The sequence below is a fragment of the Myotis yumanensis genome, unplaced genomic scaffold (assembly GCF_028538775.1).
Source record: "Myotis yumanensis isolate MYYU_CA2020_CCGP unplaced genomic scaffold, mMyoYum1.0.hap1 SCAF_19, whole genome shotgun sequence".
Taxonomy (NCBI): domain Eukaryota; kingdom Metazoa; phylum Chordata; class Mammalia; order Chiroptera; family Vespertilionidae; genus Myotis; species Myotis yumanensis.
The window spans coordinates 13981772-14125950 of NW_027223770.1; the positions used below are offsets into that span (position 1 = coordinate 13981772).

The 144179-nt window shown below is 44.2% G+C and overlaps 7 protein-coding genes and 1 pseudogene across 7 annotated transcripts in view; 5 read left to right on the forward strand and 3 right to left on the reverse strand.

Annotated features, from left to right (window-relative positions):
* LOC138998095 (olfactory receptor 8B12-like) overlaps positions 1-2708 on the reverse strand; it is a 3508-nt gene extending 800 nt beyond the window's left edge. The window contains exons 1-2 of the mRNA XM_070400155.1: positions 2693-2708; positions 1-138 (exon numbers count right to left, since the gene is read on the reverse strand). The exon at positions 1-138 is cut by the window's left edge and continues 800 nt beyond it. Coding sequence (XP_070256256.1) covers positions 1-138; positions 2693-2708 — 154 coding nt within the window. The remainder of the gene's footprint in view (positions 139-2692) is intronic.
* Positions 2709-14336: 11628 nt separating this feature from the next.
* On the reverse strand, positions 14337-15281 carry LOC138997654 (olfactory receptor 8B12-like). Its single transcript, XM_070399381.1, has one exon. The coding sequence runs from the start codon at positions 15270-15272 to the stop codon at positions 14337-14339; it is 936 nt and encodes a 311-aa protein (XP_070255482.1). The 5' UTR covers positions 15273-15281.
* An 11568-nt stretch (positions 15282-26849) lies between these two features.
* OR8A1 (olfactory receptor family 8 subfamily A member 1) lies at positions 26850-27782 on the forward strand. The gene has a single exon (XM_070399435.1). It carries the CDS (start codon positions 26850-26852, stop codon positions 27780-27782), a length of 933 nt encoding a protein of 310 aa, XP_070255536.1.
* Positions 27783-30496: 2714 nt separating this feature from the next.
* On the forward strand, positions 30497-31007 carry LOC138998096 (ferritin light chain pseudogene; annotated as a pseudogene).
* Positions 31008-42057: 11050 nt separating this feature from the next.
* PANX3 (pannexin 3) lies at positions 42058-48986 on the forward strand. The gene is made up of 4 exons (XM_070399986.1): positions 42058-42238; positions 44111-44253; positions 46106-46320; positions 48347-48986. The coding sequence occupies exons 1-4, from the start codon at positions 42058-42060 to the stop codon at positions 48984-48986; spliced, it is 1179 nt and encodes a 392-aa protein (XP_070256087.1).
* Positions 48987-51335: 2349 nt separating this feature from the next.
* On the forward strand, positions 51336-58774 carry TBRG1 (transforming growth factor beta regulator 1). The gene is made up of 9 exons (XM_070399996.1): positions 51336-51683; positions 53635-53705; positions 54287-54519; positions 55330-55466; positions 55750-55896; positions 56463-56560; positions 57132-57242; positions 57650-57795; positions 58432-58774. The coding sequence occupies exons 1-9, from the start codon at positions 51537-51539 to the stop codon at positions 58572-58574; spliced, it is 1233 nt and encodes a 410-aa protein (XP_070256097.1). The 5' UTR covers positions 51336-51536; the 3' UTR covers positions 58575-58774.
* A 1973-nt stretch (positions 58775-60747) lies between these two features.
* SIAE (sialic acid acetylesterase) lies at positions 60748-102962 on the reverse strand. The gene is given in 11 exon segments (XM_070399995.1): positions 60748-63106; positions 63108-63314; positions 64829-65024; positions 66523-66680; positions 73741-73874; positions 74424-74533; positions 76169-76346; positions 80691-80829; positions 91042-91217; positions 98266-98427; positions 102859-102962. Coding segments are annotated over 11 exon segments (1596 nt in total). The 5' UTR covers positions 102926-102962; the 3' UTR covers positions 60748-63037.
* A 95-nt stretch (positions 102963-103057) lies between these two features.
* SPA17 (sperm autoantigenic protein 17) lies at positions 103058-120119 on the forward strand. The gene is made up of 5 exons (XM_070399158.1): positions 103058-103201; positions 104247-104427; positions 114846-114916; positions 116685-116753; positions 119810-120119. The coding sequence occupies exons 2-5, from the start codon at positions 104274-104276 to the stop codon at positions 119948-119950; spliced, it is 435 nt and encodes a 144-aa protein (XP_070255259.1). The 5' UTR covers positions 103058-103201; positions 104247-104273; the 3' UTR covers positions 119951-120119.
* The last annotated feature ends 24060 nt before the right edge of the window (positions 120120-144179 follow it).

Genomic DNA, 144179 nt, shown 5'->3' on the forward strand with positions numbered 1-144179 from the left:
AGTTCAGCCCAATCAACGTGATCATGCCCAGGTTCCCCACCACAGTGACCATGTAAAAACCGAGAAACAGGAAGAAGAGGGGGAGCCTGAGTCCTGGCTGGTCTGTCAAGCCTGAGAGGATAAACTCTGTCACCAAGTGTCAGGGCCAGCCTGACAGGGTTGAGCCGGGCTGAGGCAGGGAGGTGGGAATTGAGAAAAAAAAGAAAGACAGGAAAGCGGGATCGGGAGGACCCCAGTTCTCTTGATGAACTGAAGCAACTTTATTAGCCACACAATACTATTTATACATAACACACTGAATAGGAGGTCTATCAAGAGGAATGTATTCTTTGTTCCTCTTAATCTCTAAGGGAAGGACACAGCAGAAGGACAAGTTCTCAGTACAGCATATCTCAGTAAACAGTTACAGACTTCTTAGTAAGCTATGAAAGGCTGTTCTCATTCTACAAATGTTGCTCTTATTCTACTGATAAACGCCATCCAAACAAGTCTGGGAAAACTGTGTGGGTGAGAGTCCCAGCCTTGCTAGCCCCTACAGGTGCAAGGACCTTGCCAGCTTACATCTGGCCCCCAACAACCAAGGAGGCGTTATATGTAGCCATTCTCCTCCGGGAGGGCCTGGGAGGGAAAAGGAAAAGAATTGCTTAGAGAAAGAAAGGGGAGGAAACCCAATCTTGAGAACAGCATTCGAACACAGGTTTTGAACTTGAAAGAAGATGGTATTTTCTTGTACCTGCATCTCTGTCTTTAGGGTCCCAAAGTGGCTTGAACCATTCCAGTAACTGAGGGTGAGATTTGCCTCCCAGGTAAGGGTGAATCCAACTGAGGAGAAGTCCACAAAGCCCTGCTGGGGTGACCCTGCAGCCTGCCCTCTTCTGGCACTTCCTTCCCTCTAAAGCCCGCACTCAGGTTCTGTAAAGACCTTCTCTCGGGTGCTCTTGAGAGGCTGAGCCCAGTTGGCCCTGCCTAGACCGTCCACCTTCTGTCAGTGCTCATCAGAACAGGAAGATGAGGTCTTGTTGCCTGGTCTTTAGCTGGGATGGCTGTGGAGGCTGTGGAATACTGTGTGAAAATAATCCTGGAGTAGAACGGTAAAGTGACTAGTTCAACCTAAGGAACGTTGACCCCAGCGCTAACTATGCCAGTGGCACTGTTTCAATGCTCTCGGGCGCTCTGATTAAACCCCTTTAACCGATGAGGACACTGGGCATACCAGTAAGTTCCTTGCACAAGTTCCAGTCCCTCTAAGTGGCAGCTGAGGGGAACCCAGGCAAGTCTGGCTCCCGGGGTTGGAGGTTAACCTCTCTGCTCCAGGACCGATCAGGCCAGGCAGGCACTCCCCTCCTTCTGCCTGGAGTCACTGTGCTGCACTGCGCCGGCTCCCACCCATCTCTCTCCTGGAGACTCAGATGGCCACCCCCCGGTGGAAAGGAGGTGACAACTCAGATCCCAGGCCCCTCTGCTTCTGCTTCTCTCCTTTAGAAATGAAAACCTCCAGGTGGCTTTGGTTCTCCTGTGATCCCGGCCTGGTTTTGACCTTAGCCTCCTGTCCAGCTTCTGGCGGTGAGACAGCACCTTGGATAACGCCGATGGGTAAGTGGGGACTGAGGAGTTTTATTCTGGAGCAGAGTCCGCAGTGACCTAGTTACAGAGGCTCCCTCAGGATCACTGCTCCCTAAGGAAGAAGAAGTGTTTTTTAGGCCCTTGGTAATGCTTGATGGGGCTTTTAATGGCCTAACCTGTCATTCAGGTTACATCTTTCCAAGTACAATTAAGAGCAAAGCTCTGTGGTAAAAATAAGGCTTGTGCTTGTATTGAGCACTTATCTGGTACTGTATACTGTGTATTTGATCTGGCACCCTCATCCAAACAACCCAAAGCAACACATAAATAATTTTACTGTGTTTATTCCTCACAACAACCATGTAGGTTAGACCTATCAATCTCCAGTTTAAAAGTGAGGAGCACACAATAGCTTGTAGGTTCCAGAACCTTGAGTCAAATTCTGGTCTGTCCAACTCTAAACTGTATGGGGGCCAAGGATCTTGCAGGGTTTCTTAAGCAAACACAGGCATTTGATGTATGTTACTGACAGCACCCAATTTTGTCTCCAGGCAACAGTTCTGGCTACTGTGACCCACACACATTGTCAAATTGTCTAAGAAGGAATTTCACTTATATAGGGACTAACACAGTTTAGTGGGGCAACTTGCAGTCTACACCCCTTACCAGGGTTGTTTTTTTTTTACATATTCAGGATGAAAGATTTAAAAAAATATATACGTATTTATTGAATGTAGAGAGAGAGGAAGGGAGAGGGAGAGAGAGAGAGAAACACTGATGAGAGAAACATCAATCAACTGCCTCTTGCACACCCCCTGCTGGGGATCGAGCCTGTAACGGGGCATGTGCCCCGATGGGAATGGAACTGGTGACCTCTTGGTGCATGGGTCAACGCTCAACCACAGAGCCACACTGGCCGGGCAAGGATGCAAGATTTTATAGCCAGTGGATTATATAGGTTTCATCCTATGTTCATGGCAGCAGTTCTTTTGGGGAAGATAGGAAATCAAACCACAAAGGCAGAATCCATCTTCCTCCAGGCAAGTCCAACCAAAACCACTGCACACAGGCCTGTGTGTGTTTCTAAGGATGTGCAGGTGTAGCAGCGAGGACTTGCTCACCCCCAGATAAGACTCAGCAATCATGGTGCCTCATCTGCCTATTTACTCTGCTTTCACTGAGAACTGTCCACTACCCACAGTAACTCTGATGGATCCCAAACCCTGTTGTCGATCCCACTGAACAAAAAGGAGGAAAATAATTCATCAAAATGATATTAAAATAAGCTCTTCTTGAGATCCAAGTGCAAAGACAAAATTGGGGGTTCTCTGAAAGCTCTAGGGGGATTTTGCAACATCAGAGACAGTTTCCATGGCAACCTCATTTCCAGATGCATCTTTAGCAGGGCTTCTCTAAAGCCATGTTACCTGATGACTTGTTTTAACACAGAATAGAAACAGCTATTTTGTCTCTCTGTTTGTGCAGTACTGTCGCCTTTCCAAAACCTGAATCCGTGGAAAATGGCTTCCTTCTTTATTTCTAACGTGAACTATATACTATACAGGGAACATCATGGGGCATGTGGAGATTTACATATAATGAAAGTCTGTATATATGTCTCATATCTGTGCATGAGGTCTTAGCCTTCTGGTAGGTAATCAAAGTTGCATGAATATGGTACTAAACCCATCCCTACATACAGGATTCCCAGCTTCAAGAAGAAACAGAGACCTGGCCAGAGAGAAGAGACAACAGCTGAGACACTTTAATGTCAAACAGCTTCGATGAGCTCCTGATTTTGTTCACTTCCATGTCTTGTTATCTCCTGTTGATGACTTCTAAATTTGTATTTAGATCCACATCTGAACCCCCAACAGTCAACTAAAATTCTACACATTAAAAAATTATATCACTACCTTTCTTTAAAAACATTCCCTTCCTATATTCTCTACCTTAATAAACGATACAATTTCCCACTGCTCAGTCACAGTAATAAAGTCAAACTGATTCTAACTAAAGGAGTTAGGCCATTTCCCTGAAAAAAATCAGTTCCAGAAAGCGAATTCACCAACAGGCGATTTTAAACTGGTCAATTTACAAGTTGTTTATAGATATGTATTTATTGCCATTTTATTATTCATATATTTCATCTTTTTTCCCTTCTCCTTTTTAAAGAAGAGCCGTTAACATTTCTTGTAATACTAGTTTGGTGGTGATAAACTCCTTTAGCATTTTCTTGTCTGGGAAGCTCTTTATCTATCTTTTGAATCTAAATGGTAGTTTTGCTGGGTAGAATAATCTTGGTTGTATTACTGGAGTAAATGGGGTCACAGGAAATGAATTTCAGGGACACACATATAAGAGGATTTTAAGGGCAAGTGGTAAGATTTATTAGAGTGAAACAAAGGAAAGGCTTAGGATAGAAGAGGCAAGAAGATCACAGTAGTGGGAGAGTGCCCAGACTGGCTGCCTAGACTCAGGGAAGGAAATTATAGAGGCAAAAAGGAGAGTCCTTAAAGCCCACTGCTTCCCTAGTTGTAAGTTTCATGGGGACCCTTTGAGTTTAGGAGAAAAGAAAACACAACTATGGTCCAAGAGAAGGAAGGGTGCCCAGAGCACAGATGTCCCCGCCAAGGCTGCCACGCTTGACAAGGCACTTCCTGGCACTCAGCTGGTAGGCTGTGTTGACTACCACCAGGCACACCATGCCCAGTGCCTCATCCACGAGCAACTCGTTCAACTCAGTCTTGTTGTGTAAGAAGTCCAGCTTCTAGGGATGCAATTCTGCACCTGTTGCCCACCAGGACCAGAAGGGCCAGTGCCCAGAGTTGCTATGCCATTACCCTGGCATCCAAGGCTTCAGCAGCCCAGCTCAGTTTCTGCTTCCAGCTGTTCTCTGGCCTGTGTGGCTGCCAAAAAGAGACTGGGGCCTTTGTTAAGCTTCCTTCTATTTCCCTGGGCCTGGGAGAGGAGGGTAGGCTTTCTTTCAAGCCATCCAATCTCTTTCCCAGATTTTCCCAGGTTTCTCTCATCCCCTTTATGGTGGCCATTTTGGCTTCTACTGCACATGCACCAGTGAAAAGACTTCCCCTGCACTACCTCCCCCCCCCCCCCCCCGCCCCCGCCACCTGCCACTTAGTGGGTACACTCGCCGGGGAGATTGTAAAGCTTAATCAGGCTTTTGATTGGTTCGCTCCTCCCTTTCGGTGAATAGCCAACTAACTGCCTACTATAACATTCATAAGTCCTTGCTTTTATCACTTTGAATATTTTGTGCCAATCCCTTCTGGCCTGAAATGTTTCTGCTGAGAAATCAGCTGACAGTCTTATGGGAGCTCTTTTCTATGTAACTAACTGCTTTTCTCTTGTTGCTTTTAAGATTCTCTCTTTGTCTTTGAATAACAGAGTGACATTAATTGATTCGCCCAACAAATACTAATTGAGAAACTCTGTTTGGCACTGCTTTAGGGACTGCACTACACAACAAAGTTCCCTGCCTTTGTTGAGCTTTTACTCTAGTAGGGGGAAGACAAACAATTAATAACATAAGTAACTTATGTAATATTTTAGAAAGTAATAGGAGCTATAAAAAACCAAGAAAGAAGTGTGGGTTGTGAGTTGTATGTTTAAATAGGATGGTAAATTAGGCAATTTAAGGAAAGTCTTGAGAGACTATGGTCAGAGCTGTGCTGTTAACATCAACTACTCTAACGGACTCACAAGTGAACATATCACTCCTCCCAGGCCATGCATTACTGTCCTGGGCCTCAGTGAGTGGCTTCACCATAAGTACTGGCTCTACTGGAAGGAATTTGGTAGTAGTGACAAGTTAGGGGAAGCAAAGGACCTGTCTGAGCTTTCTGAGAAACTCAGAAGTCACACAATGAAGGTCACCACCCACACACATTTCTGGTCTTCAAATAGCCAGCACCAGCTGTTCTAAATTCCCTTAATTTCCAAATGAGCTCTCAGGACGGGATCTGATAAACGCCTTTGTACAGGGACTGAGCTGCTGTGTAGCTACCTTTAATCCCAATATATTTATGCAGAATTTATGATGTTTTTGGCCAAAGGCCGGAGGGATCTCTACTTGGAGAAACTCAAGCTTCAGTGAACAAGTGATTAAGCTATGTTTTTGATCAGGGCATCTCATGAGAAGTTTATGGAATCATACCCAAATGCAGGAACCCAGCTTCTTGTCAAGTCCAACTACCATCACTATACCTATCACTGTGCATATGTGTGTGCCCACATCAATCAATGTCTGCTTGCTTATCCACCTCTGTGAGACATGCTTAGCTAATACTCCATAATAATGGTCCTTTATTTGTAAGATTTACACTTAGAACTTTGCTGTGTCCTCCAGTGACTCTAATGACTCCCCAAGCCTAATCTTAATCCCACTACACGTAAGTTAGAAATGGAGAAAAACAATGAACTCTCATCAACTCTCTCAGGAATGCAACTGCAAAGAAGACCTCAGGGGTTCATTAAAAGTTCACTTTTCTCTAGGAGCCTTGGAGGATTCTTGTCTGTATGATGCAATACCAGGTAAACTCCCACTGAGTTGATATCACTTCAGAGACCATTGCCATGAAAACTGTATTTCAAATGCATTTCACCTATGGCTTCTCCAAGATCAAGTTCGCTGATGGCTTGCTTTAACACAAGCAGGAAGCAGTATAGAAAGAAATATTTTTGACCATATTCATTTTGGTTCAAAATCATTTTGGTTCTTTGCTTTAGTTATTTCTAACTCAGATCTATTTTATCATATATAATGTAAATCTGATACTTAAACATGTATACAATGTCTTACATATATATCTCAGAGTCCATCAAAAGCACTAGGATAGACTTCAGTAAGTTGTTCATCACTCTCCATCAGAGAAACACAAGAACACACATTACTCCCAAAATGAGGCTCTATGGTACCTAACTTTTGGCCTTGAGACACCATTTTACTTCTAAAAGAAACCAAGTTTCTGGAGGAAATGGGTTATTTCCTGGTCTGAAGAATGAAACATATGAGATGAGCTTGGAACATCTTGTCACATCAGATAACAAGGAAGCGATTAGAGACTAATAGCATTGTCAAAAGACAGGAGGAAAACTGAAGAGAATTCTGCAGGCTAAAGAAAAAGTTTGGCAACAAAACAAGAATAATTGCAGTAGAGTGAAACCATAAAATATGTTTAAATTAGTGAGAGTATAAATAAACTAAAGAAAAATAACTGTTCACTGGTCACCTTTGGAGGATAATAAAAAACTAAAACATTATTTGAAATATTAGAAAATGAAAGCAATGTGTTTTTATTTGAGCTGTAGTGGATACATGAACCTATGCATGCAATCAAATTGCATCAACTACACACATATACAGATGAGTACTGGCAAAACTGGGGAAACCTGAGTAAGATCAGTGGATTGTGTGTGGCAATTTGCACAATCCTGAGTGTGAGGTTGTAGTGAATTTTGCAAAATGTTACCACTGGGGAAACTGTACAAAGGGGGCAGAGGATCTCTCTATGTTATATCTGACAACTGCATGTGAATCTATAATTATTTCAAAATCTATAATAATAAAAGCATAATATGCTAATTAGACTGGGCGTCCTTCTGGACTGCAAGGGAAGCCCGGGTCCTGGGTACCAGAGGGAAGCCGGTGCCAGCAGCCGGGGGAAAGAAGGCCTATTCTTGCATGAATTTCATGCATCAGGCCTCTAGTAGTTTAATAAAAATCTTCATTAGCAATATTTTCATGGATAATATGTTACTGAATGTATTTTTGAAAAGTACATTTTCTTATGAACATATTTCACTTAAGAATGAGGATATATGTATGACGAGTTCTTATAAGTCTGTTTTCTTGTGTCTCTCAACCTCCTGCCATTCTATACTGTCAGTGTGTAGGTATTGGGCCAGGGTGACAGTTTAATGTTCCTTATACATTCACATTGCTTGGCTAAAATTGTATGGCAGGTTTTAGTAAAATATTTGATTTTGCTTAAAACCCCTTTAAGCCTAGTTAATTATGTGTAATGATAAGTAATCATAATGATAGTAAGTGGTGATGATGTTGATGGTAATGACTGAGGTGGTTTTGGTGGTGGTGGTGGTGGTGGTGGTGGTAGTGGTGATGGTGGTGGTGATGGTGATGGTGATGGTAATGGTGATGATGATGATGGTGATGATGATGATGATGATGATGACAGTGGTGGTAATGATGGTGATCATGGTGATCATGGTGATCACAGTTGATGACTGGGTTGTTCATAAAATGTTTGAATGTTAGCTTTAGATTCTAAGTTTCCCAAGCTGAAAGATAACTCTATCAAAGGAAAATTACCACACCTGGGAGACAAAACATGATTCACAGCAGAGATATAAACCAAGACTTAATTGTTCCTTCAGCAAGGACTCCAGTCTCTGAAGTGACTGCATCCCATGAGAGGCTCTGCCCATAGACATATAAACATACGCCCGGGTCTCCCAATCTCAGGGACCCATTTTTTTTTTACTCCTGCAATAGCCCCTTTGATTAAATTTAAGACTAGAAATAAATCTGTATGGTTCTCTCATTTTTTCTGACATTTATTTCCTGATTGTTGAAACCAAGGCATCTTCTAAAATTTCCAGGAGACTTCCATTTTTCCTCAGCACAGGTATTTACAGACTTAAAGCAATTTTATGAAAAAAAAAAAAAAAAAGGCTTTCATGAACTCCTGTTTTTAATGTGTGATATTTCCAACCATTTGTTTTCCTTCATCTCTAAGTGTTTTCTCATCAACAGCAATCCTGAGCCTCTGATGGTAGTAAAACTAGAGGTAATAATTGCAATAGCTCATATCAAATATGTGGGTCATATTTTTTCTATTTATACCATTAGATGACCATGGGAGTAAAAATGAAAACAATTCTGTCTAGGATTTTCCCATCTGCCCTGCTTTGTAAAGCACTTTGAATTCTGGTAATGGCATATTTAAGGTGGATTTTCTATCTTTTGGATTGTTTTAAGAGGTAGAAGGGGATACATAAGAATTTTTAATCTACTGTTATCTAGAGGAAATGTATTTTTGTCTTTGTAATAAATAGAAATAATATTCAAATAATCTTAGCTACCTCTGGTAGTAGTTATCATGAAGTTAAATGCTTCTTAAATACCTCACCACCAATAATGTAACAAATAAAGTTCAAAATGCAATGCAGATTTTATTCTCTTTAACCACATCCTAAGGATTTAAAGACTCCTACACTTAGGAAAAAGAAATACAGTTAGTGCTGGCATTATTATTATAGGACTCGAATGAGACAGTGTATTTTAAAGTGCTACATTAAAAACCAGGCTAAAATGTTTTTTAAAATACATATATACCTATAACATGTAAATGAATATATGCACTGAAAAAAATCGAGAAGGGTAGTCATTACCAGTGTTAGTCTCCAAGGAGCAGGAAAGTGGTATTTTATTTTTGCTTATTTGAACTTCTACTTTTCTACAATGAACATATACTACCTGGGGAATTTTGCTGAGGGCCTCCTGATGCGGAACTGAGGCCTCCTGTCAACTCCAGCCAACACCCAACAAGGCACTGAGACCGCCAGCCAACAATCACGGGATGAGGTTGGAAGCTGACCCTCCCGTCCAGGTCAAGCCCTGGGATGTCTGCTGCTCCAGTCAACATCTTGATTGGACCTCACGAGAGACCCTGAGCCTAACAACCCAACTAAGATGCTTCTAAATTTCTGATCTACAGAATTTTTGAGATGTTTGTTGTTTTAAGCCCTCGGTTTCAGTGCAATTTTTATGCAGCATTAGAAACGATTGCATTTCAGCTAATAGAAGAGAAGCTAGAAAGCCTGAATAGTCAAATATTTATTCAAGAACTTGAATCCACTAAACTAGATGCCTTCACCTGCAAATCCTTCCAAAAATTGAATAACTGACACGAATCTTGCACAAACTTTTCCAAGAATAGATAAAAAGGAAATACTTCCTCACTCTCTTAGTGAGGCCAGGATAACCTGCCAAAGTCCTTACAAGAAAGGAAAATAATATCCAGCTTGCTCTTTTTCATAAGTATAAATGCAAAATCCTTTAAAAAAATTTAAGCAAACTGAAACCACCAAAAATGAAGAGGATATATCAGAATCAAATAAAATATATTCCAGGAAAGCAAGACTAGTATAACATTCAAAAACAAATCAGTACATCTCATCACAATAACAACTATAAGGAGAAAAAAATAATATGAACATCTCAAATTATAAAGAAAAGTATTTTGAAAAATTGAACATCAAATTAATCACACTTAGTAAAGTAGGAATATAGGAGAACTTAATATAAAAAAGAATATCCAAAGACAGAGAGAGAGAGAAGAAATAAGATAAGGATACCTACTATCACTACTTATATTCAGTATTGTACTGAAGGTCCTAACCAGTGCAATAAGGCAAGGAAAATACATTTTCAAAAAGAAATTAAAGGCATAAAGGTTAGAAAATAAATGATCATTTTTCACAGATGACATGGTTGGGTAGACAGAAAATCCAAAAGAATCTACAAACTATTAGAATCAATAAATGAATTTAAAAGGTTTGCTGGATAAAGATCAATATGCAAAAATCAGTTGTAGTTCCTTATATTAGCAATAAGTAGAAAATAATTTTTTAAATATTTTATTGATTTTTTACAGAGAGGAAGGGAGAGAGATAGAAAGTTAGAAACATCGATGAGAGAGAAACATCAATCAGCTGCCTCCTGCACACTCCCTACTGGGGATGTGCCCACAACCAAGGTACATGCCCTTGACCGGAATCAAACCTGGGACCTTTCAGTCCGCAGGCTGACGCCCACTGAGCCAAACCGGTTTCGGCGAAAATAAATTTTTTTAAAAAGTACTCTTAATAATATTAACAAGAAAGATCAAATACCTAAGAATAAATCATAACAAAAGATGTGTAAGACATTCACACTGAAAACTAAAAATCACTAGGAATAGAAATTAAAGAAGACCTAAATAGAGGGATATATTTTGTTCATAAATTTGAAACCTCAATACTGGAAGGATATCGATTTTCCTCAAATTAAGCTAGAGATTTAGCAGTCTCAATAAAAAATTCTGAAACTGATAAGCTGATTATCAAATTCATATAGAAATGCAAAATGTCAAGAGTAGCAGAACAATCTTGAGGAGCAATAAATCTGGGACATTTACACTATAGGGCAGCGGTTCATCAAAGGGTCTCGGCATTAGGAAGGTTGAGAACCACTGCTATAGGGGAAAAGACCTTAATAGCAGTTAAGATAGTCTTACTGTTGTTACATAGACAAATTGTCATTTGATTTATGAAAACGTCAAACTGTATTACAATGAGAAATGGATGCTCTTTTTAATAAACTGTACTGACTGAATAGCCACATGAAAGATCATGTATCTTGAGCCCTTATGACATGTGTGTGTTACATGCCATGGAGTCAGTTCCAATTTCTGGCAAGCGTATGAATGAGTGATGTCCACCATGCCGTCCTCACCAGGCCTGCTCAGCTCCTGTGGACTCGAGCCTATGGCTTCCTTTATGGAGTCAGTCCCTCTCACATTTGGTCTTCCTCTGTCCCTAGTGCCTTCTATTTTTCCCCAGCATTATTGTCTTTCCCAAAGAACCCTGCTTTCTTATGATGTGCTTGAAGTAGGACAGTTTTAGTCTTATCATTTTTGCCTCCAATGATGTTTCAGGCTTAATTTCTCTAGGATCCACTTGTTCATCTTTCTGGCAGTCCAGGGTATCCATACAGTTCTCCTCCTGGAGGGATCTCTCTTTTCCACGTCCAGTGCGGAAAGAGAGTGGTAGGTTCTTTGAGTAGGGGCGGCTGGGGATTTGAGACTACGAAAGAAAGAGACAAGACACAAAGATGGAAGGGAAAGCTGGGACCGGGTGGGACCACTGTCCTCTTCTGACTGAAAGACAGAGAGACAGGGACCCAGCACCGAAACCATGTGTTTATTTTATACCCCCAATACCAGGAAGTTTCACCAAAGGTCAAGACAAAGTCGCTGATTTGCATTCTTGTAAGGTCACTTCTGGGCGGCCTGAGTCCTATTCATTCCTGGTGCTTGGCTGGATTTACATAATAAAACCCACTCCCAGGCACCTGGGCAAAGATGAAGGTCAACCTGAGAACACTTCTGCCTTTTGGGTAAGATGTGTATCCAGGACGTGGCTCTGCCTGTGGCCCCAGATTCAGCTAACAATTCTTAGAGAAATGTCCATGTGCCTTCCCAGGGGCCCTCTACATCCTCCAACATCATATTTCAAATGAATCAATATTTTTCCTAATAGCCTTCTTCACTGTCCTATGCTCACATCCATACATAATATTTGGGAATATGAGGGTGTGGATGATCTTAGCTTTGGTCTCTAATCTCTCTAATCCCCTCTAGCTGCTATTTCTAGTCTCTAATCCACATCTCAGACCATATGTTAAAAAGCTAATTCCAAATGACTGAAGCACATGATAAAGATAAAAGAAAGATAATTTAGAGAACAGCTAAAATCATTTAGAGAACAGAAAAAATGTTAGGACATTGGGATAAGCAAAAGTTTCTTAAATAGGGTACATAAAGCACTCTCCTTAAGAGAAAACACTAGCTACATTGACTACCTGAAAAGGATGAATTTCTGGCTATTAAGAGAATGAAAAGTCAAACAATGGAGTGAGAAAAACATAAACAAAACATATCTGATAGTGGTCTCATACGCAAAATATAAAAAGAATTCCTGCAAATCAATAATAAATAGATAGACAACCTAGCAGAAAAGCAGGAAAAAGTTGAACATACACTTCACAACAGAAGACATTGGAACGGTCAAGGTGGCCAACTGCATTCATCATTAGAGAAATGCAAGTTAAAACCTCAACCCAATGCTACTACACACCTTGCAAAATGGCTAAATTGATTTTTAATTACAAAAACATAATAGTAAAGATGTGGAGCAATTAAGACTCTCACAAACTGCTGATGAAATGTAAATTATACAACCTCTTTGAAAACTAATAAAGATGAACATATGCAAAGTAATCCCAATTTACCAATTCTCACCGGTATATAACCAAAAGAAATGCAAATATACTGTATATTTCCCCATAAGATACAAATTAGAATGTTCACAGTAGCCAGAAACCCAATTATCCATCAATTGATGAAGATAAGCAAATTGTTGTACTTCTAAACAATACAAGGAATAAAAATTTGATATGCACAATAACATGGATGAATCTCAAAAATATGTTGAGCAGCCTAGCTGACATGGCTCAGTGGTTGAGCGTCAACCTATGAACCAGAAGGTCACCATTTGAATCCCGGTCAGAGCACATGCCCAGGTTATGGGCTGGATCCCCAGGGTGGGGCATGCAGCAGGCAACTGATCAATGATTCTCTCTCATCATTGCTGTTTCTATCTCTTTCTCCCTCTCCCTTCCTCTCTGAAATAAATAAAAATATATATATTTTAAAAATGTTCAGCAGAGAATCCAGACACAAAAAATGCATACATGTAATTCCATTTATATTAAGTACAAAACAGGCACAAATGGATGGTTCTCACAAATATGATGCAGAGCAAAAGAAGCCCAACACAAAAGAGCACACACACAATTCCATTTTTGTAGAGTATAAGGCAAAACTAAACGATGCTGTTAGAAGTTATGATGATTACCCTTTGGGAAATGGCAGTTATTACAAAAGAGCACACAGGTGGCTTCTGGGTGCTAGTAGCATTCAGTTCCCTGATCAGATGAGAGCTGACTGAACTGTACACTTAGGATAGGTGTTTATGAACGTATGTTTTTTTATACTTCAGTAAAGATGTAAACTATTTTTTTTGCCTGGCTGGTGTGGCTCAGTTGGTTGGGCATAGTTCTGTGCTCCTGATGGTTGCCAGTTCGACTCCTGGTCAGGGAACATACCTGGGTTGTGGGCTCCATCCCCGGTGGGGAGTGTGCAGGAGCTAGTAATCTGTGTTCTGCTCTCACATTGATGTTTCTCTCTCTCTCCTCCCCCCACCTCTCCCTCTAAAAATCAATAAAAATATTTTTTTGAAGTCAACTATTTTTAAAACTCAAAAGCAAATACATGGATACAAACCAACAACACACATTTGGCAAAAACACTACAAAATTTATCAGACACTGATTTTGTCATTTTGCCAAGACTAACTCAACAAAAGTTTTCACTTCCCACTCTCTTGCGAAAGGTGCTATATTAAAATTATTTTGTGAAAGTAGCATGAGATTACTGTTAATACATTTGAAATTTGCACGTGCAGGGTCAAATAACATGTGAAACGAAATCTTCCAAGAAAGAGGTGGGGCAAGAAAACATGACATAAGGGAAAACAAATTGGATTGGGATTCAAGCTGAGATTTCAGTTCCAGCTCTGCCACCAGAAAGCTCTATTTTCCCGGACAACCTTCAAATACTTCTGCCTCTCTAAAGTGTGATGTATTATATAAAATTCTAGACTAAGTGATTCTGAAGCCCCATTCAATACTGGGTACTCTGTAATCGCAGAAACTATTTCATAAAATAAAGAAGGAAGATTTAGGGGATGAGAATGAGAGAGAATAAACCCATTTGGGACAGTTAAAATTTCCTTTATATATAGAATAGAAAAGCATGAAGCTTGAATTCCTTATCAAAAATAAAAATAGTAATACTAACGCTCTAATTAAAAATTCCTTATCCGTTTTCTCAATTCCTAGTTTTTCTTTTCTAAAGGAAAGTTATTCTGTCCAAGGATTTCTTCAGGGCTAATTTGACATCCTTATTCCTCAGGCTGTAGATTAAGGGGTTCAACATGGGCACCACAATGGTGTAGAACAGAGAAGACACTTTCCCCTGGTCCAGGGGTAAAACAGAAGGCGGTTTGAGATACATGAAAGCTCCTGAACCAAAGAAAAGAGAAACTGCAATTATGTGGGAGCTGCAGGTACTGAAGGCCTTGGACCTGCCTTCAATGGAGCTAATGTGGAAAATGCTGGAAAGAATGAAGCCATAAGAGATAAAAATGGTAGTAATAGGGAGCCCAATGCCAACGGCCACAACAAAAAAGACCACCAGCAAATTTATGTAAGAGCTGTTGCAGGCCAGCTCGAGGAAAGGAATGATGTCACACATATAATGATTGACAAGGTTGTCAGCACAAAAGGTCAGAAACATTATATTTCCTATATGAGTGACAGCCCCCCAAATCCCCATCCCATAGACACCCAGCAAAAGAGATAAACACACCTGCGGAGACATGGTGACCGTGTACAACAGTGGCTTGCAGATGGCAACATAGCGGTCATATGCCATGGCTGAGAGGATGAAGGATTCGGAAAACACAAAGAAACAGAAGAAAAAGAACTGAGTCACACATCCTGCATAGGAGATGACGTTCTTCTTGGAGACAAAACTCGTCAGCATTTTGGGGGTGATGGTAGTTGAGAAACTCAAATCTATGAAGGACAAGTTGAAGAGGAAAAAATACATGGGAATGTGAAGGTGAGAGTTCAGACCAATCAACGTGATCATGCCCAGGTTCCCCACCACAGTGACCATGTAAAAACCTAGAAACAGGAAGAAGAGGGGCAGCTGGAGTTCTGGCTGGTCTGTCAAGCCCGAGAGGATAAACTCTGTCACCAAGGAGGCGTTATCTGCAGCCATTCTCCTCCGGGAGGGCCTGGGAGGGAAAAGGACAAGAATTGCTTAGAGAAAGAGAGGGGAGGAAACCCAATCTTGAGAACAGCATTCGAACACAGGTTTTGAACTTGAAAGAAGATGGTATTTTCTTGTACCTGCATCTCTGTCTTTAGGGTCCCAAAGTGGCTTGAACCATTCCAGTAACTGAGGGTGAGATTTGCCTCCCAGGTAAGGGCGAATCCAACTGAGGAGAAGTCCACAAAACCCAGCTGGGGTGACCCTGCAGCCTGCCCTCTTCTGGCGTTTCCTTCCCTCTAAAGCCCTCACTCAGGTTCTGTAAAGACCTTCTCTCGGGTGCTCTTGAGAGGCTGAGCCCAGTGGGCCCTGCCTAGACCGTCCACCTTCTGTCAGTGCTCATCAGAACAGGAAGATGAGGTCTTGTTGCCTCGTCTTTAGCTGGGCTGGCTGTGGAATAATGTGTGAAAATAATCCTGGAGTAGAACGGTAAAGTGACTAATTCAACCTAAGGAACGTTGACCCCAGCGCTAACTATGCCAGTGGCACTGTTTCAATGCTCTCGGGCGCTCTGAATAAACCCTTTAACAGATGAGGACACTGGGAATACCAGTAAGTTCCTTGCACAAGTCCCAGTCCTTCTAAGTGGCAGCAGAGGGGACCCAGGCAAGTCTGGCTCCCGGGGTTGGAGGTTAACCTCTCTGCTCCAGGACTGACCAGGCCAGGCAGGCACTCCCCTCCTTCTGCCTGGAGTCACTGTGCTGCACTGCGCCGGCTCCCACCCATCTCTCTCCTGGAGGCTCAGATGGCCACCCCCTGGTGGGAAGGAGGTGACAGCTCAGAGCTCAGGCCCCTCTGCTTCTGCTTCTCTCCTTTAGAAATGAAAACCTCCAGGTGGCTTTGGTTCTCCTGTGATCCCGGCCTGGTTTTGACCTTAGCCTCCTGTCCAGCTTCTGGCGGTGAGACAGCACCTTGGATAACACCGATGGGTAAGTGGGGACTGAGGAGTTTTATTCTGGAGCAGAGCCCGCAGTGACCTAGTTACAGAGGCTCCCTCAGGATCACTGCTCCCTCAGGAAGAAGAAGTGTTTTTTAGGCTCTTGGTAATGCTTGATGGGGCTTTTAATGGCCTAACCTGTCATTCAGGTTACATCTTTCCAAGTACAATTAAGAGCAAAGCTCTGTGGTAAAAATAAGGCTTGTGCTTGTATTGAGCACTTATCTGGTACTGTATACTGTGTATTTGATCTGGCACCCTCATCCAAACAACCCAAAGCAACACATAAATAATTTTACTGTGTTTATTCCTCACAACAACCATGTAGGTTAGACCTATCAATCTCCAGTTTAAAAGTGAGGAGCACACAATAGCTTGTAGGTTCCAGAACCTTGAGTCAAATTCTGGTCTGTCCAACTCTAAACTGTATGGGGGCCAAGGATCTTGCAGGGTTTCTTAAGCAAACACAGGCATTTGATGTATGTTACTGACAGCACCCAATTTTGTCTCCAGGCAACAGTTCTGGCTACTGTGACCCACACACATTGTCAAATTGTCTAAGAAGGAATTTCACTTATATAGGGACTAACACAGTTTAGTGGGGCAACTTGCAGTCTACACCCCTTACCAGGGTTGTTTTTTTTTTACATATTCAGGATGAAAGATTAAAAAAAATATATACGTATTTATTGAATGTAGAGAGAGAGGAAGGGAGAGGGAGAGAGAGAGAGAAACACTGATGAGAGAAACATCAATCAACTGCCTCTTGCACACCCCCTGCTGGGGATCGAGCCTGTAACGGGGCATGTGCCCCGATGGGAATGGAACTGGTGACCTCTTGGTGCATGGGTCAACGCTCAACCACAGAGCCACACTGGCCGGGCAAGGATGCAAGATTTTATAGCCAGTGGATTATATAGGTTTCATCCTATGTTCATGGCAGCAGTTCTTTTGGGGAAGATAGGAAATCAAACCACAAAGGCAGAATCCATCTTCCTCCAGGCAAGTCCAACTAAAACCACTGCACACAGGCCTGTGTGTGTTTCTGAGGATGTGCAGGTGTAGCAGCGAGGACTTGCTCACCCCCAGATAAGACTCAACAATCATGGTGCCTCATCTGCCTATTTACTCTGCTTTCACTGAGAACTGTCCACTACCCACAGTAACTCTGATGGATCCCAATCCCTGTTGTCGATCCCACTGAACAAAAAGGAGGAAAATAATTCATCAAAATGATATTAAAATAAGCTCTTCTTGAGATCCAAGTGCAAAGACAAAATTGGGGGTTCTCTGAAAGCTCTAGGGGGATTTTGCAACATCAGAGACAGTTTCCATGGCAACCTCATTTCCAGATGCATCTTCAGCAGGGCTTCTCTAAAGCCATGTTACCTGATGACTTGTTTTAACACAGAATAGAAACAGCTATTTTGTCTCTCTGTTTGTGCAGTACTGTCGCCTTTCCAAAACCTGAATCCGTGGAAAATGGCTTCCTTCTTTATTTCTAACGTGAACTATATACTATACAGGGAACATCATGGGGCATGTGGAGATTTACATATAATGAAAGTCTGTATATATGTCTCATATCTGTGCATGAGGTCTTAGCCTTCTGGTAGGTAATCAAAGTTGCATGAATATGGTACTAAACCCATCCCTACATACAGGATTCCCAGCTTCAAGAAGAAACAGAGACCTGGCCAGAGAGAAGAGACAACAGCTGAGACACTTTAATGTCAAACAGCTTCGATGAGCTCCTGATTTTGTTCACTTCCATGTCTTGTTATCTCCTGTTGATGACTTCTAAATTTGTATTTAGATCCACATCTGAACCCCCAACAGTCAACTAAAATTCTACACATTAAAAAATTATATCACTACCTTTCTTTAAAAACATTCCCTTCCTATATTCTCTACCTTAATAAACGATACAATTTCCCACTGTTCAGTCACAGTAATAAAGTCAAACTGATTCTAACTAAAGGAGTTAGGCCATTTCCCTGAAAAAATCAGTTCCAGAAAGCGAATTCACCAACAGGCGATTTTAAACTGGTCAATTTATAAGTTGTTTATAGATATGTATTTATTGCCATTTTATTATTCATATATTTCATCTTTTTTCCCTTCTCCTTTTTAAAGAAGAGCCGTTAACATTTCTTGTAATACTAGTTTGGTGGTGATAAACTCCTTTAGCATTTTCTTGTCTGGGAAGCTCTTTATCTATCTTTTGAATCTAAATGGTAGTTTTGCTGGGTAGAATAATCTTGGTTGTATTACTGGAGGAAATGGGGTCACAGGAAATGAATTTCAGGGACACACATATAAGAGGATTTTAAGGGCAAGTGGTAAGATTTATTAGAGTGAAACAAAGGAAAGGCTTAGGATAGAAGAGGCAAGAAGATCACAGTAGTGGGAGAGTGCCCAGACTGGCTGCCTAGACTCAGGGAAGGAAATTATAGAGGCAAAAAGGAGAGTCCTTAATGCCCACTGCTTCCCTAGTTGTAAGTTTCATGGGGACCCTTAGAGTTTAGGAGAAAAGAAAACACAACTATGGTCCAAGAGAAGGAAGGGTGCCCAGAGCACAGATGTCCCCGCAAAGGCTGCCACGCTTGACAAGGCACTTCCTGGCACTCAGCTGGTAGGCTGTGTTGACTACCACCAGGCACACCATGCCCAGTGCCTCATCCACGAGCAACTCGTTCAACTCAGTCTTGTTGTGTAAGAAGTCCAGCTTCTAGGGATGCAATTCTGCACCTGTTGCCCACCAGGACCAGAAGGGCCAGTGCCCAGAGTTGCTATGCCATTACCCTGGCATCCAAGGCTTCAGCAGCCCAGCTCAGTTTCTGCTTCCAGCTGTTCTCTGGCCTGTGTGGCTGCCAAAAAGAGACTGGGGCCTTTGTTAAGCTTCCTTCTATTTCCCTGGGCCTGGGAGAGGAGGGTAGGCTTTCTTTCAAGCCATCCAATCTCTTTCCCAGATTTTCCCAGGTTTCTCTCATCCCCTTTATGGTGGCCATTTTGGCTTCTACTGCACATGCACCAGTGAAAAGACTTCCCCTGCACTACCTCCCCCCCCCGCCCCCCCCGCCCCCGCCACCTGCCACTTAGTGGGTACACTCGCCAGGGAGATTGTAAAGCTTAATCAGGCTTTTGATTGGTTCGCCCCTCCCTTTCAGTGAATAGCCAACTAACTGCCTACTATAACATTCATAAGCCCTTGCTTTTATCACTTTGAATATTTTGTGCCAATCCCTTCTGGCCTGAAATGTTTCTGCTGAGAAATCAGCTGACAGTCTTATGGGAGCTCTTTTGTATGTAACTAACTGCTTTTCTCTTATTGCTTTTAAGATTCTCTCTTTGTCTTTGAATAACAGAGTGACATTAATTGATTCGCCCAACAAATACTAATTGAGAAACTCTGTTTGGCACTGCTTTAGGGACTGCACTACACAACAAAGTTCCCTGCCTTTGTTGAGCTTTTACTCTAGTAGGGGGAAGACAAACAATTAATAACATAAGTAACTTATGTAATATTTTAGAAAGTAATAGGAGCTATAAAAAACCAAGAAAGAGGTGTGGGTTGTGAGTTGTATGTTTAAATAGGATGGTAAATTAGGCAATTTAAGGAAAGTCTTGAGAGACTATGGTCAGAGCTGTGCTGTTAACATCAACTACTCTAACGGACTCACAAGTGAACATATCACTCCTCCCAGGCCATGCATTACTGTCCTGGGCCTCAGTGAGTGGCTTCACCATAAGTACTGGCTCTACTGGAAGGAATTTGGTAGTAGTGACAAGTTAGGGGAAGCAAAGGACCTGTCTGAGCTTTCTGAGAAACTCAGAAGTCACACAATGAAGGTCACCACCCACACACATTTCTGGTCTTCAAATAGCCAGCACCAGCTGTTCTAAATTCCCTTAATTTCCAAATGAGCTCTCAGGACGGGATCTGATAAACCCCTTTGTACAGGGACTGAGCTGCTGTGTAGCTACCTTTAATCCCAATATATTTATGCAGAATTTATGATGTTTTTGGCCAAAGGCCGGAGGGATCTCTACTTGGAGAAACTCAAGCTTCAGTGAACAAGTGATTAAGCTATGTTTTTGATCAGGGCATCTCATGAGAAGTTTATGAAATCATACCCAAATGCAGGAACCCAGCTTCTTGTCAAGTCCAACTACCATCACTATACCTATCACTGTGCATATGTGTGTGCCCACATCAATCAATGTCTGCTTGCTTATCCACCTCTGTGAGACATGCTTAGCTAATACTCCATAATAATGGTCCTTTATTTGTAAGATTTACACTTAGAACTTTGCTCTGTCCTCCAGTGACTCTAATGACTCCCCAAGCCTAATCTTAATCCCACTACACGTAAGTTAGAAATGGAGAAAAACAATGAACTATCATCAACTCTCTCAGGAATGCAAATGCAAAGAAGACCTCAGGGGTTCATTAAAAGTTCACTTTTCTCTAGGAGCCTTGGAGGATTCTTGTCTGTATGATGCAATACCAGGTAAACTTCCACTGAGTTGATATCACTTCAGAGACCATTGCCATGAAAACTGTATTTCAAATGCATTTCACCTATGGCTTCTCCAAGATCTAGTTCCCTGATGGCTTGGTTTAATACAAGCAGGAAGCAGTATAGAAAGAAATATTTTTGACCATATTCATTTTGGTTCAAAGTCTGCATCTCTGCCTCATAGTTTCTTTGCTTTAGTTATTTCTAGCTCAGATCTAATGTATATTTTTATTTTATCATATATAATGTAAATCTGATACTTAAACATGTATACAATGTCTTACATATATGTCTCAGAGTCCATCAAAAGCACTAGGATAGACTTCAGTAAGTTGTTCATCACTCTCCACCAGAGAAACACAAAAACACACATTACTACAAAAATGAGGCTCTCTGGTACCTAACTTTTGGCCTTGAGACACCATTTTACCTCTAAAAGAAACCAAGTTTCTGGAGGAAATGGTTATTTCCTGGTCTGAAGAATGAAACATATGAGATGAGCTTGGAACATCTTGTCATATCAGATAGCAAGGAAGCGGTTAGAGACTAATAGCATTGTCAAAAGACAGGAGGAAAACTGAAGAGAATTCTGCAGGCCAAAGAAAAAGTTTGGCAACAAAACAAGAATAATTGCAGTAGAGTGAAACCATAAAATATGTTTAAATTAGTGAGAGTATAAATAAACTAAAGAAAAATAACTGTTCACTGGTCACCTTTGGAGGATAATAAAAAACTAAAACATTATTTGAAATATTAGAAAATGAAAGCAATGTGTTTTTATTTGAGCTGTAGTGGATACATGAACCTATGCATGCAATCAAATTGCATCAACTACACACATATACAGATGAGTACTGGCAAAACTGGGGAAACCTGAGTAAGATCAGTGGATTGTGTGTGGCAATTTGCACAATCCTGAGTGTGAGGTTGTAGTGAATTTTGCAAAATGTTACCACTGGGGAAACTGTACAAAGGGGGCAGAGGATCTCTCTATGTTATATCTGACAACTGCATGTGAATCTATAATTATTTCAAAATCTATAATAATAAAAGCATAATATGCTAATTAGACTGGGCGTCCTTCTGGACTGCAAGGGAAGCCCGGGTCCTGGGTACCAGAGGGAAGCCGGTGCCAGCAGCCGGGGGAAGGAAGGCCTACTCTTGCATGAATTTCATGCATCTGGCCCTTAGTAGTTTAATAAAAATCTTCATTAGCAATATTTTCATGGATAATATATTACTGAATGTATTCTTTTTTCTCCGAATGTATTTTTGAAAAGTACATTTTCTTATGAACATATTTCACTTATGAATGAGGATATATGTATGAAGAGTTCTTATAAGTCTGTTTTCTTGTGTCTCTCAACCTCTTGCCATTCTATACTGTCAGTGTGTAGGTATCATGCCAGGGTGACAGTTTAATGTTCCTTATACATTCACACTGCTTGGCTAAAATTGTATGGTTGGTTCTAGTAAAATATTTGAATTTGCTTAAAACCCCTTTAAGCCTAGTTAATTATGTGTAATGATAAGTAATCATAATGATAGTAAGTGGTGATGATGTTGATGGTAATGACTGAGGTGGTTTTGGTGGTGGTGGTGGTGGTGGTGGTGGTGGTCGTGGTGATGCTGGTGGTGATGGTGATAGTGGTGATGGTAATGGTGATGGTGATGATGATGATGGTGATGATGATGATGATGATGATGATGATGATAGTGGTGGTAATGATGGTGATCATGGTGATCATGGTTGATGACTGGGTTGTTCATAAAATGTTTGAATGTTAGCTTTAGATTCTAAGTTTCCCAAGCTGCAAGATAATTCTATCAAAGGAAAATTACCACACCTGGGAGACAAAACATGATTCACAGCAGAGATATAAACCAAGACTTAATTGTTCCTTCAGCAAGGACTCTAGTCTCTGAAGTGACTGCATCCCATGAGAGGCTCTGCCCATAGACATATAAACATACGCCCGGGTCTCCCAATCTCAGGGACCCATTTTTTTTTTTACTCCTGCAATAGCCTCTTTGAGTAAATTTAAGACTAGAAATAAATCTGTATGGTTCTCTCATTTTTTCTGACATTTATTTCCTGATTGTTGAAACCAAGGCATCTTCTAAAATTTCCAGGAGACTTCCATTTTTCCTCAGCACAGGTATTTACAGACTTAAAGCAATTTTATGAAAAAAAAAAAAAAAAAAGGCTTTCATGAACTCCTGTTTTTAATGTGTGATATTTCCAACCATTTGTTTTCCTTCATCTCTAAGTGTTTTCTCATCAACAGCAATCCTGAGCCTCTGATGGTAGTAAAACTAGAGGTAATAATTGCAATAGCTCATATCAAATATGTGGGTCATATTTTTTCTATTTATACCATTAGATGACCATGGGAGTAAAAATGAAAACAATTCTGTCTAGGATTTTCCCATCTGCCCTGCTTTGTAAAGCACTTTGAATTCTGGTAATGGCATATTTAAGGTGGATTTTCTATCTTTTGGATTGTTTTAAGAGGTAGAAGGGGATATATAAGAATTTTTAGTCTATTGTTATCTAGAGGAAATGTATTTTTGTCTTTGTAATAAACAGGAATAATATTACAATAATCTTAGCTACCTCTGGTAGTAGTTATCATAAAGTTAAATGCTTCTTAAATACCTCACCACCAATAATGTAACAAAGTTCAAAATGCAATGCAGATTTTATTCTCTTTAACCACATCCTAAGGATTTAAAGACTCCTATACCTAGGAAAAAGAAATACAGTTAGTGCTGACATTATTATTATAGGACTCAAATGAGACAATGTATTTTAAAGTGCTACATTAAAAACCAGGCTAAAATGTTTTTAAAAATACATATATCCCTATACACATGTAAATGCATATATGCACTGAAAAAATCGAGAAGGGTTGTCATTACCAGTGTTAGTCTCCAAGGAGCAGGAAAGTGGTATTTTATTTTTGCTTATTTGAACTTCTACTTTTCTACAATGAACATATACTACCTGTGTAATTTTCTTACCTGAAATTGGCAATAAAATCTTTCCTCTACCTCCAAAAACTCAATAAATTGCGAAATGATAATAAATTTCTAAACAAAGGTAAGCTACAGCAGCCCTAACTGGTTTGGCTCAGTGGATAGAGCGTCGGCTTGCAGACTCGAGGGTCCCAGGTTCGATTCCGGTCAAGGGCATGTACCTTGGTTGTGGGTACATTCTCAGTAGGGAGTGTGCAGGAGGCAGCTAATCGATGTTTCTCTCTCATCGATGTTTCTAACTCTCTATCCCTCTCTCTCCCTCTCTGTAAAATATCAATAAAATATATATTTAAAAAAACAACCAACATAGCTTAGTAGGACGAAACAGACTGGTGGTGAGAAGTTCTGGGTGTTAGGCCTAGTTCTGCCCTTTTAGAGCTTCATTCTCCTGGCAAATGGACAAAATAACATAGCATTCCTCTTTTTTCTATGCTATGCACAACCCAAGGCATCAAGTGTAAAGCACGTTCAACTACAATATTTCTTAGAGCTGCAGGTGTGCAGATATAGAAGGCTACACACTTGGGCCAAGAAAAGAAGCTAATGACCAAGAGAGAGCAGTCTGAGCCCCAAGTCCCAGTAATGGAGGCTGGCACTCAGTCTTCTCAATATGAAAATCCTACTCTAAACACATTTCTCCTCATACCCCAAAATTTTAGGGGCAGTTAATAAGATGGACCTTTGAAGAGCATTATAGAAAAGTTAATAATTATATAAGGAAGCATTAAAATACTGAGAGTTTGTGGTTTTCTTTCTTTTTAAAAAAATATATTTTTATTTATTTCAAAGAAGGGAGATGGAGAGAGAGAAATAGAAACACCAATGATGAGTGAGAATCATTGATTGGCTGCCTCCTGCACACCCCACACTGGGGATCAAGCCTGCAACCCTGGCATGTGCCCTGACTGGGAATTGAACCTCATGATTCACAGGTTGATGCTCAACCACTGAGTCACGCTGGCCAGGCAGTTTATGGTTTTTAGCTTAAGAAATACTTCTCAGAGACAGTATGTCTGCCTATAGGTATCATATCCAGCAATGATGATCCATGCTTCTTAGGTTCATGTCTATAATTTCAGTCCTTTGCCAGTAGGTAGGTAATGGGCCATGGTTTAATATTATGATCTGGAAATAATAATGGTAATGATGATGGTAATAATAATAATGATGGCTGTTGCGCACTTACTCTGGACTATTCTGTGTGCCAAGGCCCAGGCTGCATCACAGATTAAATCGAGCCTCTGTTGGTGGAACCCAGACATCATTCCTTCCTTGTTAAATGCTTCAGGTAGTTATAATATACAGTCAGTGTTGACAACCACAGTCTTATGGGCTAAAGTTTAGTAAAGAACAAATTCTAGACACCTAATGACAACTCACGTTTCTATAGCAATTGAATAATTGCAAAAAAAAAATTCTAGCTCTAGCTGGTTTGGCTCAGTGGATAGAGCGTCAACCTGTGGACCGAGGGTCCTGGGTCCGATTCCAGTCAAGGGCACAGACCTTGGTTGCAGGCTCCTCCCTGGCCAGGCCCTGGTTGGGGCTCGTGCAGGAGGCAACCAACTGATGTGTTTCTCTCACGTCCATATTTCTGTCTTTCCTTCTCTTTTTCACTCTCTCTAAAAATCAATGGAAAAATATCCTTGGGTGAAGATTAAAAATATAATTTCTAAATGTGCATTATCCAATATTAGTTTTACACCCACTTTTAGAAATGCTATTACTAACTTCTTTATCTTCCAGATACTAATGGATTTGTACTCAATGATACAGTTGCCCTGTCAGTGCCTCAATTTGAGATAGGCATCCATACATTCATACTCAGTAAATATTTAGGAATTGCATAGATGACAGTGAAATTTCATTTTTTAAGCAAAATACATCACCAACTATAAAATATGAAATACACTGCCTGTTACCTACAGGGCAGAGGTTCTCAAACTTTATCATACACTGGCATCACCTAGAGAGAACGTCAAACCCAGCTTGCTGGGCCCCATCCCCAAAGTTCCTGACTTGGCAGGTATGCGGTGAGGCCTGAGAGTTTGCCTCTCTAATGTACAGGTGATGCTGAGGAGGCTGGTCTGAGAACCACACTGTAAGAAGCAATGCTCTAGGGCAGTGGTCGGCAAACTGCGGCTCTCGAGCCACATGCGGCTCTTTGGCCCCTTAAGTGTGGCCACGAAGTTTCAATCGCACTGTACGTGTGCGCCCACACGTGGTATTTTGTGGAAGAGCCACACTCAAGGGGCCGCAGTTTGCCCACCACTGCTCTAGGGCAGTGGTTCTCAACCTTGGCTGCACATTAGAATCACCTGGGAATCTTTTTAAAATCCTGATTTCTGCGCCTCATCCTCTGGAAATTCTGTTTCTTTGTTATGGGGTGGGGCCACAACATTAGTAACAAAGAAACAGAATTTCCAGAGGATGAGGCGCAGAAATCAGGATTTTAAAAAGATTCCCAGGTGATTCTAATGTGCAGCCAAGGTTGAGAACCACTGCTCTAGGGTATTTGAGAAACATAAAAGTGTTAAATGACCCCTTTTTGGCCCCTTTCTCCTCTCATTTCCTTGATCTTTGAAACACCCAGGATCTGGTCTTCCTCCCAGCAAACAGCAGGATGAGGGAAGGGTGACCAAGAAAGAGCCCACGCCCAGCTGGTGTGGTTCAGTGGTTGAGCATTGACCTGTGAACCAGGAGGTCAGGATTCGATTCCTGGTCAGGACACATGACTGGGTTGTGGGCTCGATCCCCAGGGTGGGGCATGCAGGAGGTGGCCAATCAGAAACATCATCATTGATGTTTCCCTCTCTCCCTCTCCCCTCCTTTATGAAATCAATAAAAATTTATTTTAAAAGAAAGAAAGAGAGAGAGAAAGTTAGAGAGAGAGGAAGGAAAGAAGGAAGGAAGAAAGGGCCCAGGATCATCAGCTGCTCCAAATGCTCAACACTAGCTTCACCAGGCAGTCCCAGACGCAGCCTCTCACGGGTTCTCTCTTCTCCCCACAGGGCACCCAAACAAGGGAAAATGGCCACAGAAAATCACTCCACGGTGGTGACAGAGTTCATTCTCCGGGGATTGACAAATCGACCCGAGCTCCAGCTCCCCCTCTTCCTCCTCTTCCTGGGGATCTACTCGGTCACCACGGTGGGGAACCTGGGCATGATAGCGCTGATTCGCCTGAATGCTCAGCTTCACACCCCCATGTACTACTTCCTCAGCAACCTGTCACTCGTGGACCTCTGCTACTCCTCCGTCATCACCCCCAAAATGCTGGTGCACTTCGTGTCAGAGAGGAACGTCATCTCCTACGCGGGGTGCATGTCGCAGCTCTACTTCTTCCTGGTGTTCGTCATCGCTGAGTGCTACATGCTGACGGTGATGGCCTACGACCGCTATGTCGCCATCTGCAGGCCTCTGCTTTACAACATCATCATGTCTCATCACGTCTGCTCCCTGCTGGTGGCGGTGGTCTACGTCATGGGGTTCATTGGCTCAACAATAGAGACCGGCCTCATGTTAAAGCTGCCCTACTGTGAGGTCCTCGTCAGTCATTACTTCTGTGACATCCTCCCCCTCATGAAGCTCTCCTGCTCGAGCACCTACGTGGTTGAGGCGGCCGTCTTCTTCTTAGCAGGATTCAACATCATAGTCACCAGCTTAACGGTCCTTTGTTCCTACGCCTTCATCTTCTCCAGCATCCTCCGCATCAGCACCACGGAGGGAAGGTCCAGGGCCTTCAGCACCTGCAGCTCCCACCTTGCGGCTGTGGGGATGTTCTATGGGTCCACCGCCTTCATGTACTTAAAACCCTCCACCGCCAGTTCCCTGGCCCAGGAGAACGTGGCCTCTGTGTTCTACACCACAGTGATCCCCATGCTGAACCCCCTCATCTACAGTTTGAGGAATAAGGAGGTAAAGGCTGCCATACAGAGAACACTGCACAGAAAAATGTTTTGATGCGAAAGTTATTCTTCCTCAACTTGAAAAGTAAGTCGTGACAAACACCAGCAAGAAGCCCTCGGCATGAATGCCCAACCACAATGGGGAACAATCACTTTTCTCTACTTTTTTATTTTTTGATTTTTTTAATCCTCACCCGAGGATATGTTTATTGATTTTAGAGAGAGGGGAAGGGAGAAAGAGAGAAACATCGATGCGAGAAAGAACATCAGTTGGTGGCCTTCAGAACACGCTCCGACCAGGGACCGAACCCACAACCTGGCTATGTGCCTTGACTGGGAATTGAACCCAGAACCTTTTGGGGTAAGGAATGAGGCTCCTACCAACTGAGCCACATGGGCCAGGTTTTGAGAGCTTACTCTGAGTCATGCGACTCTTCTAAATGCTTTACATGTATTATTTTAATGAACCCTTACAATAGGTAGGCACTATTGTTATCCCCATTTTACAGATTTGGAAACTTGGTTTAGTCACTTGTCCAAGGTCACATAGCTGGTAAACAAAGACACAGGGATTTAAACTCAAGCCGAAGTGACTCCAGAGCCCACACTCCTGGCTCTCAATCGTTATCCCCTTTGCTTTAGGCCAGTGGTTCTCAACCTTCTGGCCCTTTAAATACAGTTCCTCATGTTGTGACCCAACCATAAAATTATTTTCGTTGCTACTTCATAACTGTAATGCTGCTACTGTTATGAATCGTCATGTAAATATCTGATATGCAGGATGGTCTTAGGCGACCCCTGTGAAAGGGTCGCGACCCACAGGTTGAGAACCGCTGCTTTAGGCTAACACTCCCTTTGAACAGCCTATGACGCTTGCCTAATTATGCTCCTCCAAATTTCAAGGGCCTCCTGAAAATAATTTCCCAGCCTCCCACTTTTATCATCCGCCCTAGCCTCTTCCCATTTATAAAAACTTCGTCAGGATGACTGAGGAAAGACTCCACGAGAGTCACCAACTCAACCTGGTTTTACAACTGCAAGTCCAACGCCCTGGGAGACCACGCGATCCCACACAAACCAGAACGCTTGTCCGTCCACGGTCACATGCTGCAGAAGCTCTTCCTGATTAAACAACCGACAGACCTACTGCCAACCTCTCTCAGGGAACCCAGTGGCCACGGGGCAAAGTTCCTCCCCGCCACCCTTGTTTATAGCGACATCAAGGATATGGGATTTGTGGACACCCTCTTGTTATTTCTAGCTATTTTGGGTATAATAGCCTACCAATCAGTGGTTTACTATGGGAAACAAAAATAACTCTAGTTTTCTCAAGCAGAGAGAGATTTCATACAGGGAATGACTTGCTTACGGTGTTTTTGAACGACTGAAGAAGGGATGAGGGAGCCCCCAAACGGACTCTGAAATAGATGTGACCCAGAGGTCAGGAAGCTCACGTCTGTCACCAGGAGCGGTGCCTCTCACACTCACAAAATTGGTAACTACACAATTGGACCCTCGTTTGAGACGCAGATTTGGGGGCCTGCTCCACACCCACAGAATTCCTGGGTGGGGCCCAGCAGTCTGTGTTTTCATAAGCCTTTGGATAATTCGGATACGCACGGAAGTGTGAGAGCCACCTCACTCCCGCCTTCCAGATCTCACACCGATTCGCAACCAGGGCTCCAGCTACACGCGAAACTGGGATACGTAATTTTTATTTATTATATTATTTTATTTAAAAAATATTTTTATTGATTTCAGAGAGGAGGGGGGGGAGGAGAGAAAGAGATAGAAACATCATGATGAGAGAGAATCATTGACTGGCTGCCTCCTGCACACCCCTGACTGGGGATTAAGTCTGCAACCCAGGCATGTGCCCTGACCGGGAATCAAACCGTGACCTCCTGGTTCATAGGTCGATACTCAACCACTGAGCCACCCTGGCCGGGCGGATATGTAATTTTTAGCTCTCAGACCTGACTACCAGGAGGGTGGGAGGATTGTTGAAGAGCTGTTATTGCCAAGTGGCCACTCCACCCTTTTCTTCCTGACTTTCCTCCAGCAGGAACTGAGACCTCTACCACCACAGATCCCCTCTAATTAGAAGAAAATGTAGGGAAATATCTTTGGTATCTAAAGTGAGAAACCACAAAGCCAAGTAAATGGGTGAATTTGATAATATTAACTGGTTGATTTTTGTTTAGTAAAGCACACTGGGGATAGATTTAATAGAAAGATAACAACAAGGAAGAAGATATCAAACTGGCATCATTCAACATCAACAAAAACAAAATGGGCACAGTATATAGAACAAACAGCTTACAGAACAGAAAACCCGAAGTGCCCCTCAGCATACGAGGAGATGCTGGAGCCTATTGCTAATCAGAGGAAGTGCAAAATGAAACAAGATATGTCTTCACACCCACCACTGGGCAAATCAACAGGTAAACTGTAGTGGAGACTTTGCAGCATTTAGAAGCAAAGGATTAGCTCCAGGCAACATAGCTCAGAGCCATAGTGCTCTGTGAGAAAAGCGAGGAAGATAATGAGGTATAAAACACACTGTTACTGGCAGTGCCCTCAGCGGTCCCCAGATCTATCTCTTGCTTCAACGGTGTTTCGACGGAACAGACCCAGGGATGCCCCTTCTTCCAGCCTCTGACCACCCTCCAACCTCTTTTCCAGTCACCACCTTCGGAACCACCTCAGCCGTCCTCACCTCTGAGACCAGACAGCACTTTTTACCTTAACTCCTATTGCCGAACCACCATGAGCTCCCAAATTCGTCAGAATTATTCCACCGAGGCTGAGGCTGCCGTCAACCGCTGGCCAACCTGCCTCTGCGGGCCGCCCACACCTACCTCTCTCTGGGCTTCTATTTCCACCACCAGGCTGTGGCTCTGGAGGGTGAGTTGGTGAAGACGCTGGAGGGCTCAGGAGCATCTCTTAAACATGCAAAACCAGCGTGGCGGCCGAGTTCTTTTCCAGGACGTGCTGAAGCCGCCCCAAGGTGAGTGGGGTGACACGCAGGACGCCATGGCCTTGGAGAGGAACCTGAACCAGGCCCTAGTGGAGCTGCAGGCCCTGGTTCTGCCCGCACAACCCTCAGCTCTGTGACTTCCGGGAGAACCACTTCCTGGGTGAGCAGGTGAAGCTCAAGAAGATGGGCTACACCTGTCTCAGCTCTGCAGGCGGCCCCCAGGCCGGGCTGGGCGAGTGTCTCTTCGAAAGGCTCACCCCCAAGCACAGCCAGGAGCCTGTGGAGCCCAGAGGCCTTTGAGGGGCCCCTCTGCACCCCCCTGGTGTCTGGCTTTTGCCTGAGCCTCACCCTGAAAACCCCTGGCCGTTCTTTTAACCGCCCTGAAGCCCACTCCCCATGCATTGGACCAAATGGAAACAATAAAGCTTTTTGCAGCAAAAACAAAACCAAAGCAAACCAACCATGATGTTATTTATGATATTAAAGTTACATGCACACAAACCAGAAAAAAAAAATATTTAGAAAGAAAAAAATAACTAAGACCCATTAGGCAGGTTAGAATGGTTACCTAGAGAGCTAAGATGCATGGAAGTAGGGAGTGAGAAAAAGAAACAGAAACAAAACTTCTTTTCCTAGACCCACCGCCAGGTGCATACCAGTCTGCTGAGTAGAGAGACAGGCAGGCCCCTACCCTTAATGCTGTGGGCCTCGGGGAAAGACTCTCTAAATGTTTATTTATTTTTACTTAAAAATGTTTATTTATTAAATTGATTAGGGTGACACTGGTCAACACGAACATAAAGGTTTCAGGTGTGGGTTTCTATGCTACAAGGTCTGGATATTGCACTGTATCCACCGCCCAAAGTCAAATCTTCTGTCACCTTATATTATAACCCCTTTGTCCCCCTCCCCCTTCCCTCTGGCAACCACCACGCTGCTGATTGTGTTTACGAGTTCCAGTTTCATATCACACATAGTCTAAATACTTAGAAGTTAAAAATCAAGCTAACAAATAGAGACCATTATAAACTTTTGAACAATAATAGATACAGAGGCAGAGCTGCCTCACACAGATTGTCAAACTGCAGCGGGAAGGCCGGGGAGGGTTGGGGGGCAGGAGGGAGGGGGTTAAGAGATCAACTGAAGGGCTTGTATGCATGCATATGAGCATAACCAATGGACATAAGACACTGCGGGGTAGGGGAAGCCAGGGTATTGTCAAGGGCGGGGGGGGGGGGGGGGGGGGAAAGGACACATATGTAATACCCTTTGTAATGCTTTAAGCAATAAAAAAAAAAAAAAATAAGTTATAAAAAAAAAAATAAAATAAAATATCCATACTGCCAAAAAAAAAAAAATCAAGCTAACAAAAGGCTAAATAGCTATTTTCTCCTTCTTACCTTGACAAATATGCCTTCATAACTGGAGAAGACCCTGTTTAAATTTAGAAATATGAGAATTCTGAGTTCCGTGCCCAGAATGGAATACCAGAGTGTTGACATAAGAATGTCCAAACCAGCAGAGGATTTCTATGAGTTTCTTTGCACCCAAACTGACCCAAGGTGGCAGACTGGGTGGGAGCTGCACTCGCCTCCTCCAATGACCACATCAAAATGATAACTAAACGACAGAACGATTAACCTGGAGAATCATCGGAAGACTAGCTGAACAGAAGTCTTTTTTTAACTAAGGATATACAGAAGAAGCCACATCAGGAGTGGTAGGAGGGGCCCAGCCAGTGTGGCTCAGTGGTTGAGCATCAACCCATGAACCCAGAGGTTGCTGGTTTGATTCCCTATTAGGACACATGCCCAGGTTGCAGGCTTGATCCCCAGTGTGAGGCGTGCAGGAGGCAGCCAATTGATGATGTTTCTCTCTCATCAATGTTTCTCTCTCTCCCTCTCCCTTCCTCTCTGAAATCAATCAACATTTATTTAAAATAAATAAATAAAATTTCCAAAGCAATTTATGTGCCTGAAGACAATATAAGTAGTTAAGAAAAAATGAGATACTAAAAACACCGTATTTCCTCCAGCTAGTGATTACCATTCTTAATTACTTAGTATCTCTCCTTCCATATATTTTAGTATGGATACATATGCCTTTTTCTCTGAACTGAGACATATAAACATACATATGTGTACAACTTGCTTTGGTGTGTTGCATTTTTAAATACATGGTTTCATATGGTCCCCTCCCTTCCAAAAATACCTGCCCTAACCACTTTCCTCTGGACTTCACACTGGCTTCAGATTGCAGCAGGAAAGAGAGAAATCCACGTTGCATAATCATCTTTATACCTTAAATTACGGTGCCAGACACGGCACCATTTATTCATGACGACAACTCTTTGAGTTGTGTTTATTACCCCCATTTTACGATAAAGGCTTTGAGAGGTTAAAAAAATGTACCACTGTCATCCAGCTAGGAAGTGGCAGAGCCAGGATTTGTACTGAGATCAGACCCGATTCCAAAGTTTATTCTCTGAATACTTAGTGGAACCGTATAATTTACCACCAACTGGGATATTTCTGAGAATTACAGGGATGTCAGCAAAAATGGCAGAATAGGAAATTCCCCAGTCCTTCTATCCAGAGAAGCAATGAATAAACTGGCAAAAACATTCAAAATGAACTTTCTTGGAACTCTGGATACTAATTAAAAGCTTGCAACAACCGGGGGAACACAAGGGAGAAAGTTAAAGCTCAGTAAGAGAGCTCTGGGGCATGTTAACTTGTTCTGAATGTGCCTCCTGCTCCCAGCTGAGTGCTGGCCTTGGAAACAACAGCCTGCATTCCTGGTAACAGAGCTTACTCTCCAGGAATTGTGGTTGTATGTTCCGTCCTGTCTGGTGGCTCTCTGGGAGGCTCGCTCAAAGGGATTGCCTCGGTTTTGCCTAACCTGGAACTCTCCCAGGGCAGAGGCGGCTACGGGGAGCTGGGGGAGGGGGGGGGGGGGGCGAGGAGGCCGTTTGTGGAAAATGTTTAGCAGTGGTTCTCCACCTGTGGGTCGAGACCCCTTTGGGGATTGAACGACCCTTTCACAGGGGTCGCCTAAATACATCCTGCATATCAGATATTTACATGACGATTCGTAACAGTAGCAACATTACAGTTATGAAGCAGCAACGAAAATAATTTTATGGTTGGGGGTCACCACAACATGAGGAACTGTATGAAAGGGTCGCAGCATTAGGAAGGTTGAAAACCACTGGTTTAGGGCTAATGCATTAGTCACTGCCTCCTGGGGCAAGGGGGTAACAGCTGGGGCAGTAATATCAACCAAAAAGTTTGGGAGGAGAGACTAGGGAATGAGATGCTGAGAGAAATAAGCTCACACATATTCCTGAGAGCCTAGAGCCATTGTCGGCAAACCGCGGCTCGCGAGCCACATGTGGCTCTTTGGCCCCTCGAGTGTGGCTCTTCCTAAACCTTCAGAGTACCCTAATTAAGTCAATAACAATGTACCTACCTATATAGTTTAAGTTTAAAAAATTTGGCTCTCAAAAGAAATTTCAATCGTTGTACTGTTGATATTTGGCTCTGTTGACCGATGAGTTTGCCGACCACTGGCCTAGAGGACCACACACAGACTGTGTGCACATGCTCAGAAAAGACCTGAGAGGACCATAGGTTATCACCTCTGGTTGACCTTCAGGCAACATTGTTTATAATAGCTCCTAAGTGGGAGCACCCCAAATGCCCATCGACTGATGCATGGATGAATAAAACGTAATGCAGCCCGAGAAAGCATTGAAGTAACTGCCACAACCTGCCATACAACACGCCACAACACGGACAAACCTGGAAAATATTATGCTGCGTGAAAGAAGCCAAACACAAAAGGCCACATATTATACGATTCTGTTGGTAGGAAATGACAGAATAGGTAAGACAATAGAGACAGACAACAGATTAGTGGGTGCCCAGGGCTGGGGGCAGGAGGGAAGAGGGGGTGACTGCTTCTGGCATGGGCCTCCTTTTGAGAGGGTGGAATGTTCTGGGTTTAGATAGTGCTGCGGGTTGCACAGCACTGCGAATGTATTAAAAGCCATAGCATCTACGCTTCAACATGCCTTAAATGGTGAATTTTTAAAAATGTCACGTGACTTTTACCTCAATAAAAAGTAAAAATAAAACTGGAAAAAAAAAAGAGGGGGAAGTGCTCTAATAGCTTTGAAATGCGGCCTCCCTGGCAATTGACATCAACGCAGAGCAACTTTCCTTGGTGTTACATCATCCAGACAAGAGCCCTCAGAGGTTCTTAGAGAAAAGCCCACTTTTAATGAACCCCTGAGGTCTTATTTGCTCTGCAGTCCCAAGGAGAGTCTGTCTTATGGGGCTTATTTGAAGTTTGTGATAATGAATTGTTTTACTCTATTTGTAAAATTTCGTCAGTGGAATTGAGGACAGGGATTGGGGTTTAGTAATGAGACTGAGGAAGTAGCAAAATTCTAAGTGAAAATCTCTCAATAAGACACCCTCACTGCCAAGTCTTGGTTGAATGTGGGCTATAGAGAAAGACCAGCAATCACTGATAAGTGTATACATGCATACACTCATAAACAGGCCTTTAAAAATGGATTTCAGTCTCTGTTATGATTTCATAACTTCTCCACAGGGACTCCAGCTTATAACTCTGACCCAAAATATATCTAACCTACCCACTCACTGAGTCTTGAATTTCTCCTAATTGAGATTTTTTTTTTTTTTTTTTTGCTTTGGCTGAAAAGTCTGTCCTCATTAAAATAAGTGTCCCTAATAAGAAATGTGGAGTACAGGTGATCACATACCAGCTCTAGTCATCTTTGAAGGACTGAGTTTATCGAATCCCTTCCTGAAGCCAATTACAAAATGAATGGAATTTAGAGCAGACAGAGCTGGGTGCCTGAAGAACAGAATTGGGAATATATAGGTACCTTCATGATATGGCCTTTGGTTTTTAAAAAATGCTCACAAAAGCCTCTTGCTCTTCTAAACTCAATGCATCTAAAATTTCCTTCCTTACAGCAGTGCCTTGGGTGAAGGTATGGTTACTAAAGCGAATGATAAAAGGTATTGCCTGAAAGCAATGTTTCATTGAGCCATGTTTACCCAATAGGACATGAGAGTAACTGATATTACTGAACAAAACTCTGGCCATGTCTTTTTCAAGTAGTATTTGCAACTCCAAACCACAGGTCATAAAACACTCTGTGGCTTCCTGTTTGCCCTCTGCCTTGGATCACCTGCTGGGAAAACCACCCACCACGTTGCCCAGGAAGAGGCCCTCCTGATGCGGAACTGAGGCCTCCTGTCAGCTCCTGTCAACACCCAACAAGGCACTGAGACCGCCAGCCAACAATCACGGGATGAGCTTGGAAGCTGACCCTCCAGTCCCAGTCAAGCCCTGGGATGTCTGCTGCTCTAGTCAACACCCTGATTGAACTTCACAAGAGACCCTGAGCCTAACAACCCAACTAAGATGCTTCTAAATTTCTGATCTACAGAATTTCTGAGATGTTTGTTGTTTTAAGCCCTCACTTTCAGTGCAATTTTTATGCAGCATTAGAAACTACTGTATTTCAGCTAATACAGCGGCTCTCAACCTGTGGGTCGAGACCCCTTTGGGGTCGAACGACCCTTTCACAGGGGTTGCCTAAGACCATCGGAAAACACATATATAATTACATATTGTTTTTGTGATTCATCACTATGCTTTAATTATGTTCAATTTGTAACAATGAAAATACATCCTGCATATCAGATATTTATATCACCATTCATAACAGTAGCAAAATTACAGTTATGAAGTAGCAACAAAATAATTTTATGGTTGGGGGTCACCACAACATGAGGAACTGTATTAAAGGGTCGAGGCATTAGAAAGGTTGAGAACCACTGAGCTAATAGAAGAGAAGCTAGAAAGCCTGAATAGTCAAATATTTATTAAATAACTTGAATCCACTAAACTAAATGCCTTCACCTGCAAATTCTTCCAAAAATTTAATAACTGACACGAATCTTGCACAAACTTTTCTGAGAATAGATAAAAAGGAAATACTTCCTCACTCTCTTAGTGAGGCCAGCATAACCTGCCAAAGTCCTTACAAGAAAGGAAAATAATATCCAGCTTGTTCTTTTTCATAAATATAAATGCAAAATCCTTAAAACATTTTAGCAAACGGAAACAACCAAAAATGAAGAGAATCTATCAGAATCAAATGAAGTTCATTCCAGGAAAGCAACGTTAGTATAACATTCAAAAACCAATCAGTATATTTCATCACAGTAACAACAATAAGGAGAAAAAAAATAATATGAACATCTCAACTTATACAGAAAAGTACTTTGAAAAATTGAACATCCATTCAAAATAATCACACTTAGTAAAGTAGGAATATAGGAGAACTTAATGTAAAAAAGAATATCCAAAGACAGAGAAAGAGAGAGGAGAAACAAGATAAGGATACCTACTATCACTACTTATATTCAGTATTGTACTGAAGGTCCTAACCAGTGCAATAAGGCAAGAAAAATAAGTTTTCAAAAAGAAATTAAAGGCATAAAGGTTAGAAAATAAATGATCATTTTTCACAGATGACATGGTTGGGTAGACAGAAAATCCGAAAGAATCTACAAACTATTAGATTCAATAAGTGAATTTAAAAGGTTTGCTGGATAGAAGATCAATATGCAAAAATCAGTTGTAGTTCCTTATATTAGCAACAAGTAGAAAATAAAAACTTTTAAAAAAAGTATTCTTAACAATATTAACAGGAAAGATTAAATACCTGGGGATAAATCATAACAAAAGATGTGTAAGATATCCACACTGAAAACTAAAAATCACTAGGAATAGAAACTAAAGAATACCTAAATAGAGGGATATATTTTGTTCATAAATTTGAAACCTCAATACTGGAAGGAAATTTGATTTTCCTCAAATTAAGCTAGGGATTTAGCAGTCTCAATAAAAAATTCTGAAACTGATAAGCTGATTATCAAATTCATATAGAAATGCAAAATGTCAAGAATAGTAGAAAAATCTTGAGAAGCAATAAAACTGGGACATTTATACTATAGGGGAAAAGACCTTAATAGCAGTTAAGATAATCTTACTGTTGTTACAAAAATAGACAAATTGTCACTTGATTTATGAAAACATCAAACTGTATTACAATGAGAAATGGATGCTCTTTTTAATAAATTGTACTGAGTTGACTGAATAGCCACATGAAAGATCATGTATCTTGAGCCCTTATGACATGTGTGTGTTACATGCCATGGAGTCAGTTCCAATTTCTGGCAAGCGTGTGAATGAGTGATGTCCACCATGCCCTGTCCTCACCAGGCCTGCTCAGCTCCTGTGGACCCGAGCTTATGGCTTCCTTTATGGAGTCAGTCCCTCTCACATTTGGTCTTCCTCTGTCCCTAGTGCCTTCTATTTTTTCCCAGCATTATTGTCTTTCCCAAAGAACCCTGCTTTCTTATGATGTGCTTGAAGTAGGACAGTTTTGGTTTTATCATTTTTGCCTCCAATGATGTTTCAGGCTTAATTTGCTCTAGGATCCACTTGTTCATCTTTCCGGCAATCCAGGGTATCCATACAGTTCTCCTCCAACATCATATTTCACATGAATCAATAATTTCCCTAGCAGCCTTCTTCACTGTCCTATGTTCACATCCATACATAGTAATTGGGAATATGAGGGTGTGGATGATCTTAGCTTTGGTCTCTAATCTCTCTAATCCCATTTAACCGCCATATCTAGTCTCTAATTCCCATCTCATACCATATGTTAAAAAACTAATTCCAAACGACTGAAGAACATGATAAAGATAAAACAAAAATAATTTAGAGAACAGAAAAAATTTTAGGACATTGGAATAAGCAAAAGTTTCTTAAACAGGGTACATAAAGCACTATCCTTAAGAGAAAACACTAGCTACATTGACTACCTGAAAAGGATGAATTTCTGGCTATTAAGAGAATGAAAAGTGAAAAAATGGAGTGAGAAAAATATAAATAAAACATATCTGATAGTGGTCTCATATGCAAAATATAAAAAGAATGCTTGCAAATCAATAATAAAAAGATAGACAACCTAGCAGAAAAGCAGGAAAAAGACTTGAGCATATACTTCATAACAGAAGACACTGAAATGGTCAAGGTGGCCAACTGCATTCATCATTAGAGAAATGCAGGTTAAAACTTCAACCCAATGCTACTACACACCTTGTAAAATGGCTAAATTGTTTGTTAATTACAAAAACATAATAGTAAAGATGTGGAGCAATTAAGACTCTCACAAACTGCTGATGAAATGTAAATTAATACAACCTCTTTGAAAATTAATAAAGATGAACATATGCAAAGTAATCCCAATATACCAATTCTCGCTGGTATATAACCAAAAGAAATGCATGTATATCTTCCCCATAAGATACAAATTAGAATGTTCACAGTAGCCAGAAACTAGAAACCCAATTGGCCATCAGTTGATGAAGATAAGCAGATTGTACTTCTACACAATACAAGGAATCAAAATTTGATATGCACAACAACATGGATGAATCTCAAAAATATGTTGAGCAGCCTAGCTGACATGGCTCAGTGGTTGAGCGTCAACCTATGAACCAGGAGGTCACCATTTGAATCCCGGTCAGAGCACATGCCCAGGTTATGGGCTGGATCCCCAGGGTGGGGCATGCAGGAGGCAACTGATCAATGATTCTCTCTCATCATTGCTGTTTCTATCTCTCTCTCCCTCTCCCTTCCTCTCTGAAATAAATAAAAATATATTTTTAAAAAACGTTGAGCAGAGAATCCAGACACAAAAAAATGCATACATGTAATTCCATTTATATTAAGTACAAAACAGGCGCAAATGGATGGTTCTTATAAATATGATACAGAGCAAAAGAAGCCCAAAGCAAAAGAGAGCACACACGATTCCATTTTTGTAAAGTATAAGGCAAAACTAAACGATGCTGTTAGAAGTCATGATAATGATTACCCTTTGGGAAATGGCAGTTATTACAAAAGAGCACACAGGTGGCTTCTGGGTGCTAGTAGCATTCAGTTCCCTGATCAGATGAGAGCTGACTGAACTGTACACTTAGGATATGTGCTTATGAATGTAAGTTTATATACTTCAGTAAAGATGTAAACTATTTTTTTTGCCCTGGCTGGTGTGGCTCAGTTGGTTGGGCATAGTTCTGTGCACCTGATGGTTGCCAGTTCGACTCTTGGTCAGGGAACATACCTGGGTTGTGGGGTCCATCCCCAGTGGGGAGTGTGCAGGAGGTATTAATCTGTGTTCCGATCTCACATTGATGTTTCTCTCTCTCTCCCTCCCCCCACCTCTCCCTCTAAAAATCAATAAAAATATTTTTTTAAAAGTAAACTATTTTTAAAAATCAAAAGAAAATACATGGATACAAACCAACAACACACATTTGGCAAAAACACACAGAATGAAAAGATTCAGAAATGAGAGTGTGGAGAGGCTAAAAGGAAATGAAATAAAGGATCCCTTTTCTTGCTCCCGTGCCCGGGCCACTCCAGTTAGCACACACTGAGCACCTCTGAATCAGAGCTGGCCTCTAGCCTGGGGATGGGGAGAGAGACAGGCCCAACCCAAACATTTGTGGGCCCAGGAAAAACAGTTCAAATAGAGGCCCACATATCATATATCTAAAAAATTAAATATTATAAATAAAGCTAGCAAACTGTTAAATAAAATACATTCTATCTGCCTACCTTGACATATTTAGACACAGACACACACACACCAATTCATAATGATCTGAATGTTGGATTTAAATTTAGAATCCTCCCAAGGCCCTTCTTCCCAACACGGCTAAGTCCCCGCATTGTAAGAAGCCTCGTAATTGCATGTGTGGGCATCCCGGGCTTCTAAATTCCATCCAACTCCCTCAAGGCACCTTTCCTTGGTCCTAGGGGTGCACACCAGCAGCATGATCTGTCCATGAGAGGATACACCCAAGGAAAAGAACTGCATGGGCCCTGGGAACAGGCTGGGGCCACCTGGGCACGGAATTACAGCGTCCCAGGTGCCAGAAGAGTGGTCTAGAGGAGACTCTGAGTGGGTGCATCCCCTTGGCCCCACGGACTCTTTGCCTTGTGAGAAGGCCACAGCGGAAGGGGACCAGTGTGAAGGCCAAAGTCGGGGCCTCTCAAGGCAGATGCCTCACTCACCCAACCCCACCAAATGGAAATAAGAGTTGCTATTTATCCTACACTTTACAAAATGCCTTCACATATAATACTCTCAGTCAAGCCTCTCTGTCTTGTAAGATGACAACATCATGCCCTTTGATAGCTGAGACTCCTGGCCAAAGTCACACAATAAAAATGAGTACTAAGCCGGACCGATTTTGGCTCAGTGGATAGAGCGTCAGCCTGCAGATTCAAGGGTCCCAGGTTCGATTCCGGTCAAGGGCATGTACCTTGGTTGCAGGCACATCCCCAGTGGGGGAGCGTGCAGAAGGCAACTGATCGATCTCTCTTATCGATGTTTCTAACTCTCTATCCCTCTCCCTTCTTTTCTGTAAAAAATCAATAAAATATATTTTAAAAATGAGTACTGCTAGGTCTCCTGTGGAAGCCTTTCTCCCCAAATTTCAAAGGTCACTTCTTTCCACTATTCAACACTGCCACCCGTCCCTCGGTTTTCTAAAGAACTGATGAAGGCTAAAAAAAAAAAAAAAAAAAAAAAAAAAAAAAAAAAAAAAAAAAAAAAAAAATTGTAAATATATGGAAGGAAATTTAACACCAAATGCAGAGTCCTTTCTGAGAAAGAGCCTGAGATCAAAGCACATCTCATCACTGGGACACAGAATACTATGTAGTAGTAGCCGTAATCCCGGCCGAGTCTTGGGGTCCCTATCTCCACCCCAAACCACAAAATGAGCACCTTCAACACAATTAAGCCCTCTCCACCCAAATTCCACACCAATTACATGGGAAGCCTGGCCTCACAGCCCGCCTTCTCTCCACCACCCCACTAAAAATACTTTATTAATAAGAGGGCAGCATAAAGCCACAGACCTCCATCGGCTCCAGGGCAAGCCAGAGAGCAGCCTGACACCAGCAGCCCCCGCTGACACCCGACCCTCCTCTAGCAAGGACCCACGATGCTAGGCCTCCCTCTAATTACCAGGTGTCTGGCTCAGGGGCCGGCCAGTTATTTAGAGAACCAGCGCCTGCTCCTGGCACAGATGTCCGAGAGGCTGGGGTTGCAGGCTCTGTCTGCTCCAAGCCAGCTGCCCGAAGCTGCCATCTCCTCACTCTACGATCCTGGGACCCCTCCTGCTGCCTCTGCACCCCAAAGCTCAGCGGCATCATGTCGCTTGCACACGCAGCTGCAGAGTACATGCTATCAGATGCCCTGCTGCCCGACCGCAGGGGCCCCCGCCTCAAAGGACTGCGCCTGGAACTCCCCCTGGATCGCATAGTCAAATTCGTAGCCGTGGGCTTCCCCTTGTTGCTGATGTCCCTGGCCTTTGCCCAGGAGTTCTCCTCCGGTAAGTGGCTTCCCAGACCCAGTATATAGGAGGTGTCTCTCTCTCTCTCTCTCTCTTTCTCTTATTATATGGACATACTATTGATTTCAGAGAGGGAGAGGGAGAGATACAAACATCAACGAGAGAATCATTGATTGGCTGCCTCCTGCACGCCCCCTACTGGGGATTGAGGCAGAAACCTGGGCTTGTGCCCTGACCAGGAATCAAACTATGACCTCCTGGTTCATAGGTCGATGCTCAACCACTGAGCAACACCGGCTGGGTAGTTCACTCTTTACATGGGTTCTGATGCAAGGCAGCTCCCACATTATCTGGGTGGTATGACTGGCATGGGCATTACCCAGCCGGCTGGGTAGCATGCATTTAGGGCACCAGCAAAGCAGGGGCACCAACATTTTCTGAAAGTCATTTCCAAAATTTTACAATAAAAAAATTTTGTTTAGCCCTAGCTGGTTTTGCTCAGTGGATAGAGTGACTGAAGGGTCACGGTTCGATTCCTGGTCAGGGCACATGCCCAGTTTGTGGGCTCTATCCCCAGTAGGGGATCTCTGAAATCAATTAAAAAAATATTTAAAAAATTTTTGTTTAAATTTCAGTATTCATGTATTTTATGTCATTGCAATAATTAAACCTTCATTTTATATGGATGAGGGAGATTGTGGGCCTTATAATCTCTTCAGGGCGTAGGATTTCATATATATTTCTGAGAGGAAGGGAGAGGGAGAGAGATAGAAACATCAATGATGAGAGAGAATCATTGATCGGCTGCCTCCAGCATGACCCCCTATTGGAGATCGAGCCCACTTACTGGGCATGTGCCCTGATCAGGAATCAAACCGTGACCTGGCTCATAGGTCAGTCCTCAATCACTGAGCCACACCAGCTGGGCAGGACCTAGGACTTCTAAAGGCCTTTGCCATCCATGCTTTTGACAAGTCTCTTACCTCCTTGGAGCCTTCTTCTTACTCCCTACCTCCAGGGTCACTGACTGAAGAACTTACGTTAGGTGCCTGACAGAGCTTGGAACATCACAGGTGAATAAACCCACTCATTCCTCTCCACACCCACATGAACAAACACATGTATGTAGTGTCCTAGGTGATGGATGACCTCAGCAAGTCTGCCACCTCTACTGAAGAGAAGGTGGATTTCCCATGAACTGGGATTTCTGGGTTTCTTTTCCGGCTGTGTGATGACCTGACTACATTTCCCAAGCAAGTGTGCCGACTCATTTACCCGCAGATGGGAAGAAGTACTGGGTCCCATTTCTGCCTCTGTCTAGAGAATGATGGGAAAACCCAACACGAGACATTCTCCCTCCAAGCCCACTTTCCTTCCACCACCTCTCCTCCACCTTTTCTCTCGATTTGGGCTCAGAAGTCCAGGCAACTCAGCCTGTAAACGTTAGGACCCAGGTGTCAGCTCTCTGAGAAAGGAGATGTCATCATGAAACTGCAACCTTCTGGGGCCAAGCTGTGGGAGTGCAGGGAGCCGCCCCCCACCCCCCTACCCCCGCTCCCTCCCCACACACACTCACTGCACCTCCCACCCCGACCCCCTGCTGCCTGCCTGTCTGGGGGTCCAGGGAGAGCTCAGAGAGCAAAAAACTGGCAGACGCCAAAGGCAAGTCAGTCATGGGCAGGCCTGAGTCAAACACCAGAGTGCCGTCCAGCCTGGCCCGTCCGACAGTGACACGGTGACACGGGCTTGCCAAACCCAGAAACTGGGGCGCGGGAAGAAGGAAGTGCCTGCCAGGCACACAAACTGGCAGAGCCGTGGAGGTGACTCCTAGAAGGTTTTAGCTGCGTGCCCCCTGGATTCCCGTCCCTCACTCCAACTCAGGGCCTCCTCAAAGCCGTGTTCCTGTTCCAGGGTCTCCCATCAGCTGCTTCTCGCCCAGTAACTTCAGCGCTCGGCAGGCCGCCTATGTGGACAGTTCCTGTTGGGACTCGCTGGTTCACCACCAACAGGAGGAGCCTGGTCGGTACCAGCTGAAATCCCTCTGGCCTCACAAGGTAACGTGGGCCCGGCTCCATCAGGCCGGCCTCACGGCTGAGTGGGGTGGGGCTGGGCTGCATCACTATGTTTTCTCATCTCTTCGCCACCCTCCACTTTCGTATGTTGGTCATGGGCTCACGTTTCAGGCATTCGTCAGACGTCTGGTGATCTTGGGTTTCCCACTGCTATCTGACTAGAGTTTTGTGCTGATGGATGAGGCTTGCTGGCCAGCAGCCCTGAGTTGAAGATCCCTTGGGCCATTTCATTGAGAAAACCTCGAATGTCAGCGTCTGTAATCCTTTCTCTTGGGCCAGTCCGTTTTCCGAAGAAGAATGATTTGATCCTAATTTTTGTGGAGGGGGCAGGGTGGAGCGGATATCCAGCTCAGCTGCCAACCCTCTGGGAACCAGATGTGGGTCCCAGCTTTCAGTATTCATGTAGCTTCCCCCCGTTCTCGGGGTGGTCCCCTGCAGAACGGACCACAAGTGCAGAATCTCTCTGGCTCAGTTTCTGGGACGTAACCACAGCCTCCCGCAGGGGAGGGACAGGGCCCTCACTGAGGGCATCATGTTGCAGAAAGAATCTGCAGGGCTGGCTTTTCAATATCCCTGTGCTCAGCCCCATCGGCAGCCCCTTTCAGATGTACCCGGTATCCCTAACTCCGGGGCCTTTCTGGTTCTGTGGTGAAGACAGCTTGCTTGCTCGCTCCTGCCTCAGCTCCCATCCACCCACAGGCTGGTCTCTTTCGTCACGCAACTGCTTTTCAGTTCAACATTTTGTTGCTCTTGTCTCCTCTCCTGTTTTCTTCTCCTCCTTCTCCTTCTTCTTAAATATTTTTAATGATTTCAGAGAGGAAAGAAGAGGGAGAGTGAGATAGAAACATCAATGATGGGAGAGAATCATTGATCAGCTGTCTCCTGCACGCCCCCTACTGGGGATCGAGCCTGCAACCCGGACGCATGCTCTTGACCAGAATGGAACCTGGGACCCTTTCGTCTGCAGGCTGATGCTCTATCCACTGAGCCAAGCCAGCTAGAGCTCCTCTCCTGTTTTCTTTGTTCTTACAGGATTATGTCTTTTTCATCCCTTCACTGTTCCCGAGTGGTTTTGTGAGGGAGCAGACGTCACATAAATGTCCAATTCACAACGTTTAATCAGAAGTCACCTGTGATGCTTTGTAGTTATGACAGTTTACAAGGCCTTAAAATACTCTAGTTCCAGGACGCAGACAAACCAGACTTAATGCAGAGACTCACGAGGTCTCCGTCCCGGGAAATGTCAAAGCCAGAGGTGGAAGGCAACAAGTTCAAGACAGTGCAGAGGGAATTCTACGTCAGGAAAGCGTGAAATCTCTAGGAGTGAAGACTGTTTACAAGGAATGTTATTTTTTAAAACAGGTGTGAAAAGGTTCTAGTTTTCTCTCGTCGTCCAATACACCTTTCAGAAACTCACACCTTCTCTTTCTCTTTCACACACACACACCCCTGGGATGCCAGGACCACGGTTGGCCACGATTTCTGGTTAGCTCATAATATTATGTAGTTAAGACAATTTACAAGGCTAACATGCATGGGGAATGGGGGCCCTCTCTACCCACCCCATCCCTGATTCCTCTCTTACCTCCTTCCTTCCTCTCTCCCTCTCTTTCTGCCTCTTGCCTCTCTCCTTCCCGGGACCCTACACAGACCCCAGATCAGCAAAGTGGAGCTGGGGAGCCTGGATGCTCGCTATCCCTTCTTTCCTGGGCCTCACTGTATTCGGCCTTAGGTCCTGGGCCTGTGGTAGCTCCTTCCCCTTTGAGGCAGGGGCCCTTCCCTCAGAACTCTCCGCACCCTGGGCCTCCCTGCTCAGCTCGCTCTCGCCCTGCAGGCCCTCCCCTACTCCCTGCTGGCCCTGGCCGTGGCCATGTACCTGCCAGTTCTGCTGTGGCAGTACGCAGCCGCGCCGGCCCTCAGCTCGGACCTGCTGTTCATCATCAGCGAACTGGACAAATCCTATAACCGCTCCATCCGCCTGGTGCAGCACATGGTGAAGATCCGGCACAAGAGCTCGGACCCCCATGTTTTCTGGGACGAGCTGGACAAGTGAGTCGTCTCTTCCACTCCTTTCTGAAGGGCTCCTCCTGGCATTAAAGTGATATCTGTGAGGTCATGTTTAAACTCGTCTCTATACCAGGGGTGGGGAACCTTTTTCCTGCCAAGAGGCCATTTGAATATTTATAACATCATTTCACGGGCCATTCAAAATTATCAACTTAAAAATTCCCCTGCTCTATTTGGTCAAACATTTAATTAACTCACCCCTGATGCCTTGGCAGGGCCAGACCAAACGATTTCCTGGGCCTTATATGGCCCGAGGGCCTGACGTTCCCCACCCCTGCTCTGTACCACCCTTCTCAAGAGTGCACAGTGGTGAACACCTCCTCTCATTAACTCCCTACCACCTGTGTACCGGGAGAGGAGAACAGACTCTGCCTCCAGTTTGCAGATGAACACGGTCAGAAAGGGATTGGTCACTCGAAATATGACTTCCTATACCGCTCCCCTGCTCGGAAACCTCCAACAGCTCCCCTCATGCATATAGAAAAATGTCCACATTCCCCCATTCTTCCAAGGCCCTCTACATTCACTGCCACCAACTACTTTTTCTTTCTTTTTTAAAATACATTTTTATTGATTTCAGAGAGGAAGGGGGAGGGAGAGAGGGATAGAAACATCCATGATGAGAGAGAATCATTGATTGGCTGCCTCCTGCACGCCCCTACTGGGGATCGAGCCCGCAACCCAGGCATGTGCCCTGACCAGGAATCAAACCGTGACCTCCTGGTTCATAGGTCAATGCTCAACCATTGAGCCACGCTGGCCAGGCTGTTCTGGGCGCTTTAGATGTGTGTCCGTGTGTGTGTGCTGGGGGGCAAAGGTGGGGGGGAGACAAAGCTACACCTCCCCATGTGGGCTTATATTCTATCAAGGGAAGACAAGACAGCGAATAATCATAACACATAATTATATGGTAGAAAATAAGTGGTGTGAAGAAAACAGTGAGCAGGGTAAGGGTGGGGGTGGTTAGAAAGGCTGGGAGGCTGTGGAGTGGCACAGTTTTAAATAGAATGGCCAGGGTGGGCCCCACCAAGAGGGTGGTTGAGCTAAGATTTGAAACCACATTCTGTCTCGGGATTGTGCACACACTCTTTTCTGAAACCTATCTACCTCTTGAAGGCCAAGTCTAAGACAATATTCTCCATAAAGTTTTCTGGACACTCCAGCCCCTACGGTTATCCTCTGTCCTAATTGACAACTAGCATGGTTTGCAGCCATCATCTTAACAACAAATCAAGTGCTATTTTCATTTCATGTATGCGTAGCTTATCTGCCTCTTCCCCACAAGCCAGACTATAAGCTCCTTCAGAACAGAGACTGGCTTACATGTGCCTGAGTATCACAGCTCTCAACAAGTACTTGCTAGCACATTTATTTTTACAGAATTTAAAAATATATATTCTATTGATTTCAGAGAGGATGGGAAAGGGAGAGCTAGAGACATCAATGATGAGAGAGGATCATTGATTGGCTGCCTCCTGCACGCCCCCTACTAGGGATCGAGCCCGAAACCTCGGCATGTGCCCTTGATGGGAATCAAACGCGGGACCCCTCAGTCCGCAGGCTGACGCTCTATCCACTGAGCCAAACCAGCGAGGGCACACATTTATTTTTATAAACTAAATGAATTGGTATAAAAAAATCACAGAGTACTCAGACCATGAACCAGAACAGGCTTATTTAGACTCCCAGTCCAGTGCTAATTTAATAAGCCTTACTGCTTCCTAAGAATCCCACTTCTGCTTAGAGGTTTATTCTGCCTTGCTGGGCAGAAATCCCTTGTGGCGATTTATTCCTCATGGATCATTCACCGGGTTTACTGCAATGCACTCAATGCTTGGGGAGTGAAGATGTACTTACTTATTCCTTCCTTTTGGGAGGAGGGTGGTTATGCTCAGAGAAGGCAGGTTTTCATGGTTGAGAATGCCATGTTGGATACACAGAGTCTGTTACTTTGGATACAGTTCTCAACAAGCCCTCCTCACCTTGCCTCCTCTTTTCCCCTGCCCAGGGCCCGCACAGAACGATACTTCGAGTTCCCCTTGCTGGAGCGGTACCTGGCGTGTAAGCAGCGCTCACACTCACTAGTGGCTACCTACCTCCTGAGGAACTCCCTCTGGCTCCTCTTCACCTCAGCCACCTACCTGTACCTGGGCCACTTCCACCTGGATGTCTTCTTCCAAAAGGAGTTCAGTTGTTCTGTCAAGACAGAGCTGCTAAGCAATGAGACCGACATCCCCGACCTCATCACCTGCCGACTGACCTCCCTGTCTGTTTTCCAAATTGTTAGTCTCTCCATTATAGCAACATACACCCTCCTGGTGCCTGTGATCATCTACAACCTCACTCGGCTATGTCGGTGGGACAAACGACTCCTGTCCATCTACGAGATGCTCCCAGCATTTGACCTCCTCAGCAGGAAGATGCTGGGGTGCCCCATCAATGACCTCAACGTGATCCTTCTTTTCCTCCGGGCCAACGTCTCTGAGCTCATCTCTTTTAGCTGGTTGAGTGTCTTGTGTGTGTTGAAGGACACGACCACCCAGAAGCACAACATTGACACGGTGGTCGATTTCATGACTTTATTAGCTGGCTTAGAACCCTCAAAACCGAAACACCTCACTCGCCAGGTGAGCGATGAAAACCCATAGTGAAGAAACCACAGAGCAAGAAATTTTACGGGTAAAAGCCTTTCTCCTTCCTCACAAGCCTCACACACTATCATAAAAAAATATATCTTCTCTAGAATTGCTAGGCTCGGATTCCGCTGAATTATATATCCTGTAGCGTGTTACCCTAAAGGTGAGAAGATATAATCAACACATGGAAACAAATCTGAAAATTAGAGCTGAAGAGTCAGAGAACTAAAAAATTAGATCTAGAGCATAATATAAGGGGGGGAAAGCTACAACTAAAATTAAAGTGTAGACATTCTAAAAGGAAAAGAAGGTTCTAGAGCAGTGGTTCTCAACCTTCTGGCCGTTTAAATACAGTTCCTCATGTTGTGACCCAACCATAAAATTATTTTCGTGGCTACTTCATAACTGTAATGTTGCTACTGTTATGAATCGTCATGTAAATATCTGATATGCAGGATGGTCTTAGGCGACCCCTGAGAAAGGGTCGTTCGACCGCCAAAGGGGTCGCGACCCACAGGTTGAGAACCGTTGTTCTGGAGGCTATTAATGGAGGCAGGTTCTTCTCTCTATATGTACTCCATAGCCCTTCAGGGATATGTACTCAGCAGTGGGGTAAGCTGGTAGGAGAATAAAGATATGAAATCCAAAGAAGAAAACAAAACAAAAAGATATGAACTCCCTGGGAACACTTTGGTGTGGCCTGAGACCCTAGGAGTATGCCCAGCTTGCTTTGTGAGTCATCAAACTTGGCCAGGCCCCCTGTGGCCTGCAAAGTGGGCAGGAGAACATGATGGCAGGAACTTGCAACATGGTCTTGGGGCTTCAGGACCGTGTAGAACAAGGTCTGGGCCATGCACCAGCCATGGCTGGTGCCATGAGGTGTGCAGATACACCTTTTCATCATTTAAATCAGGGACTCACTTAACCAAGGGCTGGAACTTTAGGCTGTGGACTCCGTCACAACTCTTAATGGGTACAGGTGTGCTTTTCATAGCCCAGGGAGACTATACATCCACTTGGAGCCAACCGCTGACGAGCAACCACTTAAGTAAAATGCTGGTGAGCCCCTTCTCTCTCTCCTCTGGCTCATCACCCCATCTTATCTGATCACTCCCATCCCTGTGCCTGTATTTAATGGAACCTTACCTGACTCCCAAAGCCATACTCAGCCCACAATACCAACTATCTCTCATTTGATATTTATTTTTAAAGGTGCACATTATTATACCCTTTTTCATATGGGTGTGTAAAAAAATATGTTGTTCCTGACAAAGCTGGATAAGTTTACCTAAAACAAGCAAAGGGGCTGACACATACGCGTTCATTATTGGCTTCCTATTGTCATTGGTAAAAGTCTAACTCTTCAGATTGGTACACAAGACCCTTTGCGGTCCAAACACTGCCTACCCCTTCAGTCCTCTCGCCTCTCTCCATGTACTGGTACATCTTTCACTCTAATCAACTACTTGCATTTTCTATGCTTCTCACAATGCTAAGCCTTAGAATATGCTGTCCCCAGTGCCCAAGATGCCCTCCTGTTCCTCTCTCTTCAGAGTCAGCTTGGGCACATCCAAGAAGCTTTCCTGCCCAACTGGGTGGCTCAGTGGTTGGGCACCGACCTATGAACCAGGAGTTCTCGGTTCAATTCCCAGGCAGGGCATAAGCCCAGATTGTGGGCTCCATTCCCAGTGTGGGGTGTGCAGGAGGCAGCCGCTCGGTGATTCTCTCTCATCATTGATGTTTCTCTCTCTCTCTCCCTCTCCCTTCCTCTCTGAAATCAATAAAAATACTTTTTTTTTTTTTAAAGAAGCCTTCGCTACCACCTCCGCCTTCCCCAACTGGGTGCTGCCATATCATCCACTACCTGCCTGAGATAAAACTGACTCCACTGTATGAATATTACCACTTTACCGCCTGGCTCTCCCCTTAAATAAGTTTCCTAAACATTCTGCCCTGATAAGAACTACATATTCTTCTGAATAAATAAGTGACCGATGAGTTACTTGATAACATTACAATGTTGGAAGCACACAGACCCAGCCTCTAAACAACCCTGTATGGAAAAAGTTTGTGCACCAAGATGCTCTCTGATGACCCAAAAGTCAAACAACGCGGAAATAAATATGTAACATTCCTCTGCCATCTCTGAAATATTGCGGGTACCAAGTGTAAAAGCTGGTGTTGACAGCCGTGGGCGGTGGGAGCTCGAGGTTCGCGCTGGGAGGGTTTCCGCCGGTTTCTGCCTCAGCCCAACCTTCACGGTCCTCTGCTACGCACGCTGTCGCGAGTGACTGAGGTTTACGTCAGCCGGCGCCGTGCTTTACGTTAGTCGGCGCCGTGACGTAACTTCCGGGCAGGGTTACTTCCGAGGCAGCCGCGGAGACAGGAGGCGCCGCCTGCCTTTGCGGGTTCTGGCCTAGCGCGCGGAGGAGCGTTCTGGAGAAATCGGTTCCTCGGGGCCCGCTTCCGCCAGCGCAGACCCGCCGAGGCGGGCGCCCCGCCGCCCCTCGGCCGGACGCCGATGCCCGCCGAGCCCGGGAGGCCCCGCGGCGGGGCCTGGCCATGAGCCTGCTGGGCGGCCTCGCCCCCTCGCCGCGGGCCGCGCCGCCGTTCAAGGCCAGGATGAAAAAGCTCCCGAAGCGGAGCCAGAACGAGAAGTACCGGCTCAAGTACCTGCGGCTGCGCAAAGCCGCCAAAGCCACGGTGTTTGTGAGTCTCACGCCGCTCGGCCCGTCGCCCCGACGCCCGCACCCGGGAAAGCTTCCCCCCAACCGTCCCCTTCCTGGGGGGCGGCGGTCATCTATGTGTTAGCCTTGGCAGTGCACGTCGCTTCTCGGTAGCCCCGTGTCCTGGGACAGGCCACGTCCTTCTGTAATCCTGGTTCTTGTCTGTGAGATTGAATAACTACCCTGCGAGTTGCGAAGATTAAATAAGGGAAGGAAAAGGCTTTGGTGTCTCGCTGTGCCCGTAAATTCTAAAATTCTAGCCAGTATCGTTATATCCGCAACACTCTTGGGAATGCGTCTGGTTTGCAAGAGAACCCTGAGGACGAGGCACCGTCTTTAACATAACATCCACGCCCAGCGAGACGATGGGCGGAAGGGCGCTGTGTCGGAGCCCTGCCCGACTGGACACCGCGATTCTCGTTTCTTCATTACTTACCGTCCCCCCACCCCCCACCCCGCCCCAGCCTATTTCCTCTGCACCGGGCACCCCTTCCCGAAACAGATACATGCACGAAGCTTTCAGCAACGTAACCCCTTCCGACCTCCTTTGAGCCTCCCGTGTTCCTGCCCCGCTTTTGCTGTAGAGGCGCTGGGGCCCCGGGCGCAGGAAGGGGCTGTTTGCCAATGTCTGGCTCCGCCCAGGCTTGCTCGGTGTTTGGCAATAGGAGTGGAGTCCTCAAAGGTCCTCCCCCCTGGTCGGGATCACCCACCACCTGACCTCTTCTTCCTACCCAAAACTTGGAAAATCCTTCAAGCTGTTTTTGGAAGCATAAGGACAGGTTTGGAAGGGAGCACATTCATTCCCCAAACATTTACTTAGCACTTGCTGTGTGCACTGGAGAGAAGTAAGCAAAGTCCGATTAAGAGGATCGGATACCTTATTCCCCCCCCCCACCCACCCACTACTTGTCAAAGGCACATAAAGCTTGGAGCCTCTGTTATTAGAAGGACTTTGGTTCCATTAAGTGTTACGTAAAGGTTTTGTGGAGAAAAGCGCTGTTGTTTTGCACATTCAGGGTTTGAGGTCCCACCTTGTGGAATGTCCAGCTTGGAGCATCCCCTTCAGGATTGAACGAATGAGTGAATGAATGAATGATGCTTGGGAAATAGATTGAGTCGTCAGTACAGGCAGACAGTACTTGGATAAGGAAGTTTAAGCATTTTACATACTGGAGTTGATTTTGTTCATCCCATTTTTCTCTTTAGGATTCATATTGCACGGGATGCTTTGGGTTAGGTTGGTTTTCTAAGCCCCTCGAAGTGAAAGTACTTGGGAATGGGTATTCATATTTTTATGGGTTGAATTTAGGCATCTGTGGATTTAAGCCATATTCCCTTTTCTCTGCCAAAGGCTACCCTACTTAGGATGACTGTACATCTTGGTTTGCCTAGAATAGCCATAGTTTACCATATTGTTCTAGCGTTATCATTAATAGTGCCCCCTTTTTACTCAGATACCCCAGTTTTGATAAATTCTATAATTACCCTGACTCTACCCTTACCTACAGGTTCTTTTATAGTTTGCACAGTAGACTAGTTCTTCCTTCTTATCTAGCAACAAAGACTTCTTTGGTTTGAAATAGAACTCTTCTTCCCAGCATAATACTTTGATCTTTTATTCATTTTATGTGATTACTAGAGGCCCAGTGCATGAAATTCTTGCACTTGGGGGGTGGCCCTCAGCCCAGCCTGAGCCCTCTCGCTATCCGGGCTCCCACCACCATCACTGCGCTCACCAGCTATGAGCCCAGCTCAGGGCTTCTGGCTGAGCAGTGCTCCCCCTGTGGGAGCGTACTGACCACCAGGTGGCAGCTCCCGCGTTGAGCAACTGTCCCCTGGTGGTCTGTGTGTCACAGTGACCCGTCATTCTGCTGTTCAGTCCATTTGCATATTAGCCTTTTATTATATAGGATATTTCTCTTTTTTTTTTAAAGGAAAATGCTGCTATTTGTGATGAAATTGCTCGTCTTGAGGAAAAATTTCTTAAAGCAAAAGAAGAAAGACGGTGAGCAGACTTCATTTTGTGTTCAGAACCTCAGTTTTGGTGATTGATATGGTGTTATCGCTCTGGGGATTTCTCTCCAGTGGGAGTTTTGTTCATTGCACAGCCCGCTGGCCACTGATTAAGTAGAGAAACCTACACCCTGTGGTATTGGCTCCTGTTTACTCAGGTCGTGTTAGACCAATAGTGATGAGACAGCTCCTCTACTCATCTCTCTGATAAAGCCCTCTTGCTCCAACTAATAATCTAATTATAACATCACAATTATAAAAGAAACTCTCTTATTCTGCAAATATTTACTCTGTGCAAAGCACAATGAGTATATATACATCTGCAATTCATGATATATGCCCTTCAGAAGCCTAATACCTTCCAGATGCAAAGAGATACACTGCAATTCTTTATCCTTGGCTCCTTGAGTATTCCCCTCTGGAACTTTATTATTCTCAGCGTCCAATAAGAATGTTATCTTTATGAGTACATTAATCTTTATATATAGTTCTGGCTTTCCCAGAACATAAGTAAAATACTGACCTGAGATGAAAGGGAAGTTCATACATCTGCTTCCTCTCCTTCCCACCTAGGTACCTGCTGAAGAAGCTCCTGCAGCTGCAGGCTCTGACTGAAGGGGAAGTGCCGCCTGCCGCTCCTGCTCACAGCTCCGGTTTGCCCCTGGCTTATGGTGTGGCCAGCTCTGTGGGAACTCTGCAGGGAGCTGGGGCCAGTTCCGGGCCCAGCACTGGGGCTGAGGAACCATTTGGGAAGAAATCCAAGAAGGAGAAAAAAGAAAAAGGCAAAGAGAATAACAAATTGGAAGGTACCTCAGAGGACATCTCAGTTGCGCCAGTGGCTCAGCAGTTACTGACAACGACCTGATACTAACTGGTAGACACACACAGCCACAGATATCCTTAAACTCTCATCTGGTCCTTAAGCAGCCCTCATAGCCTGTGAAAAACAAGTGGATCAGAGCCACTTTGAGTGGAAGAGTTCCAGTTAGACCTGGTCATATGCGAAGGGAGCAGCTAAGGCTTCCACCTTCTTCCTATCCCCAACTCTCTGGGTTGCCTTCAGTTCTGTCTTTCCTAGACGCAGGGAAACGACCGATGTGGCCTTTAGAGCACACTGCTGGCTTGGGACGTTTCTGATCTTTAAAAGTGAAGTAAGAGGCCTTAAAATGTTCAAGGCTTGCCTGGCTGGTGTGGCTCAGAGGTTGAGCATTGACCTATGAACCAGGAGGTCACATTTAGATTCCCAGTCAGGGCACATGCTGGGATTGCAGGCTTGATCCCCAGTAGGGAACATGCAGGAGGCAGCTGATCAACGATTCTTTCTCCTCATTGATGTTTCTATCTCTCTCTCCCTTCCTCTCTGAAATCAATAACAATATATGTATTTTTAAAAGTACAAGGCTATTAGATCCTAAGCAGTAATACTAAAAGTGGTTACTGCTAGGTGGGTGGGTTAGAAAGATACTCAGGGCTTTCGAGAAAAGTCCCATGTGCCCATTCAGTGAGTGTGTAGAACCAGGATTGGCGTATTACTCTTAGCACTTACATGTAAAGTTTTCCTTTCCCCTTAGCATTGGGAGGGGCCTAAAGTGGGTGACCCCAGATTTGCGTTTCAGTTCTGAAGAAAACATCCAAGAGAAAGAAAATGGAGGGAGGTGCTCGCAAGCTGGCTCAGCCCATTGCCCTGGACCCCTCAGGACGGCCTGTGTTCCCCATCGGACTGGGGGGGCTAACAGTATATAGCCTGGGGGAGGTGAGTGAGACCAGCGATGTATAGAGAGGAGAATCAGAAATATGGGAATGGGGTTGAGCCTTCCCTCCCTCTTCCCACTAGTAGCAGCCCCTTGCTCTTCCAGACCAACCCCAGAAAGTCTCCAGTCCCTACGACCAGGTTGGTTTTGTCTGCAACATAGCCTACACTCTTTCTGTGTGATTTGAGTCACTCTTTGCAGCCCCAAAGTGGTTCCAAAGGCTACCTATGGACCTCTGGATTCTCCAGTGACCTCAACTGCAGGTTGGGGGAATCTTTTTTACAGATCATCACCGACCGACCTGGCTTCCATGATGAGAGTGCCATCTACCCTGTGGGCTACTGCAGTACTCGAATATATGCCAGCATGAAGTGCCCAGACGAAAAGTGTCTGTATACCTGTCAGATCAAGGATGGCGGTGCACAGCCACAGGTATTTCTCTTTGTAAAAATTTATCGAACTTTGTAGAAAACTGGTCAAGGAATTAAGTTGAATAGCTCTGTTACAAAAATACTTCCTTGGCAAAAATTCATATTAGTATAATTTTGATCTAACAGTTTTTTAATAAATAGTCAAGGTATTTTGCAATTCAAAAAATACAGAAATTGAAATGGGGATTTGCAGTCAAATGGCCTATACTCCTCTTAGATGTAAAATGATATGGAGAATGATTTCACTTGTTTTTAAGATACCAGTTGCATTTGTACTTATAGGTGTAAGTAGATAGGAAGGGGTCTGGACAGGCATGTAACCAATTAAGTGTTGACCTCTGGAGAGCAGTCAGGCCAGGAGTGTAGAATTGAGACCGTTGAAGGACTTTCTGTTTTCTTTGATTTGTGTGAATTTTAAATGGCACTGTAAGAAATTGTCCCCACCTCCTAGTATGGTATACATCAGCTTCAAGTTCCAGAGTAAAGAACAGTTACAGGAGTAGCATGACTTTCTCTCTACTACTTTTTCCTTGAAAAGTGCTCTCATGGCTTCTTTATGTTTCTCAGTTTGAAATCGTTCCTGAAGATGACCCTCAGAATGCCATTGTCAGCTCTTCTGCAAACGCCTGTCATGCAGAACTGCTCAAGGCCATAAGGGATACTATGTAAGTTGACCAGCAGCTTGAAGACAAAAAAAGATCACTTTGGTAGGGAGAGACTTTTTCTCTTGCTTTTAATGAGCAGAGATCCCCATTTTATCCAATGTTTCCTTTCATCCTTCGGATGTCTTAGCAGCTCGTCTCCAGAGTGTCCACGTCAAGAAAGCTTACTCTGGGTGTTCATGCCCACATTCCATCCCTAAACCCATTCTCATCTCCCTCCAAGCCAGTGGTTCTCAACCTTCCTAATGCCGCGACCCTGTAATACAGTTCCTTACGTTGTGGTGACCCCCAACTATAAAATTATTTTCATTGCTACTTCATAACTGTAATTTTGCTACTGTTATGAATCTAATGTAAATATCTGATATGCAGTATGTATTTTCATTGTTACAAATTGAACATAATTAAAGCATAGTGATTCATCACAAAAACAATATGTAATTATATATGTGTTTCCCGGTGGTCTTAGGCGACCCCTGTGAAAGGGTCGTTCGACCCCCAAAGTGGTCGCGACCCACAGGTTGAGAACCGCTGCTCTAAGCGCTCGGATTAAAGTTCTCCCTCTCCTATTTAGGGGGAAATTAATGCCTGACCTGCTTCCATCTGGAGCTGACTTTTTTGGGTTTTCTCATCCAACCATCCACAACCTGATCCAGAGTTGTCCAGGAGCTCGAAAATGTGTCAAGTAAGTGTGGTCAAATCCATTCCCTTGAGAGACGTTCCATCATCAGTGGCCAGGGACCTAAACTGTGGTTCATTTGTACATTTACTGAGCCGCTGCTGTGCACAGCATGCTTGTTCCTTGACTACTGTGCCTTAGTATTGTCTTAGCCTCTGGACAGGGAAGCAGAAGCCAGTACCTCATGTATGTAATTGTCATTTTTTGTGTGTACCATGACAGCAAAGGAAATCTGCAGAATAATGGGTCACTAAAGAAGCCTTTCTATCTTTTGAAAGTTTCTTTTTTTAGTTCATATGTTATTAGAAACATAGTGGAGAGAGCTACAGAAAAAAGTACCTGGTCCCATTGGAGGACAGCATGGGCTGTGGCTAACAGACAGCTCTTGCTAGTGATCCCCTTTGATCCTGCAGTTACCAGTGGGTGAAATACGATGTGTGCAAACCTGGAGATGGGCAGCTGCCCCAAGGACCGCTGGAGAATGATGCAGCTGTAAGCTTTGAAGCCTTTCAGAGACAGATCTTTGATGAAGATCATAGTGATGATCCCATTCTGCAAGGTATCTTTTAATATTATCTTTCTGGTTTGAAGGTTTTCCGTATTTAGGCCCTCTTCATCCATAGCTGAGTTCCCCAAATGTCAGGGCAGTAAGTGATTCAGGCTTTCACTGCTCCAATCTTTGAGAGTCCTGAGCCAGGAGGACCCACTGAAGCTCTCCAGCAGTCCCCACTGAAGTCACAGGGCACGGCTGTGATCATAGTAAGGCAGGGCCCACTGAGAAACTAGGGTTTCTCATTTTCTACTGAGGTTACGGTTTACGATGCAGGACTAAGATGCCAAGTGGGATAAAGGGGATCAGGTCAAGCAAGGCCTTGGTCCTGCCTCTGTACCATGGATTCCCTACCATAAATGGAAGGAGCAATTGGGATTGGCACTGGGATCATAGGGAGAGCTTGAACTGGAAATAAGAAAACAATTAAAATTCTCACTCTTTGCCCAATATACTATATAACCTTAGGCAAGTCACTTAAATCTATTGCAGCCACAGTAAAAGTAAATGTCCTATCTTACCCAACAAGGATGAAATTGGGCTGACAGATGTAAGGATGTTAAGGATTTAAAGGAATATATATGTATCTGATCAGCCTCCTGAGATTTCTAGGCAACACTGAAACTTAAGGAATTTTCCCCCCAGGATCCTTGGACCTTCCGGAGCTTCAGCCTACAGCCTTTGTGTCTTACCAACCCATGTTCCTGACAGATGAACCCTTGGTAGATGATCACCTACAGCACTTGAAGTCTCCATCGCAGTGCAGCCCAACGCAGTCTTCAGATTGAATGAGAAGGGATCAGATAACCACATCATTTTCATCATGATGGTTTTAACTTCAACTAAAACTTAAAATATATGGAAAGAAGCAGCAATTTAAAAGTGAAGATTAAATTAGCACATTTTGTCGTGGAGGTTCCCATGGTGACAGTTTTCCCTGAGAAAAACTTCACCTGCTTTATTTTTAGTAATAAATTTCTCTTGACAATTCTGCTTATTTTCATCTTGTCATCAGGATATGATCTGTTTTGCTTAGCTCTGCCTCAGGTAGAGTAAACTTAAGTCCTTTATTAACCAGAGTGAGAGATGGCTGCTGACGCATAAAGGAGTAAGACCCCGACAACCTTCTACCCTTGATTCTGATCCCAGTTCAAGGCATGTTAATTCCCAGCCCTGCACTGGAAATGGCTGTTTTATTTTTGTGTCGGTGTCATCAAAATCAAGTCCTGCTCATCCCCAAGCTGGAGAGTCCAGCCCAAGGCACACTCCATCCCTTTCTTCACATGTACATACCCTTGGAGGGGACCAAAAGGTTATCTTTAACACTGTCTACATTCTCTTTGTGATTTCTTATTGGAGAATGTGCTTTTAACTAAGTACATTGAAACTGCATGATAACACAGATATAGAAAGGATTGGGGATTGGCTCCCAGCCTCCGTAACAGACTCACCCTGTCATTTCATTAACCCTGTAATAACTCTGCACTCGGTGCGAATGAATTGTCTGGACCCTGCTTATGGCATTAAGGTGGAGGCTCACCACCTCACCTCATCCTGACCACAACAGTTGGCTGGATGGGCAGCGAGGGCGTCCCAGTGAGGATCCATCTTAGTACCAGGGCTGGCTGGAATGGAGGAACAAAAGGACCCCAGGAGTAGAAGATTGGGGAAGGAGTGGTGAGAACTGGATTGTCACTGCACTACAGTTCATAACTGCTAACTGGGGACAACGCAAATGGGATTCAAATTTTATAGGAATGAATCTGGGCAGCAGAGGGAGGGGCCCAGCAGTGTTGAGAGCACAACACACGTCACTATAAAGTATTAGAAGCAAGTAACATTAATTTTACAACTCTTAGTTATAGTCTTTATATTTTGTATAGCTTTTACAGTCCAAGAATTAAGTATTATAATTGGGATTATGGAAAATCGAGGGTAGAGTTTTACTCAAAGCTGTTAATGTTTTAATACTTTTGTTTTGTAAGTTGCCTGAACATATCTGTACTTACACAGAAATGACATAGGCTGCTTTTATCATACAGAAATTATCTTTCCATTCCATTATAGCTTGAGTAAAACATATTAAAAGAAAGGCTCATTTTAAGAAAGACATTTTTTTAATAAGTGTGCAGTTTATGCTTATTAAAGAGTGTTCACTTTGTAGCTTTCCAAGAACAGAAAGAACCCATTTGCTGTTCTTAGGGAGTCAAGATGTGCATCGATTGAAACTTTGGTATCAACTATGATGTGTATACATGTATTTATATAAATATCACACATGCATTCACATGTATGGGAATACATGGAATGTCAAATGTTTTTCCTATGGATCATTTTTAAAAACTTGAAAAATACTGCCTTATACTTAAAATATCTTTTCATCTACTGAATTGTTAAGGATGTTTTGGATTTGACAACGTGCAATATCAATGAGAATGAGATAAAAAATGGGACTATACCTTGTTGGGAATGTAAACTGTTGATCCCTTGGCAAGATAAAGCTGTTGGTATCAAAATTTTAAATATATTTGTCCTAAACCTGTTATTCCACATTAAGGGCCCTAGGGAAATTAAGTGTGGTGTGATGTTTGCAAGTAACAATTATCACAGTATTAGTGATACTGTGGAAAATTACAAAAAAATTGGTTGTCCACTAATGGGGAATTACTTAAAGAATGGGGCTCCCATCCCTGGCCACTGTGGTTCAGTTGGTTGAGAGTCATCCTATGCACCGAAAGGTCGCAGGTTCGATTCCCAGTCAGGGCACATACCCAGGTTGTGGGTTCAGTCCCCAGTTGGGGTGCATGCAGGAGGCAACCGATAGATGTTTCTCTCAAAAAAAATCAACATTTTTTTAAAATGGGATTTCCATAAAATGTCACACTAAATCTATATTCAATTTACATAGGAAAATTATTTTGTTAGAATAAGTAAAAAACAGATTAAAAATAATATCCAATTAGTGTGTAAAATATGACCCAAACAAATCAAGTGACTTTTCACCACAATATTAGTGTTTCTCTCCAAATGATGAATTTTGGGGTAATTTTTACTTATACTTTTTATTAGCGCCCAAATCATCTACAGTGATTATAAATTTCATTTTTCAAACAGTAAAATGTTATTTCATTTGAGAAATAACCTGAGTTCCCATGGAATTTTTTAAATTTTCAACAAAAATAAATTTTATATGACTTCATTAACATATCCACTTCCTAATCCTCATTTTTCAAACTGTGTGCTGTAGGTGTTTGGGGATGAAAGGAACCTGAGCTTAACTATCTAGTTTATAAAGTAAAAAAGTTACAGTAAGCTAAGGTTAATTTTTTTTTAATTTTATTTAAAAAAATATATTTTACTGATTTTTTTACAGAGAGGAAGGAAGAGGGATAGACAGAAACATTGATGAGAGAGAAACATCGATCGGCTGCCTCCTGCACACCCCCTACTGGGGATGTGTCTGCAGCCAAGGTACATGCCCTTGACTAGAATTGAACCTGGGACCCTTCAGTCCACAGGCTGACGCTCTATCCACTGAGCCAAACCCATCAGGGCAAAGGTTAATTTATTATTGAAGAAGAATATTTTATGTTAATTTAGAGCAGCCTACGTGTACAGTGTTCATAAAGTCTACAGTCGTGCACAAAATGTCCTAGGGCAGGCCTTCACATTCACTCACCACTTACTTCACTGACACCTGGAGCAACTCCAGTCCTGCAAGCTCCTTTCAAGGTAAATGCCCTGGACAGAGATGTACCATTTTTTATCTTTTATACCATTTTGTCACTGTACCTCTCATATGTTTAAATACACAAATACCACTGTGTTAAAACTGCCTACAGTAGTACAGTAACATGCTGTATGGGCTTGTAGCCCAGGAGCAGTAGGTTACACCATCTAGGTTTGTACAAGTACCCTCTCATGTTCACATGACAAAACTGCCTAATGAGGCATTTCAACCTGTATCCCTTCAAACAATGTGTGACTTACACTTTCATTTCTAACTTCCAATAGACACACAATTGTCAAGAACCGTGAGCTGTTTTTAATCAACCAATAAACAGCACTGATTCTTAACAGTACACACAAGAGCCCTCTTTCACATTTGTCCCATGGGATTATTTTTCTAAATACTTATCAAGTAGCTTCACTTCCAGCCTCACTTTTTTCTTCCATCTGGATTATCGTTTTTATAGTTAAAACTCGTACCTTTAAAGAGCCAACATGTATTTTTTTTTTGTTACTCCTCACTGGAGGATATTTTTTCCATTGATTTTAGAGCAAGTGAAAGGGAGGTGGGAGGGAGAGAGAGGAGAAAAACATCCGTGTGAGAACCACATTAATTGGCTGCCTCCCGCACAAGCCCCAATCGGGGCGGGGAACCTGGAACCCAGGTATGTGCCCTTGACCAGGATCGAATCCATGACCCTTGGGTTTGTGGGTGGACGCTCTGATCATTGGGCAATGCTGGCCAGGGCCTGAGATTTATAATGATCTCTAACGACCTGCTTGCTCCTCAGTGACCTCCAATGTCACATCTTTCTAAGCTGGTGATCCCCAGGACCTGTTACTGGCAGCCTGAGCATCGTCTCTACCACACTTCATTCACCTTTCTCTTCATTCCTAAGGCTGGCCTCAGCACCTTCCCAAAATGCCTACACATGGTTCTGCTTTGTTAGCTTTCACCATCCACATTATCATTATTGGAACTGAAAGAGCAGAACTGTATTTGGCTTAGAGGGAAACATCTAACACCTTGTCCTCTTACACCCAGAACTGGGGAAACGAGGGTTGGAAGAAATGTCAAGGCCATGTGGGCCAGCTGGATGTTTCACTCCCAGTTATGAGAAGTAAATGACATTGAGGTTCAATTTGCTTGTAGGCTGGCATGAGTCCAATACAGGCGCCAGCCCAACTAGAGGACAAAAGGCAGGCATTTCATTGTTCACCAGCCCTGGCTCCTCTCAGAATACAGGCAGCCCCGGGCTGGCTGGGAAAGCTCCAGTGAAGTTTTTCTGTTAATTGCCTTTAAAAGCAACAGTTGTCATCATTTAAACTAAATGCCCAAATCTAATTTTTAAAACATGCAATACCTGACTATTTAGTCATGGCACTGACCTCTTTTCCCTTAGATTGTCAAATTTAAAAACAAAAACAAAAACAAAAAAACACCCAACAGCCAACACAATAATAGCTATTGGTGTGAATGAATCAAAATTAAATCTACTTTTTTGTTGTCATTTACTTATGTCTAAGATCTGATCCTACTGTACTCAATCATCGCAGCCTTGCTGTGATGTCCAGGCATCTGGTTTGCAATTAAAAGCAATGAAGGGAGGGGCTGGCAGGGAACTCTTGGGGTCGTATAGGGGACACAGTTTATATTCGCAAGGCCAAGGGGCCCAGGCATAGCGGAGAGCGGCCACGGCGCCAGGACAAGAACTGATATTCAGGGCCAGGGTCTGGGTGGAGGAAGTGTTCATGGGAGCTGGAAGCCACTTGCACTGATGGTCACCACAACAGGAGATCTAATGAGAGAGTCATAAATAGGAAGGGTCAGGTCAGGTAGAAGGATGCTCCTGGAGGCTGGGAACTGCTCTTTGAGACAGACTGTAGGGAGAGAAAGCCACTTTGGGCCACGAACCCACTTTCTACAGTGACCAGAGCAAATCTGAGTCAGTCTGGTCACTACAGCCACCGGTTGACAATAAATGTTCATGTGATGAAATAAATAACTCAACCAACAAAGCATAAACTACGGGGGGAGATGGGGAAGCACCATCACATCCAGCACTTGGGGAAGGGTCCCCGAACATCCTTGCTGTCACCCTCCTGACAAACGGTAAAGTTGCTACTCCCTGTGGCCCTGCCACGGAGCTGAGGAACGAGGGAAGGGCACAAAGGAACTTTGGATAATGAGGCCTTAACGCAGCAATCCCGGGAAGGGAACATAAATGATCCAGTGCCCAAGCTTACATTCTGACCGCAACTGTGATTCTGGGTCCAGATGATGGACGGACTGCCAGATACTGACGAAAGTGGAGACAGAATGCAGAAGCCCCCTGGGAGCTAGAATTCCCCTAACACCCAGGGCCCAGAAGCTAAGTGGCATGAGCACTGACCAAGCAATGGGTTCCAGAGGAGAAGCTGCCCTGGATAAATGCCAGTGTGACTAAAGTTGTTTTAAATACTCTTTCATCTCCTCCAGTGCCCTCTTTCCAGATGCCCCCAACCCTAGCAATGGCCTCTTGGTTCCCAGACACTCATGTAAATGTTCCATCTACAGAAGAACCTCTTCAATCAACAGCCCCAGTGCCACTGTGGGATGATCTTTAGAAGAAAAGTACTTTCATTATAGAAATTCAAACCAAGCTCCAAATCACCAGGTTTAAGCCTCTTATAGGAGACACTAAACTCAAAAGGATATCAGAATTTAGGATGAAAGAGACATCTAAGGACGAGGGGAATATTCTGAAGCAAGGATCCTTTCAACAGGCAACCTGCAAATAAAGCTGCAGGCCCTGCCCAGAACAGAGATGGCTGCTTTGGAGGGAAAACACAAAAGGAGTATCATTTAAATATGGACTCGTTTTCCCTTCCTTGATTGTCCTGTCTATCAAAACTGCCTCTAAGCCAGTGACTGTCTACAGGTGTGCCGCATGAATTCTTAAAGCATGCCACACCTGACTATTAGTCAGGGCACTGACCACCTTTCGCTTAGACTGTCAAATGCAGAAATGACAATGGCCAACACAATAGCCATGTGGTGTGAATCAGACCTATTTTTTGGTCAGATTGGGAAGAAAATAAGGATTTTAGTAATTAGCTGAGGTGTGCCATGAGATGAAAAGGGTTGAAAATCGCTGCTCTAGGCAAATAACTAAGGGCTGTTTATTTGCCCCTCTTAGATAAACTCAGCCCCCCACCAACCAAGCCCTGCCTCGCAGTTACGTTAAATTGAAGAGGTGGGCCTCACCGTGGAGGAAATCCTGATACTGAATCCCCATTCAGGAGGAACCCCCATTGTTTCTGCTATTCTCACCTCAAATATCTCGTGGTCCTGCCTCTGCACCTCAATTTGCTGGGAGTACGTGAGGCTGAGCAGCCCCTTGTCGGCCAGGAGCTCTATCTTCTCAGGCAGTGGTCCCTGGAAGGTCACCTCCTTCTCCCCATAAGCCACAGCTCGGGCCCCCAGGTGCAGCCGGTAGGCCACGGTCTGCTTATCTCGAGGGTGGATGCTGCAGGACAAAACACAAGTACTGAACTTCGGGTTTGAGCTCAATAATAACCAGATTTTTTTAAAATGTACTTTCATTAATTTCAGAGAGGAAGGGAGAGGGGGAGAGAGAGAGAGAGAAACATCAATGATGAGAGAATCATCGATTGGCTGCCTCCTGCACACCCCCTACTGGGGATCAAGCCCACAACCCAGGCATGTGCCCTTGACTGGGATTGAACCCGGGACCCTGAAGGCTGACACTCCATCCACTGAGCCAAACCAGCTAGGGCAATAACCAGATTTTTACAAAAGGAAATAATATTCAAACACCCCCAGAAGGTGAGAATAAAGTTGGCTGAGTCTAATAGACAATGGCTGGTCAGCTTAAGAGAAATGGTGAGTGATAATCACAGCTGGGGCTCTGGGCCGTCTATGGGCTGGAAACCTTGAATAACAGATGACTTGGAAGGAAGAAATAAAAGGAGGGAGAGACAGGCGGGAGGGAGGGAAGGAGAGAGGGAGGGAGGGAGGGAGGGAGGGAAGGTACCAGAACTAACCAAGGAGAGCTAACTCATAAGACTATTCCAAACAACAGAGCCTGTGTTTCATCTGAACCATCTATTCATTACTTGGTCCCCTCCAGGGTTTATCTGTTCATTCAATAACTATTCATTCATTAAAAAATAAACAAATACTAGTTCAAGCTCCTACGATAATCCAGACACTGTGCATTGGGCTGCATTGAAACCCCCTTGTATCCTGTGCTAGCTATCATGTGGTGGTCATCGGGGCCACTCCCAAACACTCTACTGCTCCTCCTCTGAGGCCGTGGCAGAATCACGCTTCCCTCTCCCTGAAGCTGGGCATGGCCACGCGACTGCGGGCGGACAATTTAACGTGGGCAGCAGGGTCTTGTGTTGCTTCCAGGGAGAGCACTCAATTGCCAGTGTGGGACTTTAAGGTGACGGTGGAGGGACAGATCGACGCGGGGCCTCTGTTTCTCTGGATCTGTGGACGACCACGACGGCAAAGCCTCTCTGCTGACCTTTGGACATGGAGCGTGAACAAGAAATACATTTTTGTTGCATAAAAGTACTGAGATGTTGAGGGTTCTTTTTTTTTTATTATTACTACAGCACATCCCAGTGTAAATGACTCTAGAGCAGTGGTTCTCAACCTTCCTAATGCTGCGACCCTTTAATACAGTTCCTCATGTTGTGGTGACCCCCAATTTCATTGTTACAAATTGAACATAATTAAAGCATAGTGATTAATCACAAAAACAATATGTAATTATAGATGTGTTTTCCGATGGTCTTAGGCGACTCCTGTGAAAGGGTCGTTCGACCTCCAAAGGGGTCGCGACCCACAGGTTGAGAACCGCTGCTCTAGAGACTGCTTCTAGGATCCAATCCTGAGGCCATCTACTCTCTCTCCTCTCACAAGTGAACATCACAGTGAAGGCCACAGATAAGGAACGTATGATTATTCAAACAAAGCCCAAGAGGCACCCATACCTTCCGAAAGGCGAGGTCCTGTCACCGAGGTCCATAGCTACAGCCATGAAAGTGTTGGGCATCCTTTGGCTGGGGACATAGCCAACATCTGCTGTTTGATGCCAACGGATCTGGGGAAATCGATCATCTGAGTCTTCATCAGACAAAACTGCAGACAACTGGGAAGCAGAGAGATGGCGGCGTCAGAATTTTATTGCAGCAGAATCCTACACTGGAGTCTTCGCAAGCAAACCCTGCTTCTGCTTCATTCATTTGTTCAAAAGTTCACTCGACAAGTATCTCCTGAGCTTCTCACTGTTGTGGCAGAATCCTTCATCCCACCTGCCCCAGTGTAACTCGGCCACTGCTCTCACCACAACTCGGAGTCGATGTCTCTGCCCGTGGAATCTAGGCTACGTGTGTGATGTTCTCTGACCACAGAGATCAGCTTTCAAGTTTTTGCCTCAGGAGCCCCTGCCTTCTGATTTCATTCTCCTCGGACCCTGAGATGGCCTTGGTAAAAAAAAAAAAAAAAAGTCTAGCTGCCCTGCTGGAGGAGTGATGTAGAGAGAGGGGCCTTGGACGCTGGAAGATCAGGAAGGAGATAGGCATTTTGCCCCAGCAATCCCAGCAGAGGGGCCAGTGATGTGGATTCTAGATCCTTACGTTCAAACTGCAGCCACAGGCTAGCCCACCAATGTCACAGGGAGCAGAGGGGTGCCATCCCACTGAGACCGCCTGGCCAGCCCATGGAGGCCTGGGCGGAACCCATGGCTGATGTTTTAAGACACTGTGTTTTGGGGTCGTTTGTTGCAAAGCAGTAGGTGATGGACACATCTGCATACAACACAGGGCTAAGCAGTGTTTGTAGGAAAGCAAGGAGGAATCTGTCTTTGAGCATGTGGACAAATTGCATCAAAGGTCCCAATTATTTTTTAAAAATATATTTTTTATTCTTTTAGAGAGAAAGGGAGGAGGAGAGACAAAGAGAGAGAAACATCCATGTGAGAGAGGTACACTGATTGGTTGCACAACCCTGGCCCTTGTCAGGGTGTGCCTGCAACACGGGTACGTGCCCTTGACAGGAATCGAACCGTGGACCCTTCGGTCTGCAGGCTGATACTCTATCCACTGAGCCAAACCAGCTAGGGCTAAGGTCCCAATTCTTTACACCTTCCTATATCCACACCCTCTTGTCACATGGCTCTATGGCTTCTCCTATTAAGAGGAAAAGTGCATTTCCCCACCACCTGATTCTGAGCTCAGCCACGTCGTTTGCTCTGGCCAATCGATGAAACAGAAGTTACGATGTGTCCAGTCCTAGCCTCGCCTCAAGAGACCTAGCATGGTTCCACTCACTCTTTTGCATCTCTGCCATCGCCATGAGAATGGCATACCTGGGCTAGCCCGCTGCTCTCGAAAGGAGGCTGACGGCTGTGGGACAGAGCCGCCTCATCTCAGCCAACCAGCCAAGCCTGGCCTGCAGCAGAGCCCCCAGCGGACCCACGGAGACAGGAAAGTGCCCAGTGGGGCTCAGCCAACGTCAATCAACCCCCAGCCACTCCAATACGTGAGCCATAATCATCAATGCTATTTTAAGTCATGGATTCTGTATGCATGCCGAGTACACAGCATTTGCTTTCATCTAGATTAAAAGTGGATCGATTCCTATTCTTGCAAAGGGCGGAAGCTCCAGAAAGTTACTACAATGCACGTGGCCCGCTGTTCCTTCCTTCTCTGATGTTTGTATCACCCTGTCCTCTGCTTTAGATAGCGCCTTATTCTTAGCCTTAGTTCCAGCCAACTCGAGGCATCCACCTCTTAGCTCTCTTTATAAGCCATGACCTAACAGCAGGCCAAGCTGGACATTGGGAAACAGCCCGGGTGAGCGACCACATGGCCATTGCAAATGTCTCTCCCCATCAGAGGAGCTGCATGAGGAACGGACTGTTTCTCCCGGGCTCGTTACTCACATGGCCCAGGAAACACCCGAGACCATCCCTACAGATATGGCCGCACTTTGACTAGAGGGCATTTCCTGCTCCCGGAGTTGTTCCAGAAAGAGTAGAAGGTCATCAGGAAAACACTGGAGAGGCTGCAACCGTAGCAGAAGGGATATGGGATGAAGGGCATGTGGACGAAAAGGGGCCACATACTAACCCCGGCCAGCTCAGGGAGGCCTGCATGGCGGCCTTACACACTCAGAGGCTTCGAGTCACCAGAGAGGATGATCTGAACATAAAACTTCCCAACTAAAAGCGCGTCACGGCGGGTCGTCCAGTCCCAGGCCTGTAGCTCCCTGGACAAAGGTCAGTCTTTACCTGAGGTGAGCCTGTCCATTGTCTTTCTGCATCTAAGATAACAGACCTTTGAAATGTCAGCGTGATCTCCTTGTCCAGACCCCTTACGGCACACCTACCGCACCAGGCAGGACACCACGGAACCCCTCACTGTCTCTTGTTCTCCACATGCCACCTCTATGTACACGTTAGTTAACTATCCTGTACCCACCCATGTAAAAGAAGTGTCTTTCCATTTTACTCTTTACCCAGTCCTAGAGCTTTCCCCGCTTTGCTTTCTCCCACCGCCTTATCCTGCCACTAATGCATTTCATGTAACTCCCTTCCATCTGCTTTGATTCCAATACAGTGGGGCCGTGACTTATGAGTTTAATTCGTTCCGTGACGGAGCTCGTAACTCAAATTACTCATATGTCAAATCAAAAAGTGAACGAGTGATGCTGGGCTGATGTTGTGGCGTTCACTGTGACGTTCGCTGCGCCAACTAGCGGTGGGGTATCTGAAGCTGGCTCGTAACCTGAATTTTAGCTTGCAACTCATATCTCGAAAAACTCGTTAGTCGGGACACTGGTAAGTCAAGGCCCCACTGTGTATAAAACAAGCTGCACAACTGCCATTCTCTGGGGCAAATCTCCATCCGTTGGGATTTTGCTTCCTAGCAATTGTCTTCCATTTGGCTCAATAAACTCATAAAGCCCTGGCCAGCGTGCTCAATGGTTAGAGCATCGGCCCGTACACCAAAGGGTCTCAGGTTTGATGCCTGGTCAAGGGCACACACCTGGGTTGCAGGTTTGTCCCCATTCATGGCATGTGCATGGGAGGCAACCAATTGATGTGTCTCTCTCACATGGATGTTTCTCTCTCTCTCTTTCCCCCTCCTTCCCTGTTTCCCTTCCACTCTCTCTAAAAATCAATGGGGAAAATATCCTCTGGTGAGGATTAACAAAAATAAAAATAAAAAAATAAAATAAAAAATTCCCTACAGGTTTGGACATTTTCTTTTTGTTTTTCTTAATCCTCGCCCTAGGATATGTTTATTGATTTTATAGAGAGAGGAAGGGAGAGAGAAAAAAACAACACCCAACACATCAATGTGAGAGAGAAACATTGACTGGTTGCCTCCTGTATGTACTCTGACCAGGGATTGAACCTGCAACCTTTTGGTATAGGGCAGTGGTCGGCAAACCGCAGCTCACGAGCCACATGCGGCTCTTTGGCCCCTTGAGTGTGGCTCTTCCTAAGCCTTAGGAGTACCCTAATTAAGTTAATAACAATGTACCTACCTATATAGTTTGTTTAAAAAATGTGGCTCTCAAAAGAAATTTCAATCGTTGTACTGTTGATATTTGGCTCTGTTGACTAATGAGTTTGCTGACCCCTGGTCTAGGGGAATGATGACGCTCCAACCAACCGAGCCACCCGGCCATGGCTGAACATTTCTTATTGGACAGTATGATGTGGGATGTAGGTGATATTTCCAATTCGCTTATTAAAATCTCTTATGCAAATTGGCTTTAATCGATGAAATGATAAAAGGTAGTGAAGCTTCATAATGGAATGTCATGAAAACTAGGAAATTGGATTAAAAGATCCATGAGTCACCCCTCTTCTTCCCACAAGACACCCAGAAGACTGAAGGTGGAACCATATTCACCCGTCAGTGCCGGGATGGGGATCTCGGTAACAAAGCTACCAGAAAGGTCTAGGGCAGCGGTTCTCAACCTGTGGGTCTCGACCCCTTTGGCGGTTGAACGACCCTTTCACAGGGGCCGCCTAAGACCATCCTGCATATCAGATATTTACATGACGATTCATAACAGTAGCAACATTACAGTTATGAAGTAGCAACGAAAATAATTTTATGGTTGGGTCACAACATGAGGAACTGTATTTAAAGGGCCAGAAGGTTGAGAACCACTGCTCTAGGGTAAGTACCAGTGTGCCACACAACAGGGAGAAATGCCAACAACAGTCACTCATGCCAAGGAAGTTTCTCAAAATGGCAGTTTTGCCGAGAATTCCTGCAGCAATTCTCCACTCCCATTTCATTGATTGCACTAGTACATACTGGCCACATGGGGGCACCAGCACACTCCACAACCAAATTGTTTTTCCTAAGGATACAGCGGGGTGCTGTTCAGCCTCCTATGGTGATTAATAGAAATGCTGCTGCTTCTGAAGGCATATAATAGCCAAAGAATAGAAAGGTGGCCACATCCAGAGGGCTTTACAAATAACATACTGCACTTTGCAGTCTGTTCCACTCCAAACCCCTTTTAAGAAAGCATCATAGGGACTCCTGCCCCCACCATGCTTCAGGTCACCTCTCCATGAATAATCTCTGACACATGCGTCTGGCCCTGGTCTATCTACTGAGCTTGAGTCCTGCATCGCTAACTGTGCTCCAGTTCCTGCAACCATCACTTCAAACCCAACATTCATCTTTCCTTACAGACCACTGAACCTCCAGATTTTCTGGCCTCTCTCATTAATAAAAACAAACAGTGCCCAGCTGGCGTGGCTCAGTGCTCGAGGCGTTGACCTATGAACCAGGAGGTCACGGTTCGATTCCTGGTCAGGGTATATGCCCCAGTTGCGGTCTCAATCCTCAGTGTGGGGTGTGCAGGAGGAAGCCAATCAATGATTCTCTCTTATCACTGATGTATCTATCTCTCTCTCCCTCTTCCTTCCTGAAATCAATAAAAATAATAAATAAACAAAAGCAAACACTAACTTTATCTGACATGTGCCAAGCTTTACATGGATTAACTCACTAACACTTAAAATAACAAAGGAGTTTGATATCTTGTTCAAAATCGCATAGCTGAAGAAGTGCCGGAGCCGGGATCGGAATCCAGGCAGGCTGGCTTCGATCTGAAGGCAGCTGTGATCCGGTATCTCCCTTTGAAGGTAGATGTTTATAGTCGCGGTATTCCACCTGTGACCAACATATTTTTGTTGATGACATCAAGTTAAGCCCAGAGGCTAAGGGGATTCTACTAAACTGGAAGGCCGCGGTGCCAGGACAAGGTCTCTGGTTCGTGCTGTTTCCAGCACCTCGCACAGTTCAGAGCACATTGCGAGCATTCAGCACATACTTCTGGGTTGAGCTGGCTGAAGTCACATTTAAATCAGCAAGTACACAGGCTAAGAGACAAAAAAAAGTACCTCAAAACCCAAATGTAGTTCCACCAACAGTAACTCAGAACTGTGACAGGAGTTGCTATTTTGATGATAATGAGCAGAATAATCTTGTTTCAAAGTCAAAATAAATGTAAGAAAGAAAATGATTGTAAAGTAGTTATAAGTGCAAAGAGTGTCTATAAAAATCTTTATCCAAAAAAAGTATGGTGAAGTAGGACGAGGTAGAGGAGATGGGTGGCTGGTGGGAAGGGAAACTGTGGACATCCAGAGGCAGCTGTCGGGAAGTATTCTGTCCAACTCAGATGTGAAAGCCCATTCCCTCACTACGGCGTGAGTTGGGTCTTGGTTTTATAACATTTTACTTGTTTCATTTCCTGTGTTCCAGCAAAGTCAGAACTACCACCTTACTCAAACTTCGGTAAGTCACAGAGGGCTTCCTAAGTGACACCCAGGGCGAGAGCTGCAGGATACGTAAAAGTTCGCTGGGAAAGTGTGGGAGAGAGAGATTATTTCAGGCAAAGAGCATGTGCCATGGGCTGGGAGTGAGAGAACGAGGTCCCTTCTAAGGAGTGGCAGGGATGACACCAAGTTAGGGAGGGTGTGGGGAAGGGAACGTTCTCACACATTGTTGTGAAGGGTATACAGTCATACCCACTCAGAAATTTCTACAGGGAACTTTGGGAACATGTTCAGAGCCTTAAAAAGTATTCAATTTAACCTAGCAATTTCATTCCTGGGAATTTATCTTATGGGAAAAATTAAGCATGCGTGTAAGGATTTAGCTGCAAGGAATAGAAACATGCTGCTGCTTATAAAAGCAAAACATTTAAAGCAACCTCAGTGCCCATTTATCAAGGCCTCGTTAAATAAATTATAATATAACCGTATTTCAGAGTACTCTGTAATCATTATAAATTGTGCCCTAGTCCTGACCGGTTTGGCTCAGTGGAGAGAGCGTCGGCCTAGGGGCCGAAGGGGCCCGGGTTCGATTCCGGTCAAGGGCATGTACCTTGGTTGCGGGCACATCCCCACTGGGGGGTGTGCAGGAGGCAGCTGATCAATGTTTCTCTCTCACTGATGTTTCTAACTCTCTATCCCTCTCCCTTCCTCTCTGTAAAAAAATCAATAAAATATGTATTTTTTTAAAAATGTGCCCAAGATTAGTATTTATTGACTCAGTGGTTGAGCATTGACCTATGAACCAGGAGGTCATGGTTCGATTCCCAGTTGGGACATATGCCCAGGTTGCGGGATTGATCCCCAGGGTGGGGTATGCGGGAGGCGGCCGATCGATGATTCTCATCTCTCTCTCTCTCTCTCTCTCTCTTTCCCTCTCCCTTCCTCTCTGAAATCAATAAAAATATTTTTAAAATAAATGAATAAGTATAATAAATAAAATCTATTTATTAGCATGAAAAATGTTCACAATATAACATTATGAGAAAGAAAAAGCAAGATATGGTACACTATTGTAGTATGGATCCTATTTCACAAATAATGAGCAGAAAAGTCTGCTTATTTCTGGATGGTGGAATTATAAATGTTTTTTAGCTTATCTTTTTCATATTTCTTTAATCAACATGCAGTACTTTTTTAATAGGAAGACATATTAGTTACTTCTTAACTTTTTAAAAGACTCACTTGTCCCCGCAGTGAACAGAGATGAATTAAGTCATACATTCAGTCCCTGACCAGCGGCTATGAGGGTGAAAGAAGAATCTGGGTTCCAGGAAGGAGATCTCAGTGGCACATCCCCACGGCAAGGTCCGTAGACCCTCCTCCCCTCCACACATACCTGCACAAATCCAAACGGGAAGAGGGGCTCCGTTTGCCCCTCAGAGCCGAGGTGGAAGGTCTGGCGCCAGTCCTCAATGAGCGCGGGGAACGTGCAGTTGTACAGGTCCCTGTTCAAATCGATATTGGCCTCCCCTGGAAACAGCCCAAGTGGTGAGAGAAGTTTGGGGTAGAAGCAAAAATGGCCACACAATACTCCCCAACCTCTAGCCCTGCCTTAGGAAGTGGGCCTCCCTGCAGTCTCTCTGGACTGGCCTTGCTCGGGCCGACAGGGGCATCAGCAAACATGATACAAGCAGGCTTGAAAAGTGCTTCAGTTCGGGGGGTCTGCTCTCTCGATACACTTGGAACCCTGAAACTGCTATGTAAACAGTAAATAAGTCTGAGCTAGCTTCCTGAAGGGTGGGGGGGCCACAGGAGAACCTCGGGACCCCAGCCAACACACATGGAAGAGAGGCCATTCTAAGTCACCCAGCCATCAGTCAACCTGCCAGATGGCCAAAGACATATAAAGATCCCAGCGGAAATGAGCCAAAGCAGCCCAGACGGAGAACCGACCCTGCTAGGCCACAGAACAGGGAGCTAAATAACATTGCTTTTGTTGTAAGTCGCTAAATTCTAGGATGGTTTGTTATTCAGTCAAGCTAACTGACACAGTGGAGAAATAGCAAATCGAACGCTCACCCTGGTACCATATCACGCCTTTCAGAGTCATATTATGTAGTGGATGGATCATGGCGTTCCAGAGAACAGAGTGTTTACTGGGGCCACTTATAGAAGCCGGTGACGTGAACCTGAAATCGGTAAGGCGCACAAGTGTCAGGAGAGAGCTAGTGATCGATCACATTATGATCCCTCACCTGGGTGCCTCTCCAGCTTTTACTTGGGGCAAATTTCTGATGACAGCAACACAGAATTACATTGAACTGCTCTGCCTCACATGGACACGTGTGAACAGTCTCTGAATTTCACCTCCAGGTTCTTCCCAGGATAAGGGTATCAGTCAGTTTTCCATGGGTTCAGCGTGGGCCACCCCAGTTCCCAGATCAGGTCATTAAAGCCACAAAGAGGAGACGTGTGTTATTACGAGTCTCACACACAAGGCAATAGATCTGTTTGACTAGTCCTCCATGAACAGACACTTAGATCGTTTCAAGCTTTTTGCTTTTATAAGCAACGCCACGATTCTCTTTCCTATAGCTTCCTCATTGCATGCAGGCTTAAGTATTTCCTTAAGATCAACTCCCAGATTGGAAACGGCTGGGTGAAAGGACACATTTTTTTTTTAAAAGGCTTTCAACGTGTTGCTAAGTTTCTCTGTAGAATGCTTGTAGGAATGTACACCCCCTCCCCCACGCCCTTGGAATTGTCCCTTCCATGTCCTCAGAGATCTGGGAGGCCTGGCTTCAGATGCCTCCTGCTTTACTGCAGGCAATTCCTTCTGCTCCAAAATGGAATGTCTTCACACAGGCACACCTTTACCCAAGCGAAACCAGGAGCTCAAGTCCACCCTCTTCCCAGAGGCCTTCCCAGGACTGATGAGACGATGTCTGGGAAGGCCATCCACGTATCGTTCATCTCTACGTTAGCAGGACGATCGAGATTTTATTAAGTAGCCCGTCCTCCGACCCAAACCCCGCACCACGTGTCCTTCCCGATCTAGCTTTCCCTCAGTGTGCTTTCCTAATCACTGCACTACATATTTCTTTGATTACATGTCTACTTGTTCTTCCTGTTACAGTGTTTATTCTGCTAAGCAATACAACACAGTGGTTAAGAGCAGACACTGAGGCCAGCCTTTGCCACTTACTCGTGTGTCCATGAGCAAGTTACTAAAGCTCTCTCCGACTTAGTATCTTTTTAAAAAAATATATTTTTTTTTTTATTGATTTCAGAGAGGAAGGGAGAGGGAGAGAGAGAGATAGAAACATCAATGATGAGAATCATTGATCGGCTGCCTCCTGCACGCCCCACACTGGGGACGGAGCCCGCAACCCAGGCATTTGTCCTGACCGGGAATCAAATGGTGACCTCCTGGTTCATAGCTCGATGCTCAACCACTGAGCCATGCCGGCTGGGCTCCGAGTTGGTATCTTTTTCCACGCTATGTTAACAGTATCTACATTTCAAGAGATTGTTATATTAAATGAGTTACTATATATAAACTACTTACAACATTTTTCAGCATAAAGCTCTCAGTAAGTATTAGCTATAATTATTATTAAGAAAAAGACTCATAATTGCTTGTGCTGTTCTCAGATGGCTGTGGTGGTGGTGACAGTGAAAATAATACCTTGCTTGTGCACGGAACAAGTTAATACATATTTGGACACTCAGCACGTACTTCACCCCCCAGAGGAGACCGCGATTCTCCTCTTTTATCTAATTTCCTGGCAGGCTTTCTCCCGGACTGCGGGATGCTTTCTTACCCTTCCTTAGGGACCCTGCAGGCTCTCAGCGACCTTCCAGATGACCAGGCTTCAATGGGGGTCCCGCCCCACGAAGAGGAGATCAGCCCCACGGGATACTGCAGCGTGTCATACAGGTTGCGCCCGAAGAGCCAGCACACGGCCGACATGTACTCGAAACTCCCATGGCCCAAGTTTTCTGTTCAGAAGAAGAGGGTCAGGTAGAGAGTAGAGGGAGCCCTGACTGGTTTGGCTCAGTGGATAGAGCGTCGGCCTGCGGACTGAAGGGTCCCAGGTTCAATTCCGGTCAAGGGCATGTGCCTTGGTTGCGGGCACATCCCCAGTGGGGGGTGTGCAGGAGGCAGCTGATCGATGTTTCTCTCTCATTGATGTTTCTAACTCTCTGTCCCTCTCCCTTCCTCTCTGTGAAAAATCAATAAAAAAAATAAAAAAAAGAGTAGAGGGATACAGATGGGTCTAGGTGAGAAGAAGGGGTGTGGTCCATCCCTTGTGTTCCTTGCTAAGAATTTCCAAAAGTAGGAGAAGATTGAGAGGCCATGATCTCATTTGCAGAGAACCAAAGCTCCCTGGCCAGGCGAGTGGACCCCCCCCACCCATGCTCCCCTATTACCTACAGGTTCCTGAGAACCTCGGAATACGATTAGTCCTCCTCAACAGGTGAGGGCAGAAAGGCCATCGGGCCCCTCGACCACCTTCTCTTCACCTCTACCTTTCCCTCGCCATTCGTCCCCACTTAGCTCCGTGGAAAGAAATGAGGAAACAGGGAGCATGTCGGGAAGAAATGTGTCTTTTTTCTACCCCATTTTATAGCTAATGGTCATGAAGACATGGGCAGCAGGTCAGGGATGCAACATCTGGCTAAAAGAGAAAGCAACAAAAACCAAAACTGGTGCTTAAATGTTCAGCATAGAAAGCTCACGTGTCCATACAGCTCACGTGTCACTAACACACACGGGAGTGATCAATTCCATGTGGGAAGAAAGCTGATGAAGAGGGGAACGGGCACACACACACTCACCTGACAGGGTCATTCAACCCAGAATTTCCTAAGGAACTGCTGTGTCTAAGGCACTGGCTTGGCACCACTCAAGATCCCAATTCAATCCAGTTTTGGCACTCAAACAGCTGAGAGTGTCACAGTGAGGATTCAAGTCAATTAAAATTGATGGAGCACCTACTAAGGTGCCAGGCACGTCTAGATGGCGGGAGTACAGTAAGTAGCAAAAAAGGAGAACCATGGGATCTCTCCTCATAGGTCATATTCTACAAAATAAGACATTTATTCAGCTGAGTAAAATATAGGGCAAAATATGGTTAAGTGCCTCCAGAGGTACTGACGTGTATTAAGGGGCTTTAAAAAGAATGAATGTAAAATGAAAGGCAGATCATAAAATCCTAAGACTGGCCTCCCCCGGCGCTTCCACAATACTCTACCAGTGGTTCTCAACCTTCCTAATGCCGCGACCCTTTCATACAGTTCCTCATGCTGTGGTGACCTCCAACCATAAAATTATTTTCGTTGCTACTTCATAACTGTAATTTTGCTACTGTTATGGATCATCATGTAAATATCTGATATGCAGGATGTATTTTCATTGTTCGCGACCCACAGGTTGAGAACCGCTGCATGCATAGTGTTTCACTGACCCTACTGAACTATTTGCTTAGTTCACCCTATTCAGTGTCTGGACCTACCAGAGAGTCAGTAGATGTTTGTGGGCTGGTGTTGGGTGGTTGTGGGTGGCTGGTATGAAGCTGGTTTCATTGATGAGCAGGTAGAGAGAAAAGGTAATGAAGAGGAGCAGGGAGAGCTCTGGCCAGGGTGGTTCAGTTGGTTGAGTGGTATCCCATGTACCAAAAGGTCACTGGTTTGATTCCCGGTCAGGGCACATGCCCGGATTGCAGGTTCCACCTCCGCTTAGGGTGTGTATGGAGGCGATCAATCGATATTTCTATCTCACAGATTATTCTCTCTTTCCCTTTCCCTTCCTCTCTCTCTAAAATCAATACAAACATATTTTTTAAAAAAAGAGGGAGAGAGGTGGGAAGTCTGGAAGGATAGACAGAGGTTGAATAAGCAGAGCTGGAATTCTAGGCAGAAAAGACAATATATTAAAAGGCACAGGAAAATGTTGAAAGTGTTGGACTGGAGCATAGGTTACAAAAGGAAGCTAAGAGTGGGGGGAGGGGAGTAAAGAAGATGGAAAGCCCCTTGAGAATGAGATTGTGTGTAGGCAGAGCAGCCCCCCAAAAATGTCCACACCCTAATGGTTATAACCTGTGGCTATACCTTTTGTGGCTAAAGGGCTTTTGTGAATGTGATTGGGGTTAAGGACCTGGAGATGAAGAGGGTCCTGGATTATCCAGGTGGGTCCACGCTAATTACGTGAGTCCTCAGCGTCAGGAAGCCTTCCCAGCGGCAAGCAGAGAGATGTGACCACAGCAGAGGCAGGAGAGACACGAAGTGTGAGAAGGACTTGGCCTATGGGCTCCTCCCCAGATATCTCACTGCCTCACCTCCGTCAGGGTATCACTGAAATGCTGCCTTCTCACTAGGAATTCCACGGCCGCTCTAAACTGGAAACCACTACCTATCACAGACCCCAAGAGTCTGAACTGATTGCCTTCCCTGATGTATTTACTTAGTGTCATTAGCACGCATCACCCTCTAACGGTTAGAGTCTAACCCCGTGGTCGGCAAACTGCGGCTCGCGAGCCACATGCGGCTCTTTGGCCCCTTGAGTGTGGCTCTTCCACAAAATACCATGTGCGGGCGCACGTACAGTGTGATTGAAACTTCGTGGCCCATGCGCAGAAGTCGGTTTTTGGCCTGGGCGAGTCTATTTTGAAGTACTGTTGATATTTGGCTCTGTTGACTAATGAGTTTGCTGACCACTGGTCTAACCTATCCCTCGATATCCCAAATTTATCTGGTGTCCGAGTTCAGAGAGTGAAAGGGGGGTGATAGCAAGGTATGCACCCCTTATCCAAATCTAAATGATTCCTAAGTTTTGGATAACATGTAGTGAGAGTTCACAGACCAAAACATTCCTCCCAAATTGACCAAAATCAATTTAGTTCCTAAGTTCTGATAGGGAGAGCTCAGATAGTGTGATACGGAATAACATCAGGTACTTCCTAGAAAGTTTACTGATTTTATTATTCATTTTCTACATCCCCCTGCTCTAGAATACAAGCTCCATGAGACCAGCTGTTTTTGCCTGTTTTATTCACTGCTATACCCCCAGCACCAAGGCCAGCGCCTAGCACATAGTGGGCACGCAAATAGTTGGTGAGTTAATTAATACTTGAAAATGTAGGAGCCATCGAGGTTACCGAGGTAAAGCATGGACAGACAAAACAGAACAGGGACTAGAGAGATCACCAGGGGCCACACTGGAGGAAGGAATTGGAGAAAGCAGAGACCTAGGCAGGGAAGACGAGGGAAAGGATGTACCACGCCAGCTAACAGGAATGTGCGGCTCCCAAAGCGGGTGGTCGGCAGGGTCGAAGGCTTAGAGGGATCCAGAAGGTATCGTGAGAAGGACAGGAGTCATTTTGAGGTGAATAAGTTGTTGAGATGAAAGCAGAAGACAGACAATAAAGGGCTAAAGAGTGACCGCATGGAAAAGCAGTGAGAAGAATGAGAAAAAGAAGATGTCCTAGAAAGTTTTAACAAAGCAGAGGGGAGAGCGGAGGCACTGTGTGAAGGGTGTCTGTTATGTTCCGTTTTGCTGTTTCGTTATAAAGGAAAACTAACCTCTGAGAGCAGGGACTGCGTCTGCCTTGCTCACTGCTCTTCCCTTGAGGCCGCACAGAGAGCCACTGGGAGTGGGCGGGGAATAAAGATTTCCTGCTGGACGCACAGACCAGAGCCCGATGGGTGGGAGAAGGCCCCAGAGGAAGTGAGAGCCCGCATCAGGGGCAGCCATGAGAGGACCCCAGTCAGCTGTGTTCTGACACGGAAACACAGGAAGAAAGAGGAGAACAGAGCATTGAGGCACGGAGGAAGGGTGCTCAAGGGGTCACACTGAGCGGCCTCGGGGTGCTCAGTGAGGCTGAAGGTGGAGGCACTGCTCACAGCACGGAAGACGACTCGGCAGTGGAGTCTTGGGAATAGACGTATGGAATGGCTACCATCAGGAATAGGGTGAAGAGTCGATAAGAAATGAAAAAAGGCCTGGCTGGAGTGGCTCAGTGGTTGAGTGTCAACCCATGAACCAGGAGGTCGCGGTTCAATTCCTGGTCAGGGCACATGCCTGGGTTGTGGGCTCAATCCCTAGTAGGGGGGCATGCAAGAGGCAACCAATCAATGATTCTTTATCACTGATGTTTCTCTCTCTCTCTCTCTCCCCCTCTCCCTTCCTCTCCGAAATCAATAAAAACATATTTTTTTAAAAAAAATGAAAAAAGGATGGTTGGAACCTAATAAATAGATTAAGAACCAAATTCAGGGTCTCAGAGCCCACCTGGGGCGCTGACACTCCGTGTAGAGATGGCACCTGCTCCAGCAATCACTCACCTGCGGTGGGCTTAGACCACTCCAAGTCAACCTCAGCGAGATCCTCAAGCTCCTGCTCTGCCTGATTGAGAGACACGGAGAGGATGCGGACAGACGTGTAGGCCGTGGTGTTGGCCAGCTCGCTTACAGCATTAAATATCTAGAAAAGAAATAGGCATGTCATTTCTTACACCAACCTATTTGGGGGGTGGTCAACTATCCAACTGCCTCTTAAACACCATGAACTGTGGACCAAAAAAAGGGGCCCATCCTAAACCTGACAAGCTCAGGGGAGGCCAACCTGGTGGACCCTACAAACTCAGAAACTGAAGGTAGCCACAGAGGATAGTCTGAACATAAAACTTCCTAAGCAAAAGTGAGTCACGGAGGGTAGTCCAGTCCCAGGCCTGTAGCTCCCTGGACAAAGGTCAGTCTTTACCTGAGGTGAGCCTGTCCATTGTCTTCTGCATCTAAGATAACAGACCTTTGAAATGTCAGCGTGATCTCCTTGTCCAGACCCCTTACGGCACGCCTACCGCACCCGGCTGTTACCTTCTCTACATGCTACCTCTATGTACATGTTAGTTAACTACCCTGCACCGACCCATGTAAAAGAAGTATGTGTCTGTTCATTTTACTTTTGATCTGATTCCAGGTATTTCCTCGCGTTGCTTTCTCCCGCCCCCTTAATTGACCACCAGTGGATTTCATATAACCCTCCTTGCGTCTCCTCCTTTGCCATTCTCTGGAGCATTTTCTCAATCCATTGAGATTTTGCTTCCTGACAACTGTTGTGAGTTTGGCTCAAATAAACCCATAAGAATTCTCTACCGGTTTGGATATTTCTTATGTCTGAGCTCCTTCTGAGCCTTCAATACACCAATATGAAACGAATAATGGAAACCAATGATGGGGTGGTGTGAGTCACCTTGATCTACCCTGTCCAAAAGAGATCATGAAGAATCATGTCCCCAAAGAAGGTCGGAATGCAATAAAACCTGCGCTCGCAAGGAGCAAGTCTGTGTTGGATGGGAGGAACAATGGCGTCATTTAGGCTAAAGAAGAGCAACTGCCGATTGGACCACTGTGATATCTTGAAATGAAAATACTTCTATTCAGAAAAAGTATCTGAGAGCATAAAATTCTTTTAAAAATGGAGCCCAAAAGGCCTGGGGGAGGCAGATTGGTGTCATCCATACCACATAAGAGAAGCATATAAAACACACACACACACACACACACACACACGCCTGAGACGTGATTGTTGAACTGCTGAAACATACTGAAATCAGCCTCAACGTGCTTATGTTCTCATCTGGGTCTCAGCAAGTCACCAAAGAAAAACTTTGGAGAAAACAGCAATTTGAAGAGTAGAGTCCCGGGCGCCTGCTGAGAACAGTCCCCAGAAACGAGACAAAGAAAAGTGTCCATCCCAAATCGCTTTGTGAACCCACTGCTGAGAGTATGACAGGAAGGACGTGGAGTTTTTCTGGACAAGAACGTGTGTGGTCCTACTGGGCATCATTCCTCTAGGAGCTTATGCACAAGTGCTATTTCCTTTAATATGATTTTTTTAAAAGAAGATATTGTAAAGACATTCTTTTGCTTTAGCTTTTGCTTTGTTCTTTCTCGTCTTCTCTCCTGGACTGGTCTGGTTTTCCCAAACAAAGGGCTAACGGAGCGTCAGGAAGCCCAGTCATCACTGGCCTCGGGGAACGCACGCTCCAGCTGAGGCAGGCCTGCCCAGCGAGAGGCACAGGAGGCTGGCTGCCTTCCATTGGCCGCTCGCCGCAGGAGCGCAGCTGGCTCGCCTTCCCTCCCGCCCACCACCGAGAATACAGCTGGCCCTCCAGCCCACATTGTAAGATAAATGATGGAGCTGCCAGATTGCCCCCACAGAGCATTTCACTGAAATACGCGGCCCCCCGGCCCCCACCCCCGCATCGCCTCTGGACTTGCCGCTGAGCCTGCTGCGGCCGCTGAGATGGCCAGACACAAATGGCTCTTTCGGTCACAATGGAAGCCACAGCCTGAATCGCTCCCTGGGAGCCGCAGCTCTCGCCTGTCAGGGTTACGGGTCTTCCCACAGCCAGGACACACAGTACATACAGTCTCGGGAAAATTCCACAGGAAATCCAGATCCCTGTGTTCAGGATCCTGCCTGGCAAGCTGAATGTCAAATAAACATCAATTCGTGAGGACAGGCCAACGCACTCACAGTGTATTCTGGCAGGGAAATTATTTCTCAGCAGCCAGTACCTGTAAAGAATCATCTCCCTTGAAATTCAGTTCCTCGCTAAGTGCAGAGGCTCGGCTGTCGCTTCCATGGAAACAGTGGATGGAGCTGCTTCCATTCTCCCCACCCACACCAGCTTCTGCAGCCACGGGGAACTCAAGTGCCTCATCGCCTGAGACGCCAGCTCGGGAGGCAGCGTGGTGAACATGCTGCTTGTCTTTTACACCCGCCGCTAACACTTGAGATGCTGCAAGGCCAACGAAGTCGGGGTGGCTGGCGTTCTCCTATATTGTCACCAGCACACAGAACTGGATCTAAAACACTGGCTGGAAAACTTCTATTTTCAAACTCACATTTGTGTATTATTTCAAGTCAAAACTTGAAAGCCAACATGAAGTGGTAACAAAAATGGGGGTGGGGACCCTAGCCGGTTTGGCTTGGTGGGTACAGCATTGGCCTGCAGACCGAAGGGTCTCAGGTTCGATTCTGGTCAAGGTCAAGGGCACACACCTGAATGGCAGGCTCCATCCCTGGCCCTGGTCAGGGTGTGGTGCAGGAGGCAACCAATCGATGTGTGTCTCTCACATCAATATTTCTGTCTGTCTCTGTAAAAATCAATGGAAAAATATCCTCAGGTGAGGATTAGCAAAAAAAAAAAAAGGGGGGGGGGAGGAAATTCTTGCTGTACCCGATGACAATTCCTTCTGAACCTGGCGTCCTCCCCCTGTATCAGCAAGCCTTTTTGATGGCTGCATCTCCTCAGGGATATTGGCAACAAACTTAGGAATAAAGAGATTTCAGGAAGATTTTCATTTAAATGACACTTGGCTTCCCTGCTGATGAAAGGGGAAGCCTTACTCCATCTGCTGAGATCAAATTTCATCTCATCAAACACCTCAGTGTAATTATTTTTCCACCAACTATTTAAATGAGGATGGAAATGAACACCAAGGTATTTGAAGTCATTAGGGCTGCTGGGCTGAGAGGGAGCAACGCGGCCTCTCCAGGGACCGGCAGTCCAGCATCAAAGCAGCTGCTCACCAGTGTTCCATTTGTAACCTTTACACCACATTCTTGAATTAATGAAGAAGTGTCAAGACTCTATTTCCTCGGAGAATCTTGGCATGGGGTCCGCACGAGGAGCAAGGCCTGTGGGGTGTGTGTGTTTGTGTGTGTGTGTGTGTGTGTGAGAGAGAGAGAGAGAGAGAGAGAGAGAGAGAGAGAGAGAGAGAGAAGCACGAGTGTGTGTTCTATATTTCACCTTCTACAGTTATCGGGGAAACTGGGGTCTCCTCTTGCCCACTGGGTGGTGGGGTCCTTACACTATCTCCAGAAAAAGAATTTTCTGAGACTCACACGGGAGGATGTGGTTTTCATTTGCGTGGAATTACATCCCTGGTTTTCCAAAGTCCCGTTCCGGTAATGGAAGAAGTAGCTGGGGTTTCAGTAAAGCTGGGAGCAAAGACAGTGTCCAGTTTTGTGTGTGTTTTTTCCATGTTGGAACCAGCTCCGGTTCAGCATCAGGCGAGCAGCAGTCCATTAGTCCACGGTGCTGGAGTCCGCATGGCTGTGGGCCATGTGAGTGAACACAGGAGAGCCAAGCCTGAGCCATGAGCCAAGTGTGCCAGGAGGAACCAAGAGAGGGAATTTCTTTGTTTAGGGATTAAATATCCCATGTTTCTCATCCTTGCAGTGGCCATGCCCATTCTGGTCAATGACCTGTTCCCAAGTGTGACTGACAGACAAGTACCTTACAGACGTCACCCCAACGTTACTGGACGTGCATCTCGTCTCCTCCCTGGGGTGTGTGCAAAGTGTTTGCTTCCTGGTGAAGTTGCCCAGATGACATGCCTATAATATTTGGCCTTCCCTTTGCTCCTGTCCTATTATTAATAACTAATTAACAGCAATGGTATCACTACTACAGTATAACACAGCAGTTTTAAAGTTGAGGAAGTAACTATAAATAAGCCATCCATCATTACTTCTGTGGATCTTTCATTGTAATGTGCTAATAGCCCTTCTCTTCTGGATTGTAATTTCTCTACTTGGAGAGTAGGAATATGGGGATTGCCAAGATATTGAAAACGGGTTTCCTGTCTAACATTGGCCATCTTCTTCTGAGCCTGGCCTAGAAATACCCAAGTCTTAAGACCTACCCTGTCTTAGGAGGCGACAGATGAACATTTAGACTTTTCTCCATTTATAAACATCTCACTCGGCGTTATAAATAACACGCGATTTAAAAATTCCACTTCACCCTAACAACAAGATAGGCATGCAATCTGCCATGTCCTTCATTTGAATGTGAAGAGTGGTATGTTATAGTGGGAACTTTACCTCCTCAGAAGAGTCACATGGAGGGAGAAAAGGGGAAAAAAAGAGACAGACACCCTGTGTGTTGCAGTGTGTGTGTGTGGCGGGGGGGGGGGGGTCTTTGGAAGAAAAGGAGCAAAAGGAATATGGAGGAGTCACATACGGTATCCTTTTGATAAAAAAAGTAAGTTCTACAGAATGTTAAGAGACTAGAAACCCTGGCTTTTGGTACTGTCAGCACCTAAAATGCTGTCATGCAAACTAAGTGCATGATTTAAAACCAAAAAAATAAAGAATTAACACTTGGCTGTGTCAGGTGGGCTCTTTCTACCCCCCACCCTCACTCCCCTATATCTCAGAGCTTGTAGCCTTCCTTTAATACAGAAGATGAAAAAGAGTAACTGCTAGGCAGAAAGAATGTTCACTCTTATCAAAATCTTGTTACCAGGGTGGGCTGGGAGGGCAATGGGGAAAGATAGGGGGGACATCTGCACTGTTCTCAACAATAAAGATAAAATTTGTAAAATATATTTGTATTGATTTCAGAGAGGAAGGGAGAGGGAGAGAGAGATGGAAACATCAATGATGAGAGAGAATCATTGATCGGCTGCCTCCTGCACCAGCCACACTGGGGCTCGAGCCCACAACTCAGGCATGTGCCCTAACCGGGAATCGAACCGTGACCTCCTGATTCATGGGTTAACACTCAATCACTGAGCAACACCGGCTGGGCAAGATAAATTTTTTAAAAATCTTGTTACCATAGGCAACTAGATATTAAGGAAGGAAGCAAAGGGAATGGGGCATGAGCCTATTTGCTTCACCAGGAAGGTACAGCATCATACCCCCCACCCCAGGGGATCTCAGCATTGCCCTGCCAAGGATTAACATCTCTCCCTTTCCCGTCTGGTACCAGATGGGGGGAGGGGGGAGGTGGGGGCAGTAAGCACATGAGCAAAAGAAGTCAAAATGGTGCAGGGGTATATGCTTGACCATAGAGGCCTGTCAGTCTAACCTGTGAGAGGGATCACTGGTCAGGGGGTGGATCCATCAGAAGCCCAGAAAGCTTGGTAAGTTGACTGGTTATTTTGAAAAAGCTCCTGATCATAATAAGTCCAGGGAACAAAAAGGAGCTCTCTTGCTTGGTGACCTATGCTAGCTCCTTTGCGTTCTCTCTCTCTCTCTCTCTCTCTCTCTCTCTCTCTCTCTCTCTCCTCTGCCCCCCCTCCCCCCCCGCCACCACTCCCTCCCCCCACACACAGACAAACATGACCATGCAGGTCTAACAGCCAGGCCATGGCAGACTGTGTGGGCTCCAAAGGACTAAGCTTTCATATGAAACAGAAACTGTCGACACTGGCCTTGGTTTTGCACTTTCCCATGGCGGATGGAGGGAGATGCGACACTGGAAACCCAGGGGCAGCTTTCTGAAATAGATTTTGCCACACCACAATCTCCCGGGGCGTGGGTCCCTGGAATGCTTTCCTCATGATCCCGTGGAAGAACCCGATTTCCACCAACAACGATCTGATTTAGCTCAACAAAAAGTGAGATGAGATCCCCTGGCATAGAGTGCTACTGAGAACCTGACTGTATAAATAAAAATAGATCTGGCCCGTGCCTTTCTTTGCAAACAGAGAACTGCAATTAAAGCATTAGGAAAGTACTGTTTTCCTTAACGCGTTCACAGCAATTCTACTTCTATACAAAACTATGCTTTCTATCAAGAGCTAAAATTTCACTTTTGCTGCCATTCACTTAAGTTAAAAAAAATCCAGTTAAAGTTCATTTTTAATATATTCTTATTGATTTCAGAGAGGAAGGGAGAGGGAGAGAGAGAAACATCAATGATGAGAGAGAATCTTTGATTGGCTGCCCCGTGGACGCCCCCACTGGGGATCGAGCCCAGAACCCAGGCATGTGCCCTGATTGGAAATCGAACCTGGGACCTTCAGTCCGCAGGCCGACACTCTATCCACTGAGGCAAATCAGCTAGGGCTAAAGTTCATTTTAATAAACATTTACATTCAATAGGTTTCCACATATTTAAGTAGGGCAGGAAGCAAGAGCAAATAAAATATTGGTTAGGAAGACATAAATGCAAGAATTTAGATTTTGAATTAGAAAACTAATAATGAAATGAAGTATATAGGCCCAGAGTAGACTCTTTTTAGTAGCATTATTTAGTAATTAGTTAAAAAAAAAAGAAACTATAAGTGATAGAAGCAAAATAAGAAATCATAAAGTATGTTAAGGGATTCAATTTTATAACCAAAAAAGAAATTCATTGAGATCATGGTCTAGTTGTAGATTTTAAAATCTCAAATTAAATATTCTCAAAGAAAGAGAAATAGATAACAAAAGAAAGGTAGGAAAATAAAAGTCAACTTGAGAAGAAACTGAGTTTAGAGAAAGAGCTAGGGAAAACAATAATCTTTCCAAGTTCTTAATCTATTATAGTGATACCATTGTACTTAGCTAATTATTAATAATAAATCTATGCCGAAACAGGTTTGGCTCAGTGGATAGAGCGTCGGCCTGCGGACTGAAGGGTCCCAGGTTCGATTCCGGTCAAGGGCATGTACCTGGGTTGCGGGCACATCCCCAGTAGGAGATGTGCGGGAGGCAGCTGATCGGTGTTTCTCTCTCATCGATGTTTCTAACTCTCTATCTCTCTCCCTTCCTCTCTGTAAAAAAAAAATCAATAAAAATATATTTTAAAAAATAATAATAATAATAAATCTAGTCAAGAAGGTAGAAGATACCAAAAACTATAAAACATTGCTGGAAAAAAGTAAAGACATTAATGGAAAGACATCCTATGTTCACAATAGAAGTTAAAATGCCAATACTACCCAAAGAAATCGACAGATTCAAACACAATACCTATCAAAAATCCCAGTAGCCTTTTTTCCCCCAGAAATGGAAAAGCATATTCTCACATTCATATGGAATTGCAAGAACCCTGACTAACCAAAATAATTTTGAAAAAGAAGGACACAGTTGGAGGAATCACATTTCCCAACTTTGAAACTTACTACAAAGCTACCGTAATTAAAACAGTGTGGTCCTGGTAAAAGGAGAGACCTGTAGATCAATGGACTAGAAAGCCAAGAAATAAACCTTTATATATATGGTTAATTAATTATTGACAAGAGTACCAAGACCACTCAGTGGGGGAAAGGACAGTTTTTTCAACAAATGGTAGTGGGAGAATTGGATATCCAACTTCAAAAGAATGAAGTTAGACCCTCGTCTTACACCATATACCAAAATTGACTCATAAAGAATCAAAGACCTAAACTTAAGAGCTAAAACTATAAAACTCTTAGAAGACAACATTGGGGAAAATGTCTATAATACTGGATTTTGCAACATTTCATGAATATGACACCAAAAGGATAGACAACAAAAAAAATAAAAATATAAATTGAACTTTATAAAAAAAAAAAACTTTTGTGTGTCAGAGAACACCCTCAGGAAAATTAAATAACAATCTAAAGAATGACATAAAACATTTTCAAATAATATACCTGACAAGTGATTATTATCTAGAATATTTAAAGAATTCCTACAATTCAACAACAAATAACCCAGTTCAAAAATGGGCAAAGGACTTGAATAGACATCTATCCAAAGAAATCTTACAAACGGTACTCAATATCATTAGTCATTAGCGAAATGCAAATCAAAACCACAATGAGATACCTCTTCCCACCTATTAACATGGCTATAATAAAAAAAAAAGGAAAGTAACACATGTTACTGAGAACATAGAGAAACTGGAACATTTGCATATTGCTGGTAGGAATGCAAGATGGTGCAGCCAGTGTGGAAAATGGTTTGGTGGTTTCTCAAAAGTTAAACACAGAACTAACAGGTGACCCTGCAATTCCATTCACGGGTATTTTTCTAAAAGAATGGAAAGCAGGGACTGGACCAGATATCTGCACACCAATGCTCATAGCAGCATTATTCACAATCGCCAAGAGGGGGAAGCAGCCTAGGTGTCCATCAACAGGTAAATGGATAAACAAAATGAGGCATAGAAAATAGAATACAATTCAGCCATAAAAAGGGATAAAATTTTGACATATGTTACAACATGGATGGACCTTGAAAACGTTATGCTTGATAATCCGGACACAAAGTCAAATATGATTCCACTTCTATGAGGTAACTAGAATAGGCAAATTCATAGAAGGAAGGCTACTAGGGGCTGGAGGAAGAAGAAAAGAGGAATTATTGCTTAGCAGGTACAGAGTTTATGGTGAGGATGAAGACATAGTTTTAAATAGAGATAAGGTATGGGTCCACACAGGATGGTGAATAAAAGGTGGGGCAAAAGTAGGTTTACAGTTTGAGTGTGTGAAACACAATATTTTATTTTTCTTGTATTATTATTTATTGATTGTATTATTTTCCATATGAAAAACTGTAAACCTACTTTTGCCCCACTCTGTATATTTAATGGTTAAAAGGACAAGTATATTTATTTAAATTTAAGCACATTTTTATAAAGTATATTTTAAAAACAAAGTCTCAAAAATACCCAGTGAGAACACAGCTGCACCAGCGGGGGATGGGGAAGAGGTGAGTAGGCAGAAGCACCTGGGGATGAAGGCTGGATGTTTCAGTTAATAGCAATGGAAAATGAGGATCCTAAAAAGACCAAGCGTGAACATGGGCTGCATTAGTAGGAATATAGTTCTCAAAACAAGGGAGGTGACCATCGTATTGGCCAGACCCGAGCTCTGTTTGGGGCCTCACCCCGGAGAGCACAGTGGTAGCCTGGGTTGTATTTGGGGAAGACTGATAGCATGGTGAAGGATACGGAAACCCAGGACATCTAGGGATCAGCAGAGAGAATCAAGAATGTCTTTTCCCATTTAGCAGGACTTCCTCGTTACCCGAAGAGCCAATCCTGACAAAAAGGGGAAAAAAACCACACCAAAAAACCAAAAAGAACTTGAGGAAAGCAGGTTTTTTGCTCAGCTTAAGAAAGAACTTTCATTTCTCATTTTTCTTTTCTCTTGTTTTTTCAAACTGCCGCCCCTCCTCCCCCCAGCATCTAATATGCCTCCTCACAGTAGCTACAAACATTTTTAGTTAGAATATAATACACTTACATGGTTCAAAACCTAACCAACCAAGTAAATAAATAAGCAAACAACCAACCAAACTAACAACAAAAAACAAAAAGAGAGAAAAAATACCAAGTGATTTGCTCTAAGCCATACCCTAGTAAAAGGCTAAGCCAACATTCAATCTTATTTTTTCAATCTCCATGACAACAGAAGACAAGTAGGGTGTTAGTTGCTCAGCATTAAAACAACATCTAATTGTTTTGGTTCCCTAGGTTCTCCCCAGAACTCATCTGCTAAGATCAATCAAAAAGATCAGTGATCTCCTCTGTCTTCAATTTGTTATGAAACCTCTGTTACCATCAGATACACTCTAGCTTCTGCCTTTCGCTCAGGAAGGTGAGGCCAGAATGCCTGGTGCACTGACTGTACACTCACCGTGAATGAGAAAGCAGTTCTGGGGCCGCATCACCAGTTCCTATCCTGGCTCCCCTATTAACTGCGACCTTAAGCGGGTGATTTAATCTCAGTGATCCAGTTTCTTAGTCTGTGAGATATGAATAAAGTACTTACCTCATAAAGTTGTCAACTCAAACAGGCAAAGCACTTAGAACAGATCTTGGCACCTGATAAAAAGGTTTCTCTCTCTTTCTCCTCCTTGCTGCTTCCTCCTCTTTTTTTTTCCTTTTTCCACAACATCAACATTATTAATTATCACTGAGACTCTGCAAGTTACCTGTGAAACCGTCATCTGCATGTTGCTTTGCCCACTGCAAAGCCAGACATCTCCGAATAAGACATCATGAACTCCCACAGTTAAGTTTGTTTTTCCAAAAGTCTGCTGTGCCGTCACTTCATAAGGTCCACCGGGCTTCATAGGATCCAGTACCACCATCCATTTATTAGAGTATGCTGAAATAATAACAAAAGGCTCCGAGGAATTAATCAATCAATTAATTAAAATTAAAGCCCAATCCTGTCACGCATCATACTCATTCGTGGCCATTCCCAGCTTCAATGATAAACTGAATTCGAAGCTATGAAAATTGGCCACATTTCAGACAAGCAAATAGAAATAACAGCAGTGGCATTTCTATCCTTAATCTGTGCCAATCCCTTCTTACTTTTAACTGAAGCGTTTACAAGAGAAATAAATTAGCCAGTTGTAATCCTAAATGAGGACAGGTAAAAATACAAAAGAAATTAAAATTCAAGGTATTTAATAAAAACAAAATAGAAATTCTTACTGGACTATCCAGCTGTCAATATTAACATAATCATAATCTAATACATTTGCACAGTGCTCCAATTAGAGAAAATAATTTTTAATCTGAAAGTTCCCCTTGCCTGATGGTATCATCTTTGTCCTCAATACCACCACCTCCTCCCCACATTGCTACCAAGGATTAATACTAGCAGCAGTTCTGGGTTCTCCTGTCAACATTTAAACTGGTAAGTGGAGAAGGTGTCACATAAAGAAGTATTGAAAGGCATATACATCAGTCTCTCTGGCCCAGCCAGGGTGGCTCAATGGTTGAGCATCAACTCATGAACCAAGAGGTCACTGGTTTGATTCCTGGTCACAGCACATGCCCGGGTTGTGAGCTCGATCCCCAGTGGGGGTCGTGCAGGAATCAGCCGATCCATGTTTCTCTCTCATCGATGCTTCTATCTCCCTCTCCCTCTCCCTTCCCCTCTCTCTAAATTCAATAAAAACATATTTTTTTCAAAATTAGTCTCTCTGTGAAGAAGACATTTAGACTTGCCCAATTAATTATTTTCAGAATTATTTCCCAGGCTTAAGGTTTTCAGGCTCAATTAAAGCGATGAAAAGTTACCCAAGACCCTATTTCAGAGATTCCTAGCATATTCCTTAGGAACCACCTCCCTACCACCTTCCTACCTCTCACCCACTCACGCCACCACCTCTGCAAACATCATACTCAGAAACTTAAGAAAAATATCTTCCAAGTGGCAAAATTATGCCTAGGAGAACCAAACAACATGAACAAAGTTGAAAAAATGAGAGTGAGAAAATAGAGAAGTAATCTTTTAAAAATACATCTTCTTGGCATAATGCAGAAGAATAGGGACTTATTTATAATTTAATGTAATTTCAAAGGAAGAGAATGGTAAGAACTGGACATGAAGCATCCCGAAGTTACTGTACCAGCCTGTAAAAAACAATAATTATAAAAATACTACCCAAGTGACTGCTAGGAGCCAGACAGGGTGCTGAGTTCTTTCTAATCAGCAAGAGCTAAGCAGAAGCAGGAGAAGTCCAGATGCAGGACAGGAGATCAGTAAAAGCTCAAACCATAAAGGACCGCTCATTATTGGGGGGGATGTCCAAGACCCCCAAGGCATCAGGGGAAGGGTGCATGTTTGCTTCTCCGGTCAGCACAACTGACTCATTTGCTCCACCCAGCCCTCAGAGGTCAGTTAAGCCCAGGACCAAATGCCCGCTACTGTTTTTATACCTCTGAGAGCCAGACATCATCCTGTTATAACTCACCAAAAGCAGGAAAAGCACTGCTCTGGAAGCAGTGGTACAGACTGTGTCACACAGGTGCCTGCGCTCCGTATGGCTCGCACTTCCGAGCAGGCAGACACGCCAATCTGTCCCAACTGCAGTCTTGCCAAGGTCTTTCCAGGCTCCCTGCACTGACATATCTCACTGGAGCTCTGTCCTGCTGCCACCAGCTTTGCTCATTTAGAATGATAATGTCAACCCCCAGAAAACCGAGGCCAGGACACCCCTTTCAGCCTTCTACGACTACACAATCCATTCCTCGTCACTACTGGTAACTTGATATTCACTCCACCTCCATTCAGGCAATATGGCTGGTGAGGAGGGCAGCCGTCACCAGAGTTTCTGGAAGTTTTGCTGCCCAGCAATAAGAAGATTAATAAGGGGCCAAAACCGGTTTTGCTCAGTGGATAGAGCGTCGGCTTGCGGACTGAAAGGTCCCAGGTTCGATTTCGGTCAAGGGCATGTACCTGGGTTGCGGGCACATCCCCAGTAGGAGATGTGCAGGAGGCAGCTGATCGATGTTTCTCTCTCATCGATGTTTCTAACTCTCTATCTCTCTCCCTTCCTCTCTGTAAAAAATCAATAAAATATATCTAAAAAAAAACAAGAAGATTAATAAGGGAAGGGGGGACATTTGGGCAAAACATCATGCCAATACCATTTCACTGCAGCGAGAGGAAGAGCTCCCCCTGCAGGAGGGAAGAGAACTACAACTAAGGCCTGAGCCTTATTCCCAAGCACTGGTCTGAGGAAATGTCTCAGCTGACTTGGAGAACTTCCTCTGTTCTAGTCCTCAAGTTCTTTTAGTTTCTAGCTTTTACCCTCTCCCCTCGACAGAAAAATAAACTCTGATACCGTAACGAGTGTTAAGGAAGTTAACTGCCAGGCACGGCAGGGGAAATCGGATCTACTACAGGGAGGTTACTCATGGTCGAAGTAATTCAGAAACCATCCATTTAAAACAACGAGGACTGCCCAGCTGGCTCAGTGGTTGAGCAGTGACCTATGAACCAGGAGGTCACGGTTCAATTCTCGGTCGGGGCACCTGCTCGGGTTGCCGGCTCCATCCCTAGTGGGGGGTGTGCAGGAGGCAGCCGGTCAATGATTCTTTCATCATTGATGTTTCTATCTCTCTCTCCCTTCCTCTCTGAAATAAATAAAAGGGTATTTTTTAAAAAATAAAACAATGAGGATTTACTCCCATGTAAGTATATACACAGGAGAGCAGCCACTGTTTCTTAGGTTAAAGGCGAGGGTGGGCTTATAAAGGCAGAAGCCACCTTGTTTCACAGGAGAAGTGATTAGACCTTGGCCTGCGAGGCGAGGACTAGTTCAAGTGGAGCTCATCACAGGATGATGAAGTCCGGCTGTAGTTTTTAGAAACTGTGTGCATCCACCAGGTCCAATAGGTTGAGTCCAAATAATAAAACCGAGTCACCGACCACAAAGAGTTAAAGTTCACTGTCCAGCTGGCTTCCTGCTAATCCTGGGGGTCTTGCTGAGCAACAGTTGCTCTGGCTCCTTCTTCTGGGCCCTAATCACTTGCTACCCTGCCACCTCTTTTCCCAATCCAGAGGCAGGTTTCTGTAGATTTTCGTCACATCCGAACCTCTGCTTCCTCAGATCTTTCTTCTCCCATCTAGGAAGTTTCATCTCCTTCCTTCATAACACAGCTACTTAGAGTGTGCCAGGCACTCCATCCTGTAAATGACAACCTCCCCCCGCCCCCTCACTCCCCCCGCCCCCAGCCCCCCGTGACACCAACAAGAAAGCCTTGCAAACTGACTGGGGCTTTGTGTTTTCATGTCTGACAGCATATCTGGTGGCCTATTTACTGTTCTATTTTCTCTCCACATTCCAGCAAAAGACACAGGTAAAGAACACTCTATCTCCATTTCCTCTACACCTCCCTGACCAGCCCCCATCTAAAAATGGGAAGAATAAACAATCAAAGGGAAAAAAAAAACTAAAACAATTTGTCTAGAGACATGATTAGTCATGAAGTGCTTTCTTTTTCTTCTTCTTGCTATTCACATCAGATGTTAATTATTTTTCAGGTTGTTGTGCCAAATCTCAGAAGCCAAGAACAGAAAAAGGAAAATTACCCACAACCTTTCCCTTCCCACAAGGAAACACCTAGAGCTGGAAGAAACCACCCTGCTCACGTCCCACACAGAATCCTGGCACTTCCCCAGCTGCAAATCACTTTCGTGATTTGTGGGAGTGACTTGGAGATCAAGGAAGCTTTACAGGACCCTTTCCTACCTGCATTTATTCTGTATAAAGTCCTCCACCACCACCAAATATAAATGTTTAAAAAAACAAAACACAAAAAATACTTAAGTACTGCTTAACTACTTGTTTGTCAATAAAACTGTTCATGCAAGTCACTTAAACCGTAGCATGCTATGGCAGACACGCCCTGAGATGACCCCCAATAAGGCACACCCTTGTATAACCCTCTCCCCCTAAGTGCAGGCAAAATGTGTGATTTGCTTCCAACCAACAGAAAATGGCAAAGGGGATGAGATGTCATTCTCATGATTAGGTTACATTACATGGAAAACATAAAGGGTTTTTATAGATGTGATTAAAGTCCCTAATCAGTTGACTTTAATAAAAAGGGTGATTATCCTGGGTGGACCTGACCTAATAAGGTGAGCCCTTTAAGAGTATCTAGAGACCTGGGTAGTGTTGTTCAGTGGTTAGAGCATTGGCCCATGAGCCAAAGGGTCACAGGTTCGAGTCCCAGTCAAGGGCATGTACCTGGGTTGCAGGTTCAAGTCCTGGCTCTCATTGGGGCCCAGCAGGAGGCAACCAATTAATGTGTCTCTCTCACATCAATGTTTCTCTCCTCTCTCTGTCTCTCTCTCTCTCTCTCTCTTTCTCTCTCCCTCCCTCCCTCCTTTCCACTCTCTCTAAAGAAAAAAAAAGTCAACGGCTTAAAAAGGATTAAAAAAAACAAAAAACGAGTATCTGGAGGTTAGAGGTGAAAGGAACCAAGATGCAGCCATGAATCCTACAGGCACAAGGGAGTGAATCTGCCAGCAGCCTGGGGAGCTGGGAAGTGGGTCATTCCCCAGTTGAGCCTCTGGATGAGAACACAGCCCACTGATGCCTGGATTTCAGCTTGTGAGACCCTGAGAAGAGCACCCAGCTCAATAACAGCCGGGCTTCAGATCTACAGAAATTGTGAGATAGCAAAGGTATGTTGTTTTAAGCATCTAAGTTTGTGATAATTTATTATGTAGCATAGAAAACTAGTCTGCATGCTAACACTGCAACCAGGAACTTTTTCTTTTCTAAGTTAGAGACAACATATCTGTTTGCAGACACACCCTCATTTTATCATCCACATATGCATCCTCATGTGTGTGAAAGTGAGACGATATATGCTAATAGCCCCAATTTTATTCCTGTGTCTGAATTACCATGCATCATTTGACAATCTGAATAGGCCCAGTACCTGACTATATTCTCAACCATCCATCAGGTTTTAATTTTCCCAATGCTGTAGTGCCTGTCTGCCAGACAAAAACCTTTATGTTATTAAATTCCACTTTGCTGTGGGCGCCTAGGGAATACAGGTAATAAGCTGTATATTAACAGAGATAGACAGTGGCAAACTGAGGTCGTCTGCCTGGAAAACCCCAGAGTCCTCACTGATATTTAAATAGACGTCAACCCTCCAATAAACCCTGTAGAATTTCCTACATAGCCACCGTCTTTATTCCAAATAACATTTTATTCATTTTACCTCATGGGCAGGAGAGAGCAAGATGCTACTGAAATAGGCTTGTGGCTCTACACAAACTAAAATACCCTCGCTCTCTACCAAGCAGATGTGGAAAGCCTAACAAACAGATCTACGCCCACCACCACCATCTTTCTCTCTTCTAGACAGAGGCTCCTTTGTAAGGCTGCTAATTCTCAACTTCTTGACCATCCTCACAGCAACTGCCTTGCGTCAAACCTTTCCTGTCTATTCCCTGAACATCATAATAGCCGGCTAACAGGTCCCACCACTTCTGGTCTGCTCCATCTCCAATCAGTCTTCCACAGTCCTGCCAGAGTCATCTTTCTAATATACAAAGCTGATTGTGTTATCTTGTGCTTAAAATCCATCCATCCAATACTCCTTAACAATGACAAACAAGCTTCCTTACGTATCCAAACTTGTCTCCTGTCAACCAACGCCAGTCACGGACCCCAGTGTTCCAGACAAACCTACCCATGAGCCATTTCTCCAGTGACCCAAGCTCACTAGAGCCTCCGTGCCTTTGCCAGGCGAGTCCCTCTGCCTGGTTTGCCCTACTCATCTTTCAAGACAAACCTTAGCCTCACAGCGGTTCTCAACCTGTGGGTCGCGACCCCTGAAAATACATCCTGCATATCAGATATTTACATGACGATTCATAACAGTAGCAAAATTACAGTTATGAAGTAGCAACGAAAATAATTTTATGGTTGGGGGTCACCACAACATGAGGAACTGTATGAAAGGGTCGCGGCATTAGGAAGGTTGAGAACCACTGCTTAGACTAAGTTAATTATCCCTACTAAGCACTCCCCAGCACCTAGGACTTTCCCATTATGGCACTTACCACACTTCACAGTAATTGCTATTATTTTTCCGTCTCTTTGCCTAACCTATTAGCTTCATTAGGGGAGAGACCACATCTGTTTCGCTCATCACTGTATCACCAGTACCTAGCACAGTATCTGCCACACAGTAGTCACTCAGTAAATATTTGAGTGATTGACTAAAATAACAGTAATAACTACAACAACGGCTCACATTTATTCAGTACTTACTGTGTGCCAGGCACTGTCCTAAGTACTTTATATGTGCTAATTCCTTTAAAACCCACATGGTCTCAAATACTATTATCTCACTTCACATATAAATAAATTGTGACACAGAGATATTAAACGACATGTCCCGGGTTATATAGCCATGAAGAGAGAGAGCCAGGACCTGAATCCAGAGAGTGAATTTCAGAGCCTGGGTTCTAACCACTCGACCACACTGCCCCTCCTTTATATGTGATTCGGTTCAAATGCCACCTTCTATGTAAACCTTCCCTTACCATCCAATCTGAGGTAGATGTTTCTCTTCTGTATCCCATGACACCCCACATACACCTTCATCACAGCTGTCATCACACTGCACTATGCAACTCAGTGTCTGTTCCCGTTATTCCGTGAGCTCCTTGAGGACAGGCACTTTGACTTAGTCTTAATTTGTATCCTCAGTGCCTCGCACACGGTAAATACGAAAATAGCTATCAAATAGCTATTATGGATAGATGGATGGATGGATGGATGGATGGGTAACGGGATATAGAGAGCAAGCTTGCATTTTCAGATAATCCAGCAGGTGGCAGAAGAAGATAAAAGCTCCACAGAGAATGGGGGCTGCCGTACCTTCCACATGAGTCACTTTCTTCATGACGGTTTCCTGCTCTCGACACAGAGTCACTGTCACTGTGGCTTCAGGTGTGCCATAGCCCCAAATCACTGCCCCGGCAGGCTCCTTCTGTAGCACCATGTAATCGCCGATGTAGGACGCAAACCGAAAACTGGCACCTAGAGAATTCAGCAAACAAAAGAGCACCACCGGGAAGACTCGTCACTGCTTGAATCTGGTTAAAGAGCAAGGAACATACGGTCTTTATACAAGAGCATTTGAATATACCCGGTACTTTTAATCTTCCAAAACCAGATCTTATTCCTCCCAATGAGGTAAGCAACATAACAAGAACAGTTTCCAACAAGATACATCACAGTACAAGACCAATAAGGAAAACTCCAAGAGCCCAGGGCAACCACCCATGTCCTACACACGTCGTCCCCTTCAGAGCTGCTGACCTGCCTTTGCTCTCAGGCCTGGCCCTACTGCTTGACTCTCTCCTCCCAAAGCATTAAGATGCTCCTTTTATGCACTCTACAGATGGTGTTTATGAGAAAAAGAAACCTCTTCCTTCCTCTACTTCCCATTCCCACTCCTACTCCCGAGTAGCAAGGAATTAAGAAGCTTGCCTCTCTCCAACACAGCCCTCTCTCATCTTCCCCCCTTACCACCTTACCAGGGTGAATGTCCCTCAAATAATTCCCCTTATTATGGCTTTTTGACAACCCATTGAAAATGCTAAATAAGCATTTATGAATATCTGCGACAAATTTGCTTCCTTCGAAGGTAAATTCAGATAAACGAAGGTGCAAAAAATAAAGTCAGTGAGAGTTAGAAGGTCACAGTGTCCTTACAAAGGTCTTCTGTCACCATTTTACCCATTTCACAAGCTAAATTATGCACAAGAAACAAGAGAAAGAGCACTCAAAACTGTGGATTTTATTCTACAGTCACTAACAAGACTGAACACGAACTCACTTTAACAAGAGCATTCCTATTTTTAACATCCAGCCTATATAGAAGTATTTCATTAGTAACAAGCATCTATCCAAATTATCTCAGCGAGTTCCTCATCAACACTTAAAAAGAGGGAAAAAAAACTTAAGTTACACCTTTGTCTCAATAAAACAAAAATAAAAATCCCTAGAAGAAAATAATTAACACTATTAAAAATTTTTTTTAAAAGGTTTTCTACAAAAATGATAGGCAGGAAAGAGAATCAGACCTAACAAGGTTGACATTTCCCTCCCTAGAAGCTACCTATGATGATGGCCCCTTAGGCGATACTCTAAGGAGCAGCACAGCTAATGGGGCCTCCTACACAGGCTCGGTGGCCTATTTGTCCTGCACTTCGAATAAGAACCCGTCCCTCAGCACCCTCAGCTCTCTCTTCTGAGTTAGTTCCATCATGAAACCGACATGACCATCAAAGTTCATGCAGAAGGCCCACTGGGCTGGAGATGCGTGGCTGCCTGCGCCGAGGGGAATTGCATAAGCACAGTGCTGGCAGCCTGCGGGAGGGAAGGGGAGAAGCACGTATGTGGGAGGGCCTTGTCTTGGGTAGGTGCTTATGAAACAAAACTGAAGGTCTCAAAGCTAAGCCGAGAGAGGGTGGAGGTGAAGGGATGGAGTGAAGAAATCTGGCTGCCACTGGCATAGGAGGCGGTGCAAACGGAGGGCCCCTGATGTGTGCAGCCTCTATCTGAGGCTGAAGGAAACACCTTTCCAAATCGGTCCATCTTTTCCAACACACACATAAGGAGCCTCTCTGTGCAGGGCTCTATTCTGAGTTAAAGAACGTTAGAGGTAGCCCAGCTGGCGTGGCTCAGTGGTTGAGCAACGACCTATGAACCAGGAGGTCACAGTTCGATTCCCAGCCAGGGTACATGCCCGGATAGCGAACTCAATCCCCAGTCCGGGGGCGTGCAGACGACAGCCCATCAATGATTCTTTCTCATTACTGATGTTTCTATCTCTCTCTCCCTCTCCTGTCCTCTCTGAAATCAATAAAAATAAAAAGAATTTTAGAGGTAGAAAGATCGTTCACACCCAGAGTTTATAATCATGGTATTTACTGACCAACAGACTGAGACCCAAGTAGATTAGGTAATTTTAAAATATAGCTTGCATATTAATCCTTTAACTCAACAGATATTTATTGATGCCTACTATGTGCTAGGCACCATTTAAGCATGGAGAATATAATGGGGAAGCGGGGGAAGACAAAATCCTTGCCAGCAGGGAGCTTACATTCTATGAATTCGCTTACTTGTGGCAGGCACTGTGCTAAACACACTGCAGACTTTAAGTTTCTTTGGCCCCGAATCACAGAGGCGGTTTATGACAGGACTAGAAACCAAGCCACTTGACTCCAATGTTACTGCAACTTCCACTCCGTCACAGTTCGAAACTGGCGGTAAATCAAAGGTCATGGTCGCTGTCCTTATAAAGCTTACATCCAAACTGAGTGGCCAGTGGAACACTTCAAAGGGATGGAGCAAGGAACAAAACAGGAGGCCACGAAGAGGAGGCAGGACTGGGAAGTGTTTGTCAAACAAGAAACTTAGGCTTAAGGTTTTCAATTTTTTTTTTTTTTTTTTTAGGTTTTCAATTTTTCCTTCATTTGGATATTAGATTTAAAAAACACACACACACACACAGGAATTATGGCCTAGCTGGTTTGGCTCAGTGGAGAAGGTCTTGTCCTGCGGACTAAAGGATCTCAGGTTCGATTCCAGTCAAGGGCACATGCCTGGGTTGCAAGCTCCATCCCCAGTGGGGGGTGTGCAGGAGGCAGCCAATCAATGATTCTCTCTCATCATTGATGTTTCTATCTCTCTCTCCCTCTCCCTTCCTCTCTGAAATCAATGAAAACAAAACAAAACAAAACAGGAATTAGTATTCTGGGGGAGAGACGATCATTAAAAGCAGACTGAGCCCTGGCCAGTTTTCCTCAGTAATTAGAGCATCGGCCCACATATTGAAGGGTCTCGGGTTCGATTCCCAGAGCCAATCCATTTGTCTCTCTCACATAGATTTTTTTTCCCTCTCTCTCTCTCTCCCCACTCCTCCTCCCTCCCTTCCACTCTGTCTGAAAATCAATGGAAAAAATATCCTCGGGTGAGGAATAAAAAAAAAAAGTAGACTGAAGAAATTAGGACAGTGGTTACCTCTGGTGAGGAAGACCCAGGGAATCTCAGTAAAACCGGCAGCATCCTAGCTCATATTGTTTCACGGTTACATATATTTTTGTACATCTCAAATATTACATGGTAAATATGAACACAGGGAAATGATATGAAGGAAAGAGTTCAGGATGTGCAACCAAATGAAGAAGGAACATTCAGAGTATCCATCAACAAAAAAGAGCCAGTGGCAATAAAGGTGATGTAAGGATATGACCTAAAGGCAAAGATAAAATACAGATATCCAAGTTAACAGCCTTTAACCAAGAAAACGAATAGAATAATGGCCCTACTCTCCTCTTCACCTTCCTTCCACATCATACGCTAGATTCAGAGGTCACTGTGGGAGGCTGAGAGAGATAAAGGGTTAGTTCACATGCCGGTTAAATCCCAGGAAAGAGCACCCGTGGGCTGCAGCTTGTCTCAACAGGGTGCTTCCTGGGTTCTGAGGGAGAGCAGCAGTCACTTTTCTGCACTCCAACCATTCTCCCACCTCAACTTCCATTTCTGAACAGGCGCCTCTGTGGTCCACTATTTGAGTGTTTGAAGGGGAAAAAAAACAGGTCCAGCATTATCACTTCCACTTTGCACTGGCAGACAGTTGTGACTCAGTGTCCAGCCTTGTGTCTTCAAATGACAGGGTCTGACTTGGACAATAGTCAGGGGGTCGCCCTCCTCCCCAATGCCACGCACATTATCCCCGCACCGGGATCTGTCGGCTGCACCGGAAACCAAAGCTGAGCCTTAAGTATTCTGAGCCAGCGAGGGAGTTGTACTTCACAGCCCTGTCCCCACTGCAACTAGTCACATCTAATTCCTTGCCTTAAAGCAGTGGTTCTCAACTTTGGCTGCCCATTAGAATCACCTGGGAATCTTTTTATAATCCTGATTCCTGGGCCTCATCCTCCGGAAATTGTTTCTTTGTTACTAATGTTGGGGCCCCACCCCATAACAAAGAAATAGAATTTCCAGAGGATGAGGCCCAGAAATCAGGATTTTAAAAAGATTCCCAGGTGATTCTGATGGGCAGCCAAGGTTGAGAACCACCGCCTTAAAGCAAACCCTCCCTCGGGTTCCACTGACAGGGCTGCACTGAAATGGTTTGCATGACTCCCGGCAACCTGTTTTCAAATATATAACTTGCTTCCTCTCCCCGCACCCCGCACCCCCTTGGAGCTCCCCGGCAGTTATTCAAACACCCCGAGGGCCACCCAACTCTCCATCTGCCCTGCGCGCTGGACGGGATGGAGGAAGCGGAAGGGCAGGGGCTATAGCCCAGCGGAACCAGCGGTCCAGGCCTGGGTTGGAGACCTCTTCCCGGCCTTGAGAGGGGTCGCGGGTGGGGGTCCTGCCGGCGAGCACGCGGGAGGTCGGAGCCCGCTAGGCTGACGGGCGGGGGCGGGCCCCGCCAGGCCACCTCACCTGCACGCGTGTGGGCCCACAGGACTAAGGGCAGCAACAGCCCCAACGCGACCCCCAGCGCCACCATGATTGCTAAGTTCCGTCTCCCCGCGCTGGTCGCGCAGGCCCGGGTCAGGCGGGGGCGGGGGCGGGGTCTGTGACGGGCGGGGCCTGGAGTGGGCGGGTCCATGTGACCCCGCCCTTCCGGGCCGTGCCGTCCGCGAAGCCGTCTGCTGCCGTCCGCGAGGTCGCCCCTTGTCCCTTCTCGGCCGCCGTCGTGGAGTGAAAACACACAAAAAACGGTTCCTCAGCAACGAGAACAAACACCTGGAACCATCGGCACCAGCTCTGGGAGAAGCCAGAGGTGAGGCGGTTTACCCCACTTCTTCTCCAAAACCGAGACCTGGCCCTTTCCCTTCGCCTCCCGAATTCTCTCCGGATCCCCGACACATTCCGGGAACCGGGGCCGGTGGGGGGCCGGCAGCCGTGGTGAAGTCCCAGGTCCTCGACGTGCGGCCTCCGCTCCCCAGATCGGCTCAGGGGCACTCAGATCGGGGCAGGGCCTCACCGGGCCGTGTCACACAACCTCAGAGGATTCCATACCGCACCTCCTGGTCCTTCGGGAAAGGGGGTTAAAGAAACCTCCACCGGTCGGGCCTCGTGAAACCGCCCCACGGAGACCCCGGCCCCGGCCTCGGCCTCGGCCCCACTCGGCGTTAACCGTCACAACAGGCCGGGCCCGAGGGGCTTTGCAGGCTCCGTCGCCCAGGCCGCGGCCGGACAGCTGTCCTCCATCCAGCCCTTGGGTTCCTAGACGGGAAGACAAGACCTGGTCGAGAGAAAACCAGAAAAATAGAGGAATCCCAGAGCTTGGGCGGCTGGGATTGCGGAATCCTGCCCGCCCGCCCGCCCCTTCCAGGGAAAGACTCAGTGTGAAACGTGCTCGTTTAACAAATTAGAATAACTTCTAGGACCAGGACCAGGGCTGACTTTTAAAATATATATATATATTCTTTAATTTTAGACCCTAAACAGGGTCTTTTCGGGAATGTATAGTGAAGTTTTAGCAACCATTCTCCCTAAATTCCTGTGAGATGGCAAACATTAACTCTCACCTTTTAAAGAGGAAGAAAAAGTACTTAGTGTCATAGTGGAAAATCTGTGATTTTTTTTTTTTTGTAATAAAAAGGATGAGCTATTAAATCTGCATTTGTAATATTCTAATGAATAACGATGCATTGTTAATGCATTCAAAACTCTTCAGAACAAATGGACGGACTTGGTTTGTGTTGGGGGGAAATGCTGAAGGCCAGGAAGTTTGGTATTCAGACATAATTTGTTGCCGTAGTTGTGATTACATAAGTATAATCAGATTTAAAGACAGTAAGTACTCTTTGGTGAATCTCTAGGTACAATAGGCAGTTCCTTCCAAGAAGATGTCGATTCCATTCTCCAACACCCACTACCGAATTCCACAAGGATTTGGGAATCTTCTTGAAGGGCTGACACGTGAGATTCTGAGGCAGCAACCGGAAAATATACCATCTTTTGCAGCAGCATATTTTGAGGATCTTCTAGAGAAGAGAGAGAGTAAGCTTTAAAAAAATATATAGGCATTTAAAAAAAAAAAGGAGAGAGAGAGACTTAAGTACTTGTTTATGGTGAAACTTGCGTAAGACCATCCCTATTCCCCAGAAAGCCTGTAGGAGGCAGGTAGCTTCATGACAGTTGTTGGTGTTTGAAACAACATACCTGCCTTTTGGGCAGGTTCTCCCGAATCACGTTATTTCACGTTAGTGAAGATGACCAGTTGATTACCCAGACCTTCTTGGTTGTATTTCTGGTGCACAGGCTGGGTGGACGGTGACCCCACGAGGTCATCTAGGATAGGTCTCCATTTCCCAGCAGGCCGTTCCCATACACCCAAGGCAGTGGGTGGAGAGTTTGTGGTTTTCTTTACATTTTTTCTCTTTTTACTTGAAGGTATTATAAGTATGGTAAAAAATAATAATAATAATCCTACACGCCTTATATTACATGAATTGGTATTTGCTGAGGGATATGAAACTGTCCTACAATAAAGGCACAGAGAAAAAGTGCTTTGAAAAGTGAACTTCCATCTTGGGAAGGTAATTTATATGCCTTTTCTAGTCTCGCAAGGTTCCATCCTGCTCAGAGACTAAGATTCAGGCTAACCCTGACTCTAGTTGAGAGCCAAAGCAATTTCTTCACTTTCATAAATAAAATTTCCAGATTCCTCGCCTTGAAGGTTCATGACCATCAAAACCCTACCTAATGGTCAAAATGGGGGTTATTACAGCTATTAATGTCTATTTAAAACATACAATTAGAGCCACCGTTGTTAATATAAGCAATTATCATTACTTTTGATTACAGTATTCCAACAGAGCGGTAAAGGTGCCTAGAGAAACAGCAAATAAATAAACATTCAATTTTAAATCTTTTTAGAAGGAGGAAACACAAGGCTTGCATTGAAACAACTCCCATACACACTGCATAGCTCTCCACCCCCTGTCTTCTTTGCTGTACCCTGGCAGAGCTCAAAATCTCTGCCAGTTTCCTGAATGTTGCTCATCTTTTCCATATCCAGTCACTGAATATTTGTTGCACAATCTGAAACTTAAGTGCCACTTAAAAGCTATTGAGAGAAATCCTTTAGGGTAACAAACATTAATTTTGTTGTTATAACTTTATTTTATAAATTAATGAGTAAAATCCCTTTAGTCATTTATTTAAATTTAGACCTTAAAAACATGCTATTACAAAACATTTGAGTCATTGTTACTGGATCATAATTAAAGCAATTGGTGATTCAGAGTAATGGTCTCAGAATACTAACTCGAATAAAAATGGGTAAGACTATTTGAAAAATTTGAAAAAGTTTGAAGTATCATACCCATTTTCACTCATGTAACCAAAGCTGAGTTTTCTACCTGATACAAGTATTAGGATTTAGTCTCTCCAAGTGGCAGAATGAAGTCCTCTAGGCCAATCTCTCACACAATGCAAGAATTTCCCTACCAGCATTCCTCATAGGTCATTACTAGTCTTAATTTTTATTTTTGTGACAGGAAGCATGTTAGTAAATTAAGTAAGTGGCATCTTAAAATCACTAGACAAAAGGGGGGCTTTTATTAAATGATACAATAAAGATGGAAAATTTTAAAATTTGATCTATTCCTTACATGATACACCAGGATAAGTTCCAACTTGATCAAACATTTAAATATTTTAAAAAATGAAACCTAGCCGAAACCGGTTTGGCTCAGTGGATAGAGCGTCGGCCTGCGGACTGAAAGGTCCCAGGTTCGATTCCGGTCAAGGGCATGTACCTGGGTTGCGGGCACATCCCCGGTGGAGATGTGCAGGAGGCAGCTGGTCAATGTTCCTCTCTCATCGATGTTTCTAACTCTCTGTCTCTCTCCCTTCCTCTCTGTAAAAAATCAATAAAATATATTTTAAAAAAAACAAACAAAAACAAAAAAAAATAAAAATAAAAAATGAAACCTATAAATACTAGAAGAAAAAATTGATAACTTTTCTCTATAACATAAAAGCGGGGGGGGGGGGGGGGGTGCTGCCAGCCAAGTTGCTATAATTACTTTAAAAATCCAAGAGCAATTAGGGAAAAGATGGAGATGAAATTGACAATATTACATGGCAAAAATTGCCGTAAGGAAAATAAAACTACAATGACAAACTGAGAAAAAAATGTTTGCAATTTACACGTCTCAACTGGTTAATCAACCTAATAAATAAACAGCTTGTAAAAACAAAAGCCAACAATGCTATATAAAAAAATGGGCAAGTGATATGAGTTTACACAAAAATAAATGCAAATGGCCCTGGCTGGTTTGGTTCTGTTGAGTATCATCCCATGGCACCAAGAGGCCGCTGGTTCGATTCCCATTCCAGTCACATGCCAGTAGGGGGCATGCAGGAGACAGCCAATGGATGTCTCTGCATCTCCCACTCTCTCTCAAATCTATTTTAAAAATATTTTTAAAAATAAGTGCAAATGACGCTTAACATATTAAAACCTACTTAAATTAACCCATAATAATAGAGGCCCATATCAAAACTACACTGAGGTACCACCACCCCATCACCACTACCAACCCTACTCATCAGATTGGCAAAGAGCCAAAAGTTTGTCAATTCTAGTTTGATACAATCCCACGGAGGGGAAATGGCAATAACCCAGAAATTCCACTTCTTCACTTTTCATTCCATTGTTATTTGAGGAAGCAACCCAAATACCCATAATAGGCATTTATTGAATAAACTAGAGTACATCTACACAATAGAATAATATACAGCTTAAAAAAAACAATGAGGAAGATCTCTATATGATGCTATGGAGTGATCTTCAAGATATATTAAGTGAAAAAAGTAAGGTGGAAAAACCATGTGTAGTATGCCATTATCTAATAAAGGAGTGTTAATATGAATACATAACTGTTATTTATATTTTAAATCTTTTTAAATGATATTTAACTCTAGAGAGAGAAGGAACAGAGTGGAGGGAATAAGATAGAAACTAGATTTCTCTGAATATACCTTTGAGTTTGAAATCATAAATGTTAACATAGTTATAAAATAGAATAAAATTTAAAAATTGTTAATTTCTAAACTTTAGAAGCAAAGTGCAACAGACAAACCTAACTAGTATTGAATGGGTAGCATAACCACACAGGTACAAATTATTTCAAGTGACTTTATGACACAATAATTTGTACATCCCTGATGGTTTTAGCCTTAAAACAAAATGAATTTTAACATATCTTAAATTATTTTTAGTAATTCTTGTTAATATTATAATATAGTTATCCTATAATTATTTTTTACAATTGTAGGACATAGCAAATACATAACTCTCCTACTGTAATTAGGAATAAGATTTTTAATGTAAGAAAAATGATTTACAAATATAAAGTTAATAAGATCCTGTAATCTTAAATTTGAACTGAAAATTTAAAATATAAAAATAAAGTTATCTATAATAATAAAAGCGTAATATCCTAATTAGAACAGACGTCCTTCCAGATGACCTTCCGAACGAAGCTGGGGCTGAGAAGGCCAAGGCAGCCACCTCCTTTGCCTCAGGCTGAGCCCCTTGCACAAATTTCGTGCATCAGGCCTCTAGTATAAATATAAAAATAAATGTATTATGTATGTAAATAAAGTAAATAAAATCCTGTAATCCTAAATTTGAATTAAAAAATATCAGTGTCACCTCGTGATATATTATATAATTTTTTTAATAAAAGAAGTGCCCTGACCAGTGTGGTTCAGTAGCGTGTTGGCCTATGAACCAGGAGGTCAGGGTTCAATACCCAATCAGGCACATGCCTGGGTTGCAGACTCAATCCCCTGTGGGGGGCACGCGGGAGACAGCTGATGGATAATTCTCTATCATTATTGATGTTACTATTTCTCTCTCCCTCTCTCTTCCTCTCTCTGAAATCAATAAAAACATAAAAAATAAAATAAGTGGTTTTTTAGTTCTATACATTTTCATAAAAGGCCTCAAAACAAAGACCAACCTAGTACTAGTGAATACCTGACCCCTACACTATAGGCTCTAATTGCCATTTCCCCAGGAAACAGGATTCTTGGAGAACTAGGTAATTTCTTGAACTAGGAAGGAAATACAAAGAGCCTGAACATCTTACCATCCCAGAAAATAGGAAACTGTCAAAGATTACTAGAGTTGTTTCCAAAGGACTCAAGAGCATCTAAGAATCTGAATAAGCCCCTACTTGGCCAATTTTGGAAAACTGAAGCATCAATAAGAATAATAAATGTGTATCCTGCTACATTGCCTAATTCATTTATTAAGTAATAGTTTCTTGATGGAGTCTAGGGTTTTTTATGTACAATATGTCATCTGCGAATAAAGACAGTTTTACTTCTTCTTTTCCAATTTGGATGCCTTTTATTTCTTCTTCTTGTCTAATCACAATGGCTAATACTTCCAGTACTATGTCGAACAGGAGTGGTGAGAGTGGGCATCCCTGTCCTGTTCCTGTTCTTAGGGGAAATGGTTTTAGTTTTTGCCCATTGAGTATGATGTTCGTTTGTCATATATGGCTTTTATTATGTTGAGGTATGATCCTTCTATTCCCACCTTGCTGAGAGTTTTTATCAAAAATGGGTGTTGGATTTTGTCAAATGCATTTTCTGCATCAATTGATATGACTATGTGGTTTTTTTTCTCTCAATTTGTTTATGTGATGTATCACGTTTATTGATTTGCGGATACTGTACCATCCTTGCATCCCTGGGATAAATCCTACTTGGTCATGGTGTATGATCTTTCTGATGTACTGCTGGATCCGATTTGCTAGGATTTTGTTGAGGAATTAATGCCAAGAAATCTATGGCATTTCTATACACCAATAGTGAACTTACAGAAAGAGAGACTCAAAAAAAGCAATCCCATTTACCATCACACCAAAAAAAATTAAGATACCTAGGAATAAACTTAACTAAATAGGTAAAAGACCTCTACTCAGAAAACTACAGGACATTGAAAAAAGAGATAGAGGAAGACATAAACAGATGGAAGAATATACCATGTTCATGGATTGGTAGAATCAACATCATTAAAATGTCCATACTACCCAAAGCAATCTATAAATTCAACGCACTCCCCATTAAAATACCAATGGCGAGAAACCAAGATGGCGGCATAGGTAAACACTGGAGTTTGCTGCCTCGAACAACCACTTCAAAAATACAACTAAAAGACGGAACGGACATCATCCAGAACCACAGGAAGGCTGGCTGAGTGGAAGTTCTACAGCTAGGAGGAAAGAGAAAAGCATACCGAGGCTCAGAGGAGGCGCAGTGCTGAAGTAAAATACTAAGGTTCGGAGTGCATGCGGAGCGGGCTGGCGGCTGAGGGCGCGGTTGTCGTTTTCAATCGGGAGGGAGTCTCAGGCTCTGAGCTCCAGTTCTGGGCGAGTCTCTAGGGACCCAGACTTATACGGGAGAAGTGGGACTGTCTGGCATCGCTCAGAACCCTAGGGCAGCTTTCTCTCTGAGGGGCTTGCAGCGATTACTGGGACACTGAGAAGCAGAGCCTCTGAGGGCAAGACTGAGAGCAGCCATAATTGCTAACCCCGCCCTGTTGATCCCGTGGGATCCGCCCCACCCAAACCCTGCAGGGAGACTTTTGCTGAATAGCCTCAGGCAAAGGCTAGATTAGCACCTCCCTAGCGATCCAGGAGCCAGGAAGCCCAGAGGTCAGAGTGGAATCATCCAGTTTGCAACTCCGTGGAACCATGAAAGACACACTCAGGGGGCAGACCCAGTGAGCACCAAAGCCCCATAGAAGCAAGTCTAGCCCCAGAGGGGTGTCTCCAGCACAGAAGTTCTCCCACTGCAGACACAGCTGATTCTCACAGCCAATTGGCCTGGAGGTCAATTCCTCACAGTGATAACTACAACAATCAAGGCTTAACTACAACAAGACTGTGCACAAAGCCCACAAGGGGGTGCACCAAGAGTGTCTACCTCAGGTAATTGGGACACTTAGCACAGAAAGGCACTCTATCGACACAGTGAAGCATAAAAAAATGCCGAGACAAAGAAACAGGACACAAACGACAGAATTGGAGGAAAGCAAACTGTTGGATATAGAGTTCAAAACCACACTTTTAAGGTCTTTAAAGAACTGTCTAGAAGCCGCCGATAAATTTAATAAGGCCCTCGAAAAGACTGGTGAGACCACCGATAAATGTAGTGAGATCTTCAAGAAGACTGGTGAGACCTCCGATAAATGTAGTGAGATCCTCAAGAAATCTAATGAGACGCTCGATGTTGTGATAAAGAACCAACTAGAAATTAAGCATACACTGACTGAAATAAAGAATATTATACAGACTCCCAACAGCAGACCAGAGGGTTGCAAGAATCAAGTCAAAGATTTGAAATACGAAGAAGCAAAGAACACCCAACTGGAAAAGCAAAATGAAAAAAGAATCCGAAAATACGAAGATAGTGTAAGGAGCCTCTGGGACAGCTTCAAGCGTACCAACATCCGAATTATAGGGGTGCCAGAAGATGAGAGAGAGCAAGATATTGAAAACCTATTTGAAGAAATAATGACAGAAAACTTCCCCTACCTGGTGAAAGGAATAGACTTCCAAGTCCAGGAAGCGCAGAGAACCCCAAACAAAAGGAATCCAAAGAGGACCACACCAAGACACATCATCATTAAAATGCCAAGAGCAAAAGACAAAGAGAGAATCTTAAAAGCAGCAAGAGAAAGAGACTCAATTACCTACAAGGGAATACCCATACGACTGTCAGCTGACTTCTCAACAGAAACTTTGCAAGCCAGAAGGGAATGGCAAGAAATATTCAAAGTGCTGAATACCAGGAACCTACAACCAAGATTACTTTATCCAGCAAAGCTATCATTCAGAAGTGAAGGCCAGATAAAGAGCTTCACAAATAAGAAAAAGCTAAAGGAGTTCATCACCACCAAACCAGTATTATAGGAAATGCTGAAAGGTATCCTTTAAGAAGAGGAAGAAGAAAAAGCCCAGTGACCAGAATGGTGGAATGACCAGAATGACCACAACAACCAGTGGCTATGATGAACATTGCGGCAGCCAACCAACCTATCCAGGCCCAGATTGCTGCCCCCCCCCACGCCCCCCTCCCCCGTCCTGATTGGGGGCGGGACTGGCCAGCCAACAGCCCTCGGCCCCTTCCCCTCTATCAGCCAGACCTGATGGGCCCCCATCAGGGCAGGCTGGCTGGATCCCACCCATACATGAATTTGTGCACTGGGCCTCTAGTAAAATATATTTTTTTAAAAAAAACATTAAAAAAATAAAATAAAATACCAATGGCATTTATTTCACAGACCTAGAATGAACTCTCCAAAAATTCATCTGGAATTTTTTTTAAAAGACCCCAAATAGCTGCAGCGATCTTGAGAAAGAAGAACAAAGTAGGTGGGATCTCAATACAAGATATCAAGCTGTATTACAAAGCCACTGTTCTCAAAACTGCTTGGTACTAGCACAAGAACAGACATATCGATCAATGGAATAGAATAGAAAACCCAGAAATCGACCCGAACCAATATGCTCAATTAATATTTGACAAAGGAGGCAAGAACATACAATGGACCCAAGATAGTCTCTTCAATAAATGGTGTTGGGAAAATTGGACAGATACATGCAAAAAAATGAAACTAGTCCACCAACTTATACCATACACAAAAATAAACTGAAAATGGATAAAGGACTTAAATGTAAGAAGGGAAACCATAAAAATACTAGAGGAATCCAAACGCAACAAAATTTCAGACATATGCCAAAGCAATTTCTTCACTGATACAGCTCCTAGGGCACTGGAAACTAAAGGGAAAATAAGTGGGACTACATCAAAATAAAAAGCTTCTGCACAGCAAAAGAAACCAACAAAACAACAAGCCCACTGCATGGGAGAACATATTTGCCAATGTTATCACCGATAAGGGTTTAATCCCCAATATTTATAGGGAACTCATACAACTTAACAGAAGGAAGATAAATAATCCAATAAAAAAAATGGGCAAAGGACCTAAATAGACACTTTTCAAAAGAGGACATTCAGAAAGCCAAGAGACATATGAAAACATGCTCAAAGTTACTAATCATCTGAGAGATGCAAATCAAAACAACAATGAGGTACCATCTCACACCTGTCAGAATGGCTATCATCAACAAATCAAAAAACGACAAGTGCTGGAGAGGATGTGGAGAAAAAGGAACACTCGTGCACTGCTGGTGGGAATGCAGACTGGTGCAGCCACTATGGAAGACAGTATGGAGTTTCCTCAAAAAACTAAAAATGGAACTCCCATTTGACCCTGTGATCTCACTTCTAGGAATATATCCCAAGAAACCAGAAACACCAATCAGAAAGGATATATGCACCCATATGTTCATAGCAGCACAATTTACCATAGCTAAGATCTGGAAACAGCCTAAGTGCCCATCAGCAGATGAATGGATTAGAAAACTGTGGTACATCTACACGATGGAATACTATGCTGATGTAAAAAAGAAGGAATTCTTACCATTTGCAACAGCATGGATGGAACTGGAGAGCATCATGCTAAGTGAAATAAGCCAGTCAATGAAGGAAAAATACCACATGATCTCACTCATTTATGGATAATTAGGACCATTATAAACTGGTGAACAAAAATAGATACAGAGGCAGAGCAGCATCGAACAGACTGTCAAACTGCAGCGGGAAGGCCAGGGAGGGTTGGGGGAGGTGGGGGTAAGAGATCAACCGAAGGACTTGTATGCATGCATATAAGCATAACCAATGGACACAAGACACTGGGGGTAGGGGAGGCCGAGGGAAGGTCAAGGGCGGGGGGGGGGGGGGAGCGGGGGGGAGGAGACATATGTAATACTCTTTGTAATACTTTAAGCAATAAAACAAAAATTTTTTAAAAAAAAGAATAATAAATGTGCTCTAGCCGGTTTCCTGGGTTCAATTCTGGTCAAGGGCACGTACCTCGGTTGCAGGCTCCTCCCCAACCTGGGCCTGGTAGAGGCTTGTGCAGGAGGCAACCAATCGATGTGAGAGAAACATATTTCTCTCTGTCTTTCCCTCTCTCTTCCACTCTCTCTAAAAATCAATGGAAAAATATCCTTGGGTGAGAATTAAAAAGAATAATAAATGCAATGAACTGAAATTCATCCAATTTGTTAAATATTCATGAGTTCATAATGGTAAAAAAATAAAGAAGCTCCTTAAGAGAATCCTAAGGAACCCACTGATTATTCTGAAAATTGGTAAATAAAGGAAAAGAATTAAACCTTTAACATACCTTTTCTGTAAAAACTGTATTTCAGGGTAACCAAATAGTTGAGGAAAAGTTTTTTGTTGTTTTTTGAGTACTTCAGAAATGAAGTGATAATAAAATTAGAACCCTGCCATTATGTAGCAACTAAAGAAATTATCTAAGGAATCATTATCAATGGGTCCATAAAAATTATAGAGAGAGACAATCAGGTACTATGTATCTCCTGACAGCATTACACTGCACTACCTATATTCTTGCCCCAAACAATCAAACCTGAATCAGACTGAACTGTAGATCAGTCTATAGAAAGTTCAAAGGCAGAGGAACTTGTTAAAAAGCATCATGGGAATGGAATAAAAACTATCCAAACTATGGAAAACTCCAAAGGAAAATGACCCAATTTCATCAACAAATAAATTGCAAGGAAAAATATGGGGTGGGAGGTAGGGAGCTTCAATGAGCAGAGATGTAAAAGACATAATAAAAGGCTGTGTGTGCCCATTGTTTGCGTTCTGATTCAAACAAACCAACAGTAAAAATTAAATAAAAATATTAGACAATGGAAGGAATTGGGGTAGTTAATATTAAGAAATTATTGTTGGTATTTTAAGGTATGATAATGATATTGTGTCTATATCTTAGTGATGCATACTGAAATAAATATTTGTAGATAAATACCAGCCATGACCTCCTGGTTCATAGGTCGATACTCAACCACTGAGCCACGCTGGCCAAGCTAATAATGCCTCAATTTTTTTCAAAAATGTTCTCATCCTTCACTTTTCCAAACTTCCTTACTATTTAGCATTTATTTGTATACATTTTCCTGTGTTTACTAGTTCATGCTTATAACTTTCTATACTTATATTTAAGTATTGGCATTTGTTTTTTCTCTCTTTCCCATTTTGTTATAAATTTTGTGAAGGCAGTTTTTTACTGCCTTTCTAAATATACCCAATGGCTCATCTAATGTTTAATTCATCAGCATATATTTAATGATCACTGGTTATATCTGCAGTGCTAAGCTATGTATAACAGCAATAAGATTTTCAACTGGCAACAATGAACCTGTGATTTGAAAAAGCTTATTTTGTGTTACTTTAGATTTACTTTAATGAACTCAAAATAAGTCCAAAATTATTATATTTTTATTATTTAGAAACCAACTTCGATCCAGCAGAATGGGGAAGTAAGGTGGACGACCGCTTCTATAACAACCATGCATTCAAGGTATGGTCCTGTGAAACTAATGGATTTGGTTATTTCTTTTCCCTGTCTCCAAAACAGAGATTATTGGGGTCTCCCCAGACTCATATAAATTGTGAGACGCACCCAAACTATCTTATTAAAGCTTCTTAATTGTAATGTTCTTTCTGATGAGACATTCTTTTCTAAAGTATCTGAATCATACCAGATACATAGAGTAAATTTAAAGATGATCAACAGGAAGAATGTAGTTGAAGTTAAAGGATAATTAGTCTCATTTATTCAAATTTTATTGGGCATCAGTGCTTAGCAGTAGCAGATGATAAGTATGTGTTGAATTAATGAATATTTCATAAAACACTATTCGTCCAATTATTTCATTGTCATTGCACTTACAAAAGACTGAATAGAATTAAAGATGGAAATGGTAGATAGAATTTTCTGTATAAAGCTAATCTGTTCAGAGACTAAACCTATCTTCTCTTTACTGGTTCTTAGAACCAGTCTTTCTCCACCAAGTTTCCTTAACATAATTAAGCCTTAAATGGAAGGCACGCATTTCATGTAAGGAATCAATGTCTCTCCTTTGTATCAAGAATGTTTCATCATTTTACCATAGTTAATGCATCATTTTGAAGAGAATTGAGACAATAATTACTCAAAATATTCTGTGTTCTGTGGGCCAGATAAGAAATACTGGTTGAGAAAGGCTGTGTGGCATGCAGCATTATTGGCATCAACTAAGAACTTGGTAGAAATTCAGTCTAGGGCCCTACCCCAGGTCTACAAATCAGAAGTTGAATTTTAACAAGATCCCCAAAGGTAAAATGTAGGTACATTAAAGTCTGAGAACGCACTACTCTAGACAGCTGTGATAAACCATTAGCCACAAAGCACCCACACATATTTGAATTAAAAGGAATGAACACAGTTCAAGTTTTGATGGTGTTCCACAGTGGATTTGGGGAATTTCCTGGGGAAATACCTGTCACCTATTCCATGAGTTCAGAAGTGAGTTTCCATCCATTTGTGCCTGCCAGATAAGATAAATGTTCTGTTTATTTCCATTTAACTAGATTCTCTGTGTTCATGCTTTATTGGAATCAAAGGAAAATGTTGAAAATTTTAAAATATTGGTGCCATATCAGCTCTTTCTTCTCTTTTGAATTCTAAAGACTTCATTTGATTAGCCTATTTGTCCTTTCTATTTTATGGATTAAGGAAGCTGTTCCCATAAGTTGGGAATTAGCAATGTCTCTATTTTGGAAAAAGATTCCATAACCATGTAAAAGCAGGCAGAGCTGGCTTCCGTTTTTCTATTTAAATCATCCCCCACAACAAAACTTACTCTTTTGACTTAGATTTAAATCTACAAACTTCATTAAAAAGTCAACTGGATTCCACACTATGCAACACAGTGACATTTATTTTGTTTCTATTTTAGAAACTATTGGCACCTCTTTTTTATACTTTGCTCAGGATTCATTACAGCATCCCATCAACCTTTAGTATAAGACAATGGTTTGTTTTGAATATAAAACAATGTCACATACTTTCCAAAAGCAAACATTTTTTACCAGTTTCTTCATCTTTAATACTTATGCATATTCCCTTGAGAGTTTTCATTTATTTATTCTTTTGCCACCCATTTTCCTTATTAAAAATCAGTATGTATTTAATTACCACTTCTTCTCAATAACTTAACGTAATATTTAATTACCTTTAAGCAGCTTGATCCAAGACTACTATTTTTTGAAACATTGCCTATTGGTCCTCTCCCCTCTCTCTCCAGGAGCAAGAACCAGCCGAGAAAGAAAAGTCTCAGGCATCTGAGAAAGTGGAGACACCAGTCACAGCCTTAGTAAGTTCAATTTTCCATGCACTACAGGAGAGAACATCACTCAGTTTATAATCATACTCTAAATATGAATCTAGTCTCTTATCCATGTTAAAATTGTGATTTTGCTTTCTAGATAACTAACATCAGTAATAAACTAACTGGCGGGTCATTTTTAGGCATGCCTCTTATAAAGAAAAATTCATTCTTCCCTTTAAAAAGAAAATCTTATTTCCCAAGATTATCAACAGATGGAAAAATCTCCTCAAGGGGAAGAGCAGGCAGAACTCACCAGCCTCATGCTTGACCCTTCAGATTCACTTTCCAATTTGGGAGCTTTTCGCTCAGTGATGCTGTTGCCACCACACAGGGGCAAAGGTTCCGCGATGACAAAGGAAGCTCACAGGGAATTATCCAACCAAATGAAATGGCTCTACGCAAGCAACGTGTCTTACCTTCCATGCATTGCCCTCTACAAAAACACTTCCTGCCTGACACCCGCATCTAAGGAGGAGACCTGGGTAGATACCATATGAGTCCTGTATTCCCTGGTGCGCAAGGGCCAGTTCTCAGCTCTCCACAACCCTGTGCTTGGTAATGTCACTTTGATAGCTTGAAATCAGCCATAGAAGGAATATTAAGACCATGACCAATGGAATGAGTCAGGACTTTTTTTCCTGGAGAGCCAGTTTTTCAGCATTTACCAGCATATCACTTTCTATAATGTTCAAGTCCAGACGCAAGAGGACCAAGCCTAGTGAGAAAGAAGAGCTCACTCCCCAATGTTGAAGGCCAGGCTTTTGAGTTCCTTTTCATGTCCCAATTGGTTACCCAGTGATTGACACCTAAAATGGACACCCCCCCTCAAGGAATGCCTTACTTCCTGCCCAGTGGGGCATGACTTTTCCCTATAACCTTTATAAATCATTCCAGAATTATATCAGGACAACTAAGCTAACATTGGCTCAGGATGCAGTGGGAGGGCGGGAAAGAAGGAAGGGAGTTTTGTTTGTTTACATCTTCACTGGGTGCCCTTTCACAGCTTTTCATGAGTTTGAGCTGAGATCCCATTGATTTCCAACTTCAGGATAATTTACTTGTCCATACTGAGCCATCATCTCAGAGGACTTTATACCATTTTGTTTGCATTTAAAACTTTAAGAGCCCTAGCTGGTGTGGTTCAGTGGTTGGAGCGTCCACCTGTGCACTGAAGGTCACAGGTTCAATTCCTGGTCAGGGGCACATAACCTGGGTTGCAGGTTTAATCCCCAGCCCCTGGTGGGGGGCACGTGTGGGAGGCAACCAATCAATGTGTCTCTCTTACATTAATGTCTCTCTCTCTCTCTCCCCGCCTCCTTCCCCGTCCCTCCTTCCCCCCATCCTTCTTTCCCCCTCCCTCTCACTCTCTCTAAAAGTCTAAAAGTCAATGGAAAAAATATTCTGGAGTGAGGATTAACAACAAAAATAAGAGCTAGCTTTGCCTCATTATTGTATAGAGGGAGAGGAGAGGTAAACAACCCAGAGGCCTGTCAATAGGAGGCTGAGTAAATAAGTCAGCGCCCACCAATACAATGTAATACAATGGCGTTATGCGGAAAAAAGAATGAGCAGAATAATATCCTGAATAATAACATAGATGAAGGGAACCAAGCTATGTTGTTAGATGAAAAAGTAGTAACAGAACATTGTGAATAGCATAAGCTCATCTTTAAAACAAAAAGGCATACGTGTACCCATATGAATACTTTGTCTATTGGTAAACTTTGGAAGAATATATACACTCAACCATAATAATAGTCACCTCTTAGGGGTAGGATTTGGGAAAGGGGAGAAAACTTTCACTACCAGTGATAAGTTTTAAATGTGTGTATCACTTTTATAATTTAAAATATCAAAACCTATTGAATTATACACTTAAGATCTATGCATTTCACTGTCTGTAAATTACACCTAAATTTAATAAACAAACAAACCAAAAGCTAGATACAAAAGTTAAATCAGCCCTAGTCAGTTTGGCTCAGTGGATAGAGCTTGTGGTCCAAAGGGTCCCGGGTTCGATTCCAGTCAAGGACATGTACCTTGGTCGCGGGCTCTTCCCCTGGTCGGGGTGCGTGCAGGAGGCAACCAATCAATGTGTTTTCTCTTACATAAATGTTTCTCTCTGTCTTTCCCTCTCTCTTCCACTCTCCCTAAAAATCAATGAAGAAATATCCTCCGTTGAGGATTAACAAAAAACAACAACAAAAACACACCCACAAAAGTTAAACCAATCATACTGAAACTGACATTATTGGACTAAGTAGGTTTCTCTCTGGAACTCAAAATGTGTGCTTTTGGTTAGCTAGTTATTGAGAAATTAAGAAATTAACACTAATTCATCTTATGTAATCATGATTATTTTGAAACAGCACATTTGCTATTCTTCTTGACATTTTTACCATGCTTCAAGGATTCTAACTTACCCCCCCACCCCACCCCCACCCCCCCGCCCAAAAATTTTATTGCTCAGGAAACTGTTAAATAGGAGCTATTTGGGAGGGAAAACGTTGGCAACCATGATTTAATGTAGAGACATATTAAAGAATGACAAAACACAATGCCTGCTATTTTGGCATTTATCATGTGGTACATAGACAACGTGACAATATATATATTTATATAAAATTCCCTCAGGAAACAACATATCTTGATGGTTACATCCCTAAATTGGTTAAATGTATGCACTATTTTTTGTATGCATTCTTTTTTATGGCATCAAAATACTGTATGGGGCCCTGGATGGTGTTGCTCGGTTGGTTGGGAGCTGTCCTGTGCACCAAAAGTTTGCCGGTTTGATTCCCAGTCAGGGCATGTGCCTGGGTAGAAGGTTCAATCCCTGGTAGGGGACATACAGGAGGCAGCCAATCCACGTTCCACTCTCATATCAATATTTCTCTCTCTCTCTCCCTCTCCCTTCCCCCTTCTCTGAAAATAAAAAAAAAAATATATATATATATATTAAATAAAATTTAAAAGTGAAAAATCTTTTAAAAATACTGTATGGGATGTTTATAAAGTCTCTTTTTCTCCTTTCCCTGAAGGACTCTCCAGATGAAAATAAGGAAAAAGAGGAGCTGGCTGCTGTCAAAATCCAAGCACTGTTCCGGGGACACTTAGCCAGAGAGGAGGTGAAGAAAATGAAACAAGAGGAGCTTGAAGAGAAAACACAGGAAGACAACTGAGGAGACCGGTTTTGCCCCCAGAAAACATGAAAAAAGAATTCAAATCCATCAACCATGTTGTGATTGTCGTTTTTTCTTAGCAAGGGAGATTCCATGTAGTGGAATAACACTGGCTGCTGTTGTGAAAATCTGTCATCAGCATTGTTTAATAAACATGCCATTGAACACATGCCTCTTGAAGATTTCCCTGAGATCATAAGTCTTATTTATACTTCTCCGAGTCTATGTATAGAGACCCTTGGATGTAGAACTGGAGTGTGTGAGTTTTCAGAGATCTCAGAGGTTATGTGATCTAACCATTATCTAGTGAACAAGCCTCTCTACCACGCCCGGACCGTGGTCTTTTCGCTCCTGTTTCCCGCATAGTGATAGAGACTCTCACTGCCTTTCAGGGGTAGTCCAGTTAATTTTAGAATAACTTGAATTATTAGAAGATAAGCTGAGTCAAAAATCTGCCTCCTTGTAAGTTTTCATCTGGCATGCCTGCATTCAGTCATTCATTAAAAACTGTATTGAGCAGAATTCATGTGCTGGGGTTTGGTAGTGAATATCTGTTCTTACATTTATGCAGCTGACAGTTTTTTATTATCTTGCTCTCCAGAACGACACAATAAAACTAATGCATCTTATTTGAAAAAAAATGAAAGCTACCATAAATTCATAAATACTCTCTTCTTCAGCTAAAACTTCCCACATTTCTTTTTTAAAAAAACAACATATTTTTATTGATTTCAGAGAGGAAGGGAGAGGGAAAGAGAAACATCAAAGATGAGAGAGAATTATTGATATGCTGCTTCCTGCCATGCCCCCTACTAGGGATCAAGCCCACAACCCGGGCATGTGCCCTGACTGCGAATCGAACCGTGACCTCCTGGTGCATAGGTTGACACTCAACCACCGAGCCACGCCAGCCGGGCCTCCCACATTTCTTTAATGTAGAAATGGTAATATCTTCATCACAAAATCACAAACTTCGGCAAACCAAGCCTGGTGCCTTATTTTTAGAAAGTTCAATGTCTCCTTTTTGAGGCCTCCCCACTCCTGAATATTCACGAAACTGCCAGGCTCGTGTCTTACACCAAAAGATACAGTTCCTTTCCCAAAAGAAAATGGAGCGAAAGTAGACTCTTCCCATACAATGCTGTTGCCGTCTACCACGAAGATGCAGCCTCGTCAGGCAGACCGACGTGGTGTCCTGCTGGTTTGGATTCCTGTCTGCACTACACTGGACGTCCCAGGCTTGGTTCTAGCATTATACCTCTCTGAGTTCACAGTCACACCGCCATTGGTCCCCAAAGCTCACTAACATGCCGGTGGCTCGTCCTTGAGGAGTTTCTAAAACCAGCCATAGGGTATGCGTAACGAGTGGTCTCCCGCAAACTCCCAGATCTCTGCCTTAAGCTCAGACTCTCTTTCTGCAAAGCAGTGTTTTTTCAGGTGCCCTGTAGCCCTTCCCTGTTGCGGAGTCCTTATCAGGCTCCACAACAGACGTTTACCCACGCGATCTCCACTGAAATACAGATGGCGTATACCAGTGGTCGGCAAACCGCGGCTCGCGAGCCACATGCGGCTCTTTGGCCCTTTGAGTGTGGCTCTTCCACAAAATACCACGTGCAGGTGTGCACGTACAGTGCGAAGTTGACTTAAAACTTTAAGTAAAGTTTATTAAGTTAATTTTAGGGAATGTTGTGGTGTGAAAGAAGATGTAGTGTCGAGGATTGAGAAAGGTATGTTGAGATGGTTTGGACACATAGAGAGGATGAACGAAAGGAGGTAGACGAAACAAGTAGACAAGACGAGTGTGGATGGGAGAGTTGGAAGGGGTCGACCTCAGCGAACGTACCTCAATCAAATTGAGGACGTTTTTAGCAAAGGCCAGCTTAGGAGTACCCTAATTAAGTTAATAACAATGTACCTACCTATTAAGTTTTAAAAATTTGGCTCTCGAAAGAAATTTCAATCGTTGTACTGTTGATATTTGGCTCTGTTGACTAATGAGTTTGCCGACCACTGGCGTATACCAATGCTTTCAGGATTGTGGCATTCACTTGCCTCCGGACAGCCTCCCCGCTTCCAGGGTCTTACTAGCACTTACGTGCTAGCTAAACACAAGTCTGTAATATCCACTGAACCCCTTCCTTCCATCCTTAACGCCCCTCTCCCAGACTTGGAGGAAAAAAACCCAGCTGCTCATTCCTATGGCATTCAAAGAACCAGCCTCCAACCCCATTTCTTCTCAAAGCCATCCTGCTTGGGGGAATTATCAACGGGACCCAGAATTTCTATAATGCAAAGACATAGCTTTCTAGTCCTGAAAAGCAGACCAGAAGAAAAAGGACTTTTTCCCCTAGTGAGTATATACTCAGCGGGAGTGGGGAGGGGGGATACACCAGTTAACTTATGCAATCATTCTGTTATACCTGTAAAGTGATTAACACTGTGCTTTCCAACACACACACACACACACACACACACACACACACACACTTCTACGTAGTGACCTAATGGTAGTGATGTTTTTGGTGAAGGAGGAATAGGAAGAGGAGACGGTAGGGAGGTATGAATGTGGTTTTATAACAACACATAGGAATAACACTCTTGGGTGGTTGGTTTTTTAATATGTTTTTTATTTATTTTAGAGAGAGGAAGGGGGAGGGGGGAGAGAGAGAAACGTTGATGAGAGAATAACATCAACATTGATCCTGCACACCCCCCCACTGGGAATCGAGCCTACAATCCGGAAAATGACCATTCTATTCTTCGATTTGCTCAAGCCAAAAAGGTAGAATTCATCCTCGCCTCCTCTCTCTCTCTCACACCGCATTTACAATTTATCAGCAAGACCTGCAGGCTCCATCTATATAACACACCCAGAATCCGACCTCTTCTATTGCTACCACCCTGGTGGTAGTTCCCACCATCTCCTTCGAGATTTATTGCAATTACCTCTGTTTTGGTCGTTCAGTCATTGCCACATTAATGCTGCACAGTGATGTATTTTTCTCAGGGATTTTGTGGATCAGAAGCACTTTAGCTGGAGCTAGGCTGGACTGCAGACCTAAGATTAGGTTCAGGTTTAAGCTGCTCTAAGCTGAGGCTCTGTGGGTTGGCTGGGGAAGGTCTGCTTCAGGCTGCAAGTCTAAGGGTAAATTATAGTATCTCTATGGCATGTATCCTATTTGCGCCCATGCTGAAAGGGCTACCTAAGGCATGCTGTTCTCATGGTGGTCACAGAAGCACAAGCAGGAAAAGCCAAAATGGGAGAATATTTCAAGCTTTTACTCATAATACTTCCATGGACAGTTCATTCACCAAAGAAAGTCACTTGACCAAGCCCAAAGGCAAGAGGTGAGGAACACACTGCTCACCATGCAATCATAGCAGCGACCTCACGGGCCCATAACGCTACTAGAGGGTAGTGAAAATTTGTGAAGAACCAGTAATTCAACTGAGCGCAGTTTGCTCTTCCTTTTCACGTGCAAAATACATTCACTCCTTTCCCAAGACCCCCGAAAGGTCCACCAAATCCTTGAAATGCAGGATATACATTAGGTCCAGATACGGCTGTTCTTGATGTCCTGCTGTCCTTCTGCCTTTAAACACGACATCATTCCCTTTTGCTGTTGTTCTCAAACCAACTAAACAGTGACTTTCCTAATTTCTCCATAAAATTCACCCAGTAGTTCCTCTTGATTCCTCATAGCAACTTGAGTTTTCTAACATTTGGAAGCTTTTCACCAGGAAACACATTTTTCTTAAAACTGTGGGCTTTCTTCCTGTAAAATCATTCCCATGTTCTTGCTTACTGGGAAGGAGAGGAGGCCATACAGGAGCCAGGTACTAATTTCCTACATGCAGCTCTCTCGGCCTGAGGATATGTCTAAAGAGCACGTTACACACATAGGATTAGGGTTTTCATTTTTAGTCCTATTTTCCTCTCCCTGATCAAATATTAAAATGAGAGAGATCATGGTCACTTAGCTACCACTTTGGGCCCAACATCAGATTTTTCTGGGGTGGCCATATGTATCTGTAATAAATATATAACAATGACCCATTTTGTACCAATTTGTGATGTGGATAAACTCATTTGCAAGCTGAAGTGCTTTTGACAAATATAGCCACTGGGAGTGACATTTATGCCTGGGAGGCTCTAGGAAGAGACCAAACAGGCAAAACACAATACTTCAGAATGTGACCTTATTTTTGTGAATGAGATTTTCTTGGGAATAAGCAGTGTTGTTTTTTTTTGTGTAGAGCCAAAAATAAAAGCCTGCTGGGTGGTGACGTTATTGTAACTAACATCTTACTCGTCATCACACGCATTACTAGTCGCCCTAGCAAAGAATTATCAACATTCCAAGACCAAGAGGTCACCGTGGGAAGTGTACAAACATACTATCCTTAAAGGTCAGATATAATATGAAGTCTGCCGTTACTCTACCCCCGAAGACACCTGCCTCAGAGGTTTCTGACCAAGCATTTAATATTTTATTACTAAAACGTAGGGCTCAGTTTGATAAACCAGATATTAAACCAATTTTGAAAGGTATCAGGAAAACTTGTTTATTTGAAATCCTGAAACAATAGAAAATATGCTTGCAGTGCTATCCCAATAATGAGTTCAGAATCCCTTGCTTTTATTTATTTATTTTTATTTAAAAATATATTTTTAGTGATTTTAGAGAGGAAGATAGAAACTTCAATGATGAGAGAGAATCATTGATTGGCTGCCTCCTGCGTGGCCCTTACTGGGGATCGAGCCCGCAACCTGGGCATATGTCCTGACCAGGAATCAAACCATGACCTCCTGGTTCATAGGACGCTCAACCACTGAGCCATGCTGGCCGCAAGCTAGAGTCCTTTGCTTTTAGATTGCTTGGGTAGTGTCATGAAGGCTGTGGTGTGCTGCCCAGATCTGCCCTCTTTATCAGAACTAAAGGCTACACCCTTTCTAGGAATTGCCTTCAGCATTAGGGAGTGGGTCATCTTGGGTTTTACCCTCCCTGGGGGCAGCTTGTATCTAAGGACAAGTCACTGCTGTGGTAAAAGGGTTTGGCCCCTTGCCTCAAATTGAGACAGCTCTACTCTCAGCCATAGGATTTATTACAGTTCAATTTCACCCTCTATCCAGTCCTGCTTCCCTACTATCCTTACATGTATTGTTCCTGAATGCACTCTCCAAAAAACCACCTCTACTCAAACTCTTCAAACCATTGGTCTCAAAAACCATTCCCAGCAACCTGGCCTATGACAGGTAAATTGAAAATCTCTGACATACCTGCACATTTAAAAACTCTTTGCTTCCTCTAATATTATCTATCCAAAACTCAGTGATGGGCATACCTGCTGGTCAGGGGCTAATTTATTTTTTATATATATATATATATATATATATATATATATATATATATATATATTTTGAAAGGGCGAGGGCTAGGCCCTCCACCTTGCCCCAGGGTAAGTGCTCTATCTTACCTTGGCCACGTGCTTGGCAAGGAGCTTCTTCCCGGAAGTCTAAGCCTCTGCTAGCCACACCCAGGAACAAGACACCGACTTGTGCCTGGCCAATCGGCAGAGCACAGTCCTTTCTCCTCCCCTTACTCCAACTCCCCCTATATAACCCGTCTCCACACAGAGTTATCTCTCTCTGCTTCCTGCCACTGCATCGGCAAGATGGGGGAGCCGAGCTAGCTCGAATAAAGACTCTTATGCTTTTGCATCGGACATGGCTGGCTCCCTGATGTGGTTTCTTGGGGATCCTGAAATCTGGGCATAACATATATAATTTATTCTCTAATTGAATTATAAATACCAAAATTCCAAATAGTAATATTATGTACTGAACGGTGTCTCCAAAATTCATATATTGAAGCGCTAACAGTTAATGTGATGGCATTTGGATATGAGATCTTTGGGAGATGATTAGGTTTAGATGAGGTAATGAGGGTGGGGTCTTCATGATAGAATTAGTGCCCTTTTAAAAAGAGACACCAGAAATTCCCTCTCCTCGCCACCTCTCCTTTCCCCCACTCTACGAGAATCAAGAGCTAATGGTAAGGGCTAAGGGTTAATTGATGATCAAATATTAAAATGAGAGAAATAATGATCACTTAGCTGCCACTTTGACCTACTATCAGATTTTTCTGGAGTAGCCATTTCCTGACTATTCAGTATCACTTCCACCTTCTCCCTTTCTACTAGTACCTAGCTTTTATTTTTGGTTTCTACCCTTTGTAAACATAGACCAGGGGTGGGCAAACTTTTTGACTCGAGGGCCACAATGGGTTCTTAAACTGGACCGGAGGGCCGGAACAAAAGTATGGATGGAGTGTTTGTGTGAACTAATATAAATTCAAAGTAAACATCATTACATAAAAGGGTATGGTCTTTTTTTTTTTAGTTTTATTCATTTCAAACGGGCCGGATCCGGCCAGTGGGCCATAGTTTGCCCACGGCTGACATAGACCAAGAGTTGACAGAGCTCCAGAGAGAAGTACAAATTAGATTAACCCAATCAGCACTTTCCAACCCTCAGCAGGCCCTCATTGTTTCAGAACCAGATGGATGATGTAGGCTCATCTAATTAAGAGAAAAACTCTCAACCAGTGGTGATGTCACACCCGTCCCCCAAAAGACATTTGGAAATGGCTGGAGGCACTTTGGGTTGCTACAACTCAGGGTGGGAAGCGGGGGTGTTATTGATAGCTAATGAATAGAGGCCAGGGATGCTTCTTAACATCCTGCGATGCTCAGGACAGACCCTCTCCCTCAAGAAAGAATCATTTAGCCCAAATGTCACCAGTGTCAGGTTGAGAAACCCCGAATTAGGCATCAAAAAGTCATGTGGCTGCAAGGGAGGACACGCTTTACAATAAAGCTGACCCAGCAGGAAGTGAGGCAAAAAGACAGATACCGGATCTATTCCTTTAGTGATTATGTCAGTGATCTACTGAATCAAAACTGAAGCCCAAGGACTTTCCACTTGTGTGAGGCAATTAGTTTCTTTAATTTTTTTAAATCCTCACCTGAGGATAGGTTTATTGGTGTGTATTTTTGAGAGAGAGAGAGAGAGAGAGAGAGAGAGAGAGAGAGAGAGAGAGAATGGTTGCCTCCCAATCACGTCCCGACCAAGAATCAAACCCGAAACCTTTGGTGTACTGACAATGCTCCAACCAAGCCACCTGGCTAGGACTTCCTTAATTTTTAATAGTTCTCAGCTGTAACTGATATTCTTCTAAACTTGTGAGTGCTGCGTTAAAGAATGGTAAGAGGGACCACAGATAATGAAGAAGAAGGAGAAAAGAGGACACAGATAGTGACTAGAATGAGCAGCAGCTAGAGCTGGAGATGCGGAGAAAGAAAAGGAGTTGGGAGTTACTGGAATTAACATTGTAGAAAATGAAAGATGTATATAAATCATGACCCTTTCTTCCAGGGAACGTAGACTTTCCTCAAGAAGATAAGACATACATTTGCAGAAAGAGTGCAGGGAAGATGAGAAAGGATTTTAAAAATATAACACACACACACAAAAAAAAACACAGACCATAAAAGAAACATCTGATACATATGATCACATTAAAATTTAAAACTTTCATATATCAAAAACACCATAAGCAAAGTGAAAAACACAGCACAGAGTGAGAGAAGGTATTTGCAATTCAAAATGCATAAAATTAACAAAGGATTAGTATTCAGAATATAACTCCCACTCAGTACAAAAACTTTGCATGGGAATGATAAACACTAAATTTATGATGGTGATTATTGTGGGAGGAATGGAGAAGAGAGAGAATTGGAGAAGGGGGTATCAAGTATATGTATGTGTTTTATTTCTTTTCTTAAGAAATTTCCTTTTTAAGAAACAAGGCGATGAATGAAGACAAGACAATGTTATGGGACTGGGTGGTAGGAACATGAAGATTTTTTAATATCGTCCTCTGTTCTTATCTATATGGTTCATAAAACTTTTTAATGAATTCTAGCAAACCATTAAGAAGACAAAAATAGAAAAATAGGCAAAAAATATGAGCAGAAGAGGAAACCTGAGTTCAATAAGCATATATAAAAAAAGAAGTTCAGCCTCTCCCATAAGAAAAATCTAAATTAAACAATAGTGAGGCACACGTTCTCATTTAAAGGTTTGACAATGCTAAGTGGATGATATGCAACAACTGGAACTCACTTATACTCTTTTTGGGAATGGATGTAAATTGGCTCAAGAGCTAATAAATTTGCTGACCATAAGCATACCTGTTAGTGTTTAAGAAGGTCGTTATAGCCCTGACCAGTTTGGCTCAGTGGATAGAGTGTTGGCCTGAGGACTGAAGGGTCCCAGGTTCAATTCCGGTGAAGGGCATGTACCTTGGTTGCGGGCACATCCCCAGTAGGGGGTGTGGAGGAGGCAGCTGATCGATGTTTCTCTCTCATCAATGTTTCTAACTCTCTATCCCTCTCCCTTCCTCTCTGTAAAAAAAAAAAAAAAAAAAAAAAAAAAAAGGTCGTTATATAATACCCCTCTCTTCCCAACTCAAATTTTGAACCAATTGAGGGAAACCAAGGAGAAAAATTAGGATCAAAAGATAGTATTTAGAAACAGAACATTCAGGCTACAACTGAATTTGATCAGTAATTAATATCGCTCAGAAATAGTGAGACTATCTCCCACATATAAATACAATTGCTCTTGGACCTTGTGTCTTCTCATTGGAGAATGAAAATGATTTTGTAAGAAGATAGAAACATAGAGTTGATTTTTGTTGTTGTGTGGAAGTTCAACTATGTCTAGTAGGGGGGCATGAATTTGAGTAGCCGAAAGGGTAGACTATACCATTAAGCTATTGTCCCGCAGCCTCAAGCCCACCTTCCAGTTGGCTTTGTGATGCTGGGATTGGGCTCTGAACACCACATTTCTTCTTGGCCAGCTGGATCTCTTGGGGGCTCTGACAAAGGGGGCCAGAGGGAGGGACCGAAAGCCTGGAGCAGGAGGATGGCACATGCTCCTTTCTGTTCAACTTCCTCTTGGTTTCCTACGCCTGTTGATTCCACTTAACATTGCTTCTTCCTCACTCCAGAGCCGTTCAGTCCAGAAGCAGCTTCCCAGTCCAGCTTTTCCACACTCCCAGCCAGCCTCGCCTCCCCACCTCCCCTCAGAGGCATCAGCTGGAGTCTCAGCTTTTGGGGGCCCTTTCACTACATTTCTAAGTTTTAGTAACTCCAACTCCTCTTTGTTCCTCTAGGCACAGGAGTGGTATCTGCTTCCTACAGTGTTTATCTCTGAAATAGCTGAGTTTTCTTCTAGCTTTTTCAGTCACCATGCTAACAATTCTTTTTTGTGTTATTAGTCCTCACTTTATTTTTAGAGAGAGGAAGAGAGGGGAAAAGACAGAGAGAGAAAGAGAGAGAAATATCAAGATGAGAGAGACACATCGATCAGTTGCCTCCTGCAACCAGGCCCTGACCAGGGCTGGGGATCGAGCCTACAACCAAGGTACATTCTCTTGACTGGAATCAAACCTGAGACCCTTTCATCCGGGAGCAGAGGGTCTATCCATTGAGCCAAACTGGCGCGGGCAACAATTCTTTATATTAAATTCTACCTATTAAAATAAATTTTCTGTCCCCTGATTAGATGGTGACAAATTCAGATGGGAATCAAAATAGATTTCTTTCTTTTCTTTCTTTCTTTCTTTCTTTCTTTCTTTCTTTCTTTCTTTTTTCTTTTTTTTACTTAGAAGGGTGGATTGGAGACTTCTGGATTAAGATGAAAGACTGAACATATGCTTCTAATTCTGTCTCTTCCAGCAACTCCATTAAGACAACAAAAAATGATTTTTAAAAATTAAGTGCATCAGGAATTGAGACAAAATCAACAAGTTTGGAAAGCTGTTAACCAGATTCAGCAGAACTCAGAGAACCAAATCCCAAACCCAAAGTGAGGAAGGCTGAGAACCAACGCAATTTGCACCACAAAAGTCACACAGGCACAGGAACAGGCAGTATCAGTATCGTTAGCACTGGAACTACAGATATTAAGGAGGGAGGCTAAATAAAAGAAAACTGGATAAAAGCTGAGAGGCACTGAGATCCTTAGATTCATTTTTCATCTCTTGCCATTGGGAACCCTGCCCCACATCCTCATCCCAGCAGAATCCTGGAGGTTGAAGTCTAGAACAAACAGAATAGCCTGTAGACTAGAAGTGAATAGGTCCATTTGAGGACAGAGGCACCATCCCGAAAGAGAGTAAGAGTGACCATGGTACATACTACTGAACCATGAGTCAGACACTTCCAGGCCCCTTTACCTGTCATCCCCTGAGCTTGGGCAGAAGATCCCAACCTTCCAAACGAGAGATTACAAAGTTCTTCTCTGAAGAATCTGACCTACAGCACCGACATGGGGGCTTCTCAACAAACAGCCCATCGAGTGGTTGGCACCAGGTGTGAGGCTGGTGGGGTTAGACTGGACCTGGGTTCAGCAACCTCAGTACTTGAGTTCTGGCTAGAAAAGAATTCAGAGCCCAGACTCAAACTATAAGAGAACATATTTATAAAATCACAGAGGTGAATGAAAGAAGTAATCCATTGAAGAAATGGGCTTAGGGAACAAGTTATAGAGGTAAAGGAAGGGCCCTTGGAGTTTAGAAGTGAGGACGGTCAAGGTGACAGGCCTGGGGAGAGGGGGAGGGGGAGGGAAGGAGGAGGGGGAAGGCTCCTGAAGGGAGACTACACTGAGTCCTCCATCCTAAGGGTTTTAAGGGTGAGATTTGAGGGGCAGTCCCAGGGGAAGATCTCAACAGAATATTCAGCAGCTTTCCAGGTGTGGCCTCTCAGGGTCAGAGTCTCCAGTGATTGGTTAGTTGGGGCATATGCCTCGACGGGGAATTGAACCTTGACCTCCTGGTTCCTAGGTGGATGCTCAACCACCAAGCCACTCCGGCCAGCCAGGTTAGGGCTACTTTTTTTAACAGCCTGCCTCAAGGTTCTCCCTTGCCTTCTAGATTTGCTAATAAGAGAGCAAGGGGAGTTGTTTATTCCCCTTGCTTCCCTCCTTGGAGCCTATGGGTTGTCTATCCCTCTGCCAAAGGCCATAGCTTTTGTCAAACATCTTCTCTTATAAGCAACTCTCCTAATTCTAGTAACTTCTTCCTCCCCTTGATCCTGTAAGCTTACCATCAACATCTTCAAGGTTCCGCCCATCTCTCACTGGCTTGTATTTATGCTAGTGTATAGCTAGTTATTGATACACTAATACTGCATATCCACCACTCCAAGGTCTAATATCTTTTTAAAAAACATATTTTATTGATTTTTTTTTTAACAGAGAGGAAGGGAGAGGGATAGAGAGTTAGAAACATCCATGAGAGAGAATCATTGATCGGCTGCCTCCTGCACACCCCCTACTGGGGATGCACCTGCAACCTAGGTACATGCCCTTGACCAGAATCGAACCTGGGATCCTTCAGTCTGCAGGCTGACGCTCTATCCACTGAGCCAAAAAGGTTAGAGCTTAAGGTCTAATGTCTTAAAGCAACCACTTGTTTTCCTAGATCTGCAGGTCAGCTAGAACTTGGCTGATTTAGGCTGGACTCAGTTGGGCATCTTTACTTCATGCTTTGGTAGCTAGAACAGCTATACTTCTCACTGTGTGTCTATGGAGTAGTTGGAGCAACTCTGTTCTACGTGTCTCTCATCCTCCTTGGACCAGTAGGTAGGTATGTTTCTCTCATGGTGGTGGCAGAGGCTCACGAGAGCAAACAAAAACATGTGATTCTTCTTTAGGCCTAAGCTTGGAACTGGCATACTCTCACTTCTACCCACATGTCATTGGCCAAAAGTCATGTGACCAAGCCCAAAGATGAGAGGCAAGGAAGTACACTTCATCCATAATGAGGATGTGAAAGGGTATGGATAGAGATAGGTATGAAGAATTGAACCCAATTATTCAAACTACCAGCCCTGCCTTCGTCTTTATAAATCGTTTCTTTATTAGATCCACCTCAATTACATTATTTGAGTGTATTGGGTGTTGCCTTCCAAGCTCTAGACTGATGTAATAATAAATACCAGAAAGGGCTCCAGTAAACTGCCCCCCAAAATAGGATTCTGATATCCTATTGCTCTCATATTTAAGAATGCACAACTGGCCTCCTTACCAGGAGGAAAGGGGATACTGGTCATCCATGGCATTCACTGGCATCACAGTGACTCAGCTTATTATTGGTGGTAACAAGGAATAAAGTGACTGTTGTACTTAGTCATCATGGTGACAACAGTGATTATAAAGATTGTGGAGTTACCTGCCTGCTTCTGATGGCTCCAAAGAGAGTAAACAGAGAAAAGAACACACGAATAACCAACTCAGAACCAGGTGGAAAATCAGAAAGTCTTCACGGTAACTCTGAAGGACTCCTTCTCCTGTAATCTCTGGATTGATATGGATGTAGAGCAAGTACAGAAAATGATTTTAATGCTTGCCGAGTTGAAAACCTAATTAAATACCCAAATTCTTCAACTTCAGTCTCTTGCAATAAGCTGAGGGGACTGATGGGGGGATATGGGACACCGAGATCTGGGATGGAAACATTTGTGCAGACACAAATGAGACCACGAACTTGAATGCTCAAATTCTCTTAAATTGCTCTGAATATCCAGCAACCCCATTTCCACACAATGAAAAACCTTTCAATGACTGCGCCAAGGAAATGCTACTCTCCTCTGGACCCACCTCCACTACCCCCATTGCTTCCAGATCCTCAAGGAGAGTTAAATGGTAGCATAGTTCAGATTGTAAAATACAAGACCTGGGCCTAGAGGAGATCGGCAATATGTCAAAAGAATTGTAGGACTTTAGTGACTTGTATCAACAGGAGACTGGGGAGTCTTTAAGTGGATTCCAAGGTTGTTAAACCAAGAAGAACATAACTTAAGACTTGATTAGCTAATTTTTTTATATGGGTGTGCAACTGGGAATTGGGTTTTAATGTCATGGTTTGAGCACTTGGGGAGTGGTATTAATAGTCAATCATGCTGGACAATCTCAAGAGTAAGCTTCAGCCAGTAGGAGCAAAATGCCAGAACTTCCCTGGCATACTACAGACAGAGAAGTTTAAATGTTGCAGAATGGAGTGCCAAAATGGGTCTGTTACACAACATCTGCTCGACTGCTGCCCAGGAGGTCCCAGAAGATGCCGTATTCTTCAGGGCATTAAGAAATGAATTGAGATTCTGGATGCAGAAAGGCAACAAACAAGCAGCAGAAAGGGAATAACCCCCCAAATAAAGTTTACTTTGGGGGAAAAAAATGAGTTGAACTTTAATCCTAAAACCTGAAATGCCACCTTGGTTCACTATTCAGAGTTGAAAGTCAAGTAAAGAGATGTAGTTTTCATCCAAGTCCAGTGGGACCATGGACCTACTTCACATATTTGGAAGAGATATATTTAGTCACTGGAAGAGCCTTCATGTCAGTTCCCTTACCCACAGAGTGGGTATTTTGGCCAAGAACTGCTTTACCCCAATACTCTCCCCCACTCCCAAGCTAGTAATCCAATAGCAAACCCACTATCCTGGAGGAATTGCAGAGTTACTAGCCCCATTAAAGACTTGAAAAGAGGCAGAGGTGTGAGTCCAACTACATCCCCATTTAACTTCCTGGCTCTTGCAAAAGCCATATGGCCTTGGAGAATGGATGTAGCTTATCACACACTTGCTCAGTGGGGCCATTTGCAGCTGATGATGCATGTGGTAACTTTGCAAAACAACGGGGAGCCCTTGGAAGCTGGTATACAGATATTTGCCTAACAAATTCTCTCCCATTCCCCTTATCTGTCACCAAAGGTGACCAGAAGCTTTTTGTCTTCCTGGGGCAGGGACAATAGTATCGCTTCACTGTTAATGCTCCTACTCTTTGTCATAACCTTGGAGAAAACTTGATTGTCTTGATATCCAATAGAACAGTGGTCGGCAAACTGCGGCTCGCGAGCCACATGTGGCTCTTTGGCCCCTTGAGTGTGGCTCTTCTACAAAATACCGACTTCTGCGCATGGGCCACGAAGTTTCAATCGCACTGTATGTGCGCGCCCGCACGTGGTATTTTGTGGAAGAGCCACACTCAAGGGGCCAAAGAGCCACATGTGGCTCGCGAGCCGCAGTTTGCTGACCACTGCTATAGAACATCATAGTAGTCCATGACATTGGTACAGTGATAGAAGGCTCAAGGGCATGCCACATCAGTGAAGTTCCTAAGGATCGAATGTCTAGAATATACTCTCTATAGTAAAAGGCAATTGGTTGCATCTACTCACAAAAAAAGAGGCACAATGCTTGGCAGGACTCTGGATTTAAAGGCAACATGCCACATACAAGTGTGTTGCTTCTACCCATTTATCAGGAAACTCATAATAAGACTGTCAGTTCGGAGTGAGGGCTAAACAAGAAAAGACTTTGCGCCCTAGCTGGTTTGGCTAAGTGGATAGAGCGCCGGCCTGCGGACTTGAAGGGTCCTGGGTTCAATTCCAGTCAAGGGCACATGCCTGGGTTGCGGGCTCGATCCCCAGTGGAGGGCGTGCAGGAGGCAGCCAATGATTCTCATCATTGACCTTTCTATCTCTCTCTCTCTTCCTCTCATTTCCTTTCTAAAATCAATAAAAATAAAAAAAATATTAAAGAAAAGGAAAGACTTTGCAATAGGCTGCCGAGTGAGCCATCCTGCCACTTTTAATTGTATAGCACAACGCTGATCAGTGGTAAGTGGCTGAGACAGGTGGTGCCTTCTCCAGGAAGATTATTTTGTACAGCTATGGTCCAGGGAAGCTTCTTGCAATGTGTGTGGGGGGGTGGGAGGGTGGGGGGGGCGAGGTACGGGGTCATATGTTGGAAAGGAAGAGTGAGTTCCTTCTAGTCCGGGAAATAGCTCATGTGTTTGCATTTAGCTTTGTTTCAAAAATCCCAGTCTCAGGAAGAAGTACCATTCTTAAATTAGAGAGGTCACATGAAGCTCAAAGGTTCCTGTTCTCTGGTGACACAACTGGGATTAGGAACCGTCATGGGCTTCTGCTACCCAAGGTCTTCCAAACGCCAGTGTAATCATCTATGTTTTAAAGTAAATCTTTGCCAGCAGCGCCCCCTCCGACCAAAATGGGCATCAGGCGGTGAGACAAAATGGGGAAAGAGCGTGAGGTCCCTGGTAAACCTGCACAGAGCCGCGGCTATGGCCACTCCTACCTGATGTATCCAAGGATGGTTACGAACTGTGTTTTATTCTATAGCAACAGTCTCCTTCCTAGGAGCAGAGCATGGCTCTCTTAGAGGTGGATTCTCTCCGGACTCGTCCCTAAGGTCGGCACCCGGGAGCCAGAAGGCGGAGAAAGTGGAAAGGGCGCCCCGTCTAGCCTCGCCTTCCCTCGGCCTGCGGGCTGGCGCGCGCCCCCATCGCCTGGACCGCGGGGAGCGCCCAGCGAACAGTTAGTGTATCCTCGGGCTCGTTTGGGGACCAGCAGAAAGGAATCGGGACACAAGCTGCAGCCACCCCTACGCCGCCCCTGCTCTCGCCGGGATCTCTCCGGAGAGAAATGGATCAGAACCCCGTCTGCCAGTCGGCGCTGCGATGGCCGAGAGGCGGGAGCGCAGTGAATCCCTCAGAGCCCCCCTTCCTGGCGGAGGTGGGGGCGGAGGTGGGGGTGGGGTGCGGGGCTGGAGAGCAGCTCCAGATCCAGGAAAAAGAGCAGGTTCTCCCGCACCGCCTGCGGGCAGGGCCGCAGCCCCTTCCCCGAGGGCGCCCAGTCCCTGGCCGCGGGCCCGCCCTGGAGGGAGAGACGGCATGGGCACAGCGGGGACAGCGGGGTACGGAGGGGGCAGTGGCGTTGTTTTTCTCGTCTTGGTTAGCACGTGGCAGCCCTCCCAAGACTTGGCCCGCGGAGACCTGGGCCCCCAGCAAGCGTTCGCTCTGTCCCTCCTTCCCCTGCGCATCCCAGGGACCGCGTTGCCGGGGAAGGCGGGCGCTGCGACGGTACTAATTGTGTTAATGAAAATGGCAAACACATCCTTTCCATCTGGCAGCGCGAAAGGAGAGGCTGCTGGGGGTGCAATTACCCACTGCGGGAAAGAGTGAGAGATCTGTCAGGTTTAGCAATAACACTAATATCCCCGATTACGAGAACGTCACTAAGGAGATGAATACACATTGTCTTTCCTGGTTGCAGGAAGGAAGAACCTGTCACACCAAACCCAACGGTGCCCTGTTTCCCAGGAAGCTCTGCCAGGAGACAGGCGTCTGCCATGTCTGCGGGTTTAGGGTGGCAAAACTGAGGCCGCTGGTCCAAGCGTGGCGCGGGCACCTTGACACTACAACCCCGGGGTGTGTGTGTGTGTGTGTGTGTGTGTGTGAATGTCCATCTAGAGCCTGACCTCCCAGGCCCCCAGAGGGCTCTGGACAATCCCCAGGCCTTCGGGCCCGGATGTCCAAGGATCCCACACACCTGTGGCTACCGCATCATGTTCCCCACACCATCTGCGCAGCCTTCCAGGTCTCCTGTAGCAAGTGGCTGCAGCCCACTTGCGGCCAGATATTTCTGTAATTTCCGACATTATTTTCCTTCGTGAAATTTGTATATAGCAAAGCCGGTTTGCTTTAGGCGGAGCATATGCTTCGTATTTATTGGAATAGGTTATTTAGTTCCTTAGCATTCTGTTCACTGATATTCCTTATGTTAAAAATATCTCAGCTCCACCCCACCCCCCCCATACTCAGTAGTAGGCAGCTGCAGTTTTCCTCTGCAGGTTTTTTTGGGGGTAGAAACCTGAACCTGCTCCCCACACAGCCCAGGGGAGTCGTCTGTGCCTGTGCGGGGGATGACCTGACTTCCCACCCAGGGAGACAAATACATGTTTCTTACTCGCCACCAGTTTCACAGAGAATGATCTCAGGCAGCCCAACCCCAGGGAGGGAGGACTTCTGCTTTAGAAATGAAAAAGCCAAGTCTCTCACTTAGGGATTCTGAATTCTTGATGGATTGATTTCAGAGAGGAAGGAAGAGGGAGAGAGAGAGGGAAACATCAATGATGAGAGAGAGTCATTGATCGGCTGCCTCCAGCATGTCCCACATTGGCGACTGAGCCGCAACGGGGGCATGTGTCCTGACTGGGAATCGAACTGTGACCTCCTGCTTCATTGGTCGATGTTCAACCACTGAGACACACTGGTGGGGCGGGATTCTGAATTCCGATTCCTCTTGCAGGTCTACAGTGTGTTCAGTGTAGGAAGCAAAGGAGGATCTGAAGGCTGCAGTGCGCCTGGGACTCAGGGAGATTGCACATCAGCTCAGCGGGTGCCCTCTTCCCAGCGGGAGTGGGTGGTGATCCCCTGAGGATCTCGCAGACCAAGCCCACAGCGCGAACAGCCTCAGTGATTTCCCAGAGGGCCAGTGGGGAGGCCATCCTCCCCGCCAAGCCCCCAGGAGACGCGGGCAGCTCCTGTCTCAGCAATGGGGAATTGACTTTTATGACAACTCCGGCAGCAAGAGAACAAGAAAGAAGCCAGAGCTGTCCACATTTTAAAGACAGAATTTGGATTTAAAATGGTTGAATTAATATCCAAACTCATATGTACATGTGTGCTTATCTCTCTCTGTGTGTGTGTGTGTGTGTGTGTGTGTGTGTGTTGAGAGAGAGAGAAAGAGAGAGAGAAGCACAGAGAGGGACTGTGATCGTGGGTTGGGTGATGTATACACTACGAGGGGTGAACAAACCACTCCTTGGAGGAGACCTCAGTTGAATATGCCCTCATCTGCTGGAAGAGTGGGATAGAGATTAAGTTGCCAAGGTCAAAGCTGACTCTCTATTTCACTGGCCCCCATAGTCCTCAGAGATCTCTTTGGAAGACCTTCCCCCTCAAACTCACTTCTGTGAATGACCACAGCTTGTTGTTTGTCTTCTCTGAGCTGGGAAGCTATCCAGACCTGGGCTACAGGGCATGCCTGGTTGGGTAGACCCTCTAGCAGATCGGGTTACCCATCCTGGATCCCGGCCTGTCTTCTCCTGGCCTGGCCTCAAACAGATTCTGTAAGAAGACCAAACAGGAACTCCTTATGTTTCAAATATTCTTTTGTAAGCTGGTTATCTTTCCTTTAAAATGCCGTTTCTCACATAAACAACAAGTTCGTTCATTCACTCAGCCATTATTCATTGAGTGCCTACTACACCAGGTGCTGGGAACATAATGGCAAAAATAACACGCCTAGAGGTCACATCCCCAAATCAGTTCATTAAAAAAACAAAACTATTTAACCAATAGCGAAGGCAAGCTGACTTTTGCGTGTGGGAGAATTACATTCTGAGCTCCATCTCGGGCTACCTGGAAAATAGCATTCCCCATCTTGGCAATAGCAGTTGAAATTCCCACCTGGTCCCTGAGCAACAGCAACCACAAGTCAGAAGCACAGAAAGCACTATGCGTTCAATGCCTGCTGTGTGTCTGGCTGTGCTCGCACCTTGCATACAACTAAGATATGGCTGCACGAGACAGACACAGTTGCTCTCGGTTTGCAGAGAAAAACATCCAATGCTCAGGACCTACGTTGCTGAAGATGCCCAGGCTGCTGACACCAAAGCCCATGTTCTTTCTTCCAGTCACCCACCGACTGCCTTAGCTGGGGCTTTGGCCCGGAAGGGCAGAGCAGCTTGGGAAGGTGGGGACTGAAGGCACCTTTCCAGGGCTTTGGCCATGGAGTGCCCCGGGGCCACGGAGAAGGGAAGCATGCAGACTTATAGGTCCTTTGTAGCCAATGCTTCTGAAAGGAAGCCCTGAGGACAGCAGCCCTTTCCCTGACGCGGCTTGTGGCTGCAATCCACCCTGCTCCCTGTCCTGGAATCCTTGCGATTGACCATGTACTCAAGTTGCCAAGACTCAGCTGGAACTCAGAATCTTCTTCTTCCACTGTGTTTTCTGGGTGAGATGCCGCAGGAGGAAGCGGAGTGTGAGCAATGAAAGAATTGCTTCTGTAACAAGAGATCGCACTGTCTGGGGCATGACTGCTCTGGGGTCCAGTGAGCCAGGATTCCAGGGCGCCGTACCAAGTTCTACACTTGGATCTGCCCCCTCGAACAAGTCACAGCCCTTGTCCAGTCTCCTCCCAGGGAACCTAGACAGGCGGTGCTCTTCCTCCTCTTTCCCACGGAGAGACTCCACGGAACGACGGCACAGTGGCCACCAGGAGCTGTGTGCATCCTGAGTGACAGACATCCTTCTGTTCCTCCCCCCTGCGGTACCTCTCACATCTTCAGATGCTCATTTTCCATGGCGCTCCACGGGGAGGGAGGGGTCCTCTTGTCTCTCAAATGTCTTGAGACTCATTTGATGTGCGGAAAACAAGTGGTCTTCTCCCAGGGGCCCAGCAAGGTGACCATGGCCTCTAGTCGCCCGGCTGTGTGCAGAACAGGGCCAACAGCAGCTTCACCTTGAGATGGGATGAGTCTTGGCCTGATTCCTGTTTTCTGATTTCACCTCTGGTTTCACTAATCGATCTGTGTCCTGGGGAAGTCACTTGCCTCCCTGGGCCTGTTTCTTCATTTGTACCAGAAGGGATTAAACCAGGTGTATCTGAGAGTCTTTGCAGGTTCCCTATTTTGATCCCCTTACCTAGGAATCTGAGCAGGTTTTTGTTTTTTTTTTAAATATATCTTTATTGATTTTAGAGAGGAAGGGAGAGGGATAGAGAGTTAGAAACATCGATGATGAGAGAGAAACATCGATCAGCTGCCTCCTGCACACCCGCTTCAGGGGATGTGCCCGCAACCGAGGTACATGCCCTTGACTGGAATCGAACCTGGGACCCTTCAGTCCGCAGCCCGACGCTCCATCCACTGAGCCAAACCAGTTAGGGCCTGAGCAGTTTTTAAACTTCTTTTTATTTCATAACCTCCAGAATGACAAGGCTCCATGGATTGCTCCAAATGGACACATAGAGACATGCGTATAAACTCAGGCCCTTCCCAATCATGCAATTGGTTAGACACCTCGTGTCAGGTTCTGGGGGCACCATTCCGACCACGGCTGTCAGGGGATGTCTCAAACCAGGGCGGCTGCTGTCTCCCCTTGCCTTTACCCCCTCCCAGGGCAAAGTCCTTGCCTCAGTCCGGTTCATGGAGGCTTTCTTCCGCACAGCAGGTGGCTGCCCACCAGACTGTCCCTCTCGGAAGTTAGAGGGACGAAGCTGTGACAGGAGACTTCCTCGCCCAAGGCACCAGCACCTCAGCCCCAGGACAGTTTTGCTATGCTCCGCACGCCCTGCGTGGGCTGGCTCCTGTTGCTAGGAGAACCTGACCATTTGCATTTCCGCTGCTTTTATTTAGAGCAGCAGCCACTGCTGCAGGAACACAGGGTATTTTAAGAAAGACGGGAAAGGGAAGGGTGAGGGGAGCCCCTAGCCTGGGTCCTCCTCCCCAAAGGCCTCCAAAACACTCACATAAAGGCAGCACCCGCCCCAGGCCCCCACCCCACTCAGACCTCTTGCCTCTTCTTCCCTGAACAGCCCCATCTCCCAGTCCTGACACCTTCACAAGCACCTTCAAGTACAGGAACAAAACAACACAATCACCTTCTACAATTGGCCAGGCCTTGTGCTCAACCTAACAAACACAGAGCCTCGGTTTCCCCGTGTGAAAACAGATAGAAAAACTTTTAGGTTCCATTGCGATTCTCCAACCATGCAAAACCCAGACAGCCCATGTTTTCTCCTTTCTTCTTGCCCCTTCTCTCCCAGTCACTGCCCCATGACGGGGTTTGACTTTTCCCGCAAGGCCTCGCACAAATCAGTTACCTTCCCAGATCCCCCTCCTCTGTTAATCTCTCTCTCCCTGTTCTAAAACTACCTCTAGGCTATGAACTCCCAGAAGCCAGTGTCTACATAATTTTTATTTTTTAATTCCCTTCTTAGTTCTAGGATATTTTGCTGACAGTAGCTGCTCATTAACACTTTTTAAAATTTGTTCATTCACGTCAAACTTGTGTTGAGCCTACCGAGAGTTGTCGGTGGCAGGTAATCACGGAACCGTCTCTATCATTAAGGAGCTCTTAGCCCAGTGGAGGAAGACAAGTAAAAAGTTTTAAACAATGTGATGAATGTTGTAACGAAAAGAGATTCAGAATTGCAAGAAGTTTCTTGAGGCAGAGGTGGGGGTGGGATGGAGTATGAGCAAGAGAAATCAGGAATGGTTTCATGGAGCTAACTCATGAAGGGGATTAAGAGTCCATCATGGGTTGACCACTCCAATGAGTTGACCTCTCTTGCTTTCTACCTGGAAGATAGATGTTCAGCTAAGATTCTAGCCACTGTCTTGAACCATGAGGTGACCTCAAAGATGGGTACCTCATGCTGAGGATGACACTGTTGGCATCATACCAGCTCTGATGGAAATTCACAACTCTCTGCATGTGCAGCTTTGTAAACAATTTCCAGGGTTTCATGAGCACTGCAACCAATGTGTGCACCTTAAGTTAAGAATCTTGCTTTAGCCCAGCCAGTGTGGCTCAGTGGTTGAGCATCAGCCCATGAACCAGGGAGGTCACGGTTTGATTCCTGGTCAGGGCACATGCCTGGGTTGTGGGCTCGATCCTCATTGAGGGGAGGGGGGACAAAAGGCAGCCAATCGATGTTTCTCTTTCATAAATGTTTCTGTCTCTCTCTCCCTCTCCCTTCCTCTCTCTAAAGTCAATAAAAAATATATTGTTTACAAAAGAATCCTGCCTTAGAGATGTGGGGGAAGTCAGCTCTACCCCAACTTCTGAGATCATGCTTGTTAAGGTGGGAGAGACTAAGATTGCACTGTGAGCATCCTCTGTAACCTGACAAGCCCTTTTCTTCCCTCTTGATTTCCAGCATCAATACCTCCCTTGCCTCATTCCTCAGACTGGTTCTGAAGCAGGGCTGCCCATCTCCCCTCTGCTCTTCTCCCACCGCCTCCCCAGCTATTCTTCCTGGGCTGCCAATCCCACTCCAAAGTCACTTTATACAGGAAGGAAATTAGCATTTGTGTTGGGACAGAAAGTGACACTGTTCAGCTCTCACTGTCATTCTGCTCTTAATTAATATTTAACCTCAGATAGATTGCGTAGTAGAAGGAACCGGCTGATGGGAGAACAAAGCCTGGGCTGGCTTTCCTTTTAACACCGCCTCCCCCACTTCCGGCTCTTCTCCCGGTACCTTTGGGCTCCGAAGGACCCAGCCAGCCCTCTGGGATGTGAGGAGGAGTGGCAGGGGCCAGCCCTGAGGACCCTCGATTGCACTTGATGAATTTGCTCCCTTGGATCTCTCGTCTTGTTTTTTGTTAATCCTCACCTGAGGATATTTTTTCCCATTGATTTTTTTTAGGGAGAGAGAAAGAGAGAGAGAAACATCAATTGGTTGCCTCCCGAACATACCCCGACCCTGCAAACACCTGGGATCAAGCCTGCAACCCAGGTATGTTCCCTTGACCCGGGACCCTTCCGTCTGCAGGCAGATGCTCCAACCACTGAGTCAAACGGGCGAGAGCTAAGAAAATGAGAGCAGCAGAGCCCAGGCCTGGCTTCCGGTGCCCAGAGCTAGACCCAGGCCAGGCCTGCCCAGAAGGTTGAAGAGACAGGCAAGGTGGGGGGAAAGCAATGCAAATGTGCCCCTCAACAGATTATGTATAAGGCACTATTTTTAGTTGCCTTCAATCCCTTGGGGCTGTCAGGGCGGTTGCAGCCCCACTCCCCCGGGAGAGGAAATGACAGGCATTATTACCCAGCCCAGAACTCTGGAGCAGTGCGTGGTGGGTGGGGGAGGTGCTGTCTTGCCAGCTCCAAAATTTGGGAACTGAACTTCCACGGGGGGAAATTGAGGACACCGAGAAAGATCGGGTTCCATGCACAGGGCCCCCGGGACGCCCTCCTCCAGGCTCAGCTGGCCGGCCAGACCGTCCCCAAGCGCACATGCACTGGGCCCAGACCAGGAGTGTGGGAGTCGCCTCAGTCCCCAAGCGACTCGAAAAGTAGGTTATACAACACCCCTCGCTGCCAAGTTCTTCCTTCTCTCTAATCTTAGTTCTGCCTTCGGTCTAAGCCCATTTCCCCTCGCAGGCAGAGGCACAGGACAGCTGGTCGCCAGCCCCCAGCAAGGGAGCCCTTCCTTTCCTCTTCTCCAACCTGAGTCATCCCAGTTCCTTTAACCTTTCCACACATGTCATGCTTTTAGCTCATCTCCTTGTCACTCCTCTAACCCGGCTCTAAATATATCCCCAAGTACCTTCTTAGAAGCTGAACAGACACTGGTCCTTCTCCAGGGAACACCTGAGCATCCTTTTGAGCGGAAGAGCTGATCACATCCTGTCTTTGCTAGGCTTCCTAGTTGTCTTCTTTATCCAGAAGACCAAGCTCTTCTATATCATGTCCTCCCCTTCTGTGACCTTCTCTATACTCAGCTAAGTGCAAGTCTTATAAGAAGTGGTGCATACATTGTCATTGTGTTTAGGTTTAAATGAGACGCATTTATATATTAAAAAAAAGGTCAGTAAAGTAGTTATCATTTACTTTGTAAATTATACAGTGGCATCTAAGTGGTGACTTCTATTGTTGTCAGACCCCTGGGCAATGCTTGTTTTCTAAGCCATAGCATTCTATTCTATTCATTCGTTTGATAAATATACATTGAGTTCCTTCTGTGTCAGGCACTATGCTAGATGCTGAGATGTCAAACTAAAAGACCAGGTCCTGGTACTCCAGGTGTTCGTAGCCTAGTGAGAAGGATGAGGTGCAAACAATTATTGGACGGTGTGGTAGCTGCTAGGAAAGTGCACACAACGTGCCCAGAGATAGGAACAAGAAAGGGACCGACCACAACTCTTTACAATCATGATCCCACTCACTAGACATTGATGCAGAAATTTTTATGGCTGCCGGCATCTCGTCTTAGGGTTGGCCAGCCTGTTGTCCCGGAGCGCTTATCAGTGATATGGGCACATGCCCAGGAAGGGCAGTGCAGATCCCTTCTTCACAAGGTTTGCTAGATGGACACATAGAGGTAGACAGTCTCTTTTGCTTTAGTTGTTTTTGTCCTGTCTGCAAGCTTCCCACCAATCTGAGGGTCCGCATGACGCAGAGAGAGACTAGGGGAAGCGCTTCTGAAAGATGGGAAGGGAAGCAGAGATCTGGCAGCACCGGTCTAAGCCTCTGGGTCCAGCTGTGCCAACCCCAAGAAGCCCAAGAAAT

Coding starts and splice junctions, on each gene's coding strand:
- OR8A1 (XM_070399435.1), top strand. CDS start 26,850: ATGGCCACAGAAAATCACTCCACGGTGGTGACAGAGTTCATTCTCCGG.
- TBRG1 (XM_070399996.1), top strand. CDS start 51,537: ATGAGCCTGCTGGGCGGCCTCGCCCCCTCGCCGCGGGCCGCGCCGCCG. Junction 54,520..55,329: donor AGAGAATAACAAATTGGAAG/GTACCTCAGAGG, acceptor TTTGCGTTTCAG/TTCTGAAGAAAACATCCAAG. Junction 57,243..57,649: donor GGAGCTCGAAAATGTGTCAA/GTAAGTGTGGTC, acceptor TTGATCCTGCAG/TTACCAGTGGGTGAAATACG.
- SPA17 (XM_070399158.1), top strand. CDS start 104,274: ATGTCGATTCCATTCTCCAACACCCACTACCGAATTCCACAAGGATTT. Junction 104,428..114,845: donor TCTTCTAGAGAAGAGAGAGA/GTAAGCTTTAAA, acceptor TTTATTATTTAG/AAACCAACTTCGATCCAGCA. Junction 116,754..119,809: donor AGACACCAGTCACAGCCTTA/GTAAGTTCAATT, acceptor CTTTCCCTGAAG/GACTCTCCAGATGAAAATAA.
- PANX3 (XM_070399986.1), top strand. CDS start 42,058: ATGTCGCTTGCACACGCAGCTGCAGAGTACATGCTATCAGATGCCCTG. Junction 42,239..44,110: donor TGCCCAGGAGTTCTCCTCCG/GTAAGTGGCTTC, acceptor TTCCTGTTCCAG/GGTCTCCCATCAGCTGCTTC. Junction 46,321..48,346: donor TTCTGGGACGAGCTGGACAA/GTGAGTCGTCTC, acceptor TCCCCTGCCCAG/GGCCCGCACAGAACGATACT.
- LOC138997654 (XM_070399381.1), bottom strand. CDS start 15,272: ATGGCTGCAGATAACGCCTCCTTGGTGACAGAGTTTATCCTCTCGGGC.